At 43.1% G+C, this 144,179-nt stretch overlaps 3 protein-coding genes across 7 annotated transcripts in view; 2 read left to right on the top strand and 1 right to left on the bottom strand.

Moving 5' to 3' along the window:
- PANK1 (pantothenate kinase 1) overlaps positions 1-2,762 on the top strand; it is a 38,094-nt gene extending 35,332 nt beyond the window's left edge. For all 3 annotated transcript variants that reach the window (XM_069980352.1, XM_069980351.1, XM_069980353.1), the window contains one exon: positions 313-2,762. In XM_069980352.1, coding sequence (XP_069836453.1) covers positions 313-372 — 60 coding nt within the window. In that variant the 3' untranslated portion in view covers positions 373-2,762. The remainder of the gene's footprint in view (positions 1-312) is intronic.
- Positions 2,763-30,354: 27,592 nt separating this feature from the next.
- On the top strand, positions 30,355-117,241 carry SLC16A12 (solute carrier family 16 member 12). 2 transcript variants are annotated; one of them, XM_069979092.1, is made up of 7 exons: positions 30,355-30,436; positions 93,564-93,841; positions 98,764-98,867; positions 99,687-99,830; positions 111,540-112,125; positions 115,050-115,309; positions 116,618-117,241. In XM_069979092.1, the coding sequence occupies exons 2-7, from the start codon at positions 93,735-93,737 to the stop codon at positions 116,839-116,841; spliced, it is 1,425 nt and encodes a 474-aa protein (XP_069835193.1). In that variant the 5' UTR covers positions 30,355-30,436; positions 93,564-93,734; the 3' UTR covers positions 116,842-117,241. The 2 variants fall into 2 exon arrangements, with proteins under 2 accessions (XP_069835193.1, XP_069835194.1); XM_069979093.1 differs by lacking the exon at positions 30,355-30,436 and adding an exon at positions 54,728-54,852.
- A 5,086-nt stretch (positions 117,242-122,327) lies between these two features.
- Positions 122,328-131,597, bottom strand: LOC138798576 (interferon-induced protein with tetratricopeptide repeats 5-like). Of its 2 annotated transcripts, XR_011364106.1 has the most exons (3): positions 131,527-131,575; positions 129,743-130,046; positions 123,775-123,850 (listed from the first exon to the last, which is right to left on the bottom strand). XR_011364106.1 is itself a non-coding variant. In XM_069979091.1 (2 exons), exons 1-2 carry the CDS (start codon positions 131,529-131,531, stop codon positions 122,512-122,514), a joined length of 1,344 nt encoding a protein of 447 aa, XP_069835192.1. In that variant the 5' UTR covers positions 131,532-131,597; the 3' UTR covers positions 122,328-122,511. The 2 variants fall into 2 exon arrangements, 1 of the variants encoding a protein (XP_069835192.1); XM_069979091.1 differs by lacking the exon at positions 129,743-130,046 and having other exon boundaries at positions 122,328-123,850; positions 131,527-131,597.
- Positions 131,598-144,179: the final 12,582 nt, after the last annotated feature.

Genomic DNA, 144,179 nt, shown 5'->3' with positions numbered 1-144,179 from the left:
AAAAAAAATCAGTTGCTTATGTTAGGGGTAGCGCCCCCTGCTGTTCCTTAGTCTGACTTTTTACCTAGTGCATTGATACCTCATATACTTACTTCCTTTATGTACTTCTATAAGCTTGTATATGTAAAGAAACAGAACTAGTTCTACATGGAAGCCCATGTTTTCCCATGGATAGAATAGTGGTGTTAATTACTCCAGAGCTTTATTTTTTCCCATTTTAATGTATGTCCTATGTACAAAAAAAATAGATATTGAATATTAACAGTCTCCTAGGTTTTGGGATAATATATTTTTTATGTTTGTCTATTACAGGGTTACTTTGGAGCAGTCGGTGCCCTGCTGGAGCTTTTCAAGATGAATGATGATCACTAAGAGAGGACACTTATGTTAGTGCCACTCAAAGACATTGTCTGAGAAGATCCCTTTAAAGTGAATGTACCATCAGGTCTGTGCTGAAGCACTGGAGGCGGGATGACCCACCCCCAGTAGGAGGAAACCCCCGCCCCATTATGATATGGCTCAATTGATTCTAATGAAGCAGTTTTATAGAGGGACGGGGGGGTTCCTCCTACTGGGGGTGGGTCGGCCCGTCTCCAGTGCTTCAGCCCAGGCCTGATGGTACATTCACTTTAAGCCTCCAGGGGGCACATTAAGCCATTTCACACCTTTATGCTATAGCCTGTAAATAGTTAGGGCTCCTCTGATGTAACACTAAGAAGACTGTACATATATCTGTGTATATTTTATTGTAAAAAAACAAAGAAACGTGCAACATGGCCAAATGTACTGTAGTGATTGGGAACTAATTTTAATGTAGTAATTCTTTCTATTTATTTTCTGTATATAGCTTTTTAATCTGCCCTGTGTGAGGGGCTGCTGCTGTGAACCTAGACATCTTAGATTAATGCTTTTATGCATCTCTCAAGGTTGTTTGAAGATAAAGCTGTAGGACTATGGAATAACATGTGAGGAATAATAGTTTGCTATAATATTCACTTTCAGAGCTCCTGTCCAGTATAATTCCTTGAATTCAGCATTAATGGTACTTGGTGTGGAGAATCCGATGCACATAGGAGTTAATACAGTCTGGGCTTAGGAGGTTCTTTTTGGTCTCCTGATATGTTTTAGTTAATACTTGAATTCTTCATGAAATAATATTGGTGCATCTTTTATTAGAACTCTCCTGTGCTGTTCCTCTGTTGCTCCTCCTGGAAATGTATGAATGAATTGACTAGAGATGAGCAAACCTTGAGCACACTAGGGTTAGCCTGGACCCGACCTCTTTGCATTTAAAACCGATGGCTGAAGAAGTTGGATGCAGCCCTAGGGAGTCCGAAAAAACATTAATACAACCTAAGGCTCGGGCGTGCTCAAGATTCGCTTCTCTCTAACATTGGCATATGTAGATTTCAACACTAATCAAACATTACTGACAGTATCAGACTTTAGGTACATGCTCTAAGACAGGGGGTTCAGACTTGTGGCCCCCCAGCTGTTGCAGGACTACTATTCCGGTCATGCCTGGGCTGCCAAAGCTTTAGCTGTGACCTTGCATGATGGTGTTGTAGTTTTGCAACAGCTGGAGGGCCGCTGGTTTGACACCTGTTCTCTAAGAAGACAGAAACCTCCATAACTGCACATATATTCTGCTGCTACCACTTTATCCTTGTTAGGGACCCTCCATTATTTTTACTCAGCTTTTAGGTTTTAGTTTTGTAAGATTCCAGATTTCTATGCCAAATTATCAGAATGTTGTCAGATTAATGAAGTTTTCGAGCTAAATAGTAAGACAGCACTTTATGCAGGAGCCCTTAGTCCTTTGGTCTCAAAGTGTGATGTTTCACATTTGACTTTTTATTAGCTGCCACATTTTTTTGAAATTTACCTAAATGGGTTCTCTGGCATTTTAAAAATATGGCTGCTTTCTTCCACAAACAGCACTGCCCTTGTCCTCTGATGGAGTGTGGTATTATAACTTGGTTCCATTCACAAACTGTGGACAAGAGTGGTACTGTTTCTGGAAGAAAGCAGACATGTTTTTCTAATGTCAGAGTACCCTTTTAGAGATTTTAGTGCTTCCAGTGATCGGTATCTGCTTTGTCATATACAGAAAAACATGTTTTAAAATTTCTTGACAGATTTTGCAAAGTTCCTTCATGTGTTCTAATTTGTTTCATGTGTTTATATTTTTTCATTGACTCTTTTTTTTTTTTTTCTATTGTTTTACATTTTTTAATTGTTTTTGGACATGAGTATACCTTTTGTATAAAATATATGTCAAATTGGGCATTATGAGCCGTATGGCCATTTAATCACTTAGATGCTACATCTTTGTGCTCCTATTAGACCCTGCCCTTTACATTAATGTAATACAGTGCAATACTTGTGTACTGCATTTTATCTAGTGATCGGTTAGAAGGATGGTCAATACAAGTCTTTAATATTTACTGGATTCTTGATATGCTGACCATCCCAAAGTTTTATATTCTAGTAACCATTTCTTCAGTTGTGGGTCACAATCTAGATCACTGTGTGTATTCATGTTAATAAGGCAATGCACTGAGTAGATCACGTTTAAAAAAAGCAACCGGTATAATGTTTAAAATGGAAACTTTTATCATAGATGCAAGTGATAGGTCATTAATATTGGAACAGTGACTTATTTAGGTGTTCAAAGCGTCTTTACTTAGATGGGCCTTCACTTGAATGAGACATGGCTGCAATACACTGCTCAGCCACTACTATGTTCAGGGGTACAGAACCCTGCATGTACTGCTTAAATTGTCACTAATAAAAATTTTGACATGTCATAGAGATATAGTCGGGTCTCCACCAATTCGTAGAACAAGCTGGGAGAAGAGCTTAGCTGAGTTCCTATGTCCCTTTTCTCACTGCATAGGATGATATCCATAGACTTAAAGGGGTACTCCAGCGGGCGGGCACTTTTTCGCTGGGACCGGGGAGGAGGTGGCTGAGGGAAAAGACGTCCACTCACCTCCCCGGTTCCAGCGGCGGGTACCGCATCGCGGCGCTCCAGTCCCCAGTTCCCGGCCGCTTCCTGGTGTCTGATGCGGGCCCGAGACGTGACGTCTCAGCCTGTGTTCTAATTGCCATGAATAGGGTTCAATGTTTTACAGGGACTTTTGGCCTTTGTGCACACAGCTTTGCTAACTGCCTGAGGCTTAATGTACCACTAAACTCTCTCGGGCTCTTGCATGAAAGATTGATTGAGAAATGCATATAAAATGAACTCTTTTAAAACTTGTTAATGTCCAATGTCAGGTTCAGTTTTTTTATAGACAGACTTTTTTAGATTAAGATGTTTATTTTCAGTACACAAATCCTTTAATTGTTATGTCTTAATGAGTATCGCTCATGTCTTTAAATCGCAAGAAATCATTTGCCAAAATTTTTAAAAATTAAGCAGATTTTTCTTAGAGAACTGACTGTTTTATCATAGCTATATTTTGTTGGAAATCTTTTCCTTTTCTGTGGCCTACAACAAAGTTGAAGATTCCGTAGGGTTAAGTGCATTCATCTCTTTGTGTTGGGAATACATTTATCATTTCTTTGAATGTTTTTTTTTTTTTTTTGTCAAACGGTTTTGAAGTCTGTGAAACATTGTATAAATTTGTATATTTCATTTGTTGTCATTTTCACCTTGGTGTAATAAATACTTGCCAACTGTTTGCGTGAAATAAAAACTTGCAACATTTTAAAGTGGTTTGCTTTTTTATTCTGAAGCAATAGAAAAAGAGCATAAACAGACTACAGCAGAACTGCTACAAAATCTACATGGATTTCACTCTTTGCAGGGTACAGAGCATTCACAGATTCACCCCATTCCCTAGAACTCAATGTAGATTTTTAATTCTCCATGTAGTAGAGGATTTTGAAAGCCCCATTCACATGAATTGTTTGACACATTTTTGGTATGAAATCCACAGACCTGCTGTGTCGGAAGTATTTAAGTTACATATGAGGGTGGGTTCACACTACGGAATTCTTGCGGATAAACAGCGCGGAATTCCGTCAGCTGTCCGCACACACGGCTGCGCGCCTTTCCGCCGGCTCCATAGACACCATTCTATGGGCCGGCGTATTCTGCTATCCACCGAAAGAAGTGACATGTCAATATGACAATATCCGCGAGAATTCCTCAGTATGAACCCACCCTAACACAGTAAGCAGTAATATACATCTATACTTAGTTTTGTTATTTCTGTAATGTTTTCCTAAAATACTTTGGCAAAAAAAATATATCTTTTTTACATGTTGTAGTTTTCCCTGGTATAAGACCTAGGGCCCTATGACACGGAGTGATTATCTATCAAATCAGCCAACACCTCTGAACCCTTCTCTGTAGTGGCCTGTCTCAGCCAGTGATTGGCCGAGCGGCCTGTCTCTTCAGAAACAGGTTTGAAAGTGTCAGAGGCGGCTGCAGTCAGCAGTAGGGATGGTCCAAACCTGCCGAGGTTCAGGTTCGTATGAACCTGAACGCTCGGCAGCAGATTCCTGCTGTCTGCCCCGCTTCGTGGAGCGGGCGGATACAGCGGGAGTAACGCCTGGAAAACTGGGATACAGCCTATGGCTGTGGCTGTATCCCAGTTTTCCAGGCGGTGCTCCGGCTGGATCCGCCCGCTCCACGGAGCGGGCAGACAGCGGGAATCATTACCGAGGGTTCGGGTTCGTACGAACTCGGTTCGGACCATCCCTGGTCAGCAGGGAATCACATGAACAAGCCAGGAAATGTGGACAGATAAGCATGCATATTTTTTTATTTTCTATATAAAGCAAGGGCTGTATGGACAAAGTTAATTATGTTTGACACATGCTAATCGAGTCATGTTATAGGCTCTCTAATCAGGCTCATCAGGCCATCTAATGCGGCCCTTATACTACTCATACAGGGGAATTTTTTTAGTGGGGCTACCACTAGAGGGAGCCAACATTCGAACTAAAAACATGTTCGTGCAGCCTACTTTTCAGTAGTCTGTGTGTGTATTTAACCCCTTAAAGGAGAAGTCCGGCCAAAATTATTTTTTTTATGTTATTAATTATGGAAAGTTATACAATTTTCTAATGTACATTAATTATGGGAAATGCTCATATACTGCTATTTACCTTAATTTAGTGTATCAGGAAGTGTTAGAATTATCTCTGAAGCAGTGACGTCACGACGAAAGGTGTAATTCCTATGGGGGCGCTCTATATATAGCAGGGGGGCGCTCTATATATAGAAGTCAATGGGTACCCCTGCTGGACACTCCATAGGAATTACAGTGTATGTAATGTTATGCACTGTACTTTTGTGACTTCATGAATACATTTATGGAATACTTTGGGGAGCAAGTGTCCTTGCTCCCCAAAGTATCCCATAAATGTATTCAATGAATACATTTGCTGGGCACCGAGCAGGGAGGGAGACAGGTGCCATCTACCTCCCCCCTCCCTGCTCGGTGCTGGGAACATATACAAAGTACATATACCTTTTGCTATAGGGATAGCAAAAGCTACTACTCCCCCAGTATCTGCAGATAATGGGGGAGTAGTACCTTTTGCTATCCCGATCACCGCCCGCGCCGCCACCGCTGCCGCTCACACGGGCTGCTTTTCATGCCCCTGCCGCTTCCCGCCTCCTCCTCCCTGCATTAAACTTACTATCGCGCCGCTGATTCCCCACCGCCCGCGCAGCTCCTCGCTCGCCCGTCTGCCCGCCCGCCCGTTCGCACACCCCGTTCCTCACACTATCTGCCCGCCGCTCTCTGCTCTTGCATGCCAGCTGCGTCAGCACGCCCTCACCCCGGCCGGGGACACCAGGAAGCGCCGTGCTCCCGGCCGGGGTGGGGGCGGGCTGACGCGGCCGGCATGCAAGAGCAGAGAGCGGCGGCCAGATAGTGTGAGGAACGGGACGGGCGAGCGAGGAGCGGCACGGGCGGCGGGAAATCAGCGGTGCGATAGTAAGTTTGATGCTAGGAGGAGGGGGAGCGGCGGGGGGCATGAAAAGCAGCCTGTGTGAGCGGTGGCGGCAGCGCGGGCGGTGATAGGGATAGCAAAAGGTACTACTCCCCCATTATCTGCAGATAATGGGGGAGTAGTACTTTGTATATGTTCCCAGCACCGAGCAGGGAGGGGGGAGGTAGATGGCACCTCTCTCCCTCCCTGCTCGGTGCCCAGCAAATGTATTCATTGAATACATTTATGGGATACTTTGGGGAGCAAGGACACTTGCTCCCCAAAGTATTCCATAAATGTATTCATGAAGTCACAAAAGTACAGTGCATAACATTACATACACTGTAATTCCTATGGAGTGTCCAGCAGGGGCGCACTATATATAGAAATCAATGGTACTCATTGACTTCTATATATACACTTCCTGATATACTGCTATTTCCCTTAATTTAGTGTATGAGCATTTCCCATAATTAATGTACATTAGAAAATTGTATAACTTTCCATAGGTAATAACATATAAAAAAATTATTTTGGCCGGACTTCTCCTTTAACGACTGTGGGTGTAGCCGGTGAGGACTGGCTGCTATCTGCAGCCAGGTCCTCACCCTCAATGGTGGGATGCCGCGATCGCGCGTCCGCCATTAACCCCTTAAACGCCACGGCGTTTAAGTGTTAGTGACAGGAGCATAATAAAGTTAATTAACATATAATATACGGTAGCGTAATCGTCTAATCTATTGAAATAAAACTATTGTTCCTGCACGGTGGACGGCGTGAACAAAAAACAGTAAAAAAATGCAGATTGCTTTTTTTTTTTTTACTTACTTACATTTTATGTATATAAAAAAATTAGTAAAAAGCGATCAATATGTTTAATCTAGAAATAAAAGAAAAGGAAAAAAGGCCCGGCGCCTCGTGTAATACTGACAAATATATAGGATGATTGAGAGGTAGAAGGTTGCTCACCTTGTTGCCCCTTGGGCTTTGTGCGTATCACCCCTCACTGTCCGTGGGGGTACTGGGGGTCCTGTGAAAGGTCCGAGGTATGTGGTGGCTAGGATAATGGCTGCTGAAGCTGATGATACCCAAAAACGGGTTACTCCCAGGTGGAGGGGCCCGTGAGGACAAGTATAGGTAAGAGATAAAAATAAAAACGCAGGGGTATATATTACCAGCGCTGCCAAAATTATCCAAAGGTAGCCGGATGTAGTAAGACAATAGGTTTATTCTTAAAAGATTTTACTAATAAAATCTAGAGATCATGGTGCTAAAAATGACACCCCAAACGACCCTGTAGGTGAAAAAATAAAAGCGCTATAGGATTTACAATAGGGCCATTTTAAATATACCTATTTGCAAAAAGTTTTGCTGCTAATAAAAATAGTAAAACATTAGAAAACCTAGTAAGCATGCATATCGCTGTGTTCAGACCGACCTATAGAATAAAGAAAAAATGCCAGTGCATAACGTGAACATGGAATCCCCCCAAAATTTGCGGAATCGCATTTTTGGACCCAAATTCACCCCATAAATGATATTTTGGGGGTTCCGTCATTCATTTTATGGCAGATTGAAAGATGTCATTACAAAGTGCATCTGTTCCTGAAAAAAAACAAGCCTTCACATGGCCCTGTAGGTGGAAAAATGAAAGAGTTTGGGGTCTTAGAAGGCAAAGAGAAAAAACAAAAACCCAAAAGTGACAATTGGCCCGGACCTTAAGGGGTAAATTATATATTCAGCCAGTATAACAATGGTAAGCCAGAATATCCTAAGCAAAGAAAGTATGTTTTAGCATGTTTTAACAATCCACACACCATATTCGTAATCGGTTGAAGGTGGAAAACAGTGCCAGGTAGATGGCATGACTGAGGCATCACCAGCTACAACCTTTTAATCCTATTTTTGGAGAGATGTGATGAACCAAAAAACAAATTAAATACCATTGAAAGCTGTGAAAACGAGAAAAGCACTTTGTGATATAACTGACCGAACTTTATTCTACAGACTAATAATACTATGGAGATACAATATATATATATATTTTATTTATTTTTAAGTTTTACAAATTTTGCACAATAATCTTTTACGTCACCATATTTTAAGGACAACTTCCTTGACCAATTTCTTATGTTTCCCCATGATGAAGCATTTTCTCCAAATAAACTGTCAACGTCCAAACATTTTCATTTTTTTACAGTATTTATCAGTTCTGCAAGGCAGATTGAAGATTTGATTTTATGGTGGTTTACGTAATTCACAGCACTTCTTACGTAGTGTCTGTCTGACAGCCTGGTAGGCGATGAGGTGACAGAGGGAGATAAACTCCCTAACTAACTAGGGGGCTGAATGTCTGCAAATTTGAGTTGGTGCCAACATACAGTATGTAACAAACATCCCTTGCTGTAGATGGTGTAGGCTGATTTTTTTTTTTTTAACCTAAGCAATTTTAAACAGTAATGCAATATATTTTATTAACCTGTGTGCATGGTGAACTATGCTTTGCATTGCTGCTCTTCTACAGTTGTACATAACCATACCCAGTGCTCTCTCTCTGGCATTGGCTGTAGCATCCGGGAAAGTTATTTTACAGCTGTTGAAGAGCAGGAAGTTAGAGCACAGGCAACTATACAGAATATGTCCACATTGCCAACATGTACAATTTAGCAACATGTATTTAGGATTTGGAATCTCTTCTCTTTTGAAAATCAGCTGAGCAGGTTGCTAAAGTATATGGCGATATTTCTAAAATCTCATACATTTTTAAACAATTGTTGGCTTTGCAAGGGTTAACTGTGCTGTGGACAGCAGGAGAAGATGCCCTGCTGCCATGAATCTGAAATTTTGGCTTCCTGATTGGTCTTCATTTTTGGCGGAAATCCTGTTTGTTTATAAATTCCAGACATTCCCACCGGCTCCAGCATTCTGCTTAAAGTATCAAAGAAGTAGGAAATGTGATACTATTGCTTTTCAGTGGACCAAGTTACTCAAGCTGAGAGTTGGGTGGATGTTTGTTTAGATGTATAAATTTTATGGTTTTGTTATTTATGGCCACATAGTTAGGCTGGGTTCACACTACGTATATTTCAGTCAGTATTGTGGTCCTCATAGCAACCAAAACCAGGAGTGGATTAAAAACACAGAAAGGCTCTGTCCACACAATGTTGAAATTGAGTGGATGGCCGCCATATAACAGTAAATAACTGCCATTATTTCAATATAACAGCCGTTGTTTTAAAATAACAGCAAATATTTGCCATTAAATGGCGGCCATCCACTCATTTTCAACATTGTGTGAACAGATTCTTTGTCTTTTTAATCCACTCCTGGTTTTGGTTGCAATATGAGGACCACAATACTGACTGAAATATACGTAGTGTGAACCCAGCCTTAAAGCGTAACTCTAATTTAAGTAGCCAAAAAATGAAAATTCTCAGGGTGTGTGGTTGTGGCTGAGGGTACCAGCGATCCAGTGTGGGTGACACATTTAGAGCTACTACAGCTGGGGGATTAGGGGGTGACACATCCTGCTCTGCTACATCTGACATTCAGCTCTGCTATGCCTGAATGTAAAAACACACGGAGTGATGTGATGCGCATTAGTGAAAAAAGGGACACGGATGTAAAAACGGATGTATGGATTGTTTTTTACGGATTATGGATTAAGCTAGCAGATCATGGTCCTTAAAAAACACTGAGGGAGATTTCTCAAACATGGTGTAAAGTGAAACTGGCTCAGTTGCCCCTAGCAACCAACTAGATTCTACTTTTCATTCCTCACAGACTCTTTGGAAAAAGAAAGGTGGAATCTGATTGGTTGCTAGGGGCAACAGAGCCAGTTTCACTTTACACCATGTTTGAGAAATCTCCCCCATTGACTTTTTGTAGTGCCATTGTTTGATTTTAACTATTGTGCTTCCACAGCATCTCAAAGGAATACATTAATAGTCTACTTGATCTTCCCTATGGAGCAGCCAAATCCCTCACTACCTGCTGCTTAGATAATATTAGAAACAAAAAGGATGCAAATAACCTATCACTGTGTTTTTGTTTGGTCACTTTACATTTGTTTGATTGTAGATTACTCAGCTTTTTCTTTTCTTTAGGGACGATCAATTATCTAGAGAATCTGAGTATGTTTTGCTTTGGGCCAAATTCATTTACATTGTGGTTGCTAATGGTCACTAATCTCCTAAACCTTGGAGACTTGTACCTGTTTTCCTAGTACTGACCATCTGTTTCTTGTTTTTTTTTTAAAGTTAATATTTAAGGCATACGACCATATAACATACAAAAACACAGCAGCAATTGTGTGACAAGGAACACAGTGCTGTGGGATTTCCAAGAATTAAAAGATATCCCATATAATTTCAAGACATCTTCAGAAATCATATATTGATCTTGAAACCTAAGCTCATTTTATTTATTCTTTTAGTAGCATTCTAAATTATTAGGACCTGTACACAGGCTATGGTTGTGACAGGTATGTATTGACAGGGCTGTTTGGAGATTTATTTTAGGGTAGCTTCACACGTACTGGATCCGCAGCGGATTTAACAGATTTGCTGCGGATCCTGGTAGTGTGAAGTTGAATGGGTCACATACCCGCAGCGGAATTTTCATTCCTCTGCCAGTATGTGACCCGGCCCCTTTTAACCCCCCCGCAGCCCCCCGGCCCGGAGCATACATTGACTGCACGTCGTAGCGGCTGTGTGTGAGGGTCCCGACTCCCGTCGCTCCCCATCACCCAAACTTGACACTACCAGGATCCACAGCAGATTTCACTGCAAACTCGCAGCCTGAAATCCGCTGTGGATCTGGTACGTGTGAAGCTACCCTTAGGCTATATTCACATTACGTATTGGACCGGCCATTCCGTGACCCGGCCGGGTCACGTAACGGCCGGTCTCTGCAAAGATCATCCCGATTTTTTCCGGCCGCAGTGTTCTGATGGCCTCAGAACCTCACACAATGAAGCAAGTGGCCGGAGCCGCTCGCTTCATTGTGTGAACTGACAGGTGAATTCACTGAATTGCAGAAAACTGACATGTCTAGGTGGATACGCTCCGGCCGGGATCCCATAGCACATAAGGCAGTGTTCCACACCGTACAAAGTACGATCGTTGTTGCTGATGGCATCAACAGCCGTACTTTTACGTAGTGTGAACATAGCCTAAATGTGACCAAATTGGTCAAAAAAGAAATTTAAAAAAATAGTGTACTCTACTGGTCTTATCCCCCACTGCTGCCTCTCCAATGGTGTCCAGCCTCTTCCTGGTCTTGGTCTTGACCAAAAATAAAAAATAAAAAAATTAGGAGATGGGCTATCATTGTAGAACATTTTCCTTTAAAAATGCTTTGCTAGTAAATCAATTTGTTACTAATTATTTTCTTCACCGAAACTATATATATATCCTTTCCATCCCAAATTAAAGATTTCTTATGTTAAATTTGTTAAAAATAATCCCATAGACGTTCCCAAATCACATGGACGTCATTACCTAGAGGAATCTGCAGTTCACACAGTATTTCTGAAGAACTTTAACAGAGGGCAGGTGACAGTTCAAGGGTCACGGATACACTTCATTACACACTGAGGAGCCAATACAATAGGAAATGGAACTAGGAGAAGGGGTAATGTTCCTAATAATCATAAGCAAGGAAGGACAACCTGTGGTTCACCTTGTCTGGATAAACACCAACATTGTAGAAGACTTTCCCAGGGGGCTTTCTCATTAAATCTTAAGCCATAGTAAACAGCACCAGTTATTAGGAATGGGTACACAGACTCATGCCTCAGATTATGAATAACACAGATGTCCAATGCTTTATACTCATAATGTTATCTATAGTGACATGTCGTAAATTTTGATTGGTGGGGGTCTGGGTGCTGAGACCCCTGCTGACTGCTAAAATGAAGAGACAGGAACACGTAGCAAATCGCTGTTCCACTTAGTCTCTGAAACAGGGGATGGGTTTATAGAAAGTCTGTAGTCAGTTCAACACTTGCATAACATTTACCTATGCATAGCTGGATAGATAGAATAATTCCTTTATTTATATAGCACCAACTCATTCAGCAGCCCTTCACGTAGATTTATCAATTTTATGTGCAGAATCAGAACATTAAGATGGTGCTGGAGTAAGTAGGCTGTACAGCTGAGCACCCACCTGGGGTCTGTGTTTGCTATGTTGCCCATAAATGTAAAAAATAAGGAAGGTATTAAGAAAACCATACCGAACTGAGGTGTAGTGAGTATTCTTGCAGACATGAGCAGCACTTATTATTAATGTTCTGATCCATTGATACATACATATATATACACTCACCGGCCACTTTATTAGGTACACCTGTCCAACTGCACGTTACCACCTAATTTCTAATCAGCCAATCACATGGCGGCAACTCAGTGCATTTAGGCATGTAGACATGGTCAAGGCCATCTCCTGCAGTTCAAACCGAGCATCAGTATGGGGAAGAAAGGTGATTTGAGTGCCTTTGAACGTGGCATGGTTGTTGGTGCCAGAAGGGCTGGTCTGAGTATTTCAGAAACTGCTGATCTACTGGGATTTTCACGCACAACCATCTCTAGGGTTTACAGAGAATGGTCCGAAAAAGAAAAAACATCCAGTGAGCGGCAGTTCTGTGGGCGGAAATGCCTTGTTGATACCAGAGGTCAGAGGAGAATGGGCAGACTGGTTCGAGCTGATAGAAAGGCAACAGTGACTCAAATAGCCAACCGTTACAACCAAGGTAGGCAGAAGAGCATCTCTGAACGCACAGTACGTCGAACTTTGAGGCAGATGGGCTACAGCAGCAGAAGACCACACCGGGTGCCACTCCTTTCAGCTAAGAACAGGAAACTGAGGCTACAATTTGCACAAGCTCTTCGAAATTGGACAGTAGAAGATTGGAAAAACGTTGCCTGGTCTGATGAGTCTCGATTTCTGCTGCGACATTCGGATGGTAGGGTCAGAATTTGGCGTCAACAACATGAAAGCATGGATCCATCCTGCCTTGTATCAACGGTTCAGGTTGGTGGTGGTGGTGTCATGGTGTGAGGAATATTTTCTTGGCACTCTTTGGGCCCCTTGGTACCAATTGAGCATCATTGCAACGCCACAGCCTACCTGAGTATTGTTGCTGACCATGTCAATCCCTTTATGACCACAATGTACCCAACATCTGATGGCTACTTTCAGCAGGATAATGCGCCATGTCATAAAGCTAGAATCATCTCAGACTGGTTTCTTGAACATGACAATGAGTTCACTGTACTCCAAAGGCCTCCACAGTCGCCAGATCCCAATCCAATAGAGCATCTTTGGGATGTGGTGGAACGGGAGATTCGCATCATGGATGTGCAGCCGACAAATCTGCGGCAACTGTGTGATGCCATCATGTCAATATGGACCAAAATCTCTGAGGAATGCTTCCAGCACCTTGTTGTATCTATGCCGCGAAGAATTGAGGCAGTTCTGAAGGCAAAAGGGGGTCCAACCCGTTACTAGCATGGTGTACCTAATAAAGTGGCCGGAGAGTGTGTATATATATATATATATATATATATATATATATATATATATATATATTTCCCTTACGTCCTAAGCAGCAGCACATAATGGGGAAGATTCTATCTTCCTGCAATGATAGGACAGATGGTAACAAGCAATAAAGAGTTAATTGCCCCGCCTATAAGGCCCTATGCTGACCCAGCCTCCTTGTGTTTTTTTCTGTCCTTCTGTGGGACAGGTGGTAGGAGGAGAGCAGGGAGCAGGCCTATGTGTGTTTCTCTGCTCTCCTTCCAATAATTCTTTTTTTCCACATGGTCGTGTGGAGAGGGAGAGTTATTTTGTATATGTATTTTGTTTTCTATCCTGCTCTGTTGTGTACAGAGCAAAGATTTTATTTTTCTTATGGAAGCTGCCGCCATCTCAGTGCTTGCTCAGCTTCTATGCTCTGGTCAGTAAGTATTATGGCTGCACGTGGCTGCTAACCATGGCGCTGCTCACCTGGTGTCTGTCCTCACTCTTCAGAGAGGTAATGGTGCATTTACACGAACAGATTTATCTGACAGATTCTTGAAGCCAAAGCCAGGAATGGATCAGAAAAGAGGAGAAATCAGTCTTTCCTTTATGACCTGTTCTCTGTTTATAGTCTGTTCCTGGTTTTGGCTTCAGAAATCTGTCAGATAAATCTGTCTGTGTAAACGCAGCATAAGTCAGTCATACTGCCTTTTTTGTGAGGAATTGTATGGTGCCTGTGCAGGCTCTCTGCCTGGAAGCCTGACCTGTATTGCAGGAGGCCTGTGTGCAGGCTAATGGCTATAAATTTCTTGAGATTTATAAAAGTTTATAATTTATTATTTTTTTTTTTTTTGCCTATGCGAGCTCTGTGAGACAGTTCCGCTATGTGATCATGTGGTATGGGTCCTGCTATGTAATAATACAGTAAAAGCTATGGATCTGCTATATGTGAATGCTGCCTTAGATAAGAGCTGTTAGTTGTATGGTCACTGAGCTGTTTGTGCACCTGGTTGCTGATTTCTTGCACTAGTTGCTGGTTGTGTATTGATTGCACCTGGTGTCTTTCTTACACTGGCACTGCTTTTTCTTGTTGCATTGAAGCTATGAAGCTGCATTGTGTGTACACAACCCTAGATTTGCTAGGTGTGTATTGGTGACACCCAGTGTCGGACTGGAGTGCCTTGGCCCACCAGGGGAAATCATTCTTGGGGCCCACCCTTCTGCCACCACACTTATCTATGGTAACATTAATAAAGGTACATTAACACGGCGTGATATGGGGCAGTGTAGGGCTGCAAATGATTGCTAATCAGCAGGGCAGGAATATATAGAGATGTGCAGCCGACAGCAATGATCTTAGCCGCACAAAAGATCAAATCAGCCGACTATGGGGCATTTGCTTGCATGTCAGCCAATCTCTGGCACTTTTACATGGGCCGATCATCGGCTGAATAGGCTTCCTAGGAGCACTTGTTACCGATTATTGGCCGGTGTAATCGCGCTATAAGACAATTTTCTTTGCATGATAACACTGTATGCTACCAATAACACCAGTATATAAAGAGCAAATATCCCCACACATATTACCGCTATACAGTAACTGACCAAATCCTGTATATCAAGACCGATATTACCAATAAACCAGTATACAGGAGGGAAATAGTATCACCATACATATTACCGCTATACTGTTACTGACCAAATCCTGTATACTGAGACCAAAATTACCAGTACACAAGGGGGAAATATTACCGCCACACTACAACCATCACCACCATATTGTTACTGACCAAATCTGGTATACTAAGACCAATGAACACCGCACCAGATTACAAGTAACAAATAATACCCCCACATACTGACTAACACCGCCATTTACTGACTAACACCCCCACATACTGACTAACACCACAGCTGCTACTGAATAAAATCCTCTGAACAAAAGATCAATATCCCCTCATACAGTCATACAGAGGTAGCCCCAGCTCTACACTATATACGTTACAGTGCACATAGATTTAGTGACTCACAGGGGACGTCTTCTCTGATCGGAGTTCTTCCCTTTTCATCTACTTCTCCATCTGCCCTGGGCCGTTATGAGAACTTCTCCGAGCCACGAATCCACAGAATCTGCCAGAGAAATATATTAGGCTCCTTACTCTGTCACCATCCTCATCTCTCTACAAACTGCACATCTGTACTGGCCCCTTTACACCTTCTCTCAGTGGTTAGCCCTGACTATTGTGTGTGTGTGTGTGTTCATATATATATATATATATATATATATATATATATATATATATATATACATATATACATATATATATATTGTGCACACACCTTGTAGATGGCCCCTTGTTCAGTCCTCCATATAGATGGCCCTGTGTCCCTGTGTGCCTCTACTATAGTAGAGATCCCCCTCTGTGTAATCCCTTTATAGTAGATGACAACCTCTGTGCATTCCCTATTATCAGGGGTAGGGAACCTTGGCTCTCCAGCTGTTGCAAAACTACAACTCCCTTCATGCCTGCAACAACTGCAACAGCTGGAGATCCAAGGTTCCCTATTCCTGCCCTATAGTATATGGCCCCCTCTGTGTAGTCCCCTTATAGATGACCCCTCTGTGTAGTCCACTAAAGTAGATGCCCCCTATAGCCTATTGTATACACACCGCACCCAGTATAGTTAACCTTATAGATGCCCCCCATTGTTGTCCCCCTCTGTGTAGTGCCCTTTATAGATGCCTCCTCAGTGTTGTCCTCCTTATAAATTGCCCCCATCCAGTGTCCCTTATAGATGGCTCCCTGTGTTATCCCCCTTATAACTGGCCCGCTTGTGTTATCCATCCCCCCATATAGATAGCCCCCTTATGTTGTCCATCCCTACCCCCCATATAGCCCCTTATGTTGTCTATTCCCCCGTATAGCCCCCTTATGTTGTCCTTGCCCCATATAGCCCCCTTAAGTTTTCCTTCCCCTGTATACAGCCCCTTATGTTGTCCTCCCCCTGAATACAGCCCCTTATGTTGTCCTCCCCCTGTTTATAGCCCCTTATGTTGTCCTCCCCCTGTATACAGCCCCTTATGTTGTCCTTCCCTGTATATACCCCCCTTATGTTGTCCTTCCCTGTATACAGCCCCCCTTGTGTTGTCCTCCCCCTGTATACAGCCCCCCTTATGTTGTCCTTCCCTGTATACAGCCCCCCTTATGTTGTCCTCCCCTGTATATAGCCCCCCTTATGTTGTTCTCCCCCTGTATACAGCCCCCCTTATGTTGTCCTGCCCCTGTATATAGCCCCTTATGTTGTCCTCCCCCTGTATACAGCCCCTTATGTTGTCCTCCCCCTGTATACAGCCCCTTATGTTGTCCTCCCCCTGTATACAGCCCCTTATGTTGTCCTCCCCCCTGTATACAGCCCCCCTTATGTTGTTCTCCCCCTGTATACAGCCCCCTTATGTTGTCCTCCCCTGTATACAGCCCCCCTTCTGTTGTCCTCCCCCCTGTATACAGCCCCCCTATGTTGTCCTCCCCTGTATACAGCCCCCCTTCTGTTGTCCTCCCCCCTGTATACAGCCCCCCTATGTTGTCCTCCCCCTGTATACAGCCCCCCCCCCCCCTTATCTTACCCCCTCTGATAAAAAATAAAAAAAAACCGCAAGACAACTCACCTAACCACACGCTCCCCCGTCGGTCGCCGGTGTCCTCTTCTCTGACAGCAGCTCCGATGTGAAGTCCCGCCGGCGCCATCACTGACCTCAGTGTGCGCCGCGGTGGCTGGGACTTCCGGTATGCGCTGCATGAACCGGAAGTCCTAGCCGCCGCGGCGCACACTGAGGTCAGTGATGACGCTGCCGGGACTTCGCAACGGAGCTTGCGTAACTCTTGTGATCGCAAGCAAATCTCTGCTTGCGGTCACAAGAGTGATTGACAGGGCGGGAAGCCGTAGGCTTCCCGCCCTGTCAATCACAACACTGCTTACATTTAACTGGAAGCGATTGTTGCGATCGCTTCCAGTTAAAAAGGGAGGTGCGGCCCCCGGCCCCCCTAGGAGCAGGGGGCCCACTCCAGCTCGGGGCCCACCGGGGGTTTCCCCGGCCCCCCGGTGGCCCAGTCCGAGCCTGGTGACACCTGATGCGTGATTCATTACACCTGAGTGTGATTCCTGGCTCTAGTACTGCGATTGAAGGATGCAGTGAAGCTGTGAGACTGCAGTGTGTGAACACAAGCCCAGAGTTGCTAGGTGAATATTGATTACTTGCTCCAGTTCTGCTGTGGAAGGATGCATTGTGTGAACACAAGCCTAGAGTTGCTATTATTGCTCCTGACCTCTGATTCCTTGCTCTAGCACTGCTGTGGAAAGATGCATTGTGTGAACACAAGCCTAGAGTTGCTATTTATTGCACCTGATGTCTGATTCCTTGCTCTAGCTCTGCTGTGGAAAGATGCATTGTGTGAACACAAGCCTAAAGTTGCTATTTTTTTTATTACACCTGATGTTTCTCTCAGTACTGCTATTGAAGGAGACAGTAAAGTTATGAAACTTCGTTGTGTGAACACAACCCTAGGATTGCTAGTGGTGTATTGATTGCACCTTAATGTCATCTATAGCTCTGCTTTTTGTTTGATGCAGTGCAGTTATGAGACTGCATTGTATGAACACAACCCTAAAGTTCCTGGTTGTGTATTGAGTGCATCTGGGGGTTTTTCTAGCACGGTTACTGATATTTAATGTTGCATTGAAGCTATGAAACAGCATTGTGTGTACACACGCCTAGAGTTGTATAGTACTGCTATTTTTAAAATAGTAAAACGTAGATATTGCAGGGTTTGATCACAACTTTAGAGTTTCTAGTTGTGTACCGAGTATACCTGGTGGCTGTCTTACATTAGTTCTGCTATTGAAACAATGATCCATTGAAACAATGAGGCTGCATTGTGCGAACACTACACTACACAGCAGTCTGTTGCCTCTTTACCTGGCACAGGTTTATTATCATTTTATCTCACTTAATGCAGGAATCTAATGTCCAAGGTTTCAGGGTGAGGAAACCTTTGGGAAAGCTCAGTCACTTATGTATGTGTATCCTGCAAGATTCCACATCCAGATGGCAGTGGAATTTATTTTTTTTATTTTTTTGTAGATTGTATCTTCATTGTAAACCATTACAGAAGATGCTATATCTTAAGCAGATAGTGCTTACTTCTGAGTATGCGTGTCACTCCACATTTGGCTTCCCGATTCATGGCCCCTCCACGCTTGGAGAGGAGCATTAGACTTTGCCGGAGATGGATGTTCTTTCTAATAATACTCTATGTACCATGAGAATCCACCTGAATGGATTGGGGACACTCTGAGGAAGGACTCTTCCTTACAGAAAGGTACAATCTCTGCCCCAGTCTGAAAAGGAGAAGGAAATCCTCCCTTGTTCCCCATTCTATAGAAGTTTCCAGCGTGGAAGGTACTGGAAGAAATGATGGATCCGTCACTAAAAGGGATCATCCATCTCAGAGGTCTTGTGGATGTGGACAAAGAAGCTTGTGACAAAAGCTCCTCTGGCAGCAACCGTGGGCTTACCTTATGATGCCAAATTCTCGACAGTTTCAGATCCAAAGAAGGTAAGTTGTTGGTGAACGTCCATAGATCTACAGTTCTAAGCAAAGAAGGTTCCATATGGAGAACATATGCTCTGTGTTCCCCCTCCTAAAGGAGACTAACCATGCTAGTTGTGAGAGACACATATCTACATGTACCTGGCTACAGAGAAGACTGCATATACCTGGCTACAGAGAAGACTGCATATTCCTTTGCATCTTTCTGAAATCACCTCCGCTCCCTTTACATTCACTAAGTTTACCTGCCGGGCCTGGGATGACATATATCTATCCTAAGATAAGAAGGGAAGTAGATGGGACACTCTTCTATGTTATGTCAGCTGTAGTCACCATCTGGAGAGAATCCAAGATCACCATTGTCTCCTTCCTGCACGAGTGAGTGTTAATTGTCAAAAACTTACAGTACTATATTTTCACCTACCTGTAACCATTCCTGGGTCAGGATTCCTAGAACTCCCCATTGGTGTCTCTTCACCCAATGATGATTGTCAGGTCTCATGACGTCTGCAAGCAACGAATTGAATCGGCAGGTTGGCATATGTATCCCCTTGCAGCAGATGCTGTCAGTATGGGACCAAAGAATAAACAGCCTACATTGGGTTATGGTTTATACCCACAGATACAAGGGCCTCAACATTTTCTTCAGTCAGTGGCTGACCAATCTCGCCCTCAAAGTGGGTGGAGGCAACCACCGATCTATCTAACAAAGGGTGAGACAGGCGAAGAAGACTTTGTTCCTAACAGAAGTGGCTGTCATCCAACATGTGAGAGATGAGTGCGGTAAGTGAGCTCCAGTCCACTTCAGCACATCAATCTGTGGGGAAGCTATCGGAGTAAGCTCAAGAACACATCTACAGTGGTGCATATTGATCTTCAGAGCTGCATGTGACCAGTAGCATTACTGTTAAAAGCAGAAGCTGTTTTTGCATGGACCAAGAGATCTATCCAGCAACAAGGGAAGTCACAATACCTTAATGTAAAAGGCTAAAGCCATTATATTACCCTGACAGAAGAATGGTCTCAGGACCAGGAGATCTTCTAGTGAATCGCCAGATATTACAGTGACCCATTGGTCCCATGGCCATTTCGGGTAAAACCAGGATGCGTAGTTTTAACTCCTAAAAACTACTGTGGACAACAATCAGTAGAAGTCTTGTAAAAAGACAATACAGGATCAGTCTCATTAATCCTGATAGCCACAGATTGGCCCAAGAGGTCATTGTGGTAATTGTTGTCCTCTCCTGATGAATATGTCCAAAGAGACATTTTGGAGACTTCCCCAGATTCCTCACCTACTGCCCCATGAGGACGGATTATGTCTGGCAAATCACCAGATATTATGGCGACCCTTACGTGGACCTAATGGCCATTTCGGATAACGCCAGAATACGTGGTTTTTACTCCCTAAAACTGCTAGGGACGACAACCCATAGTAGTCTTGTAAGGACAAGACAGAATCATGCCTCATTACTCCTATAGCTCAGGAAGGCATGGTTGTTCTCTCCTGATGCAGGTGTCCAAAAGGACATTTTGGAGACTTCCCCAGAATCCTCACTTACTGTCACAGAAGGGCAGATTGTGTCTGGGTCTGGACCACCTATGATTGACAGCCTGATGAGCTGAGGCTTTTTAGAATTGGTGGTAAACATGATTCTGCTATTAAGAGCAGAACCCACAAAGAGAACCTCCCTGAGGGTGAAGGAGGTTTTCTATCCTGGTGTGAAGAATTGGACTTATATCACTGGCTAGAAAGGCGATCCTTCGATTTCTCCAGGATGGGTTTGAGAATGGGCTGAAGCTGCCGTCAAAGTACATGTCTTTGCTCTTTATACTCCTCCAGACAGCTGACTGTCCCATAAATCCCTAATACAGAGATTTATTAAAGCTACGCAAAGGATTAAAGCAACTGTAATGGATCCAACTCCCAGGTGGGATCAGGGACTCGTCCTTTATCACCTTGCACTGCTCCGTTTTGAGTTCTTATCTTTAGTTGAATTAAAATACCTCACCCTCAAGGTATGCTTCCTAGTAGCTATTACATCTGCTAAACGCAGGAGTATGTTCAGACATTAGGAGCCACTGAACCATATCTTGTTATCCTTCAGGACTTTGTCTTTTACCCTTAAGGTTCCTTCCTTATCCAACATTACTCAGCAGATTGAGTTACCTGTTTTTGCCTAAATTCCTCCAATGAGGAAGCGTTACAACCGAGCACTCTGGATGTGGGTGGAGCCTTGTGCCGGCACTCTCTGGTTGTGGGCAGAGCCTTGAGAGTTTATTTAGTGAGAACCAGAGAAGTCAGAAGATTTTATCTGTATCTTTTTCAGGAAGGAACAGTGATTGGAAGTCCTCAAAAGCCACTTTATCCAGATGGATATGGCAGACTCTGTGTGTTACCAAGAGGTGAGAGTCCAAGTACCTGAATCCATTAAGGCCCTTACCACAAGGGCAATGTCTACATCCTGGGTGGAGGAGATGTGCATGCCCATTGATCAGATATACAGAACTGCATTGTGGTCTTCTTATACTTTTGGACATTAGAACCTCTGGGCAACCAATCTTGGTAAACCGGTTCTCATGGCTGCTGTATGATTTTCCCACCCTTTATGTGATCTTGCTATATCCCCATTATGTGCTGCTGCTTAGGACGTAAGGGAAAGTGGAATTTTATACTCACCGTAAATTCTCTTTCCTGTAGTCCGAAGCAGCAGCACAAACTAACCCTCTCTATAAAAGTTTATGCATCATACCTTGAGTGTTTTGGGTTTAGTTTTCCTAGATCGTTAGAAGTACACAAGGAGGCTGGGTCAGCATAGGGCCTTAAAGGCGGGGGAATTAACTCTTTATTGCTTGTTACCATCTGTCCTATCATTGCAGGAAGATAGAATCTTCCCCATTATGTGCTGCTGCTTCGGACTACAGGAAAGAGAATTTACGGTGAGTATAAAATTCCACTAATATATATACTGTACACACTACCGTTCAAAAGTTTGGGGTCACATTGAAATTTTCTTATTTTTGAAGGAAAAGCACTGTACTTTTCAATAAAGATAATTTTAAACTAGTCCTAATTTTAAAAAAATACACTCTATACATTGCTAATGTGGTAAATGACTATTCTAGCTGCAAATGTCTGGTTTTTGGTGCAATATGTACATAGGTGTATAGAGGCCCATTTCCAGCAACTATCACTCCAGTGTTCTAATGGTACAATGTGTTTGCTAATTGATGATTAGAAAACCCTTGTGCAATCATGTTCACACATCTGAAAACAGTCTAGCTCGTTACAGAAGCTACAAAACTGACCTTCCTTTGAGCAGATTGTGTTTCTGGAGCATCACATTTGAGGGGTCAATTAAACGCTCAAAATGGCCAGAAAAAGAGAACTTTCATCTGAAACTCGACAGTCTATTCTTATTCTTAGAAATGAAGGCTATTCCATGCGAGAAATTGCTAAGAAATTGAAGATTTCCTACAACGGTGTTCACTACTCCCTTAAGAGGACTGCACAAACAGGCTCTAACCAGAGTAGAAAAAGAAGTGGGAGGCCACGTTGCACAACTAAGCAAGAAGATAAGCACATTACAGTCTCTAGTTTGAGAAACAGACGCCTCACAGGTCCCCAACTGGCATCTTCATTAAATAGTACCCACAAAACACCAGTGTCAACATCTACAGTGAAGAGGTGGCTGCGGGATTTTGGGCTTCAGGGCAGAGTGGCAAAGAAAAAGCCATATCTGAGACTGGCCAATAAAAGAAAAAGATTAAGATGGGCAAAAGAACACAGACATTGGACAGAGGAAGACTGGAAAAAAAGTGTTGTGGACGGATGAATCCAAGTTTGAGGTGTTTGGATCACAAAGAAGAACGTTTGTGAGACGCAGAACAAATGAAAAGATGCTGGAAGAATGCCTGACGCCATCTGATAAGCATGGTGGAGGTAATGTGATGGTCTGGGGTTGCTTTGGTGCTGGTAAGGTGGGAGATTTGTACAGGGTAAAAGGGATTCTGAATAAGGAAGGCTATCACTCAATTTTGCAACGCCATGCCATACCCAGTGGACAGCGCTTGATTGGATCCAATTTCATCCTACCACAGGACAATGACCCTAAACACACCTCCAAATTGTGCAAGAACTATTTACAGCAGAAGCAGGCAGCTGGTATTCTATCGGTAATGGAGTGGCCAGCGCAGTCACCAGATCTGAACCCCATTAAGCTGTTGTGGGAGCAGCTTGACCGTATGGTACGCCAGAAGTGCCCATCCAACCAATCCAACTTGTGGGAGCTGCTTCTAGAAGCGTGGGGTGCAATTTCTCCAGCTTACTTCAACAGATTAATAGCTAGAATGCCAAAGGTGTGCAATGCTGTAATTGCTGCAAAAGGAAGATTCTTTGACGAAAGCAAAGTTTGATGTAAAAACAATGTTATTTCAAATACAAATCATTATTTCTAACCTTGTCAATGTCTTGACTCTATTTTCTATTTATTTCACAACGTATGGTGGTGAAGTGTGACTTTTCATGGAAAACACAAAATTGTTTGGGTGACCCCAAACTTTTGAACGGTAGTGTATATATATACAAATGAAGTGCTGGGCAGCACATGGAGCTCCTAACACAGTATCTATAAAGTGGGTTTGCATTCTAATTGAACTTAGCATCTCTGCTTGTTTAATTTAGCGATTAGTGGGGGATCTCCGACTATGGACCAACACTGATCAAAACATGTCACTATTACACAGCATCCCCATTGACTGCTAAACCAAAGAACAGAAACTCAGCTAAGCACAATGTCTCCTTGTTTCTACTCCCGGACATACACAGCTCGCTCGTTCCTGACATGTGTTTGGCAATACCCTATTCTTTCTCTTAAACTAATTTAAAGGAGAAGTCCGGCCTCCACTCCTTTTTCTTTTAAATTGCAGGGTCCTGACTCACCTCTCCCCGCGCCTCTTCACGTCACGACCCGGCTGAGTGTGCTATTTATCAGCTACGATGAGCATTTTCCCCCCGAGTCGTGATGTCATTGGGAGAAAATCCCTTTTGGCAAGAGTCCCAGGCCGGTCAGGCAGTGCATCGCGGGCACGGGGACAGGTAAGAAATGCTTCATTGTTATATTCTCCCCTGTTATCAAAAGTTATGTGAGGCCGGACTTCTCCTTTAAAAAAACTTTTGACATGCAGCACACACACAACCAAAATACAGCATCCAGTAGTGAAAATCAATGAAGTTTCTTCATAATACCAAATGCACAAACACCATGGGGGAGATTTATCAAACATGGTGTAAAGTAAAACTGGCTCAGTTGCCCCTAGCAACCAATCAGATTCCACCTTTTCATTATCCAAAGAGTCTGTGAGGAATGAAAAGTGGAATCTGATTGGTTGCTAGGGGCAACTGAGCCAGTTTCACTTTACACCATGTTTGATAAATCTCCCCCAATGTTTTGACTCAGTAGGGTCTTTATCAAGCATACAAAGACCCTGCTGGGTCAAACTGTTGCCTTTGTGCATTTGGCATTATAAAAAAAAAAATCACTGATTTCTACAACTGGATGCTGCCAGAATACTTTTTTAGTTATGCTACAAGGCCTCTATTTAGGATTAAGGCTAGACTTGTGTGCATTCACATACTAACTACAGCAATTTGATCTTTTTTGTGTTGTTGGACCTCTTTGATATTGTTATGTCACGTAGACATATCAAAAGTTTTGATTGGTTTGACTGGCTGCCCTCTTACCTTCTCCCTCCCCTTACCTTGCAGAGTGTAAGTCCTTGCAGGCAGAGTCCTCTATCCCTATGTACCAGTCTGCCATTTAACTTCATATAATGTGTTTTGATTTTGTAAAGTTCTGTTTCTCACCCCCTAACGCTTGTTTTGTTCCCACTTTGCTACCCCTCCCACTATTGAGCCTGGCCCCCTGCTCTACACAAGTCACTACAGTACTAGCACCTGTCCTGGGGCTGGCTACACATTCCCCAATGGGTGCTCCCCAAGGCTTCCACCACTCCCCAGGATGGGGCATCCTAAGGACCTTAAGAAAAGCAAGCAACCATAAGATGGTGCCTGGATCCTGGGGAGCTGCGAAGCTGCTTTTCTCTCTTTCACAGTCTGCTAGTACAGATATATATATATATAGTGCTTTCATTGTTCTCAGTTGCACTGTAAAGCAAATCAGTAATACAAAACTTTTTACCATGGGAGGGACCCCTTACTGATTTTTCCTATCATAAGGACTGAGATGCAGCTGAGATGCATTGTTTGTTTTGCATCTTGCTGAATAGGTTTGCTGTCTGTTCTGACAAGGTCTGCTGCTTTTTTCTCCCTAAGGAGCCCCATAGTTTAATGCTGAAAATTATGAGATGAGCGGAGCAAATCTGGCAAATCAAGATTCGCTGCGAATATCGCTGTCAATTCACTTTGCTCTGCAAAGCGAATTCCTGCTCATTTGTTAAAGAAATTTGCAAAATAAAAGGTGTCCACACATGCTGTCTGGAGCATCACTGGGCGGGAAAAAGGGATAAACTATAATCCCTAGCTCCCGTCCAATCAGCTGCAGGCCCCTCTGTGATGTCATCCCCTCCCCCTCTATATATTAAGGAGGTGGCTAGTCAGCTGTGTGTGGAGGAGAGGGCAGAATGACAGCAGGCAGTTAGAGCAGGGAGAGACTAACAGAGCGATTTAGGGACAGAGAGGAGAGGATAGAATAGAATAGGAGGGCTGATTGTGGGTGATGTCAGCGCCTCCCCCCTGTTAGCGCAGAGCAGGGAGAGACTAACAGAGTGATAGAAGGACAGAGAAGAGAGGAATGGCGGAAATTTCTGTAATACTCCCAGTATTGTAGCTACTCTAGTTTTAGGTGTTTTAATGAAATTTGTTAAAATTCAATTTGCAAATCTAAACGAGTTTGACCGAAAATTCGGGAAGCTCGCGAAATGAATTTTCAACCGCTTCACTCTTCTCTACTTTAAAATCATAGCTCTAACCTACAGTATAAACTACAATGACTGTAAAGGTGGTGCATCATCTTTCCAGCAGGTGGCACTCTATACATTGGCAATAGCCATGCAGGAGACAACAGTGTTACAAGTTCTGAAGAGATGCTTTTATTAATCATGTTGTTAGTTTGGTGTATTTTTGTTTGGGTTATAGAATACTCCATTACATCGTGCATTGCAGTTATTCTTAGTAGCTGAAATATTTCAAAATGTTTTAGATAATTAGAAAACTTAAATGGTGATTTGTGCTTAAACGTAAGAGCGACAACATCCGGCACCTGTGAAAACAAGATTTAATCCTTCAGAACTTGGCCAACAAAAATAATCCTCCTTTATTTCACAGACACAGAGCCCAGTGCAAGAACTAGTGGAGTAGATCACAACAATAACACTATATTCCATAAATTGTCATATTCATTGACATTCCTGTGTAAAACTTTTTAAAAGTGAATCTTTATTTCCAGTCAGGTGTGACCCAGAATGTATAGTGACAATATAAATTATTTTCACAATAAATTATTATATAATATTACAAAATGTTATCATTTATTTTTTGTGCTGTTTCTTCAAAACACCAATTATATTTTTTTCTAACACTCATTACGCTTTATATGAAATTAGAATACCCTGACTGCTCTTCTAGAAACTGTGACACTTCTGTGCAAGGACTGTGGCTGGCATTGCAACTTAGTGCAATGTAATAGCGCCTGTTAAAACACCACGATCAGCTGACATGCTGATCAGCGTTGGCTGATCATGGTCTTTCTTTTTTTTTTTTTTTACTTTATAAATTTTATTAATTTTATCAAACAAGAAGCAATCCCCATAAAATCTCATTCACAGTACTACAGCATAAATAACCCTACCCCAGATCGTGGTCTTTCTACGTGTTGGTAAATCATGATAAGGACAGCGATGGTAAGGGCAAATCGCTACTGACTCCAATGGGTCTTAGGGCCCTATGCCACGGGACGATTATCGTTCAGATTATCGTTAATCGTTAAATTATTTGAATCTAAATGATAATCGTTCATTTTAATAGCAGTTAACGATTAACAACCGAACGAGAAATTGTTGATCGTTTAATAAGACCTGGACCTATTTTTATAGTTGCTTGTTCGCAAATCGTTCGCATTGAATAAGATGTCGTTCGATTATTCGCAGTAGTGACAAACGCAATAGCTCTCACAAACCCCTTTAACATATGACTTTCATTCATATCCTTTACTTGCTGAAAATGCTGGACTGTGTCAGGATATATTTGAGTCAGTAATGCCACTTCAACCAGTTTGTATCCTCATCACTGATAAAAAAAAAAAAATCAACTCCTTTTGGGGACATTTTTGTTGCTAGTTGTTAGTACAGGGGTCTCAAACGGGTCTCAAACTCAATTTACCCGGGGGCCGCTGGAAGTAGAGTCTGGGTGAGGCTGGGCCGCATCAGGTTTTCCACAAGAAAAGCTCTTACAAAAACATTCCAATGTCGTCAAATGTTTTTATCTTTTCATCTATTAAAACCACATATAGTTGCTGACTAGAGAAATGTAATTATTATTATTCAGATTCAAATGTCTGTATTTACAGTTCCTTAACATTTAACTTTCTGAACATGAATAGAACACACACACACACACTGCCTGACCCCCCCCCCACACACACACACTGCCTGACCCCCCCCACACACACACACACACTGCCTGACCCCCCCACACACACACACACTGCCTGACCCCCCCCACACACACACACACTGCATGACCCCCACCCCACACACACACTGCCTGACCCCCCCCCCCACACACACACTGCCCGACTCCCCCCCCACACACTGCCTGACCCCCCCCACACACACACACTGCCTGACCCCCCCACACACACACTGCCTGACCCCCACCCCACACACACACTGCCTGACCCCCACCCCACCCACACACACACTGCCTGACCCCCCCCACCCCACCCCCACACACACACTGCCTGACTCCCACCCCACACACACACACTGCCTGACCCCCCCACACACACTGCCTGACCCCCACCCCACACACACTGCCTGACCCCCCCCACACACACACTGCCTGACCCCCACCCCACACACACACACACACACTGCCTGACTCCCACCCCAGACACACACACTGCCTGACCCCCCCCCCACACACTGCCTGACCCCCACCCCACACACACTGCCTGACCCCCCCCCCCCACACACACACAGTGCCTGACCCCCACCCCGCACACACACAGTGCCTGACCCCCACCCCGCACACACACACTGCCTGACCCCCACCCCACACACACACTGCCTGACCCCCCCACACACACACTGCCTGACCCCCACCCCACATTCACACTGCCTGACCCCCACCACACACACACACTACCTGACCCCCACCACACACACACTGCCTGACCCTCACACACACACTGCCTGACCCCACACACACACACACACACTGCCTGACCCCCACCCCACACACACACTGCCTGACCCCCACCCCACACACACACACACACACTGCCTGACCCCCCCCACACACACACTGCCTGACCCCCCGACACACACTGCCTGACCCCCACCACACACACACACACACTACCTGACCCCCACCACACACACACACACACACACACACACACACTACCTGACCCCCACCACACACACACTACCTGACCCCCACCACACACACACACACTGCCTGACCCCCACCACACACACTGCCTGACCCCAACCACACACACACTGCCTGACCTCAACCACACACACACACACACACACATCTTTTGCATTAAAGGGGTACTCCAGGCTGGGGGCCCCCAGCCTGGAGTACCCCTCCAAGGAACCAGCAGGCCAAGTGTCTATTCCCCTCCCCCCTTTGGCCTCCCCCATATCTCCCCACTGGCCTCCTCCTTCTCCCCACCGGCCTCCTCCTTCTCCCTACCGGCCTCCACCTTCTCCCCACCGGCATCCCCCTTCTCCCGTCCGGCATCCTACCTCTCCCCACCGGCATCCACATCCCGGGCGCCGCAGCCTCCTCACCTCGGGTAGCAGCAGCAGCCTCACACACCGCCCACCCGACGTAGTGCCCGGACGTCCTTGTCCAATCAAATCAGCACAGGGAGAAAAAAAAGATGCGGGGAGGCAGGCATTTAATACGGGGCTGGGCCACACTTACAGTAAAATTACCATTGAGGTGGAGGCCGCAAATTAGTGTCACGAGGGCCGCAGTTGGCCCGCCGGCCGCGAGATTGAGACCCCTGTGTTAGTAGGAACATATGACGTTCTCATACATTGCAGCCATAACACAGATGCAAAAATTTGGTAGCAAAAGAGTGACGATCAGCATTATTGGAACTTGTCTGAAGAGCCTTAACAAGGCCGACTAACATGCGGCCTGGCCACACAAACGATAGCTGGGTACATTGTTATAGGCTGCACATCTGTTTAGATGGGGAGATATGTGGCCGATAACAATAATCTATATGCACAAAAGATTCAGTTTAGTTCGCCCGCTGAATATTGGGCTTTTTACACAGGATGATTATCGGGTAACTGAGAAAGGAATGCTCCTTACCGATAATACCAATCAATAATGCATAATTCAGCATATTAAAAAAAAACAAATTGCGGCCGGGTGTTAGCTAGGAGTCAGTAGGTAAATATGAAACACTGTACCAGCATGGTAATTTTGTATCTGGTCTTTTCCACAAGTGGTGTTCTTAGACTCGGAGGCCATTTTGTAAAACCACAGCATGCTCAGGGTAAGATGTTTTTTAAAGAAATAGTGCATTTTTTTCTCCCATAGACTTTTAAACAAAACCTGTGTGTGAAGAAACCCTTAAAGGGGTTATACAGCTTTTCAAAATATATGACCTATCCTCAGCATAAGTCAACAATAATGGATTTATGCTAATGGATAATCAGAATCCGACTGCCAGGCAATGGGTAAGCTCCGCAGCCTCTTCGATGTGTACATGTGTTCTGTTCCTAGCGAAAGTTCATGGAAATGCAGCACCGCCTCATGCTACTAAAAGTACAGCAAGTGCAGGTTTAGAGCACCTTTATTGGAGATGCTGGGACTTAGACCAAGACCTGGGTAATATTGATAATAAATCATTGGTAAACATTTTGGCAACATAAAAGATAAAATAAAACACACCCAGTATGAAGTCAGTCCTATCAAAACCTTACATAGCATTACTAATACATGTAGAAAAACAAGTCTGCCATGTCTCTAGAGGCAATGATTCAGATAGGTAGCCTGAACGACAACACCTGGAGGAGAATGCATTCCTTGTTGTGGTTACAGCATAATGAAGAGCTGGGAGAGCCCGTATGGACCGGTAAATACAATCCTCACAAATGACATCTATTCTACCTCTAGGTGTTAAATGGCAGCATTCGTCTATGTTTATGGCCATAAATATGTTGCATCTGTAGTATTGTTTGCATAGAGCCATGTCATGTCATGTTGTGGACTTGCCTTTGTAACAAATGGCAGAATTCATGCTAATGTTACACAATGCGGGTGCATTGCCTCAAAGGCTCGCTACCATCGAGCTATCCTGGATAAATGCAGGGAGAATGAACACCTTAAAGGGAATGTATGTTTTATTGCAATCCATACTAAAGCATGTTTCTTATTTCTTTTTTCTTAATTCAGTTTCTATTTTCTGATTGTCATTTTTGGTTGTACGTTGTAAATTGGTATGAGGACAGCCATCTTTCCTAAGCAGTTTTTAACAATGTTAGAAAATAGGCTTTTCAGAACGTCCTATAGATATAGGCAACAACAGACAGGACCTGACAGACTGACACGAATAGGAAAAATGTCTGGGCATATTCTGTGACCTTTGCAGGGGACGTTCCTTAGGGCGAGGAAGGCTAAGCTGTGAACGTCTATTCTCCTCTATATACAGTGTTGCTTTTGGCTGTAGTTCTGTACAGATCACTTTCCAGCACCATCCTCTTTATCAGACAGAATAGGATGTCGCAGTTTAGCCTTTAATGTAGTGGTGAGAATGAACGATTTTAGGATTGTTTTTAAAAATAGACTGGAAAATGAGAAAAAAATATGTTTAACATACAATCTAAACAATACAATTTAAACAATAGGTCGTTTTCAATAGGTACTGGAAGCAGCATGTGGGGGTCTAGGGACCTGACAGATTCCCGTTCCCCTTAAAGAGATGCATGATTTATTATTAATACAGGAGAATTCACCGATCAGGACCCTCATCTATAAACGAGTGAAAAGCTGTGACATAGGAGACCTTGCAATTCTGTCCATAGATTTGTATGGGCATTGTGTAATCCCCTTGTGATGGTGCTGTAGGGAAATTAAACACTTGTCTTGTTCAGCCTACAGTTGATTGCTTGCAGTCATAGCAATATGAGACGATGAGCATGTTGTTAATGCTCCCTTCTAATAAAAAGGGATTGTTAAAAATGGACGACCCCTTAAACTTGCCGTATACTGTCATTAGTGGAATTATGGTTCTTGATTTCATCTTTCTCCTTATTACATGGCCTGATTTGCCCTGAGCCTATCAAACGGCTCAATGATCATACCGCAAGGGCTGCACAGACATTATTAGCGATGTTCATGCAGCTCTTAGGGTATGTCCACTTTAAGGAATCTCGGCGGATCACCCACTACAGATTCTGCAGCTGGCCCTTCTCGCGGCCGTGCGCATCTCTGCTGGTACCATAGGCTTTATTCTATGATTTGGCAGATTCCGCCTTCTGCCCTAAGAATGAACCCGCTTATTCTTTGGGTGGACCGCGGAATCTACTAAACCATAGAATGAAGCCTATAGGACCAGCGAAAATGTGCCTGGCCGCGAGCAGGGGAGAGCTGTGGAATCCGCGGTGGGTGAGCCGCCGGGATTCCATTGTGTTGACATACCCTTATATAGAAAGTAATAAAGTGTATACTTAACTTCCCACGTTGTCTGGTGTCCTCCTGCCTGTACCCTGCAGACCACAGCCACCTTTAAAGCTTATGAACCCATCTGTGCAGTGACAGGCTGCCCAGCCAGTCACGGGCTGAAATAAAATATAAGACAGCGCTCCATATCCGTAACTCAGACAGGGCTGAAGTGGTGAAAGTAAGCACATAGAACTCTCACCTGAGTAGGTTGTGCTGATGTAAGGCACAACTCATACTGATAGCATGTGAATGAACCGCAGCCACTCCCGACTAATCCCCACAGGGATTAAAGTCAGACAGTATCCTCTGCCACTCCACTATTACTATAACCCCTTGGACCTGCACCTGTTTTACCCACCTTGGAGTGGAGGAGGATACTGTCAGTTACGGGCTGAGACATGGCAGCGCCATGGCCAGTGATTGGCTAAGTGGCCTGTCACATAAGAGACACCGGGGAAGCCTGAAGAGGTAAGTATAATGTTTATTATTTTCTCTACACTGTCATCATCTATCGGCCATGCACCTCCTATTGCATGGAGCAAGTCATCAGTAGAAACACAGTACAGGAAATAAAGCGCAAACACCACACTGTTTGTGCAAGAAATAATATACAACATTATTGATGAAAAGAAATAAAGTTAAAAAAAGAAAAGCAGTGCTAGGAACTTAAATTCCTCTCAGCTGTTCTACTTGAAACTATAAAATATAATTTTTTGGGGCATTTACACAAGATCTGGTCTGGTAAGGTGTGTACTCCCTTTGGCTACTACCAGACTTGATACCCCTTGCTGTTTATTTATGTATAGGTACACCTGATTTTAACCCCCTTATTTCACAGCCAGTTTTAGTTTTTGCAATTTTTTTTCTCCTTGTTTTCAAAAGGTTTTTATTTTTTCATCTACAGACCAACATGAGGTCTTTTTATTGCCACACTTTGTAATGAGATGCTTCATTTTTTTCATAAAATATGCTGCAAAACCGAAAAATAATTTGGGAGGTAAAATTGAAAAATAATAAAAGGAATTTCAAATTTTAGGTGGGTTTCATGTTTACATCATTTGCCATGTAGTAAAACATGTTATCTATATTCTTCAAGTCAGTACAATTACAAAGATACCCACTTTATATACGTTTTATTACATTTTACTACTTTAAAAAAATTAAAGCATAAAAATTAAAAGATTCTGACCCTTGTAACATCGGATAATGTCAACTACATTTTACATATATTTGACTTTTTGATCACTTTTTTTTCTATTTTTTCTGAGATGTGACAAAAAATTGGAAATTTGGCACTTAAACCGTTTTCTATGTGAGATAATGAATGTGATAATTTATTAGCTCAGACGATGAATACCAGATATGTTTATTATTTCTTTGTTTAAATTTTTCTAATTTAAAAAATAGGAAAAAGGTGTGATTATTACATATACAAACCTTTTATTTTTTTTTTATACTTTTGTAGTTTCCCCAGGGGGCTTCTATGAGCATGATTGCTCATATTTATCAATGCAGTACTTATGTACTGCATTGATCCATTAACTCTGCATTTGATTGCTAGCTTAAAGCAGGCTGTATCAATAGCTGAGCATTGGCCTCAGGCTGCCTCAGGCTACCTGTACAACAGATTGGCTTCCTGCAACAGATTGGCTTCTTGAAAAGCAGATCCGGCCACTGGACCACCAATGACATGCATTTAAACAGCTGATAGCATCTAGGAGCTGCCAGCTATAGAGAGGGCTCGAGTTGTGAGCCCCCTCTATACCCCATTTTCTCACACCGCAACCTAACTATATGTTGTGATGTAGGTAAGGGTTAAAGTGTCACTGTTGTTTCAAAAACTTTTGAATTGACAGAGAGATGCTGATTGTGTGGGTCCTGTAAGTCAGACTTCAACCAATCCCACTTTGTCTGCCCTAAGTATATGCCTGAAAAATCGATTTAAATTGAGGACCCTTGTTGCTCATCTGCTAACTACAATAGCAATAACAGGACAACCAACAGGTCGTTTAATTTAAAGTTTCAATGAGCACTCACTTTAAAAAACTTTTGACATGCCTCTATTACATGTGAACATTTTTTTTAAGAGTGAGGGTACAAACCCACACACCGTATACACAGCAGATACGCAACAAATACGCAGCAAATACGCAGCAGATTTGTTGGTACAGATTTGATGCTGTGTTCAGTTATTTACATCTAATCTGCTGCGTATTTGCTGCGTGTTTGCTGCGTATTTGCTGCGTATCGCAGCAGTAAATACGCTGCTTATACGGTGTGTGGGTTTATACCCTGAAAGTACAGTTTTAGGCTATGTTACCACTTCAGAAACATATCGGGTAAAGATGGCCATCTTGTTATACAGACGGCCGTTAATAGAGATCATGATCATTATTAGTGGTCGTCTAAAAAATTAGACGGCTGCCTTTGCCCAGTATGTTCCAGAAGTGGGAACATAGCCTAAATCTTGCTGGATTAAGACACAAGGCCTTTTATGTGATTTTATAAAGATGGCTAGAAACTAGAAACATATAGTTGTCTATGGTTGGTGGGTTTCCAGTGACATGTGAATTTTCCATGTTGCCGCCAGGTATAAGTGACTTCCCACACACCATCCTAATCATTGTATCAGGACAAAACATCAAACCATGTATAACCACATATAGTTGGGCTGGGCTGTAACAGCATTATTACAGTGCTGAGCTGCGCTGTATGATCCCTGATATCATACACAGATGACATGAACTCATAGATCCATAAGGCCCTAGGCCATGTCTTGTCACAGTTCTGTAAGTATTGTTATGATGAATCAAGGAGGCCAGGCTAATTGTTTCTGGAAATTAGAGGACATGTGGCTTCACCTGTATTCTGTATGCACAGGTGCTTCTTGGAAATAAATGGTACATATGCCTAGAGATTAGAAAGTCTTATCTGTACAGCCTATACCATACCATGGTGGCTATTGCTAACCATCATTTTCCCCAAGGAGCCTTTCCTTTTGAAATAATTGTTATATATATATATATATATATATATATATATATATATATATATATATAATCACAATTGGCTTTCCCATATGATTAGAAATGCTAGTTAACCCCTTCATGCTGCAGCTAGTTTGGACCTTAATGACCAGGCTAATTTTTCAAAATCTGACCTGTCTCACTTTATGCGCTTATAGCTCAGTGATGCTTTAATGTATGCTAGCGATTCTGAGATTGTTTTTTTCGTCACATATGGCACTTTATGTTAGTGGCAAAATTTGGTCACTACTTTGTGTGGTTTTTTGTAAAAAACATCAAAATATCATGAAAAATTAAAAAAATTAGCATTTTATGAACTTTGAAATTCTCTGCTTCTGAAAAAAAAGAAAGCCGTAGCACATAAATTAGTTACTAAGTCACATTACCAATATGTCTTCTTTATTCTGGCATAATTTGGTAAACATATTTTACTTTTTTAGGGTGTTCCGGGGGTTAGAAATTCATCAGCAAATTATCACATTTTCGTGAAAGTTTCCCAAACTGATTTTTTTTTAGGGTCAAGTTCTTTTTTTAAATGGATTTAGAAGTCTGGTATCCTGAAAACCCCCATAAGTGACCCCATTTTGGAAACTAGACGCCTTAAAGAATTAATCTAGGGGTATAATGAGCATTTTGACCCTACAGGGGCTGAAGGAAAGTATTCACAATTAGGCCGTAAAAAAAATATGGAAAATTTTAATTTTCCAATAATATATACGTTTAGATTAAAGTTTCTCATTTTCAAAAGGAACATGAGAGAAAAAGCACCCCAAAACTTGTAACGCATGTTCTCTTGAGTACAACGGTACCCCATATGCGGGCGTAAACCACTGTATGGGCACACAGCCAGGCTCAGAAGGAAGGGAGCGCCAAATAGCTTTTCCAATGCAGATTTTGCTGAAGAAGTTTCTGAGCGCCAGGTGCATTTGCAGTGTCTCTGTAGTGTCAGCAGAGAGAAAACCCCCCATAAGTCACCCCATTTTGAAAAGTACACCCCTCAAAGAATTCATCTTGGTGTGTGGTGACCATTTTGATCCCACAGGTGTTAGAGGAAAGTATTCAAAATTAGACAGTAAAAATGAAAAACTCAAATTCTTCCAATAATATGTTTGTTTAGTTTGAAATTTCTCAATTTCACGAGGAACAAGAGAAAAAAAGTACCCCAAAATTGGAAACGCTGGTTCTCCTGAGTAGAACGGTACCCCATATGTGGGCGTAAACCACTGTATGGGCACAAAGCAGGGCTCAGAAGGGAAGGAGCGCCAATTAGCATTTTTAATGCAGATTTTGCTGAAGAAGTTTGAGCGCCAGGTGCGTTTACAGTGCCTCTGTAGTGCCATCAGAGTAAAATCTCACCATAAGTCACCCCATTTTGGAAAGTACACCCCTCAAAGAATTCATTTTGGGGTGTTGTGAGCATTTTTAACCCACAGGTATTAGAGAAAATTATTCAAAATTAGACAGTAAAAATGAAAAACTCGAATTTTTCCAATAATATGTTCCTTTAGTTTGAAATTTCTCAATTTCACGAGGAACAGGAGAGAAAGTTCACACCAAAATCTGTAACGCAGGTTCTCCTGAGTAGAACGGTACCCCATATGTGGGCATAAACCACTGTATGAGCACACAGCCGGGCTCAGAAGGGAAGGAGCGCAATTAGCATTTTCAGAGCAGATTTTGCTTAAGAAGTTTCTGAGCACCAGGTGCGTTTGCAGAGCCCCTGTAGTGTCAGCAGAATAGAATCCCCCCCAAAAGTCCCCTCATTTTGGAAACTACACCCCTCAAAGAATTCGTCTTGGGGTGTGGTGACCATTTTGACCCCACAGGTATTAGAGGAAAGTATTTAAAATTGGCCAGTAAAAGTGAAAAACGCGAATTTTTCCAATAATATGTTGGTTTAGTTTGAAATTTCATAATTTCATTAAGGAATGGGAGAGAAAACGTACCCCAAATTCTGTAACACAGGTTCTCTTGAGTAAAACGGTACCCTATATGTGGGCATAAACCACTGTATGGGCACACAGTGGGGCTCAGAAGGAAGGGAGTGCCAATTTACTGGAGCAAAACCGCAGCTAGCAATAGTTATAAGAATAGCGCAGTTACTAAAATAAAATAAAAAAAATGAGATTACAGGTAATGTGGGGTGATTACGGACAGTCTGGGGTGGTTACGGGTAATCTAGAGGTGGTTACAGGTAATGTGGGGTGGTTACGGACAGTCTGGAGGTGGTTACGGGCAACCTGAGGTGGTTACAGGTAATCTGGGGTGGATACGGACAACATGGGGTGGTCACGGGCAACGTGGGGTGGTTACAGGCAACGTGGGGTGGTTACGGGCAATGTGGGGTGGTTACGGATAAACTGAAGTGCTTATAGGTAATCTGGGGTGGGTACCGGTAATCTGGCGTGGTTACCGCAATCTGGAGGGGGTCATTGGCAATTTGGGGTGGTCAGAGGCAACGTGCGGTGGTCAGAGGCAACGTGGCGTGGCCAGAGGCAATGTGCGACGTGCGGTTGTCAGTGGCGACATGCGGTTGTCAGTGGCGACATGCGGTTGTCAGTGGCGACGTGCGGTTGTCAGTGGCGACGTGCGGTTGTCAGAGGCAACCTGCGGTGGTCAGAGGCAACGTGGCGTGGTCAGAGGCAACATGCGGTGGTTACGGGCAACCTGGGGGGGGGGTTATGTGCAACCTGGGGGGGATACAGACAATCTGGGATTGCTACGGATAAAGTGAAATGCTTATCTGACTTGGGGGACAGATTACATCACTTTTTTTCCCGTCACCAATCATTTATGGTGACAGGGGATAAAAAGTGCTGGGGAGCACATGGCACAAGCGATCAGCGGTATATAGTATATACCGCTGATCGCTTGCACCGGGACCCCACAGGGGGGTCCCCGATCACTGCCCCATGCTCTACGCTACCTCCGGTGGCGGAGAGCATGGGACTTTGATTCATTTTTTATTTTCCATCGCTGTGAACAGACATAAGTCTGTTCACAGCGATGGCGGCAGCCATCTTGGATCTAATGGCCCCCGCGGGGAGGGGGGTTAGTTATCGGGGCACTAGGGGGTCTGTTCTGGGGTCTGATGGACACTTATTTCATCTCCATCACGGCGGGGGGAGATGAAAGGCGGCGGCACCGGTAATCCCCGTTACCGGCGGCCGCTATAACGTTAATAGCGGCTATCGTCGGTACAGGGGGGGGGCGGGACCGACCCCACACACCTCCGGTAGCTCGGGGGGTGGGGTGGGGGCCGCCCCGGCCCCGCTATCTTATTCTCTGCCATCGCCGTAAAAAGCTGATGGCAGCAGAATAAGGACCCTTAGTGACAGCCGTAAAAAGCCGTAAAAAGCCGTATCGGCGGTCACTAAGGGGTTAAAATACCTTCTATGTCAATGTCTTTGTTTTACAGCATCAACAAAGCTGTATTTACCCATGCCTTATGTTAATCTTAGAAATAACTCAAAGTTTGCCAATGCCATATAAAGCTGCTTATTAGACAAACAGCACAACCAGCCATTTATTGAAAAGGTTGGTTAAACCAATATAAATCACAATTGAGTGTTCTCCAACAATGTTACCCACTGTGTATTTGTCTAACTGATAGTTATGCTGAACCTAAGGACACTGTTTTCGGCTAGCTTTACATCAGGAAACTGCTGTTCACTGAGTGAGCCTAGATGTTAAAACACCAGTTAAAAAGTATTCCGCTGTATATCACTATATACTTTCGGCATGCCTACAGAAATAAATGGCCCAAATGTAGCCTACTTAGCCTACTATGGAGCCATTTCCTACTGACCTGCATCCATTTATGATGGATACCAAATAAAGATTAAACTGCTTATCTGGAGCCGGGACCACAGCGGCCAGTGATTGGCTAAGCGGCCTGTCAGCACAGAGGAAGCAGAGAGCAGGAGGAGTCCTGGAGCGTGGATGGGTAATGTATACTCAGGGCCGTATCTAGTGGCCTGCGGGCCGGGCGACTGCACGGGGACGACAGCAAGGGGGCGCTGGTGGCACATCCACCCCCCCTGGACCTCACCTAACGGCGCCCCCCAGGCCGGTCCCTCCAGGGGCGTTGGATCTCTTGCAAGTACAGTGAGCTTCCGGCCCAGGCAGCCTGCCATACACCGGCCCGGAAGCTCACCGCTATAGCCCCGCGGCGCCGGGACTCCTCCTCCCTCATGCTTGGCAGTGGACATGTGACGTGATCACATGACTGCCGCCAAGGTGAGGAGAGAAGTCCGGGCGCCACAGGGCTACAGCGGTGAGCTTCCGGGCCGGTGTACGGTGTACTTGCAAGATCAGCTGCTAGAGGGAGACGCTGCTGCAGGATTCAGGAGAGGTGAGTGTATTTTTTGGGGGCTACAAAGGGGCCAATACTGTGGAAGGCTACACGGGGGGGAGGGCTATACTATGGGGGGGCTAGGCTATACCTTGGGGGTCTACACGGGGGAGGGCTATACTATGGGGGCTGGGCTATACTTTGGGGGGCTACACAGGGGGTCTATACTATGGGGGCTACATCGGGGAGGGCTATCCTATATGGGGCTATTACTATCTGGACTAATACTATGGGGGGAGCAGGGCCGATTTTAGCTTTTCTGTGTGTATGGCACAGCACTATAGATAACAGTGTGCGCCGTGCGGTGACCAGGTTTTTTAAACTGTTTGAGCCACTATGGGCCCCCTGAGAGCTTCAAAACAAACAACAATCTGCAACTGCTGACCTCTGACCTCAGGAGCCAGAGAAGAGCCATAAAACGGGCTGCTCTGTTAACTCTTTTAGTACTGCAGAATGTAGAGTATTACTGTGCATCACTTACTGTACATTCTGCAATACAGAAAGAGTTAAAAGCAGAGCAGAACATGACTTTGATGCCTCTTCTCCTGCTCTTGCACTATGCTGAGGTCAGCTCGGAGTTCGGCAGTGCAGAGAAGACATAATATAGCATCCCTGCTGCTGGTAACTTTTTCTTTTCTACAGTGTGTAAGTGATGCAGAGAATAATAACTCCGCATTATTGAAAGGGTTAACAGCAGGAGACACTATATCTATGTCTTATGTGATGTGAATACCTGTGAATATGAGGCTTCCAGTGCCTCCTCAGCGCTTCTCATGAGGCAACTGACAGGAAACATGGCTGAGCACTGAGCCGTAACTAGTTGTAATGATAAGGACACAGGACGCTGATGCCGCTGATGCCGCCCCCCTCAAGGGCTGTGTTATCTGCCACCTGAGGCGAACACTTCACCTTGCCTCATGGCAGATACGGGCCTGGGGGGGGGGGGGCACAGGGGGATTATTACTATTGGGACTGCACGGGGGATTATAACTATAGAGGGGAGCAAAGGAGGGATTATTACTGTGGGGACAGAGCACAGGGGGATTATTACTATGGGGGGAGCACAGAGGGATTATTACTATGGGGGAAGCACAGGGGGATTATTACTATGGGGGGGAGCACAGGGGGATTATTACTATGGGGGAAGCACAGGGGGATTATTACTGTAGAGGGGAGTACAGGGGGATTATTACTATGGTAGGGAGCATGGGGGGGATATTACTATGGGGACGAGCACAGGGGGGATTATTACTATATGGGGGCACAGTAAGGGGTCCTATACACAGGGGGTAACCCACTGACTTCACTGCACATGACTCAAAAAAGTGGAAGTTGTTGTAAAAGTGCGGAGCCTAAAACGTTTGTCTGGCAGGTTCTGAGGAGATGAATTGTACCTGAAAGAAATCATCATGGAGGCCTGGGCCAGGAGAAGAAAAGGAAATTGATGCCTCAGATCAAAGAAGACGTCACCTGTGAGTCACTGAATTACTGTTTTTTTTTTTGTTTTTTTTTGGGGGGGGGGGGGGGGCACTTTTAGCAAGATTCGCCCTGTAGTCCAAATCTAATGGAGCAGTGTCATAGAGGGGAGGGAATTTCCTCCCTCTGGGGGCCGGCCTGCCACCTATGCTTCAGCCCCGGCCGGGTACCCATGGATAGAACGGCGCCGTACACGAGAACCGGGCCGTGGTTCAAATAACGGACCACGGCACCGGCTTCCCCGTGACTGCGCCGTTCTATCTGTGGGTCATATTAAAGAGGATGTACCTGATGGTACATCCTCTTTGAATACAGTGGTGCCTTGGATTACGAGCATAATTTGTTCCGGGACCGTGCTTGTAATCCAAATCTACTCTTAAACCAAAGCAAATTTTCCCATAAGAAATCATTGAAATGCAGACAATTGGTTCCACACCCCAAAAATTATAATTTATTCTTCTGAATAATATGTAGAACAGATGAAACAAACATTCAGAAACAGCAGAATATGTGATATTATAAGTTACTGTACAGTAATGGAGAGGATGGGAAACACAAGGGCTGACAGAGGCTGCAGGAAGCATGAAGAAATGAGCAGGGCAGATGTGGGCGCATACACGCAGCACTCTCTTTCCGGGGAGAGAGGGGTTACAGCTATGGAGAGATTACCTCCACAGTCCTGTCCCCTGATGCAAGCCCCAGCCTGAAGTGAATCTGCTATGATTTGGAAGGTGAGGGAGACTTCCTGGGTCAGAGTACAGTGCATGTTCACACACCATTTTTCTTAGGCAAAAAAAGTCTGTTTTTAATAGTTATGGTCATTATTTTATAACGACAGCTGTAAATAACGAGCATGTTTTTATTGGCTGTTATTATAAAAAAAAAAAAAAAAAGAAACAAAAAAAAGCTTTTATTTATTTATTTTTTTTCACTTAAAGAAATGGTGTGTGAATATAGCCCTTGCATGTAATGTCAGAACTGCTTCAGAAGCTCATTGTGGTCTGCAGTCATTGGGAATGAGTATAATTTTAGAAACCTTACTTGGCCAGTACATACTATATAAAACATACAATAGAACATACACCATTATGATCACTAGACAGTCAGACTATGTTTCCCTGTAGTAATTAAATCTCATCATTTCACACAAGAACACTAGAATAAAATGTGTGAATTAAAAGCACTCAGAAACTCCTGGACCCATATGTTGTCTCAATGTTTACCTCCCAAACACAGCATACAATGCTACATGCAGTCCTCATGCCTCACTATTACATCAGGGTAACATGTATGTGCATCAGGGGAGCCATATTTCTGTAGAACACACCTTGTTAATACAGCTGCGGGCAACAGGCATTTTGGCTGATAAACAACACTTGTCTACATCTAGGAACAGATACAGATAGATTGTGTAATATGTATAAAGGTCTTTTACATGCAGTGTAGGTCATCCCAGGGAACTGCAACAGGAACTAATAAAACTACTACAGTTCACACCAAGAAACTTGCATGGAGAATTGGACACCTCCCCTCCCTCATAGAGGATAGGGGCTCATACACACCAATATGGATCCTATACAGGCTCCTGCTGCATTAAGCCTGTATGGCTCCTTTAGAATAGAGCTGCACAGCGTCTGGTCACTGCTGTACAGGCTCAGTTAGATGCTATGTATACAGATATATTTTAACCTAGAAGCATATTGTATGGCTCAATCTTTTTCTCATAGATTTGCATACCTTTAAACTTTCAGACGACCAAAGAGACACTTGTGGTTCAGTCTAGGAACATTTTACAGACATTTCTATACCTTTTTAATTCAAGGATGCAATCACACCTACAGGATCTGCTGCCGATTGATGCAATTAGTTGCATTGATATCTGCAAATCTGCAGCAGATCCTGTAGGTGTGAATACATCCTTAGGTCCCATTCACACAACTGTTACCTGTTACCTCTAGCTCTAATGACTATGACTTTCAGCCAACAAAAGAACTGTTTTACTGCACATTTGGTGAGTGCCATCTAAGTTTTATGTCTTTTTCTATGGTGGAATTACCTGAAAACTTATTCCATTAACTGATCACCTGTACTAGTTGGATGATCCTTACCATTGCTATATATGCCTAAGAGATATTGTGCTGGTGACCATGTATAGCAATGTTTTCTCCATAGTGGAATGTGATTTAAAAGAGCAAAGGGACCAGGGGAAAATAAGAATATTTTAATACCAATTAGTTGTGTTCTTGTGTCCCCATAGAGTACTTGGGTCCCTCTGTGCCCCAGTATTAGTTCCCCCCTATGTACCCATATAGTAGTTAGGCTACCTCTGTGGCCCCATGTAGTAGTTAGGCCCCTCTGTTCCTGTACTGTATATTATTAGACCTCATCTGTGCCCCCATGTAGTAGTTGGGCCCCTGTATGCCCTCCTATATTATTAGCCCCCTCTGTGCCCTCATATATTTGCATAGTGACATACCTTGTAAGGCTGTAAAAGTCATATACCCATTCAGTTCATCCCGTTACCCTATAGTGTTGATTCAGGGCAGGCATTTTTTTCCTCCAGACGTAGAAGATATCCCCTTGTGACAGATACATTCCTGGCCAAAAAAATGGATACTTGGCGAGATCTTCGTACTGCCCCCTGATGTATTTATATAAAGTTATTAGGTCACTCCTTGGCCATCTTTTTTGTAAGCCAAATAACCCTAATTGTCATAATCTTTTCATTAATTTAGGCCAGCTATTTGCCCACATAAAGTATTAGGCCCACCACAATGTCCACTCCTACAGTAGTCATGCCAACCCTTGTCTCTCCTGGATAGTATAAGGCCAAGTTCTGTTCCCCTTAATATGATATCATGTTCCCTTTAACCCTTATATTAGTTAGGCCCATTTCTGTCCCCATAAATATAATATATAGTAGTTAGGCTCACTTCTGGCCCCATATAATAATAGGCCCCCTTCTATGCCATAAATATAGTAGTTAGGCCCACCTCTGGCCCTCATATAGTTTAAAGCCCACCTCTGACCCCCATTCAGTATTAGGTCCCCTTAGTTCCCCTTATAGAAGTATATAGTAAACCCATCATCGACCCCCATATAGTAAAACACATCTGTGCCATTTATTTAGTAGCACCTTGTGGCTCCCTACTACTCTTCAGGGTCTACCCTTATGTCTGAGATTTTACTGCAAGCAGTGAATAGAGATTTTGCTTGCATTAGAAGCTACCAGTTGCTGTGTTCTTTTTTTTTTTTTAAATGTGTATGTCTTAAAAACAAACACACAGTTAAAACCAGTGCTTGTTTGAGGATCCACAACATGAATCCTGGATCCCTGTGAGAACTCCACTGTGCTCTGAGGGCATGCAGCCACAGTCCCAATATCTTCTGGGTAGTGGCCCAGGGGGCATATGCGCTTAGGTCTTCATTTATCTGACATACCATGACCTTGTAGATAGCTTGTGCTCCTGTATGGAAGCCTTACTGTATCTTGGCTCCATTTGAAACAGATCTGTTCCAGGGTTGTATGCATGACATCTTATGAAAAAGCACTAGTCTGCACAGCGTCTTTTGTCTCAGTGCATCTAACCCTGCATCATATACACATCCCACTCCATGTATGACTGTTGAGGTTCACTGCAGTCACATAATTTGCTGTAAGATGAAACCAGTTTATTTTACAAAAGCCTGTAACTGATCTCCGAAACAGATCTGTATTGAAAGCAACCTGAGGGTACTCTGTTTTGTGCATTCATATTCAATGTCCCCTCTGTTGGAAAGGCACGTACTATAAATCAGCAATGCTCCATAAAAATGACTAAATCCTAAAATGCAAGAGAACATTCTAAGGACCCTTATAAAAATAGCTAACTTGACCTAAGGAGCGAACACTCAGGATTACCAGGTGATAGAGGTGGATGAACTGGATGAGCAGTACCGCTCCTAGGCATCCAGGGATAGTAATTATAGGCCTGTCATGTATTGCTATCCAAAACAAAGACAAGAATGCTTTTCATACCAATCTGTAGTTGTAAATTTACCTGACATACTGAGACCTTGTCCAGTTTTATTTTATTCATTTATATAATTTCAGCATATACAGTGCTGTACAGAGATTGTCATAATGCAATGGATGGTCCCTGTCCCAATTGGCTCTGACCTTCACTTAACCCTTTAAGGACGGAGCCAGTTTTCATTTTTGCTCTTTCGTTTTTTCCTCCTCATGTTTAAAAGGCCACTGCCCTTGCATATTTCCCCCTACAGACCCTAATTTTTTGCTACACCAATTATACTTTGCAAATACAGACTTAATTTTTCTATAAAATATGCTGAAAAACCAGAAAAAAAATATATGTGCAGTGAAATTTGAAAAAAAGGTGCAATTCCTTTTATTTTGAGGGGTTTCATATTTACGCCCTATGGTAAAACTGACTTGTTATCTATGTACCTCAAGACAGTACGATTACAACGATATGTAACTTGTATAACTTTTATATTATTTAATGGCTTTTAAAAAATTCAAACCTTTTAAAGAAAACTAAATGGGGGAGATTTATCAAAGGGTGTAAAATTTAGACTGGTGCAAACTGCCCACAGCAACCAATCACAGCTCAGCTTTGGGCAGTGCTGAAAGGAAAGCTGAGCTGTGATTGGTTGCTGTGGGCAATTTGCACCAGTCTAAATTCTACACCCTTTGATAAATCTCCCCCAATGTGTTTAAAATCGCTCTATTCCCATCCTTATAACGCTTTTATTGTTTGATCTATTGGGGTTTATGAGGTGTAATTTTTTGCGCCACAATCTGTTCTTTCTCTCGGTACCTTGTTTGCGTATATGCGATTTTTAGATCACTTTTTATTAAATTTCTTCTGGATTTAATGTAAACAAAAATGCGCAATTTTACACTTTGGCGGGTTTTTGCGCTTACGCAATTTACCATGCGAGATCAGGAATGTAATCATTTAATAATTCAGGCGATTACGCGGCGACCCAATATGTTTATTTATTTTTATTTATAAAATGGGAAAAGGGGGGTGATTAAGACTTTTATTAGGGGAGGGTTTTTTTTAATTAATGAAAACACTTTATTTTCACTTGCAGTAATTAGATCAATGCTGTGTATATAATAGAGCAATGATCTATCAGATCGGTGCTCTATTATAATGGTCTGCTGCAGAACATCTAAATGGAGGGGCACAGTTACTATTCAAATGCAGCTGTCAGCTTTGACAGCAGCATTTGAATAGTTAATTAGCCGGCCGTGGCGATCGACCGAGGCGGCTAATACCCGCGGTCCCTGGCTACACATAGCAACCGTGGACCACCATCTGCAGAGAGGGCTCACGCCGGGAGCCCTCTCTGATCCCCCTTAACGGCCGCATGACGGGTATTAGAGATGAGCAAACCTACCGGACTTCTGGTTCGTACGAACCAGAAATCTCGGCATCTGACTACCGCTGTCTGCCGGCTCCGTGCAGCGGGTGGATACAGCGTAAGGAACACCTAGAAAACTGGGATAATACCTGTTGTCAAGGTGTGCGCACACTCCCCTCCAACGCACGTTTCACACAAAGCTTTCTCTGGGAGGTGCTAACAAATCCATCACTAGATATTGGAATAAAATACACACCAATCCTCATTAGACAAGTTGCACATATTAGACTCTTAGTAAATGTCCCCCAATGTGTCTTCTCGGTCAAGACATTTTTGTGAAGCCCACAGTGGAGATGTGAAAACATCAAAGGTAATGGGGATTGAAAGAGTCTTTTTACCAGAAGAGGGGGATGTCATAGGTGGCTGCTTCTGAATAGAGGGTCATTCTGGATATTCAGACTAGCCACACGAATGCCTCTAGGTCAGAATTTCAGGCATGATCTTATCCTTATTTATTAGGAAAATAAATTTCTTCTCTATAGATTAGAATATGGAAATATCCCTGTGTATATATTGGTGTATATAGGATTGTATTACAAGTGATCGATATTTACTGTTTTCTCTAACTTGCTGCATTTTTTTAAAATCATGTGTTTTGTATGACTTTAAATAACTGATCATGTGACTGTTTGTAGTGCCCTATAAATACATGGGGGTGTGGGGTATTTTGTTATACTCAGTTTTGAACAAGGTGTGTTGCATGCCACAGTTACCTAAAAAAGAAGAGATGGATTCTGCACCACCTGAATATAAAGGGGTGCTCTTACTACATACCTGAATTTGCACATTACCAAACCAACAAAGAACAACAGGGGTATGTAATAGCGTAAGGCACACCACAAATGATTTTAGAAAAATGCAAAAAATTCTTTATTCACATGATTAGAATTACAAAAAAACACATACAAATACATGAAGAAACATATGGCCACAAAGCCCCCTAACATTTAAAAACATTTAAAAATACACAGCAAGGGACCTACAAAATATAAAGGTACCCTAAGACTCAACAACCTGTATAAGATATATGCCCCGGATGCAAATAATAATCAATAAAAAAAAAAAAAATTACAAAGGTCAAAAAAATCCCCCAAAAGGTGTGAACATGTGCAAGTGTGAAGTGGTGCTACTAAGGTGTATCAAACAAACAACTAACCAAATCCAAAAATGAACAACCACCTAAAAAATGAAATACATCACTGTCAGCACAAATGAACCACACTTCACCATATCGGGAAAAAATTAGCAACTGGAGCAACAGGGTTGGAGTCCATGACGGGTCACACCTTTTTTGGGATTTTTTGACCTTTGTAATTTTTTTTTTTTATTGATTATTATTTGCATCCGGGGCATATATCTTATACAGGTTGTTGAGTCTTAGGGTACCTTTATATTTTATAGGTCCCTTGCTGTGTATTTTTAAATGTTTTTAAATGTTAAGGGGCTTTGTAGCCATATGTTTCTTCATGTGTTTGTATGTGTTTTTTTGTAATTCTAATCATGTGAATAAAGAATTTTTTGCATTTTTCTAAAATCATTTGTGGTGTGCCTTATGCTATTACATACCCCTGTTGTTCTTTGTTGGTTTGGTAAACTACAGTTACCTGTTCCTGTACAGGGATGGTTTTGCTATAAAGACGTTCTGGTATATATTATTTCCACCCTGGGTGCTGGATTTCCTTTTGGATCTTCATGTATGGGCCATATTCTGGGTCTTTCCTGAGGACCAAGTCATGACGGCCGTCATTATGGAATAACACCTTTATTTGTACTTAAACGGACAAAAAAAAAAGACACAGTGGGAACATAGTCAAAAAGTGACTAAAGCTAGCTTTTGCATGGTGCATCTGTGTCTCTTCTTTTCAGCCTTTACTTTGTATTATCAGTAGAGGAGGATGGACCATGGGTAACCAGGCCGACTACTAAGTCAGGTACACCCACAAGTAAAATATCCGGGATATTTTTATGCATGACTTGCCTTTGTCTACCAGAACTGCATTTTGTTCTAGCCTAGTCCTATATATACATCTAGCCTGTAATAAATATCTGGCTTGTGCGATGCCCTGGCCCCTGGGGGCCACTTCCGCAGTGCTGGTGTTATGAGCGGGCAATGACCGGGGCAGCTGCAGGGGTTATACTTGTCACGGTATAGGCCTGAGAACGGCACAGCTGTAGGGCCGGTCTGTGGAATCTGCGGGTGATGATGGGCATGCGATTCTTCGCTGCACCTAGTCAGGGCACCAGTTAGTGGACACCAATGCCAGGGTTCAGTAACAGCGGTTTTATTATAGATGAGGTAACTAGTAGCAACAGTCTCTCTGGATGCAACCGGGTATATAGCAGGCTTTGACAAATAAAGCAGGAGTGGTGCTGCATAGGCTGTGAGAATACGTGCCGGATGATGGGAGTAGGAGTATGAGAGAAATAGCGTTGCTGGGTGGATTAGCTTGAGAGTAATACTTGCTGTGAATCCTTGCAGCGATGAGGAGAGATAACGGAATGACACCCAGATGAGAGAGAAGACTCCGGACACTTGAGCAGGCAGATACAGCCGAAGACTTGAATACTGCAGAGCACCTGATCCACACTTCTAGTGGCGAAGTGGGAGCTGCAGAGAAGAAGCCCAACTCCTCTGAGGCAGGAGAGGGACGACACACATCCTCCTTGCTTGGAAGCAGGGGGAAGACTCACTTGTCAGGAGGAAGTGGGAGGTCACATGGTTGCTCCTGGCCAGAGCTAGTCGGCCATTGGAGGAACCATGGTTACAGGTCACGTGATCAACAGCCTTGCATACCACTGTACAATGCAATAATACACAGGAATACATGAGAATACACATGAGAATGCACATTACCAGAGAATACTAGGGGAAAACCAGCAGCAGTTGCAGTGCAAACACTTACCAGAACAGGCATTGACACAGCAAGAGAAATGGCCATAATAGGAGTAGTAGTCTGCATGTTCTGGGACACTGCATACCTCCCTAGCAAGTTTTAGCCGACCTCGGCGAGTCTAGAAGGCAGCAAACATGAATAGACTGGTCAATCAAACAACAGGAATGAATGATGAGAGTGAGTGTGATGAGGTGTGTGTTTCCCACGCCCAAGGCACAGGTGAGAAGAGAGAGAGAATGAGAAATCCTAGTGGCAGGACTTCACCTAGGGGTGCCTAACGTACTCTGGCGACCAGGTAGCTAGTGCGTGAACCATCTGACGTGTAAGCCAGGACAACTTAACTGCTGGCGGGTGACCCTCCATATTCCAGCCAGTTAGACAGTAGGTTTTCTGTTAAATGTGTTACCCTACTGGAAAAGAGAACTGTGAAGACCTGTGTACTACCTTGGCGTGTCTGAGTAGTGTCTTGGATACCTGGAAGAGAAAAGAACAAAATAATAAAAGCAAGCATACATGCGGAGCTCCCTTTCATACCACTCAATCACACCCATAAGCACTCCACAGGCCAAACACACGAAAAGGTATCCAAGGTGCGATATGTATGGACAAGTGTGAAGGTTAGGTATGACTATGTGTGATAACTACTGTGTTGGGACAAGACAGAGGCGAACAAATACTGGAAACACAAGGAAGGGAAACACAACAGACAACAAATACTGCGAGGTCTTGAGGAGAACTGGCTCACATGAATCTGAATGAAAATCTGAGAAAAATCTGAATGAAAATCTGAGAAAAATCTGCATACGAACTGGCTCAACTAAATCTTTCCAGCTATAGATATGATAATAATACACAATAATGAGACTGGGTGAGAAAATACACTCCTACATAAACTGGACTTTCTCTGAGGTATATGTAAACTGACTTCTCTTACTCAGAGGAGGAGCTATCTGTCTTAGACACTGGAAAATATACTGTTTTACAAAAGAGGCACTCTACTCTGAGGCAATCTAAATAACCTTTTGCTTACTCAGAGGAGGAAATACAAAGACTTCGATAACACTGGAATGCAATAGTAGAAAAAAGTGCAATAATGAAATAAGTGCAATAATACCCTGTGTGGAACACACAATCACAGGAAAGTGCATTAGGAAGGAATGGGTTAAGTGTCTCTGTTAGGTAGAGTCTCTTTTAGGCAATTAGACATCGTCCATGTAAAAGGCTCTGGGACAGGCACTAGAGAACCTTTTGTTATTGTAAGTGTCCATCAGCTCATGGCTGGTTAGTACAGGGAACTTGGTCAGGAGGACCAGGCACGAACCTTGAACGGTGCAGGAACTGGAACAAAACAGTTAGACAACAAAACAGTTTAAGGGCTCTGGTCTCTGTAAGGATACTTAGCAGAAATGTCCTGGAGGACCCTGAGTAGGCTTCTTCTTTTTCTTCTTCCACGGATAGCGATAGCGTGAAGGGCCTGGAGCAGAAGCATCACTGGATGCCGTAGTGACTACAATGCTGGGCGTCACCATGGTGATAGGAGAGATGATGGGGGCCACATGATAGGTGACGGTCGTGGTAGAAGAGGCAGCCTTAGCCACAGCAGTGGGGGCAGTAGAGGGGACTGCGGTAGTAGACGGGCCCGCTGTAGTGGAAGCTGCAGGAGTAGCGCTAGGCATAGCGGTGGCAGCTGTAGTGGCAGGCGACAGGGCAGCGAGGGCCTGCTGAATGTCCTCGATCAGCTGCATAATCTTAGGCCCCGGCCCGAGCATCCATTGCGGCAGGCGTGGCGAATCACGCCCTGGAGGTTGCCACAGACCCAGGGATATGAAGGCCTTAGCAAAGTTCTCCCCTTTAGGGAGAGGGACTGAGGACAACAGAGTCGGTCCACTTACAATATGTTCGCTGTCCGGTGATGAGGACCCTCCGGTACAAGAAGCGAGGTCAGCGGTGCTGGAGTGACCGGGTCCCGGAGAAATGCTGGTCTCAGGTATGGGCCCCTCATTCTGATCAGCAGAGGCCGGGATGAAAGCCCGGCGAAGACTTCCGTCGTCTGACGGGGGAAGCGCCCCAGCTGGTGTCGCTGTAGGATGGGAGCGGTGCTAGCAGGCAGGCAGGATTGCTCTCCGGCAGCTCCGGTATCACTGGTGCTGCGGCTGCAGGCAAACGTTTCTCAGGGGCCGCCACCTTGTCTCGCTCTGGCCGGAACTTGTAGCAGGAAGGGGAGGAGCGCCAGGCTGGAGGATCAGGTTCCACAATCTGCCCAGCAACAGTGACGTTATCCGGCCCAGGCAGCCAATCAGGAGCAGCCAATGGAAAGTCTATGGCGCCGGGCGATTCCCGCACTTTGGCAGCATGGCTGTTAACCCCCTCCTCTCCGGGGTATGGCGCAGCCAGAAATTGAAGAAGACGGCGGCCATCTTGTGTACTGTTTAGGGCCCGAAACACTTCAATCACCCCCATAGTAATCGGCAAAGTCTCTAGGGAGTTTCAGTACAGTTCTGGGGGCGAATAATGGTGGTCAGCTCACCTCTTAGTTGGGTCGAATCGGATCCTCATATAATGGAAGAGGGTGCACGGGTCCGGCTTCGGCCAGCTGCCAATTCGTGGAGAAGTAACAGAAAGTGATGGTCCCAGCACTCCGTATTAAAAATATTCAAAAATCTTTATTTCATACCAAAGAGTAAAAACAGCTCATGTGCGGTATACAAAAAGGACCTACGTGTTTCGCGCATGCGCGCTTAATCATGGTCTAATGAGCATATCACATAACATGTGTTAAAAACAAAGGTTAACCAATCATAAGTGCTGGTGTGCATACGTCATGAATGACGTGTAGCAGACGTCATGAATGACGTATGGCAAACACCTGAGGAGTAAGTGGTCTGGGCGTTACTAAGACAGAGGTTGTCTTAGTAACGCCCAGACCACTTACTCCTCAGGTGTTTGCCATACGTCATTCATGACGTCTGCTACACGTCATTCATGACGTATGCACACCAGCACTCATGATTGGTTAACCTTTGTTTTTAACACATGTTATGTGATATGCTCATTAGACCATGATTAAGCGTGCATGCGCGAAACGCGTAGGTCCTTTTTGTATACCGCACATGAGCTGTTTTTACTCTTTGGTATGAAATAAAGATTTTTGAATATTTTTAATACGGAGTGCTGGGACCATCACTTTCTGTTACTTCTCCACAGTTCTGGGGGCACTGACAGTTGGCACAACACAGTCTGTATCCTGTTCGTGACGCCAAAAATGCGATGCCCTGGCCCCTGGGGGCCACTTCCGCAGTGCTGGTGTTATGAGCGGGCAATGACCGGGGCAGCTGCAGGGGTTACACTTGTCACGGTATAGGCCTGAGGGCTGCAGGGGTTACACTTGTCACGGTATAGGCCTGAGGGCGGCACAGCTGTAGGGCCGGTCTGTGGAATCTGCGGGTGATGATGGGCATGCGATTCTTTGCTGCACCTAGTCAGGGCACCAGTTAGTGGACACCAATGCCAGGGTTCAGTAACAGCGGTTTTATTATAGATGAGGTAACTAGTAGCAACAGTTCTGTCCGGATGCAACCGGGTATATAGCAGGCTTTGACAAATAAAGCAGGAGTGGTGCTGCATAGGCTGTGAGAATACGTGCCGGATGATGGGAGTAGGAGTATGAGAGAAATAGCGTTGCTGGGTGGATTAGCTTGAGAGTAATACTTGCTGTGAATCCTTGCAGCGATGAGGAGAGATAACGGAATGACACCCAGATGAGAGAGAAGACTCCGGACACTTGAGCAGGCAGATACAGCCGAAGACTTGAATATAGCAGAGCACCTGATCCACACTTCTAGTGGTGAAGTGGGAGCTGCAGAGAAGAAGCCCAACTCCTCTGAGGCAGGAGAGGGACGACACACATCCTCCTTGCTTGGAAGCAGGGGGAAGACTCACTTGTCAGGAGGAAGTGGGAGGTCACATGGTTGCTCCTGGCCAGAGCTAGTCGGCCATTGGAGGAACCATGGTTACAGGTCACGTGATCAACAGCCTTGCATACCACTGTACAATGCAATAATACACAGGAATACATGAGAATACATTACCAGAGAATACTAGGGGAAAACCAGCAGCAGTTGCAGTGCAAACACTTACCAGAACAGGCATTGACACAGCAAAAGAAATGGCCATAACAGGAGTAGTAGTCTGCATGTTCTGGGACACTGCACTTGTATCATAGCTGGTGGCAGTAGTCAGTTCTCTGACGACATTGCTATTTAACAAGGGAGTGTCTTTAGGACATGCTTACAGCTTACTGCATATGTTTGAAATCAGCAGGGACAGCACAGCCCTGGGGACAGAACAGTGGGAGCTTAGCATACAGAGAAATGAGGTCACAGGTGTTGAAGGCTTTGAATGCAATTTACCAGGGATTTTCAAGAGTCTTCCCTAGCAAGATCACAGTTCCTTTTCCACAATTACTCAGCAGAATTTCCTCCTCCCTCTAATTTAGTATTTTAAAAACTTTCAGCCCTAAGCCTATGGTTCAAACCAATGCTACTACAGTCAAACATTTACTACTGCGGTAATCGTAATGTGCATGACTGGTATATATCTCTATATAGTTAGGAGGAATGAATAGCTGTCCGAACACTCCAGTATTTCTTACGACAAAGGAAAACAACAGTAACTGGCCTGGAAAATCAAGTCTGACCAGTGCCAAATGTTATTTGGTAAACTGCATCTAAAGTTAAAAAAAAACAACAACAAAAAAAAAACCTATCCATTGACAACAAATATCTATTGCCACCAGCAGGGGTCAGTCTTGAGTCATAAACATAAAAAGGTTTGAATAAAAAGTTGTAACTATATGTGGTTGTGAAGTGCTCAGGTGAGGTTCATAGTAAGATAGATGCATGCAGACTCCTCTTCTTGCTAAGATAAAAAGGACATAAAAGACATAAAAGCTCCAAAAGCCGTAAAACAAAAATAAACATATATACATATACAAGATAAACAATGTCTTTGACGTGAGAGTTTAAATATTATTCTTTTTTATTATTTTTACCACATGTCCATTTTCTGTCCCATAATGGTCTATAGGACACTAGATAATAGATGGATAAAAAAAATTCTGAAAGCTCTTTTTCTTTGGTTCTCCGGGAGACCTGTAAATTTGACTTGCTCTAAATATTGACAGTCAGATACGTATGCAAGAATTCTTCATTGTTTCGCCAAGAAGTTAATAAATTCTATAATCTGTGGTCATTGGAGACAACAATCTACCCTATGGGTATGTGCAGGGATTCCCTATGGCTATGCAGCAGATACAGTCACTACATTGGTCAGGGCAAGGAAGGTGAGGAAGAGGATGAAAGTGTGATGGTGAGAAGGCTAAAGAAAAAGAACTGTAACCTGATTCTAGTGATTTATGACACCATTGCTTTGTATTGGCAGGAGTAGTTCAGGGGGTGGAGAGAAAGTACTTAGCATTAGAATACGGGCACCTGGGTTTAAATACAGCTCAGCATCAGATGAGAGACGTGGAGCGGACATGTGGAGAATCTGCAAACCTCTTTTGGATGTGTGTGTTCTTAGATAACACAAAGGGGATATATATACTGCTGAGGCTGCTGCTGTCTACACCAGAACCCAGTCTATGGTAAGCAGATCTCAGTTTAATCTACAAAAGTTATGGCAGGAATTCCTTTAATCTGTATAGCTGAGTAGGCAAGCTGGGATCTACCTTGCATCTAATATGCTGCCAGTAAGAAAAAGTTTTGAATGAAACAGGTGCTTGGGGTTCTGTACTGTTATTTCTTGGACCAGTTTCTGTAAAGTGCTGACACTTATTCAGGTAAGTAATTCATGATTACTTACCTGGGGCGAAGAAAACCTTGTTTGTGTGAGCTAAAAATGGTTAGAATTGTCATTTTTGCTTTTAGCTTTTAAAATACTTTGGGTTAAAATTCATCTCGTAAAGAAGATGATTTTTGGTCTGATGAGGGATGCAAATTTGTCTTAGTCATACGAAAAGTTTTTGACTCTAATAGTAAAAGGTATATACGTCAGGTTTACAGTTTTCAGGAAAGAGAGAGAAGTGTGGCATACAACGTTATTGCATCACACTATAAATGGATACAGGTTAACACTCAAAAAGTTGCAAAAGAAATATATAAATGAGCCCCCATGCAAAAAAAAACCCCAACATATATGAAAGAAAAAGAGCGTTTAATGGGGAAATTAAAAAAAACAACTTTTATTAATCACAAAGATAAAAGGAACCCAAAAATGGGTCTACTGTACATACGAATAATAAAAACCAATAGGACAAAATGACGATATGACTAATACAAACAGACTGTGATCCCACAAGCAGAACAGATAGAGGCTCACAGGACAAGAGCCTGATAATGGGCAGTATTCCCTCAGCTAGAAGGCAAAAAAGTAAGTGCCCATATAAAGCATCAGTTATAGGCAAAGTGCAGATATAGTGCAGGGCTAAGCAAACTAGATGGAAACAAAGCGAAACTTTTGGACATTTTTCCAATAAAAGTCTATAGATACTTCTTTAGATAAAAGTCTACAGGAGTGACATGTTTTAATACCATTTGCAGGCATGTAAATGTATAGGAAAAGTGTGATGTGAAATGTTGCTTAAATGTATATAATAATAATATTTATTTGTATAGCGCCAACAGATTCCGCAGCGCAGCGTTTTTATACAGAACTGTCCATTTATCTCAGAATTGTCAGATTGCTATGAATTATAATATTTTCAAATAAAAGTATATTTTTTTTAATTGAATGGTTACATTTTGGTGTGAATAGCATGAATTCTATATATAGCTCATTTAGTGTTTCCTTTGTTCTTTGGCTTGTTGTTTAGACATCATCTGGAAAGATGTAATGCTGATCTTTCTGTTCCAATTGTAGAGGGCAGATCAGGTAATGGTCTGTGACTATGGAGTGAGGCAATGTCTATTACATGACTACATCCAGCTTCAATGAGTGTACAGTTATAGGACTGGAGCATATATATTTCGTCAATTGTAGTGTGAATCTTGTCTACGTAAACTTTGTGTTGTTTCCTAGGGATTGTAATATGAACTACTATATATTGTATCATTAGGAGTATGTTTAGTCAATCCTCCTAGTTTATTTGAACATTACACCTACATAGAACTATTATTATTAGAACTTGTACTGTCAATAACCCATTTTACACTTATCTTAGGATGTAATGCCCCCCCCCCCCCCCCCCCCCCACCTCCATCCTTCTGCTGGAAACAGAATAATAAAATGCAACTTAGCAAGCTATTTAGGTCACTATAGCTCACGTTTTCTGGCTGCCATTGAAGATCCAAATGCGATAAAGATATTTTTTCTTGGTTAAGAGAACTTAGACAATTTCTGGTGCATGTTCCGTTAGAAAGAATATTCAGTAAGTGATGTGAACAACCACTAGGTGGCAGCACTAAGGGAAATAATTCATCTGAAACATTTGGTGGTCATGCAAGTTCCATAATGGAATGTGCTCTGAAGTAACAACAACAACATCAGGGTCTGGTTTACCATGGGACCTCTGTCTTTGATGTCCATGTCGGCTGGACACAGTTATACTATGTACAGGTCATATAGACAGAAATGTGGTCTTTTCTGAATAGAGTTTACCATATATACAGTTTGCTCACCTTGTCCTTGAAAAAAAGATAAGTTGCAATTCTGACTGACGTGTACATTCTGCAACCTGTAATGGGAGACTACATAGAAGTGTTGTCTAGAGGTATCTGCATATTTAATACACACAGGGGGAGATTTATCAAACATGGTGTAAAATGAAAAAGCAATACACAATATTTTCCCGTCTTGGAAGAGACCGGGACCAAGTAGCGCCCCTGTCTCATAGGTGGTACTGCACAAAGTAAGAATAGAGCCTAAAAACCATTGATGAAAAGCAGTAAATAGTTGTCAAAAATGAACACACGTGGAATATGTGTATTTCAAACAAAACTTTGGTGCAACTCACCCTCCACTGTATATAGGTATATATACTGAGATAACGCTAATACTCAGAGATACACCTAATCAACAATGGGTACCGATCATCATACAGCTATCATAGTTGTATCAATAGGTAGATCGCATGTATCCACACTACAATTGAGTATTGCTTATCCAAATACAGGTCCACTAAACAAACACTGATATAGCCCTCGCCAGCGCGCAGAGTAGTGCAGTTCCTCCTACCTTGGTATATTGGAGCTAGATGTCAGTGAAGAGAGGATAGCAGAGATGGTCCGCAGCAAGGATTGTCTGTTGTATGATATTTATCCTGTTGGGGAGATCCGAAGTGTTTCCTGCATACTCTAATGGTAGAGAATCTCTCCTATGGAGCAGTATGAAGTGTCCTTGATGATCCAAACACTCGTGCGTAGTACTAACTGTGGGCATGCTTGATAAATCTCCGCCATTTTATGTATTTATACAGTTATGGCTGGTGCTGGACTGCCTGGTGCATTGTTCAAAATTGCAATTTGTAATGTTGGCATTTGATGCTTTGGTTTATATGTCTTCTTAGTCAGATGATCTTTCTGTGTAAATGGACCCTTAGTGTCCTTCTGTTAAAGGCCCACTATTCTTTTGCCATTTATTACCCCATTAGCACCCTTTTGGTACAAAAGAGGCAATGTCAATTGGGTAAAAAGAGGGCATTGAACTATAGTACATGAAGGGGCAGTAAATGGCAAATGGACATTAAGGAGGCACTTACAGTAACTCGGTGCCCAGGAGCTCCCTTTTGTTTATTTTGACCCACATTTAAGAGCTGACCTGACTTTTCAGGCTGTAGCTACTTTGCGCACAGTAAGGGTATGTGCACACTGAGGAAAACTTGCGAGGAATTCCTCTGTGTGTTTTCCTCAGTGTGCACATACCCTTCGAGAACAGAAAAGTCTTTCTCAGGGTACCACTCCCGAACCTCTTGCATTTTGAATTCTGACACAGACTGACATGACATCATTACTGCTACATTCTGTATTAGGCTACGTTAAAATTTCTATTAATCATGGCCGTTGTAACAATGGCCATGATTAATAGAATTTTCACGTTGCATTACAGTTAGAGGGAATCCTGGACGGAGTGTATACACTCCGGGCTGCAGTAAAAACTGACATGTCGCTATTTGTTTGATTGAAAACTGTTCACCCAATGGAGAGTGCAGCTCCAGGGATGGGGATGTCGGTGCCGCAGTCCTTTTTTTGGAACCGCTGCCCAGTTCTGGTATATTCCCGATCACCGCTCTGGCCTCAAGCCCTGGAGGTGGGCCCGTCCGCCCCCACTGTGACATTCTGCCCTTCCCTCTGTGACGCAGCTCCATTAGAATCAGTTTCATCGCACTGAGGGCAGGTGGGTGCACCTTCAGTGCTTCAGGTCGGGGTGGTGCCTGGGAATACACCGGCACCGTGCGTGGGAACTGGGCCGTTGTTAAAAAAAACACAGCGGAAACTGCATCTCTGCGCCATTGATGTAAAAATCTTAATGCAATGTACCTGCTGGTGCATTTGCTTTAAAAACCCTGTTGGTAACTGGCTAATCGCTGGGTATATTATGGTGGATTTTTTTTTTTGCACATATGCATAGTAAATCCACAGTAAATGATAAGTGGATTTTAGTGGGGATTCACCATGAAAAATTCAACAGCAAGTAGATGTGCCTTGTAACGCTTACTGTAGACTATAATGGTGCAAATCCACAGATTATATGCACAGCAAATCAGGCATGTGTAAATTTAACCTGAAAATACACGGCTGGTTTAGCTGAGTGTTTGTAAGGGAATTAGTGCCTGGGTATTCATCCCACCCATGGCTCCAGGCCACATTGGGGACTGTAATAGTTAACTCCCCTCACCCCAGTTTAAATACCTGCTAAACAAGCAAGAACTTGTAAATTATTGCTTCTTTTATAGAGCAGTATAAATGCCTGTCTGTCTGTTGCAGAGTGAACTATTTATTAGTAATACCTACAACATCTTCAATATCAGAAGCTGTGGCTCTGGGTTGCATTTGGGCACACATCCCCTCATGCTAAAACTTCTTTCTGATTAAACATTTTAATATATATCACCCACATATTTTGTGACACTTTAAAACAAAGGAAGTAAAAAACAGGTAAAATGACAGTAATAAGACAATGAATAAAAGAAACAGTCACACCAAAAAGAAAAAAAGAGAGAGGTCTCTTCCTCAAAAACTTCTTATCCTAAGGAAACAAAGTATTCCAATTTATCTGATCCCTGCTTCCTCCAGCAGGATATATCGGCTGTCTACATAAACAAGAGATTGCTGATGGATCCTGTAAAGTCAACAAGATCCACCAACAAAAATAACAGATCCAAGAGAAGAAAGAGTGCAGTCTGTATAAACTAAAGCTAGATGTTCCCTCTATATGCCAGGGAACTCTGTCAATGAACATGCCAGTGAGTAGGCTGTAATTCACTGATGTTTGTTTGGCCAGTATGTTTTGGCCTCAATGGTATTGTCGATGGCAGATCAACACCATTAATGGACACACCATTTGGTGGCATAAAGAGAAGTCTTTAACATAGATCCTTAGAGAGTTCTTCTGCTGCCGTACACATGAGTGCAAACATGTGCACTATTCCTGAAGCTTCATATAGTAGGGACTGTTCAGGATGACTTCCTTTGTGAATCAGTGTTAAATTCAGCCATTTTTACATTGACCCACGAACAGCAGCAAGTAAGCACTGATCTCTGTGATGGATGCCCCTTCACAAGGCATGATCAATCACATGGGCGGGCGGCATGTACGATCACTGAATCATTTATAGAGTGTGTCATTGTCAGCCACAACTTACCTGTTTATACAGAGTGATGGGGGGGGGCAATAACAATGTATTGACAGGTCAACATAAAAGATCCACTCAGCTGACAAATGAGTGATTGTTCGTCAGATCATCACTGGCCCTTCTACATGGGACTATTTTTGGTAAGTAGTATTCCTAGGAACGCTCATTTGACCAATAATTGACCGAATGTTGTGTATGAGATTAATTGCAGTGGTAGTTAAGTAAAGGTTGTGTATTCTTCTAGTTAATTTCTTTTATTCTTTTTACCATTATATTATTTATTATTATTATTACTTTATTTTACGACAGAATGAATAAGAATACATAAATTTAAACAGGGCAGTTCTTGCATCAAGAGAACATTATGACTTGATGCTGTATGCATGTCATGTATCGGCTCATATTTTGTTAGCCACTTATCTGTAAATTGTATGGACTTTACCATTAGTACCTTTTGCATGGATTCTACAGTAGATTTAGTACTTTAACCCTATTCTAAGAAAAAAAAAAACATGTTTTACTTGAACATATTAAGTCATTTTTACTTTTGGTTATGTGTAGCAAGTTTTCATAAATGATAATGTTCATACATTAGATGAGTAAGCTAAACCTTTACATACTGTCTACATAATAGTCTTAGGCTGGGTTCACACTATGTATATTTGAGGCTGTATTTGTGAGGCTGTATAGCAACCAAAACCAGGAGTGGATTGAAAACACAGAAAGGCTATGTTCACATAATGTTGTAATTGAGTGGATGGCCGTCATTTAATGGCAAATTTTTGCTGTTATTTTAAAACAACGGCTGTTATATTGAAATAATGGCAGTTATTTACCGTTATATGGCGGCCATCCACTCAATTTCAACATTGTGTGAACAGAGCCTTTCTGTGTTTTCAATCCACTCCTGGTTTTGGTTGCTATGAGGACCTGACTTGAGGACCAAATACTGCCTGAAGTATACAGTGTGTGAACCCAGCCTTAAAGTGAACCTATAAGCAGCAAAACAGGGGTGTAAAAAAGCACATTGCTACATAGGGCTAGTCATTGTGATTCTGGACATTATTTTTTATTTAATTAATCCCCTCCATTGTTGAGTTATAACTCTTTTTGTTAATATTTAAATGAGGCTCAAATGCCAAGGGGGTGTTCTCCAGCATTGCAAGAGCTAAGGTAAATCCAGCCTATGTCCTCTTTATTACCAAACCTGATCTGTTTTAATCCCCTCATCCTGTTTGACTGACTAGATAAAGAGGAGATATATCCCTGCTCACAGGTCCGCTTCCAACCTCTTGTTCACTGTACTTAGTTATTATTACTTCATCTACAGCTACACAGAGGACCTTCTATCTCTTATCATGTCATATCCCGTCTATTAAATGTTTATATTTCCCATAAGCTACTAATACTCAAACTCTTTTTTTGGGCAATTCTAGCTGCAATATTTTCCTGAAAATACATTAATACACTGACAATCGGGCATTACTATCCCCGCTGTTAATGGAGTGTTTCCCGGCACTGTCAAACTGGATCGGGAAAATCTCTGTGTAAATAGGGGATGTGCAGCCGATAGCACAAACGATGGAATGGCCAATCTTGTCTCTGTACATATTGCTATATGACGCCTTACTCCCAGTCCCTCTATAACATTAAGATGCCTCACAAAAACCATGTCACTTTACTTTAAATACTTTGTACCACATGTAATGTAATTGAAGCGATAGTCCATCATATTAGCCTATGAACTGTCCATCTGGCTTCCTCCTTATCGCCACACTTCCTCTTATCATGACACATGCCTGTCATTGCAATTATTTTCCAGCTAAAATGAATTCAGATCATTTCCTTCAACTTTACATGTTTCCTGAAACACTCTGTACTGCCATTAATGTTCGACCAACATCACTACGTACACATGAGTCAACAATACATATGCCAAAACGATGGGCACATTTTTTAACAGGACAGAGAACATTTACAATAATGGCATTAATGTTGCCGGACCCAGTGTTTCATTTACAGAGTGTTGCAAAAGTCACCACTGTTGCTGAAATGTGCGCAATAAGTGAAGTAATGATTAATTTTATATGCATGTGACTGTTTACTGACCCCTCTGAATATGCTGGAAATGAACTTAAAATTTTTTCCAATTTTAAAATATTAAATGATATTTTCAGTTTTGACAGTCCTTTTTACTTAGAAGGTCAAGTGCAGCTTTAAAACCCATTGGCGGACATTTATAAAGGTCCTGCCCGAGGCGTACGGGGAGAAGGCTGGTAGCAGTTATAGATTTGGTACGCCGTGCGCACGTTTAGGAGCCCAGCCGGCCGGATAAGATATCAATATGATCCTACACTTCATCCTGTTAACAACTAAAGAATGAACATGAAAAATAACAAATATCAATAAAGGCTAATAAATATGATTTTTGGCTGGCATGTACGACTAAAGCCTGGGAACTGGACAGCAGAGGAATAATCCATGCCAACATGGTCATCCCAATAGTGATCTTTTGACAAAGATCATACCATATATCTTAATGCAATATTGATCCCTGATGTTTTTACACTAAAACGTTATTTTAATTTTTTTATTTTTTATTATTTGAATTGTGAAACGTTCAAAAATTAGCAGATTCTTCTACTGTTTGACTGTAGTTTATTATCATATACATTTTCATAATCCTGCTGGGGGCCTAGTGCTGCATTTATTTTCTAACTTACAATGCTAGCCATTGCAAAGAGGAAGGTTATCTTCTCCAAAGTGGTGGAGTCAAAAGATGTGACTAGAGATGAGCGAATCGCTGATCTCAACAAAGCAAAGCATTGACACAGTGAGATATCGTTATTGTGTTGTATACCAGTCATACATTATAGCGACTCTGTATCCACCAACCCACCCATCAATCCACTAGTACCATTCGTTTGAGGAGAGTAAATCTTTACCGGTCGTGTTTTTTAAAATGTGCCTAGTGCCTTGGTTAGCGCAAAATATTATCTTTTAATCTGTAGCAGGCAAGTCAAACTGTCAATATTTGCACTACCGCTCCTGGCCATGGCACAGGAGGGGCCCTGTTATCATTTCTTACATATAATTTCTAGTTATACTGCGCCCCCTGCTGGCCCCTTCATGTATAGACTGGGATGTGACATCACATTTTTTTTTTTAGAGAAATTAAAGCCTGACTAATCTACTAAATTGAGGGAGGTATCACTATATGTGCATTTGCCATAATTAGTGTATATTAGGAATTTGTCAAACTTTGCTTATGAAATAACATTTAAAAAAATACATTTTGGCCAGAATTGTCCTTTTAAATCTAAGCCATTTGATAGGATTCCTATGATATATTTTAACCCTAACAACCCTCTTTCACACGTTACCAACTTGAAGGCAGTGGGCCAAAATGTATTGAAAAAGAATCACCTTGTGTAATCCTTGTTCATTGTGTGAATAGGTGGATGACAGGCTGAGATTTAGTGAACAGGTCAGGGTTCAAGTTTTAGAGAATTTTTTATTTAACCTGTCAGCATGGAATTTTATATTCGCTTAGCTCAGGGATAGTGGAACATTTGTAAAAATGATGATACTAGTATTGTGGAGGAAAGTGCAGGTTTTTACCCAGAAATTATTTGACAATATAAAGCTACACTGACTAAGATGGTGGGAACACGTTTGAAACTCTAGGAGCATTCTATTTTCTCAATGACCTTTAAAACTTATGTTCACCTATGAACCCAATTTTAAAGTTTACATATAGAAAGAGTCAATATAAATAGTTGAACAACTTACATTGGATTACTTATCACAAGTTGCAGCCTGTGTAAGGATACGTAAGAGAAACAGATTGCTGAACTCAGGGAGATCAGCCAAACGACAACACCGCCGGCTGCTAGTGAAAGCGCTCAATGCAGTGAAGTCCTAGGTGCATTGCCCCCTGGGAAACATGAATATGCAAAAGAGGAGTCCGTGGAGCCTCATTGAAGAGTCTCAAAACACAGGACTAGCCAGATATCCCTCCGGGAAGGACCCAGCCAAGGGGCAGCTCCTGTTAGGAAACTACCAAATCCACCATATTAAGTGGCCCTATAAGTCAATGTAATGACAAGGGATAAACCAAGGCTAAGTAACCATCCACATACAGCTGTTTCGGGGTGTAAGGATACGGCTGCATGTGGCAAATACTCTGTGAATTTTACAAATGGAATTTCCATACTGTAGCAGTAATATGGATGAGTAAATATAAAAGCTGTGGAGCAAATCTGCATGGAATAACTATCTAGATTAACATGCATTTCTGAGTTAATCTTTTTATGTTTTGGATGTTGCATTTGCAAAGTCAAAATTCATAATTAATCTTCAGTGTTTGGATTTGGAAAACTGTGCTTCCATTGACTTCAGTGGGGGACGGAACCACACAGGAAAGAATGTTACTACTTTTTTGTTCGGTTGCGCTTTCAAGTTCCCATTAGAGTCAACAGGAGCTTCAGGGATTGGCCCCCACCACTGTCTACAGGTCTGAGTGAGATACAGCACATAACTGTACAGGGGCACAGTTTATGTAATGTGCGTATGCGTGCAATCTGTCCAAAAAAACTGCAGTAGCAAATTCATATAAATTCTGCACCAAAATCATCTGCTATCTAAGGTTAGCATAAACTAGCTATAGAGAATCTGAACACAATGATGTATCGCTTACTTTGTTCTGAGCACCACACACTAGTCTTCTCCATTAAGTGCATGTGCTCAGTAGGCCTTGATATTTATGAGAACCAGTTTCCTGTGGCCACCAGCCACTGATTAGAAGTTATCTATATTGTGTATATATTGTGTGTATAAGGAGACAGATGTCAATCACCAGCCAGAGGGTAGAGGGAGGGGTACGGCAGGAAGCCTATTCTCCAGCATAAGAGGAGAACCGCTGATCAAAATCATGTAAGTAATATACCATTATGTTCAGAATTTCTGTTGCTAGATTATGCTGCCCTCATTTAAAGGGGTAGTGCGGCGCTAAAAAAAATTATTCACAGAATAACACACATTACAAAGTTATACAACTTTGTAATGTATGTTATGTCTGTGAATCGCCCCCGCCCGTGTACTCGGAAGTGTTGGTGCATTATACATTACCTGATCCGTGTCGCGCATGTCCGCCATCTTGTGCCAAACGTCACAAGGCGGGGGTGGTGGGACACGGGAAGGGGGCAATTCACAGACATAACATACATTACAAAGTTGTATAAGGTAGCATAAACCTAGTGTGTGATTTTGGTGCAGAAAAGCAGCAGCTTTTCTGTTTTAGATATCTGCAGCAAATTTGCTATGTGTGGCCATACACATACTGTATAATCCAGAGCTGCACTAAAAATTCAGCTGGTAGTTCACAGTGAAAAAGCTTGACATAAGCCATATACCTCAATGCTAAAATGGGCATGGTCACTAAAAATAACTTTTGACATGTCATTAAATATGTTAAAAGTTAATGATCACACCTGGTCTCTCTCTGCTGAGACCCACTCTGAGCAGTATAGTATCATAGAATTGCATTAAGAATATTGACTGACTGTTCAGCTGGCTAGGGAGATGATTGCGCTTCCGTGCTCTCTCCCTTGCTATATCTTCAGAACAGAGGAGGTCTCGGCAGTGAGACCTGCTGTGATCAAAAAAATATTGTCATGTCTGATTACATGTCAAAAAGTTATTTTTAGTGAATGCATACTTTAACAAGGGCGGAGTCCCACCTCGGCCGCTGAATGGCTGAGCTGCCTTGAGACGTCATGTCTCATGCGGCAGCTCACACCAGGAAGCGGCCGTGGGACAAGTGTACCGAACAGCGCGATTCGGGACCCGGACATAGCTTAAAAATACCCCTGGGCCGGAGTACCTGTTTAATCTGTGGAAAATCAAGTTATTGTACAGTGCCTGGTGCCTATAAATCACCAGACCATGTTTAAACAATGGCCTAGCAAGGAATCATGGGTCTTATCATCAGTAAAGGTTTTTGCTTTTTAGATGCAGCTCTGAACATATATTATAGACTATAACTCAGGTATAACTATGAAATAAGCAACATAGATACATATAAACTTTAAGTAGTGTCTATGGCTATGTTCACACATACTGTAGTATTATTGTCAGTATTTTTAGCCAAATAAATACGTGGAACCAACATAGAAAAACCAGGCTATGTTCCCACTTCGGGAATATATTAGAGGAAGGTGGCTGTCTTGTAAAAATAGAGGGCCGCTAATAAGCATCATTTTATAAGATGGCCATGTTCCCCCGATATGTTCCCGAAATGGAAACTTAGCCTTATAGACAGATCTGTGTGCTTTCTGTGTTTTCAACATACTCTTACTCTTGCTTAAAAATACTGACCAAAACACAAGGTGTGAACATAGCCTCAAAGTGATTGCAGCTTTTAATTTTTGGACTGGCTGTGACTTTTACTACTGTATGCTATGTAGCAACAACCCTGTTTAGCCTGCATCCTGTCTCACGGCACATCATACCCTGACCATGGTATATATTGCAATTGGCACTACTTTATTATCACTTAACAGCCACTGTTTGTAAAAAGTTATTGGTTTACTGTTCCCATTTCCTCCTGAAGTGTTTGATGCAATATAACGGTCATTGACCAAACCTCATTGTGGTTCCATTCACTTTCGTAAAGGTATCAGCCTGGATTGTAAACAATTGTAGATTTTTTTTTAATTCTCTGAGATAGTTATTATCCAAATGATAACATCCATAATAAAGTATTGATTTAAAGTGGAACAAATACTTGGTTACTTGGTAGAGATACTTGGTTACCATTCCTTTATACTTTGGTGCTTTCAGCTTTTCAGCAGCTAGATCACCATGAAGTACTTACAGATGACATGTGATGTCTGTCTCTCTCTGTGGTGTCTGCTTTAATGACTCAGCTTTTTGTTCTTTGTTTGGAAGTAAATATATTATGTTAGGAGATACGGTGTGTTACAGGAATGAGTCACGGCATGTTGAGTGGGTATACTTCTATTTGGAAACAACCCAGACTGTTTGCATTATTCGCCCGAGGCAGCATTATAAATCCTATCCTATCCTGAGAAGTGACTCTCATATACGCATGAAAGTCTGTCTATTCAAGAAATGGGACAATGTTTAATGTCAAACCCATACATTTTATTGAACACAAATTACATGGCCGTATTACATGCCATGATTAAAGGATTAAAGGACAAGTGCCATGAAAAACTTTTTCCCAGTAATTGAAGCACATTACAAAGTTATATAACTCTGTAATGTGCTTCAATCACCTATCTGCCTCCCTTCCCTGTCTTTTCCCCCCTCCATCCCCCACCAGGAAGTGTCCTAACTCACACAGACCTAATGACTGCTGTCACCGTCACCAGGCAGCTCCTTCTTGTGAGGATGAGTCATCAGCAGCCCCCCCTCCCCAGTCCAAGTGATGGCTTGCAGTTGTTCAGCCAAAGGGAGCTGAGCAAACTGAGTCACCTGACAAGGCAGGGGAGGGGGGAGGCTAGTGTAACAGGAGAAGGAGCTGAGAGAAGAGCTTGGTGACGGTGATGGCAGTCATTAGGTCTGTGTGAGTTAGGACACTTCCTGGTGGGGGGTGGAGGGGGAAAAAGACAGGGAAGGGAGGCAGATAGGTGATTGAAGCACATTACAGAGTTATATAACTTTTTAATGTGCTTCAATTACTGGGAAAAAGTTTTTAATGGCACTTGTCCTTTAAGAGTTGGAAGCGAGCGCCGACCTGTCAGGTCAGCATTCGCTTCCGCCTGGTTCACTGCACGTTCTTTGTGCTATTACATGCACAGACAGGGAGTGGGAAGAGTGGGTCGGGGGGTGCTGTCTGGGTGATCTTTAGTTCTTCTGGGCTGCCCTTTGAAGAGAGTGGCAGCTCTCCACGTATAAACCGCACATGCGTAATAGCGACAGCAGCGAGCAGGGAACGAGGAGCAAGGTCGCGCTCGCTTGCTCCTGGATATCGCTCTGTGTAACAGGGGCTTAACCCATTAGAAACTCCACTCTAAACTAGCCCTGAGTTGCAAGCCTGTGCTTTCTCTCTCCCCCCATCCTGGAGGCTGGGTACCATGCAGGGTCAGGTATGGGAGAGGGAGTAAGGAGATGTTAAAACTTGCTGCACTACAGGAGCTCAGGAAAGCCTATTTGGCTCTCTGTACTATAGAATAAAAGCGTTTTTCTACATTCTGGAAGCTCAGATGGATATATAAAAGGTATCATGTGCAGGAATAAGACAGGGCTGTGCCATCGTTGGGAGTAGAGAGTCTAACTGATTATTGAGTAGTCCTCTTGTCTGTATTAAACAATGGCTTCAGAAAGATAGTTTCGTAGTTTATGAAATGAGTGGAGCAGAGCTAGGTCTTGTAAATGAGCAATGAATGTTAACCCTTTATGGACGGCTTCATCTTTTTAGCCTAATAGGGATAGTCAGGTATAAGGAAGTACTGATCATTAGTTTCTTCTTTATAGTTTATCCTTATGATTGCACAGTTCACTTTTGTGGATCCTCTGTTTGCACAGATTGTTACATGGGGGTGAAGTAGGTCACAAGCATTGGTCTGCATGTACAGTATCTCCTGGGACTGAGCTCTTGTTGGACTCTGAGGAAAGGAACGCTAAGGATGCAGAGTGCAGTATTTACATTGGAGGGCCTGAGCCAGACCTCAGGCAGTACAAAAGCAAAGCACATGTGGTTTGTTCCCACAAACAGCAAGATGAAATCAATCTCACTTTCATGTCAGCGGGAATAGACTGATGTCAGAGCGGCTCTAGTATATACTTTCTCCACGTGTCCTTCCACTCAAACTTATAAGACGTTTTTTTTTTATTTTTTGCAGGTGATCCTTCAATTACACGTGACCCTATGTGCATAGCGCATCAGTATGTTTTACATGGCTGTTCTTTGTAATTTGACATAACTATGTGTTATATATATTGGTAGAGAGGAATACAGGAATGTAATAATACAGTACCGCCACACTTTACCAACCACCACAAAGTAATTGGATATGGTCACCATATTGTTACTAAATAAAACATATAGACTATATACAGACCAGTGCCCCCCTCCATACAGTGACAATATTGGTACATAACAGCTCTACACAGGTGCTCTATTGGCTGCCAGTGACATCTTGATATCTGAGACAACTATTAGGACTACTCCTGGGTTGGGTATGTGTCTTTGTTTTCTAAGGAAGGGGGGGGGGGTTAGTTAGGTGACCACTATTAGAGAGGCAGGTAGTTTCTCCAGGTAGGAAGGCAGATCCTTCATTATAAGGGCAAAACCACCAACTATGTATGTAATCCCCCCACCCCCAGTTGATAGGTAGGTTTCCCTAGTAGGTAGGCAGGACCCTAAATAGGTGGGTAGTTTCTCTAGTGCACATATAAATGCCACATTTATGCTCATTAAAGGGGTATTCTCAATGCAAATCGTTATCCCCATTGACCGAATAGGATATAACACTCAACACAAGAATGGAGGAAAATTGCCCCTCAAATTAATGAGCGCAGCACATATGAATGGCCATTTCCTATGGAGCACATTTACAATTTACATTTTGGAAATATGACACAGTAATTAGAGGAATCTTTCTAGATTTCTGTTCTTATTTTTTATGAATGGCTCATAGAAATGGCTTTCTTTCAACCGTGGAACGCAATATAGGATTTTTCTTTTTCCCTCGGTTGAATGACCTGAACTACTAGTTACACCAAATAAACCTTATGTCAATAGGGAATATGTCGTCATTGGCAGTTTGTATAAAGGTGCTCATATGCATAGGAGTGTAGTTGATGAGAAAATGGACAGTTTCAACCATAATACACGTGTGACAATTTTAACCCCTTAACCACTTCTGTGTAATATATTTATGGCAGCTGTTCAGGTGACTCCTTCTAATAAGTACATTCAGAAAAAGATTGCAGCACAATGCACTGTACAGTCCCAATGCTCAACCAATAAAGTTTGTCTTCAATTATTTTACCCCTTAGGTGCTGCCGGTATCATGGACCACATTATCCAATGGTGTGTTTACACAGAGAGATTTATCTAACATATTTTTGAAGCCAAAGCCAGAAATGGTTGTTTTGTTTATAGTCTGTTCCTGGTTTGGCTTCTGTCAGATAAATCTCCGTGTCTAATTGCACCCTATGTTGTTTAGCAGAGGGAAGGGTTTCTCTCTGTCAGCCTATTGGTGTTCTGCAATGCCGTCATAGGTATGTCAGTGCTTTACTATGACAGTCGGGGAAGCAACAAAATTCTGCACATCTGCCACACTCCCCAGCATATTAGGCCCATGCTAAAGGCATGGCCTAATAGCTTTCCTGTATGTGTAAGGCCTCTTTTACATGGTCCTGTAGGTTTCTATGGCCCTATCCATGTGTCCGTAATTTAACGGACCTATGATTTGGCCATGATCTGTGCCGCAAAAAATACTGACATGCCTCAGTAAACAAAGAGAAGTTTATGGGATTGTCCATTACATTTGCAAAATACGGATTCACAATTCTAGCAAGTAACCCAATAATTGACCATTACTCCATTTTACATTCAACTTTACAGATCTGCACGTGTGAATGTAGCTTAACACTAACAGGCATTAAATACTGTCTATTATACTGCTCTATATGAAAGGGATCCACTACTGTCTGTTAAATAATCCAGCATGGCCTTCATGGCTTCAGTTTAAAACAAGGCCGTGCTGCTAGCATGAATAAGGCCAGACGCTTATTATTGTGGCATCTCTTGTAACAAAAAGAAATATCCTTAATATTTAGTAAAGTGATGCGTCCGTCTTTGATGACCTCAAGCTATTCCAGTCTTATTTCTTAGTAACTAAGAATGAGGTTTTATACTGTGTACTGTACAGCAGAGCCATCCGACCTTGTGCTGATACAGATGAGAGTTAAAATTTAAACAAATTTCTAGAAAATGCTTGTGGTGCATTGGACTCGTGGATATCTACTGGAGCAGCCGACATGTTTACATTTTAACGTTTATGAAAGATGTCATCATTTAATTTTTGAGCCTTTACAGAGGGCTTGTGGACAGTCTAATAAAATTTTAGTTTTTTGTATTACTTTGTAGTATTGGATGCTCTGATTACAACAGTGTTTGTATGTTTTGGCTATGTCCTTACAGTTTCCTTGATTAGATGACTATGGCCATGTTCACACAACGTAAGTTCAGTATTAATCACGGCCGTTGTTGATTTTAAACAATGGCCGTGATTAATACTGAGCCTAGATTGTTCTGCAGCTAGAGGAATTCCCGGCTAGAGTGTAAACACATTGGGGGACATGTATCAAGCCGAAAAAGTGTATTTTTCGGCGGAAAGGGGCCGGATGCGAATAAATTTATTCGCAAATGTCCGTCTTGCGAATAAAATATTCGCATCTGGCAACTTTCCGCCAGGGGGACAAGGAGGAGGTGTGGAGGGGGCAGAATGGGGGGCTCGGACTCAGAGTCCGCGCTGGTCATTATTAGGTTAGAAAAAAAAAATAAGCAGAAAACCTACTCCAGCTCTAAGCTGGATTAGGTTTCCTGCCCCGTGCAGCAGCGCGCATGGGATTTATGTAGAGGCAGTCCGCCTCTACATAAATCTCTGTACCGTTGGAGCTGCGGGGACATTTTTAAGTCTGGCGCAGAAAACGCCGGACTTAATAACTGTCCCCCATAATATGCACTCCGGTTGGGATTGCTAGCAGTCAAGCAAAAAACGGACATGTCAGTTTTCTGCAGCTGCTATTCATTGAATAGCGGCTGCAGAGAACCTGTCAGTACACATAATGGAGCGTGCGGCTCCCGCCACACGCTACATTGTATGCAGCAGTGAATTCGATGCAAACGCACACTGATGCGCCCGCATCCGAATTCAGCAGAAGTGAACATCATCGAGCCGGTACTGCAGTACCGTCCGGTATGACCTTCAGTTACACCAGCCTTTCTGTGATCGGTGTTCTATGTAATGTGAACATGGCCTATATCTAAACTTTTTCACTGAATTGTCAGATGGACACTTAATTGCCAAAAAGGGGTATGACTACTAAGCTCAGGGGATGTTATGTGGAGGGATCCTAAGGGAGTGTGTCATATTATTTCTGTAGCGGCAACATATATCACAGTGCTGTACAGAGATTATCATCACTCATATCAGTCCCTGTCAGCAATGGGGTTCACAATCTGAATGCCAAATTAACAAATCGGTATCAGTACGTTTGTGGAGTTATGTAATTTTATATTATAGTCTGTATTTTCACCATTTACTAGCAAAGACCTAGACTTGCTTACAGAGCTGGATATATTTGTGTGTGTGTGTGTGTATATATATATATATATATATATATATATATATATATATATATATATATATATAAATAATAGTTATGTTTCTGTGTTATTTCTCATTAGACATCTGAGAGGTGTTATTCCAGAGGTTTCTGAATGCTCTCATATACATTAGTGATGAGCTCACTGTATGTTATCTGGGGTGGAATACTGCACAGTTGTGAATCCATTAGCAGGGTGATGACATATCATGGATAAAGTTCTGTCATTCTGCTGACTGTACCATACATAGCTTTTTGCTGTTGTCACATTTTTCTGCCTGTTTGACACTGTGCTCTCAGGTTTTCTATGGGAATTTCATGCTGCTATGGACAGATCCTGTCATGGACAGAGGTGGCAGCCCTGTTACAGATATTACCTGTGTAATAGAGCAAGCGATCAGCCGCCGAACAAGCAAATGCTCGCTTGTGTGTCCGACAGCTGTTTAAAGAAAAATGGCTACACAAACACTAGAAGGATGTTTGTAGAGCCCTGGCCACGGGATCATCGAGTTGTGTAATAGATCTGTAAGTAAGCGCTGATCTAGAAGATCGTTGTTCGTTTGCAGTGCAGCTCAGGCCTTGTCATATGGCCTTTAATTATAGCTGGGCCCTTGTTATCAGGGAGATAATTTGTGTATTAGGGTATATTCACACGGACGGGCTCGCAGTGAGATTCTCGCTGCGAGCCCGGCAGGTCCTGGCAGTTCCCATACACTACATATTTGATGCGGTCTAAACGACCGCAGCGAGTATGTGATTATACCGCCCTTAACCCCTTCTGCTCCCCCGCTGTAAGCATACTTTACCTGTCCTTGCTGCACGGGTCCGGCGTCCTGCTCTCCCGCCCGGCCAATCAGTGGCTGCGGCTGGGCAACACACTGATTGGCCGGACAGGAGAGCAGGACGCCGGACCCGTGCAGCAAGGACAGGTAAAGTATGCTTACAGCGGGGGAGCCGGGCGGGAGCAGAAGGGGTTAAGGGTGGTATAATTACATACTCGCTGCGGTCGTTTAGACCGCAGCAAGTATGTAGTGTATGGGAACTGCCAGGACCTGCCGGGCTCGCAGCGAGAATCTCGCTGCGAGCCCGTCCGTGTGAATATACCCTTAAAGAGGAAACAACATACAAAACCTAACACATTATTCTTTTACTTGCTCCACTTTTAGGCTATGTTCACACTACGTAAAACAACAGCCGTAGTTTTCACCGTTGTTTTGAGGATGATACGATATAGCAATTTGTACGAACTACGGTCGTACGATGCACACAGCATATAAGACTACGGCCGTAGTTCGTACGGACCCGCGAAAAATAAACATGTCATTTATTTGCGGATGGTAATGTTACAACTACGGCCGTGGATTTCAATGCGGCCGCACACGTAAAAAATTTTTTGCCCAAATTAAACTTGATTTTAATGTAAAAAATTTACTGAGTAGTTTATTGGGCTAGTCGCAGTATTTAAATTAAATGACATGTTTCAGCCCAATTAAAAACATGCTAGGAGGCAATATTAAACAACGGCCGTTGTTTCACGACCAGCCCGTATGCTCGTAATTCTACGGCCGTTGTTTTGACCGCAAAATTGCGGCCGGTGAAAACAACAGCCGTTTTACGTAGCGTGAACATAGCCTAATCCTATATACTAATTACAAAAAAAAAAAAAAAACTAACACAATACATAAAAGAGCTGGGTACTCTTTACTGAGGGGGCAGCCATGTTTTCTTTCCCCTCCTTCTCCCCCTTCTAATATTACTGCATATACACCAGGAAGGTTAGAAAAAGGGGCTGAGGACAGGATGCATACTTATTATCTACATGGGGAGTGTTGCCATTTCATTGGAAGGGATCTCCCAAGCTAACAACAAAACAATAAACACGCAGTATCAGTACCGGCAGGAGGACACATGAAGTACCAGCAGTAGTCCTGAAAGTACCAGCTGTAGTGCTGGCATAATCGGACCAGATGATCCTTCCTGATTCACTGTTGTATAGTGAAAGGCACTTAGGATTAGTCATAGCTGAGTAAGTGGGTGTCAGTGGGCACCAGACAGCTGTGATGATTTGGTACTTGATATTGCATAGGGAACAACGACAACTTAAGACTAGGTCTGGTTTTGCATTAAAACAATATGTTACGTTTTACCAAATGACAAACTCACCACTGCTACATTTGTACCCAACATCTGTTATATTTGACATCAATTAAAGGGGTACTCCAGCGGTCTGACACAGTGCTCTCTGCTGACATCTCTGTCCGGAACAGGAACTGTCCAGAGGTGTAGCAAATCCCCATAGAAAACCTCTGCTGCTCTGGACAGTTCCTGTCTCGGACAGAGATTTCAACAGAGAGCACTGTGTCAGACTGAGAAAAAAAACAACACTTCCTGCAGGACATACAGCAGCTGATAAGTATGGGAAGGCAGCAGATTTTTTTTTTAAATAGAAGTAAATTCCAAATCTATATAACTTTTGAAACCAGTTGATTTGAACAAAAAAGATTTTAGCTGGATAATCCCTTTAACTAATAAGTCAGTTGAAAATGTATGCAAATGGGTTAACGTTATTTGCAGGTTTACGTTCCTAGAGAGAAAAATGTGTAACGTATTTGGTTTGCTTAGCAGGTTAGATGGCGGTAAGTTTAACCTTTATTAGATTGTGCTGAGTACACAATGTGTTACTGAGCCGGGTAAAAATAAACATTCCAGTAAAGACGTCTGTTGGCTTAGCTAATAATTGGCACCGGCCTTCAGCAATATGTAATATCAATGATTGTACTGATGTTCCCGAGCAGGAGATAAGCATCCAACTGTATAGCAAGGATATGTGCCGCTTTCTAAAGTGCTGAGTGTTCTTTGGTGAATGGTTATCTGTTCTCCCTGACTGGTTCTGTACATGTCATCTGCAGAACCATTCATCCTGAATACAGCGCTGCAATTATTAACACACCCTGCCCAGTTATTCTCTATATATTTCCTATGGCTTATTCTTTATGATCGTGCCAACCAGTTTTATTAAGGTAAGGAGGAAAGCACGTTTAATAGATCAAAGTGCTTAATTTTAATGTATGCAGGTGTGCCATAGAGGAGCCTGTGTTTGCTGACGGGAATATGGAAATTCCTGTAACCCTCCATAATATTTAAGGAATACAGGGCACATTATTGCAAATAGTCTCAATTTTGCACAGGTCTAAAAGGGGTAAATTCCATCCCAAAACTTTAAATTATATGACCGATAACTTTTATTTGCTTTTTAGTTAAAGTTGATGTACATAGTGCAAAGGGCGGTTTCACTTGAGTGTAATATGGGTAATTGTTAGATGGGGTTTGGATTGGATCAGGATGGTCAGTATTGTAAATTTCTCCAATAGGGACAGTGTAAAGCTTTAGAAAAATGTTATATTTTCACTATTATGGTAAACGTAGATACGTTGGTGGATACATGATGATTTTTGCTTCTTATCTATGGAGATGTTTTGAAGTTAGAAATTTTATCATTCTTTTTTTTTTTTGTTGTTGATGATTCTAGTATGTGGATCATGAAAATGGTAATAAGGGCGATAACGTTCCTTGCAGACATCTTTCTTCATAGGAAAATTGTTCCATTCAGGAAATAGTGTATATACTGTTCTTACATATAGTCATTATAGAATCTGTGAAAAATCTCAATATCAACATCTTAGTCCTTGTTTACATTACTTTTAGGTCCATTTCTTCAGCTTCCCATTGCTTTTTGATGGTCTGTTGGAAGCCTAATAGAATGCATTATGAGATACTGCTGAAGTTGGCCACAGCTGCAAAGTGCTTGGGTGGGGTCAACAGCATTACATTTGTCATTTGCTGCATTCTCAGGGCAGCCATGGAGAATTAGAATTGCCAGCAGTGCTACAATTTACGAAAACACACTTGGTGCTTAGGCTCTGTTCACATTTGCACTTTGGTACAGTAAGAATTGATCAGGCTGTAGATATTTTCATGCCATCGTGTAACATATGAATCACAGATGCATGCAACTTTCATAGATTACAATCAAGTTTAATGTAAGAAAATCTGTGACATTTGGAATTTTCATAACTTTTTCCGGTGATCAGAGTAGTCATGTCGTCCTAACCTACAGTAGGTACGTGTTCAGAGATTTTGTTTTCTGTGATAAAACAGAAATGTAGGTTCTCTGTACCTCCGTTTTTATGGACTAATTGTCTTTACATGGGATGATAAACAGTGAGCGCTGGTCTTGGTGTGGCCGACAAGGAGATAAGTCTCTTGCTGTGCCCATCTCTAGGTGGGGCACTGGTAGTGGGAGGTCAAGGGACTTTGTACACAGCATGCAGAGTATACAGAGCAAGCCATTAGAAAATTAAATATCAACCCCTATTCTACTGTAGAATACCAAAATAGGAGGCACCAAAGTTAGTGACATTATCCCCTTCACTTTCTTGGTGACTTTGTAACTATGATTAAACAGGCACTGCAATACAAATGAGTTTTGACATTTTATCAGACAAAATTATTGATCACAGCAGGTCTCACTGCTGATTCCCACTCTGATTGGAAACAGTAGCGGATTATAATAGGTCAGTTTCGGGCGGTAGCCCAGGACCCTGAACTCCTGGGGAGCCCATGGCCACCAAAACAGACTTTTACTTTAGGTGTGCATTGTTTTCTGGCTACAATTCTGCCATGATTTGCAAAAAATTTGCTTTTTTACTGTGATTTTGCACAAATTAGGGTATTATGACATTATTTTTCCTGTACTATGAACACCACGCTTGTGCTGCCATAGTTACAGTAGGGTGGGGGGCTCAGTCTTAGTAAACAGCCCAGGGCTTATGGTAAAGTTTATCCGCCATATTACCAGTGAGAGATTGCGGCATCATGATCAACTTCCCGGCCGGCCATTCATTTTGTCAATATTTTCTCATAAACTTACATTAAGAAAATGTTGAGGGAATGAGCGACCAGTCAGGGATCTCTCCACAGCTAGATCATCTGACCCAAGCAGGTCTCGGCAGTAAGACCCACTGTGATCATTACCTTTGTCATGTCAAAAATTATTTTTAGTAACAGGTACACTTAAAATATTTATTATTATTATTATTATTATTATTATTATCATCATCATCATCTTTTGGTCTGGTAAATTAAATAACCTAAAAAAATGTATGAAAAAAAGATCGGAAGACCTGATGCAAGTGCAGAGAACATAAACAGTGACTCCCCTCCATTTGATGTCTATGTGATTCTTAGCATATTTGTAAATCAGTTAATTTTCCAACTATGAATTCTTACCCCAGAAAAATGACTGAAATCTTGGCCACTAGGTGTCTCCCCTCTATGCAATCTGATGTCCACTGCCTGTTAGGGAAAGTGTGTCTATAGTAACAGCTACAGTATACAGGATGTGTGCAGCGTCCTGTGTGACAGCGAAAGAAAGCTTAGACTGTGTACCTGGAATGTGAGCCAGTCTGTTTGCTAAAGATGATCTACACTGTTCCTGAAAGGTAAATCAAGGCTTCCCTTTAATCTCTAGACACCCATAGAGCTCAGTCCAACTGTCCTTTGTTGAAATGCCAGTGTAGATACTGCTGTATATTCACAGTGCTGCAGTGTAAGCTTTTCCCCTCTCTGCCGCTTTTTTGCAGCAACTGTTAAGAGCTCACTGATGCACTGGGTTTGCAAGGCACTGTGTAAGTAGAGATGAAGGAAACAGCAGCAACACAGCAAGGGCAACTGCTACTTCTTTCCCACTTGCCATCTATAGTACTGTACTGTGTTGATCATCGCCACACAGTGCTGAACGATTTAGTCCAGTTTACTTTCATCATCAGTATGTCATGGCATAGAAGTAAAGAGTAGGTGTTGTGCTGTAACTGGCCAGAAAAGGGGCTTTAAATCCTCTGTGTGTACTACTGGCAAACAGCTCAGTTCTCATCCCACTCCTTGAAATGGCAAAAATGACTAATAGCTGTGCACCATAAAGGGGACTCTCAGGAAATCAATAACAACAGTGAAAGCACTAAAAGCCACTGATCATCACTCTGAAGGGTTAATCTTACAAAACCATACAGATTCATAAAATTCTCTCAAAATACATTTATGCTTAAGAAAACAACATTGTATTGAGAAACTCATATGCTTTCCTGTATGTACAGTATGTTAGGGTGGGTTCATCAAAGGTGAGCCTAGACATGACACAGCTAGATATATCAACTGTATTTTGACTGGTAGAAGCCATCTAATAATAGTAGCTTCTAATTATATTCTGCAGCTAATAGATGTATACAGCACTGTATGTGCACACAGCTGTCTAGAATACTGTATGCACGTAACGTCCACACTTTGAGCTTTTAATGGGAAACCAGGCAGAGATGGAAACAGCAATATGGATATACAGTAGCTAAGAACAGGTAAATATATATATTTATGTCTTTATAGCCATTTAGTGACTGGAAATATACATATGTGCAAATCATATTTGTTAAATCTGTATAGTCAAATATAAACTGATATGTATGTGGTGAAATCCCAACTTTTTAAATAACATTTTTCAAACATTGAACATTTCATGATTATAGTGTGCACAGTTACTCTTATTGCTAAAGTAGTAGTGGATGGAAGCCCTATGGAACTGCTAGTAATCACTGTACCAGAAGTTCCATAGGGCTCCATTATAAATCTGTCCAGGGACCATTTTTTTCACTTCCTGGATTTCTATCAGCTACCATTGTGGCAGAACCGCACAGATACAGTAATACATTGTATAGACACATCTATATAACTTTTAATGAACATATTTTTCTTATCCGGAGTTTCCCTTTAAGGCATTCTTTGCAACTAGACCCTCCTATTATCAAATTTTCATTCAGCCCACCACCAAGCTTTGGAAGGGTTAACTATTAGAAGAAACAGTTACTTTCTTGCAAAAAAAAAAAAAAGAAAGTGGCCGTGTTTTTCTAAGTCTGGATAACCCATTTAGTGTAGGCAAACTGAATCTGAATCTAAACTTTGGAAACTTTGCTAAAAGTTCGGTTTTGCATGGACTCAAACCATAGGTGATTTATTTTGTCTGAACCTGCTAAATGGCAGAAACAAGAAGAAGAAAGGATGACATGGCCTCGAGTGGCCTAAAATGCCTTGCAAACAGCTCTCCCAGCCAATCAGGAAGCAGTATAGTGGTGGTGTTAAATAGTTTTATAAGGGCTAGGGTCAACAAGGGGGACCCCCCGGTATGTTGCCTAATGCCCAATATCTGTATGCTCTCTCTTTTATTTACTATAATCTGTAAAACTACTTTCAGTTTATCCAATAGTATAGAATGCGTGTTTTTCCCTCAAGTACTTGCTTTTCAAAATTGCAATGTAAGCCGGTCTGTGAAGCCTTGAGCCGGGTAGAACTGCAACCTAAGCAAAAAGGATCTAAGCACAGCTGTTTTAGCTGTGTGGTAGGCACATTGCTGCTGCAGGAAACTGATAAAGGCTATGTTCACACATCATGTGTATGTGTTTGGGACGTATTTTGGGACAAAATACAGCAGTATTTGTAGTGACCTAGTAAGAGCCCCTAAGTCTATATTGCACCTGAGTAAGGTAACTAACTTGGGTTCACAAAACTGGGATAAGGTATCCACGACACTGGGTGCCACTGAAGTGTCTGTTGTCTCCTATACATGGCTGAAGGAGACTAAGGGTTAATTGTCTTATGAGTCACATGTTCTTTGCTCACTCACAGGTGCAGGTGCTTTCCCTTCTTTCCCTATCCTATCCCATGTTCTCTCTCTCCTTACACACACAGCTCCACCAATCACAGGAAAGTTTAGACAGACCCCTGTTGAAAGGATTTAGTAGGAGTAGTTAGGTGGCTTTAGACAGAGTGTGAGGAAGCAGCCAGGTCCTATGACAGGGAAACAACCAAGCAAGTCACAGATCTTCCTTATGAGGAAGACAACCACTAAGCAGTGCTAATGAAGTGCCAGGAACCTCTCTCTAAAAGTGCAGGGCAGTTACCTCAGCAGTCACAGGAACTGACCCCAGTGGAACAAAGCTGCGCAAAGTCTAGGTATTCCACTGTGCAGTGCAGCACGACTGGGAAGTCTTGGGAGTCTGTTTAGCCCAGATAACTAGGCCTCGAACTCGTACTACCCTGACAGGATGAGTAGCTCGCAACTGTAGGGCAGAAGGCAGTCAGACTGAAGTCTATATGTGAGTACGAGTGCACTACTAAATTGGAAAAAGGCCCTTTAGGTACCCTCTCTCTTCTGCAAAACTTTTTTCTCCTAAACACCTGATCTGTACCTCAACTGTATGATTGTTTCTTTGTATTGCACTGAACTGTATTCCTGCAAAGTACTATTGTATTACATTAAGTTCCTGCAAGTAAATTGTTCTATTTTTATTCTAAGCTTTGGCCTATTCTTGTGCATCAGCACCCACACACCTGTACAGTTATGTTAGGGCCCTATTCCACCGGACGATTATCATTTAGATTATCGTTAAATCGTTTGAATCTAAACGATAATCGTTAGTTTGAAATGCAGTTAACGATTAACGACCGAAAGAGAAATCGTTGATCGCTTTATAAGACCTGGACCTATTTTTATCGTTGCTCGTTTGCAAAATGTTTGCAAATCGCTCACATTGAATAAGACATTGTTCGGTCGTTCGCAATAGATACGAACGCAATAGCGAATAAATAGCGAAGAAAATTATCGTTCCATGGAAATGAGTGAACGTTTTCAGGTCTTTCGCAATAGCGGTCGTTTGAGATTGTTAATCGTTAACGATTATGCAAACGATGATTGTTTGGTGGAATAGGGCCCTTAATCTCTGTTTGTGCTGGTGATGCGCCAGATTTTCTGGGGTGAGTCCAACACCACTCCAGGCTGACATGACAAGTGCCCAAGTGACCCTAGACCCACTCGGCTACCACACCGCCATACCCCACATGCGTCAACGCATATTTGAGTAAAACAGCTGTTTTCCCATTGAGTGTAATAGACATTAATAGGAACATTACAGCCATTTTTGTGCCCATTTTTAAGTAATTAAACAGCTGCTTTATGGTTCAATCTATTGGTTTATTTACATGGAGCGATTATAGTTTAGAATTTTCATGATGATGTTCGCATTTCAGCGATAATCGGCTCGTGTAAACACAGTGAATGATCAGGTGAAGAGCGAGAAATCGTTCATCGTGGTCTTTCAACATGTTCTCAAATCATCGCTGGTGGTTTGCTGGTAATTCGCAGATTGCTTTGTCTAAACTCGTCTTTTAAAGATTCATCCTAATGTGTGAGATGGCCTTAAGTGATCTTAAAACGATCATAAAAACCATTTTTCTTCAGCGATGTATCGCTTCATCTAAACACTGATTGGCATAAAAAACAAAGTGTTGCTTCAAAACTGTTACACGATCGATTGGGCGATTTATCGCTCTGTTTAAATGGACCAAATGGACAAGAAAACAATGTTTGCAATCACATGGCTGTATTACACCTGTATATTTGGGGCCAAAACCCTGTTGGTGGAACCAGCTTTCCTTACTCCCATTGCATGGCTCTCAGAATACACTCATTAGCATGATTAAAAAAAGACAGGGCCTTTTGTCTATAAGGCACCACCTGCTTTTTTTTTTATCCTAATCCTGGCCCTGTTTATAAAGGATTGGATCCCATCATGCTTAATACAGCATTTCCTTGTATTTCCATTACTGGTTCTGATCTTGTATTTCATTTTAAGTTGCAATACAGCTGTGTGAAAAAAGGGCTTACGATGATCACTGTACAGTGGTACCTTGGTTTTAGAGTAACTTGGTTTAAGAGCGTTTTGGTTTAAGAGCTCACAGTTCTTCAAAATTATGACTTGGTTTAAGAGCATTGCTTTGGTTTAAGAGCTCCCTGTACTGGGTGGGAGCGCGAGTGGAGGAGAGCCATGGTCTGTATAGCGGGGTCTACAGCCCTGTACTCTGACCCAGGAAGTCTCCTTCACCTTCCAAATCATAGCAGATCCACTTCAGGCTGGGGCTTGCATCAGGGGACAGGACTGTGGGGGTAATCTCTTCATAGATGTAACCCCCTTCTGCCCGGACAGAGAGCGCTGCTATACTGTGCCCACATCTGCCCTGCTCATTCCTTCATGCTCCCTGCAGTCTCTGTCAGCCCTTGTGTTTCCCATCCTCTCCATTACTGTACAGTAACTTATAATATCACATATTCAGCTGTTTCTGAATGTTTGTTTCATTAGTTTTACATGTTATTCAGAATAATAAATCATTATTTTGGGGGTGTGGAACCAATTGTCTGCATTTCTATAATTTCTTATGGGAAAATTTGCTTTGGTTTAAGAGTGGTTTTGGATTACAAGCTCGGTCCCGGAACGAATTATGCTCGTAATCCAAGGCACCACTGCATTATAGTTCTCTGTATTAGTTGCAAAAAGTAGCCTCGTCCCAGGGGCATAGCTAGGGGCACGACTTATGATCCCCAGTGCAGTAGCTTCTTGTATTGATATGCTGCACGTTTGCATATGGGGAGATAAGCTGCCACAAGAGGTATCTGGCAGCTTCTCTCTATGCTGCCATTCTCCATTTCCAAACACATGAACACTTGGTCAATTCCCAGCTTCCCACTCCAGCTGGCTCAGACACAATCTGCAGTGAACTAAGTGCGGGCCCCTGCAGACTTATGTACCTGTGTGGGCCCCTGGTGCAGTTACCATTCTTCTCTATATTAAAACATTAAATCCATTCAACTCCATGGGGCCTGTAGCTAAAGGTCCAAGCGCTGCAATACTAATCTTGCCTAAGCTATAGTTCTGATTAGTCCAATATATTAAAACAAAGAGTTCCTGTCCACACTACGGAATTCTTTGAGCAGAGAGGTGCGGAGGGCGAAGGCGCACAAGCCCTCCCATTCAAACAGATTGAAGGCAAAATTCCGTAGTGTGATTGGGCCCTTAGGCTAGTTTTAGGCTCTGAATTTGTAAGCCAAGATCAGAAATGGAACCTACAGAGGAAAAAAATGCAAGAGAAATAGCTGTCTGTACCTTTTCTGTGTATTGGACTAATTCCTGGTGTTGGCCATATATACTGAGCCAAATACTGCCATGTGAAAATACTGACCAACCAAGCCTTATCTTACTTATAATTCATAATGCTGGGGCTGTTATTACAGTAAACATGTGAAAGTTTCACAATGCACAAAAGCCAACTACCTCTAATCCCCATAGTGAAAGGTTTTAAAGATTTGCGCCTACAAATGTTTGTCTCTGCAATTATCCCTGCTTTTTTAGTATTAACCCCCTCTACAAAATCATTCCATTATTCCTATATTGCGTTTGGATTTCATCATCATTCATGTGAATAGATTTCCTTTAAAATGCCCTCTGCATTATATCATGCTCAGCTCTGCAGACTAGGGTTTAATTACAGTACAGTAATACAGATGGCATGTGGGAGAGAGAAGTTTTATTGAGGTTATTGAGATACTGTGTTTGCAGAGTGCTATCTGGTAAGAGATGGAAGAGAGGCCCTGATTTACCTTTCATGCATAGTGTGGACCCCATACAGTAGACTGCTTGACTCCCCTTCCATGCACTGTGTTTTGCAGAGAACAGAGGCTAGAATAGCTGCATGTGCTCTGCCTTGGTCTCTCTGTTGCAGGAGACAGAATTCCCCCAACAGGCAGTGAATTTATTTACAAGGAAGTGAGGCATCTTGTAGTCAAGAATTTAGGGCTTTTTTTATTTTTGTGGTGAGGGGTGATTTTTGGTAAATGACTTAATTTACGGGTGTGTTAGGGTTTTTTGACATGGTCTAATATGGGGCCGTAAAAGGAGGCAAGCTCTCTTTTCCAGTGCCTTCAGAGTGCGCAACTAATCACGTGGTCGGGCCACACAAACGATCCCTTTATCATTTGTGTGGTCTTTTAAATATATTATTAGCTGCCATTTATACAGGAAGATATGCGGCCAATAGCGATACACTTTGACACCACATGAAAGATGCGATCACCTGAGGATCGGGCATTTACCGGCTCCTATGCTGGTCACTGACACTTTTATACGGGACAATTATCATCTAGAAGTGTTTCTAGCAGAGCTCTTTGCCAATGTAAAAGACTTAAAAGGACAGTGATCATTTACTTTACAATTGTAGTTCACTGCACACCCATCAGCAATATACAGACTGCTGTGAACAACCTGTAGCTTGTTAACAGTCTCCGGATATCAGGCTGACCTAAGAGAGAATAAATCTGCAGCACAACTGCTGGCAGTAAATTTATGATGAACTCTTCCTTTTACAGTGGTACCTTGTTTTAAGAGTAACTCTGTTTCAGAGCATTTTGGTTTAAGAGCTCACAGTTTTTCAAAATTGTGACTTGGTTTAAGAGCATTGCTTTGGTTTAAGAGCTCCCTGTGCTGGGTAGGAGGACGAGTGGGGGAGCGGCAGGAACAGCATAGAGGGGTCTACAGCACTGTACTCTGACCCAGGAAGTCTCTCTCACCTTCCAAATCATAGCAGATTTAATTCAGGCTGGGGCTTACATCAAGGGACAGGACTGTGGAGGTAATCTCTCCATAGCTGTAACCCCGGTCTCCCCGGACAGAGATTGCTGCTATACTGTGCCCACATCTGTCCTGCTCATTCCTTCATGCTCCCTGCAGTCTCTGTCCGCCTTTTGTGTTTCCCATCCTCTCCATTACTGTACAGTAACTTATAATATCACATTCTGCTGTTTCTGAATGCTTGTTTCATTAGTTTTATATGTTATTCAGAATAATAAATTTTTGGGGTGTGGAACCAATTGTCTGCATTTCTATTATTTCTTATGGGAAAATCTGCTTTGGTTTAAGAGTGGATTTGGATTACAAGCACAGTCTCCTAACGAATTATGCTCGTAATCCAAGGCACCACTATATAAGCAATAAATCTGGTAAAAAAAACAGTATTAGAAAATTGTTGCATAAGCATTTTACACTTTACTATCGACTGCACCTGGCTATTCAGAATACACATCTTCATTGACTGTGGCACGAACCACGCTGTGATATTCTTCACTAGATTTGTGGGGTACAAGGTATTTTGGGCAGGAATTGCTCATCAGCATTGAACCCCTTTACAATATGCAGGATCACACTGCAGACAGAGTGATCACACATGAGTAAGTGTGGCCTTTGCGGATAGTGTTTGCTCTCGACGTCTGTCACTGATCTCTGTGTTTGAGAACCTTAGACCTTTAGGAAGTACATGTGGTAGTGCCCCCCTCCCATCACCACCTAATAATGGGTCAAAGGTGGAAAGCAAGGGATTGTAGATTGCGTAGCTGCTGCCCATTGTTCTTAACACTATGACTGGACAGGAGGGATTCCGAAAAAAGTGTAACTGCATGGACGGGGCTAACCTGCTGTTCTATGGTGCCGTGCTGGTAAGGTGGGGGTTAATCTTTTAATTAATCACATTTATATGCAGATTTGTTTGAGAATTTTCTAAAGTTCAATGATAAAATTGCTCTTTGCATGTATATGTAATTTATTATAGCTCCTAACTGTGTTATGGATAATAATGAATGAATGATTGTATATACGGAAAGGTCTTAGTACAGTCTCACTATTTTACTATGTTCTGCAATAGTTTATTGATATTTGATCTTTATAAATCCCCAGTGATATCTATCAATATCATTGCAGGGTAAATATGACTGACATTTGCTAATGTGATATTTAGTGGACACAGGGTGTGTGTGTGTATATATATATATATATATTTCAATAATAAGAAGAAAGAAAATCCGGCACTACTCACGGATCAGCTGGGTCAAGTGCGCATGGAGTCTGCAGCCAACTCAATGGATCTGTATGTCGGTGGACCAATACGGTGCTCTGCCGCAGGAATAGGTCTGGTATGCAATACTTGTAGATAAACCAGAGGCACTCGTATATTCATGCAGTAAGGTCCTTTTATTGTAGCATTCACCGACACATCACAGTGGGGTACACACAGTGGGAGCAGGGATATTCCACAGGCATGTGGAATATCCCTGCTCCCACTGTGTGTACCCCACTGTGATGTGTCGGTGAATGCTACAATAAAAGGACCTTACTGCATGAATATACGAGTGTCGCTGGTTTATCTACAAGTATTGCATATATATATATATATATATATATAAATTTCTTTTTTTTTTATGTATTATCTGGACACACACTTTTTGTCTCAGCTATATAATATAGCCATATAAGTGACTCCCAGTATATGATGACTTAGCCTGACAGTAATAATTGGAGATGAGCGAACCTCGAACATGGATACAGCCAATGACTATATCCATGTTTTACAGACAACCTTAGGGCTTTATCCAAGTTCAGCAGGCCCCGCTAATCAAATGCCAAACGATCGGGTTCGGATCGACTCGAACCCGAACCCGGTTCTTTCATCTCTAGTAATAATCTCAGGAGGCAATGTTCACACATCCTCAAGAAAAGAGAAAACAGATGTCTGTTATTGCCGCAATGTAATTGACTTCAATGTAATGGAATGACAGATGCACCAATGCACACAGTGTATAAAGTGACGGCCGTTGTCTGCGTGGACATCAAAATAATGATCATGACAATTATTTTAGGACATCTTTTGCAAACACTGGAAGTTATTTTATACTTGTTCACACACAGTTTTCCTTTTCATCATCCTATCACCATTTTTACTATTAAATTCAATTTCAATTAAAGCGACTTTGCACTCACAATCTGACCCCCCCCAAACCGCTTGTACCGTCAGATAGCTGCTTTTAATCCAAGATCTGTCCTGGGGTTTGTTCAGCAGATGATGAACTTCTTGTCCTGAAAAACAACTTTTAAACTTGTAGCGCTGTGTCAGATTGGCATGGCCCAGAGTACCCATGCCATAGGATTGTGACACCCATCCGTCCCTCCTCCCTACCCTCTTCACCATTTTTCCTATTCATCACCTGTCAGAACACTGCACAGGGGCCTTAACAATCCAGCTCATGTGCAGTGTTCACACAGGCGATGAATAGGAGAAAATGTTCCAGGGGCATTACTTATAATGAGTAGGGCATGGAGGAGGGACGGAGGGGTGTCGCAATCCTAGGGCATGGGTACTCTAGGCCATGCCAATTTGACACAGGGCTGCAAGTTTAAAAGTTGCTTTTTAGCACAATAACTGCATCACCTGCCGAATATACCCCAGGACAGATCTTGGACTAAAAGCAGCTAACCAAAGGTACAAGCAGTTTGTGGGGTCAGATTGGGGGAACAGAGTTGCTTTAAAGACACAGCCAAAGGTAAATCAGTCCACTTAAACTAAAATAATGTTCTAGCGGCTGTCACTGCACTAATGGGCAGTCAAAAATGGACGTCATTTTTTCTTGTCAAAAATGGAGAGGAAAAAGTGTAGTGCCCAGCCGCAGCCACTGATTGGCTGGGCGGGAGAGCAGGAAGCCGGGATCCTGGGCAGCAAGGATTAAAGATTGGTGATGTATGTGCAGGCAGCATGTGGGTTAAGGGGGTGGGTTATTTACATACTTGCAGCAGATCTTTCAGAGTATGTATTCACTTAGGGAGTGAGATTTCCGCTGCGATCCATTGTTTGTGCCCTCACGCACATGTACGTGAATGAGTTAAACTGTCACTGCGTGAAATCGCACAGTGACAGTTTAACTGCGGCCAGCAACTGGTAACCGGCCCCGGCAACCAGTCAGGCACCTATCACTGCTAGCCTCGGCCGGGGTTCACTGTGATTTGTCCATCATTAAAGTTGGACCAATTGCAGTGTAAACTGACAGGAGGGGCTGGGTTTTGACAGCCTTTACAACTCTGATCTCTATTGAGCGCGATATTAGACCAGAGACAGGAGTGCTGCATAAAGTAAGAAAAAACACCTAATAAAGACAAATTAACCCTATTCCTACTTTGATCGTCGACACTGTCATCTGTTACTGTACATGTTGTACATCGTGTTATAAATCTATTGTCTTTTTTTAAATGAAGTTTTAGGGTACAAACCCACTTGCTGGATTTGCAGCGAGTCTCCTTGCTGCGTTTTTGCAGGGAGACTCGCTGTAGATCCCAGCCCTATACTTTCATTAGCAGAGAAACTCGCAGCAGGGATGTACATCCCTGCTGCAATTTTGTCTGCAGCCCTCCCCATTAAACCCCTAGCCGCCGGAAATTATACATTACCGGGTCCCCGTTCCTGCTTGCTTCGGGGCTCCCGGTGTCTTCACGGCCCGCCCAGCCAACCAGTGCACTGGGACCTGGTAATGTATATCCTGCCCGCCCCGATCGCCCCCAGCCCCCGGCCGCATGATCGCCCCCCGCACCCCCTGGCGCAGGATCGCCCCCCGCACCCCCCAGGCGCATGATCGCCCCTCGCACCCCCCGGCTGCACGATCGCCCCCCACACCCCCCGGCTGCACGATCGCCCCCCGCAGCCCCCAGCCGCACGATCGCCCCCCGCAGCCTGTGTGGCTGGGGGGTGCGGGGGCCGATCATGCGGCCGGGCGTGATAGGGGCTGCGCGGAGCGATCGTGCGACCGGGGGATGCGGGGGGCGATCATGCGGCCGGAGGGTGCGGGGGGCGATCGTGCGGCCAGGGGGTGCGGGGGGCGATCATGCGGACAGGGGCGATCGGGGCTGCAGGGGGGGCGGGCAGGAAATACATTACCAGGTCCCCGCTCCTGCTTGCTTCGGCGGCTCCCGGCACGTTCTGCCCGGCCAATCAGTGCGCTGCCCTGCCGCAGCGCATTGATTGGCCGGGCGGGCCGTGAACACACCGGGAGCCCCGAAGCAAGCAGGAACGGGGACCCGGTAATGTATAATGTCTGGCGGCTAGGGGGTTAATGGGGAGCGCTGCAGACAAAATCTTAGCAGGGATGTACATCCCTGCTGCGAGTTTCTCTGCTAATGAAAGTATAGGGCTGGCAAAAACGCAGCATGGAGACTCGCTGCAGATCCGGCAAGTGGGTTTGAACCCTTAGGGCCACATGTATCATCCTGCGAACGGAGGATTTTCGGCAGAAAGTGCCGATTTGCGTATTTTTTTATATGCAAATGGCCGATCTGCGAATAAAATATTCGCAAATCGGCACTTTCCGCCTCTACATAAATCTCCGTAGCGCCGGAGCTGCGGGGGCATTTTTAAGTCGGGCGTAAAAAACGCCGGACTTAATAAATGCCCCCCTTAGAGTTTTTCACAAAAAAGGGCGAATGTGTAGGCCAAAATTTACTACTTACATGAAGTACATTTTGTCACAAAAAAGTGTATCAGGTCACAAAGTTTCACAAAGTTATTAGTACATAAAACAGTACATACAGATTTGAAAAATAGCCCTTGATTTGAAGTAAAAAGTAACTGGGGTTAAGTGGTTAAATAGGATCTAATGTCAATCCCCAATAGCGGTGCACGGCCGGCGGCTGATGATATGCAAAGAAGAATACATTACCTGTCCATACTGCAGGGCTCCTCTTGCGGTCCGCTTCTCCCCGGGTCCTGCGCGCTCCAGCTTCAGAATTGCCTGTCTGAACTGACAGGCCGCTCAGCCGATCACAGGCCAGGACCGCCGCGGCCAGTGATTGGCTAAGTGGCATGTCAGCTGAGACAGGCCGTTTTGAAGCTGGAGTACATGGGACCCGGGGAGAAGCGGACCGCAAGGGGAGTCCTGCAGCATGGACAGGTAATGTATTCTTCTTTGCATACAGTTAAAAAAAGGGCTGCAAGGACATCGGTAACGATGTGCCTGCAGCCCTTGTTAAACGATTATTGGGCCGTGTAATAGACCCAGTAAACGATCACTGATCTAGCAGATTGGCGCTTGTTTACAGTTATTATCGGGCCCCCATCGGCCCGTGTAATACTACCCTTAGTCTAGCAATCACATCCCCTCAGTCTCCTAATCACATCTTCTTAGGGTGCGTTTACACAGAGAGATTTATTTGACTAATTTGGATTTAAAATGAGGGGAAATCTTAGTCTTTCCTTTATGACCTGTTCCCTGTTTATAGTCCGTTCCTGGCTTTGGCTTCAAAAATCTGTCAGATCTCTCTGTGTGAAGACTGCTTAAGCCTAGCAATCACACCTCTGAAGTCTACCATTATTAAATTATATAAAAGCAATTTCTGGAAGTCTTAAAGGACAATGCCTAGTTAGGGCCTTAATGGGGTAGTCCCGTCATGCTAGGTAGAGAATAAATGGAGCGGTGACTCACATGCATGGCCCATAGCTCAATTCAGTGGGAATTTTAAGGACCTTATACTCAAAATTGAGGGAATTGAGAGAGCCCCATCTGTTGGACTCTCCCTTGAGTTATGCTCTATATTGTGACTTCACCAGATGAGTTTACCTCTTTAAAGGGGCATTCCACTCAAACATGTTTTTTATATGTTGCTGCCCATGGTCTAACAATTCATTCATTACTTGTTATTATTTATTTAGTCTCTATCCCCCATTTCTGAGCTGCTGTTTTCTCCTGAAGACACACAAATTTGTGGGTGAGCCCTTCTCTTAGTCTACTCCTCCTCACCCATGTCTTCTGAGACGGCTGTAAGCAAGTCCCTAACTGCAACTTTGTAATGCTGGGAGGGATAATCACAGTGCGTTCATGAGCAACTTGACCTCAGATTAGATTTGCAGCTTCTTTTTAATGCTGACATGTTTAATCTGAGGTCAAGTTGCTGATGAACTCACTGTGATTATCACTCCCAGCATTACAAAGTTTGTACAAAGTTGCAGATAGGGACTTGTTTACATCAGCAATCCCAGAAATGAGGGGGGTGGGGTGGGGTGGAGGGGGAGACAGAGAGAAAAGCAGTAGCTGAGAGACAGAGAGTAGCAGCAGCTGAAAACTGTGGGGGGGGGGGGGGGGGGGGGGGACTGAATAGATAATGACAAGTATGGAAGGAATTGTTAGTCTCACCATGGGTAGCAACATGTCAAAAGCTATGTTTCTGTGGAATATACCTTTAAGGACACAGCAATTTTTTCATCTCTGTACTCTGAAAGCAATAACTTAAAAAAAATCTGTCAGTATGACTGCATGAGGGCTTGTGTGTTGTAGGATAAGTGGTATTTTTAATTTGGGGGTACATATAACATATTGAATAACTTCTATTAATTTGTGGGCAAAGTGATACAAAAAACAAAACTCTTTTCCTTTTTGCATTGAATAACAAATAACAGGTCTCAGCATTCACTTGTATTTATAGTTTTAGTTTATTCCATGTGATGAACATAGCCAAACAAGAATGGATTTTGGAATGAGCCTTTTTCAGTTATACATTAAATACACGTACATAGTGGCCTGTAGTGATGACCTAACCCAACATTACTATAGTAACAGCATAAATGGAAAAGAAATAAAGACATAAGCATGGCTGGATGTCAGCTAGTTGCACCTGTACATTTGATGCATGAATAAATTAACACTGAGCCACAAGCAGCCCAAACTTGGATCTCCTATGAACCCATACATCTCCTATGCATCCATCTATAATCTACTAGTTGCCATGTTGCCATGGTCTGGCTAAGCTACTCTGGCATTGCACATCTTTGCAAGACTCATAATTACAAATATAGTAGGAAGGAATTAGATATTCTCTGCAGTTGGCTGGATAATAGGTCAGCCGAAAACAGACGACTATTGTTATGCTATGAAATCGCTATTTAAGTAATGCAGTGATATTATAAACTGGATGTAGCGGTCTATTGCTTGTTACATTGACAAAAGAAAAAAAAACAAACAAACACAAAATCAGCCATGCCCATTGAAGTTCCTGTCTGTGTGCATGCTGTCAGCAGATGTTACTCCCTTCAAGCCTTAGTATTTGTGTTTGCTAAGTTCTTTTAGCTGGATCTCTTCTCATCATGTAGCCAAGAATTTCCTTGTTGTTTTATTCTTGATGAGGCTAACTTTGTCATTAACAACTTTACTTCTTGTTGTGGTTTCTCTTGGAATTTTATTGTTAGTTTTTTTTTTTTCACTTTTTTACTTTGCTGTGTTGCCAGATTCTCCATAGGTCAATCTGTTAGGGTTTTAAAAAAAACAAACAAAAAAAAAACAATTGCCCCATCTTCGTTCCGACATTCCAATGACATATTATATTATAGCGATTCTGTACCCACAATCTGACCCCGCAAACCACTTGTACCTTCAGATAGCTGCTTTTAATCCAAGATCTGTCCTGGAGTCCGTTCGGCAGGGGATGCAGTTATTGTACTAAAAACAACTTTTAATCCGGCAGCGCCGTGTCTAACGGCCGGGGCTTACATTTGTATATGCATTAGGCTGGCACACCCTCTCTGTCCTTCCTCCCCACCCTCCTCATCATTAGGAATGCTCCAGGCAGATTGCTTCTTATTCCCCACCTGTGTGTATAATGAACATGGGCTGGATTGTTAATACACCTGGACAAAGCTCAAACAGCAGTAAATGTTCCTGGATCATTCCTAATGATGAGGAGGGTGGGGAGGAAGGACAGAGGTGGTGCCAGCCTAATGCATATACTAATGTAAGCCACGGCCGTTAGACACAGCGCTGCCGGATTAAGGCTGGGTTCACACTACATATATTTCAGGCAGTATTTGGTCCTCATGTCAGGTCCTCATAGCAACCAAAACCAGGAGTGGATTGAAAACACAGAAAGGCTCTGTTCACACAATGTTGAAATTGAGTGGGTGGCCGCCATATAACGGTAAATAACTGCCATTATTTCAATATAACAGCCGTTGTTTTAAGATAACAGCAAATATTTGCCATTAAATGACGGCCATCCACTCAATTACAACATTATGTGAACAGATTCTTTCTGTGTTTGCAATTCATTCCTGGTTTTGGTTGCTATGAGGACCTGACATGAGGACCAAATACTGCCTGAAATATACGTAGTGTGAACATAGCCTAAAAGTTGTTTTTATGACAATAACCGCATCCCCTGCCGAACGGACCCCAGGACAGATCTTGGATTAAAAGCAGCTATCCGAAGGTACAAGTGGTTTGGGGGGGTCAGATTGTGGGTACAGAGTAGATTTAAGGATGGTGTGTTCTGTTATTTAGTTGCTGGTTTGATAAGAAAATATTAATATTTACTTAGTTTTAATATTTATGTTTATGTTCTATTATATCTTTTCAGATGGTGAATAAAATTGTCCATAAAGAGAATTCTGTCTTGGAGTACTCCGCATGTCGGCCAAAAACTTTTGGTATCTGGATGTGATCTTATGTGGACAGAGAAGCTCAGACAGTATTTATACCTGCTTAAGGTGGGAAGCTTGGGCCAAAGAGGTGTCTGCAGTCGTCAACGATGACAAAGAAGCCGATTCTGCACGCAGCCCCACCTGATGGCGGCTGGGGGTGGATGATTGTGATTGGCTGCTTTCTTGTTACCGTCTGCACACGAGCAGTTACAAGGTCTGTAATCTTCTATTGTATTTAGTTTATGCACTCTATATTCTTCTCTGTATATAGGGAAAAATCTGGTCATATAGGTGGCAACACAGCACAGACATGTAGGCCTAAAATGGCCCAATTCAAGTATTAGTAATCCTATGCATTTTTAAAACTACTCTGAAGTCTGTAATGTACTAATGATGATGTTAAAACATTACCCCCAAGTTAAAAACAGTGTACAGTATGTGTGAAAGTCATGGAGCTGATCCTTGCAGTTACATGGGTAAAATTTCCTAATTTTGGAATACTATGCAATATAGTCTTTATAGGTATTTTCCCCAAATTCTTGAAGGGCAAATCTGCATAATTAGTTACTAAGGTTGAAAGAAGACAAGAGTCCATTAAATTAAACCTAGGTAAACCTACTATGTTGATTCAGAGGAAGGCAAAAACCTCTATGAGGTAGATAACAATTGCCCCATCACAGAGAGAAAATTCCTTCCCGACTCCAATGACAATCAGAATACTCCCTGGATCAAAGTAATCAGTAAATTAGTATTCAGATTAGGAAATGGAAAAATAAGAAGGATAACACATTGTGTGAACACAACACATAGAGTGACAGATCCATTAAACAGATATCTAACAGTGGCATCTGCCCCTCTTAGGCTATAATGGCATCTGTTTAATGGATATGTCATGAAAACGCCTGCAAGGTAATCTCCATAATGCTCTGTGCCATACATGTATGGTGCATGAGCAGTGGGGTAGAATGATGTGAGCTCAGGAGTTGCTATCTGACATTGGCAATCACATTGATGTCAGTCATCTTACCACTTAAAGGGAATCTGTCAGCTCCTAGGCCCTACCCGAGGTGTTGGCAGTCCCCTAGTGAGCATGGTGCCTTTTGGTAATTTTCCGTGCAGTGGATTATGCTCAATCTCCGGTCTCCTACTGTAATTAAGAGTCAAAGAGAAGTTGTTTTGGCCACACTCTGGCACATCTCACCACTCCTTCCTCCTCCTTTATGAATAATAAATGCTGCCCAGCCTCCTTCTCACTCAGCTGTCAGCCATTGTCTCTGATTGCAGATCAGTCCTCTGTTGGCACATAGGGCCCTTTTACACGGAAAGATTATCTGACAGATTATCTGCCAAAGATTTGAAGCCAAAGCCAGGAATGGACTATAAACAGAGATCAGGTAATAAAGGAAAGCCTGAGATTTCTCCTCTTTTCAAATCCATTCCTGGTTTTGGCTTCAAATCTTTGGCAGATAATCTGTCAGATAATCTTTCTGTGTAAAAGGGCCCATACTGATTTACAGCTGATTAAGCAGGAGGCCAGGCTGCATTGATTATTCATAAAGGAAAGGGAGAAAGAAGGAGTGGTGAGGTGTGCCGAGTGTGGCATGCACAACTCCTCTTTGACTCTTCATTACAGTAGGAGACCTGAGATTGTACATAACCAATTTAACGGACAAATTACCAAAAGGTACCATGCTCACTAGGGGACTGTCAGCTACAGCACACTGTCAGCGGCAGTGGTAGGGCCTGGGTGCTGACAGATTCCCTTTAAATGCTGTGTTTAACAGCAATCACAGCACTGAAATGTCTCGCTGACCTGTCACATAGGTGTTCAGTAGCTGACAAGCACTTCTGTAACCTGATCGCAGGGTGCTGACTAGTCACTATAGCAGCCAAAAGGAAGCCACAAACTGAGCTTTTGCTCAAACCTTATCTTGGTGTGTGCTAGATGCAAACCTTGATGGATCCCACCCATTGATTATTTTCTTTTTTTTACATTGCATACATTACTGGCAAATTCTGCAGCTAATAATCTGCACAATTTGGTGTGGATTTAGCTGTGGAAAAGTTTAAAATTCACAGCATGTTTGCTTTGTATGTGTTGCCATACCCTAAAGACAAGTTACTTGTTTCCCTGTTTCCTCATACCAAAAAAATAAGCGGATCCATATTTCACCTTGAATTTTCTTATTCTGCCCTTGATTCTGCAAATGTCACAGCCATGTAACAGATAATGGTTCTGCGGGTTCTGTCTTTATCTTACAATATACAATTTAGCAGAAGTCCAGAGCATAAACAGCAAAGCTTACAAGAACTTGCAAGACAATATATAGTAACTACACAGGAAATGCAGAACAGTCAAGGTTTGTGTCATGGCCGCGGCGGCGTCCCGTGCTCCGGGCCGCCGCCGCGACCGCCATCCTGCCCTGGCAGCTGCCGGGGTCCTGGTGCAGGGACCCGGCGCTGCGGTCTGTTCGGCCCCGGGGGGCGCCTCACCTCGTCCCGCTCCGCCTTCCGTCTGTGCCGGCCGGCGCGCGCGTCCCCGCCTCCTAGGGCGCGCGCGCGCCGGCTGTCTCAGATTTAAAGGGCCAGTCCGTCCCTAATTGATAGTTGCACCCAATCACTCCCTATAAATCCCAGCATGCCCTGTCCCCTGTGTTGGAGCCTCTACATGCTTCCCATAGCGTTTGGCCCAGCTCCCTGTTGTTCCTGATACCTGTCCGCTACCTGGTCCCTAGTCCTTGTTCCTGTTTCCTGCCCGCTACCCAGTCCCTACTCCTAGTCCCTGGTTCCTGCTTCCCGTCTCACTGCTGTTCCTGTGTTCAGCCTGTCACCTGCGGTACGCCTACACGCCACTGTCAGTACCTACTCCTGCCACGCCTCGCCTGCCGTCACCAGCAACCAAGCCAGGGGTAGCGACCTGGGGGTCGTCTGCCGCAGCAAGTCCATCCCGCTTTGCGGCGGGCTCTGGTGAAAACCAGCGGCCCCTTAGACTCCGCTCCCTGGTGAGGTTTGTGCCATCGCTGGTGCCGGTCCAGTGGATCCACTACTCCAGGCGTTACAGTTTGATGACATAAACTATAACAGAATATAAGAACAGGTTGTTGGGGTTTATGTGAGGTATAGAAATAGCTAAGCCTCGTAGACATTAATAGAGCATGGTAAGCATGCAACCCTAATCTTGGGATATGTAAAATTCTAGCCTCTGATTCCCACTAATTAGATATTTATTGACAAAATTACAGTGACAAACCCCATGAAATATCCATATTACATAACTATAGATTGTAAATCGTAGAACTTTCAATGGTCAGAGTTATTTCAAACCACTTCCCGCCATTTAAGACTATGTGATTCCCAACCTATTTGCAAATCACTTACAGTGAATGTACCATCAGGTACATCCTTTTTAAAAAAAATTTTACACTACCCAGTCGGTGCTAGCGATGGAACCGGTCTGTGTTTTGAAAAAAGGACCACGCCACCAGGATCCCTGCACCAGCTCTGACCGGGTAACGTAAAAGGAAAAACTGATATACCTGATGGTATGTTTGCTTTAATTTAAGAAAGTGACTCAGCAATCCCTTCTCCTTCACATGCCTTCTATAGTAATGTACACAGGGGCGGTCTTGGCATTTCTGGGGCGAAGTTATGTCTGGGGCTCCCCCTCGACACGTGTTCCAAAACAATAGACCGCTGTGTGTTGCCCCCAGTAGTATATACCCCTTGTGCGCTACCGCCAGTAATATATACTCCTTGTGTGCTGCCCCCAATAGTATATACCCCTTGTTTGTTTCCCCCCAGTAGTATATAGACCCCTGTGTGTTCCCCCAGTTATATATAGCCCCCCGTGTGCTCCCCCCAGAAGTATATAGACCCCATGTGTGCTGCCCCAGTTGTATATAGACCCCCTGTGTGCTCTCTCAGGGGTATTTAGCCCCCCTGTGTGCTCCCCCACTTGGATATAGACCTCCTGTGTGCTCCCCCACTTGGATATAGACCCCTGTGTGCTCCTCCAGTAGTATATAAACCCCCTGTGTGGTTCCCCCAGTAGTATATAGACCCCCTGTGTGCCCCACCAGTATTATATAGACCCCTTGTGTGCTGCCCCAGTTGTATACAGACCCCTGTGTGCTCCCCCAGTTATATATAGACCACCTGTGTGCATCACAAGTAGTATATGGACCCCCTGTATGTTCCCCCAGTAGTATATAGACCCCCTGTGTGCCCCACCAGTAGTATATAGACCCCTGTGTGCTCCCCCAGTAGTATATAGCCCCCCTGTGTGCTCTCCCACTTGGATATAGACCTCCTGTGTGCTCTCCAAGTTGTATATAGACCCCATTCTGCTGCCCCAAGTAGTATATAGACCCCTGTGTGCTGCCCCCAGTAGTATATAGACCCCTCTGTGAAGCCCCAGTAGTCTATAGCCCCCCTGTGTTCCCCCCCTGTTATATAGCCCCCCCTGTATGCTCCACCTTTTATATAGCCCCCTGTGTGCTCCCCCCAGTTATATAGACCCCCGATGTGCGCTCCCCCAGTTAAACAGACTCCTTTGTGCTACCCCTCCCATATAGTATATAACACAATAAAACAAACACTTACACTCACCTGGGTCCAGGCGTCTCCTCTTCTCTTCACTCTTGTGGCCACAGGAAGGGTTTTCCCTGCAATCACAAGAGGCCGCACTCCCCTTGTCCTGGTGCCGATGCTCCAGTGATGTCACTGGAGCACCGGCACCACAAGGACAAAGCTGCCACTTGTGACCGCAGGGAAAACACTTCCTGCGGCCACAAGAGTGACTGACAGGAAGGGGGCCAATGTCTCCCACCCTGTCAGTGCTGCTGCATGTAACTATGAGCGCTCATTACGAGTGCTCATAGTTACAGTTCAGATTGCAGCAGCGAGCGGGGCAGCGGCCCTGTTCAGCGGTCTTGAGCACAAGAGCGGGGCGTGGGGGCCCCCCTGGATGTTGGGGGGCCCCAAGCGATCGCTTGGGGTGCTTGGTGCCAAAGACCGCCACTGAATGTACAGTATAAATTGTCCACAGTGCTGGCATTGGTCAATGCATGTTAAAAGGCTGAAATTGTTACATTTCCACGGCATTAACACAAATAACAATTTCTTTGTCTTTTATAGATGTATCTCAATATTCTTTGTTGAGTTCCAAGTATATTTTGGTCACGATTATTCAAGAACAGCTTGGATACATTCCATTGTTGACTGTGCTACGATGCTATGTGGTAGGTGATAAGAAGTCCATGGATCCCACCACTAGTGGTGGAGCTAGGAGTGGGTTGGGAGGGCATGTTGTCTGGGAAGGGGAATTGAACTCTTCTGCCACGCCAAGGATGTTTATATAAAACAGTGTTTCTCAACTCCAGTCCTCAAGACCCACCAACAGGTCATGTTTTGCGGATATCCCATACAACAAACAGCTGTGGCAGTTACTGGTACACTGACTATAATTATATCACCTATAAAATCCTCAAAACATGACCTGTTGGTGGGTCTTGAAGACTGGAGTTCAGATAACAAGGAATAACATCTATCTTGGGTAAAGGAAAGTCTAGCTACCACTGTGCGGGGCAAACAAGTATTGGGATGAGAAATATGATGACATGAATGACTTTTTTTTTTTTTTTTGCTGCTTTCTTCCTTTGTACATGTTCTTGGTTAAGATTTTCTAAATAAATCATAAAATAAAGAGAGAATAATTTTGAAAAACAATAAGTTATAATACCATAAAAATGTATAGTAGGCATTGAATAAAGAAGTTAAATCTCAACAAACTCATCATTTATGTTCTTAGTGTGGATGTAACAAATAAGTCATGTTGATTCACATGTCCACTAATATGAATTAGATGAAAGTTTTATTTCATTCATTGATAGTGTTACAAAACCATCTGAAAATACATAGAATCAAAATGTCTTTCTCACTTTGAGGAAAGGGAATGTTCTAGAAGTATGGGCAATTACAGGAAATTAGATTCATCTTATGCTAATTTTCTTATTTTTTTATTTTTTACAAATGTGTAAATGATTCTACTTTCTATGCAGCCCCCCTGGGAAGCTATGTGAGCAATCATGTCTCGTGTCAGATGGGGATCATACTTGGTGGTCTTCTTGCTTCCACGGGACTTATCCTGAGTTCATTTGCAACAAGCCTGGAGTATCTCTACCTCACCCTAGGAGTCGTTACTGGTAATATATTTTACATCTCTATTGAATCTCTAATCTGGGGAAAGTGATATCATTTTCTCAGTCTTGAAGTCACAAACAACATCTGCATTGCCGCTATCCATGTATTGTAAACTGACAGTATCTGCTTAATGAAAAACATGCTACATTATCCTAACCCTAGATCATTGTCTGCTCAGCCAATCATTGACTGTGGCAGGACACCACACCAGTCATTGACAGGCTGAGTGGGAAATCGCTTAGCCAGGCTGTGACGTGGCAGCTGGAAGAGCTTGGTACACGATGTACCTGGATTTCAGATGAAATTGGATTAGGCCCACTTCCACTGCTTCAGGCTGGGCTGGTGCCCATGAAAACACTGGCGCCTTGCACGGGAACCAGGCCGTGGTTCAAAAAAAGAACCGTGGCTCCAGCATCCCCATGCTGGCGCCGTTCTATTCTAAAATTTTAAAGTGATGTACCTGAGGGGACATTCGCTTTAAAAGAAAACAACAGTCTGTTAGTAATTACAGTTAGTAATTCAGACTAAGCAATCTATTGAACTTTTTCACACAGTTGTACAGTCAACAATGTTGGTGGTTATACTGCTCAAAAAAGATACAGCAGCTTAGTGGTTATTTCCACTTAATGTGGCACCATTTCTTAAATATATATTAATATTGTAGGATTTTGTGAATTTGTGCTCACCCCCAATTTTAGTTACAGGATCCTATTGTCCTCACATAAAGCCTCTTCTGGTCTGTGTTACTTCACATACCATGCCATCACTTTCTGTCTGAACTCTTTTTCTCAACCCTGACTTCAAAGGCATTGACCTAATTTCTAGTCTATTTAATTACCAGTAGGTTATTTCTTACTGCTGGTACCATTACAGCCTATCTTCAGGTGTCCTCCCACAACGACTAAGGGACATATCTGATCTGAAATTACAGAGATCCCCCTTTACACCATCTAGCAGGCCCATCTAAGAACTTACAGGACTTAATTGGGACTACAACCTAGGCTCCTCTACATAAGCCACACTTACAGGCCTGAATTCCAATGGTCTCCTTCAAGAATGAGTGCTGTAGTAAAAGTAATATCTGGGCTTTAACTTCAAGAAAAGAGTGGTAAGAGGCACTCACCATTCGTTGTCTTTTATTTTTGTATAGCAGCAAAAAAAACATTCCATGTGTGCAGTCCACAGGGATGCCATTCACCTCACCAAGTGTGACAGCTGTTTCGCATGAATTCACGTGCTTCTTCAGACCTGTGAGAAACAGCTGTATAGGGGAAGATTTATAAAACATGGTATAAAGTGAAACTGTAGTAGTTGCCCCTAGCAACCAATCAGATTCCATCTTTTATTTTCCAAATAGTCTGTGAGGAATGATAAGTGGAATCTGATTGGTTGCTAGGGGCAACTGAGCCAGTTTCACTTTACATGATGTTTGATAAATCTCCCCCATAGTTTTTAATATTAGTAGTATTATTTATTTATACAAATAAGGTGGGTCTTGTACATGATATTTAGGTTGGATTTCTGTGGAGCATACCCTGTGTGGTGTTTTTTTTTAAGGTAGTGACCACCCATAGACCTCACCATATTCTGCATATGCCTGTGTGACTCATGTACGACTGTCAGTTTTTGCCATGTTAAATTTTACAGCACACTTTTCTAATCTATACATTTTCAGAAAATGACAGAATGTCGCATGTTTCTGTATAGCGGTGCCAAATGACTGTTGGCTTAAATTAGCTTTTTCACTAGCTAAATGGAAACAAGAATAATAACATCCATTATTAGCTTCGAGTAGCTGTGGTATTAAAAGCTTAGTATTTGGTCTCCTAGAGGATAGTATTAATAATCTGGCATTACTATTGTTTTTGCATGGAAAACTGCCAAACATTTACAAAGGAAAAATGTGCATCACAGGCCACCTGCATCAACACACTGGTCACGGCTTTTGTGTCTATTTTTAAAAACTTTTTTTTTTAATGAGATAATGTGAATACCGAGCTTTACTAATGTTATTACATAATAAACTGAGGTGTAAAACACTTTGATGGGCAGAACAAATAGTCCTCAGACTAAGAGGTGAGGGTTTAATTGGGACACACAACGTAATGACTGTTTTATCTATTAGCCTGTTATGTAATAGCCTAGGATCATTCTATAATGATGCCATAGTATATTAGAGGTATCTTTGTTGCCTACTAATATCCAGACTAGGTTTGGCTAGAATGAGATGGTTTTCTTCTTTTAGAGAAGAGCTAATTTTTATATTTTTTCCAATCGCTGCCTATAAATACATCTCCAACTGAATCTCTTCAATAAGAACTAATACCCACCAAGCTGCCTTGTCTAAGACCTCTCTAAACCATCACAACTCTGCTCTGTACTGATGAGGGGCATGAATACCAATTTGGTTTATATGACATAAGATTACTTATAATTTGCATCCATATACTGTCATACTATGCAGTGCCATACTATGCAGACTTAGATAGCCCTGTAGTTCCCGACACAAATATTGGTGGCTGCAGAGGGACAATTTTCGCACCTTACTGCTACCACTCAATAGAGGTGGATACATAAAGAAAAAAGTATACATTCATGACCAAAAGTAATTGAAGCCCAAATGTCCAGGGCTGGTTGGGGTGTCATTCTTTGCGCCATGATCTATAGTTTTTATTGGTTTCATATTGGCATAAATGGAAATTTTTGATCGCTTTTTTATTTTTTTTTCTGATATATAATAAAAATTTTGCAATCCTGGTATTCTTTCCCCCTCTTTCAGTTTACACTGTTAACCATGTGGGAACAATGTTGCTATATTTTAATAGCGTGCGGAATTGTCCGATCTATCATATCAAATATGTTTGTGATTTTCTTTTAAATATTATTTGTACAGTGGAAAAGGAGGTGATTTAAACTTTTATTTGTACACTTTATAAGTCTCATAGGGGACTTTTTATATGCAAACATTATGCTGCGTTTACACAAAACGATAATTGGCCCGATCGTACGAGTAACGATGTTGGAGTAACAATTTTTTTTTCATAACGATCAGTGTTAAGACGGTTCGATATATTGTAAGAAAAAATCGTTTTGCGATCGTGCGCCCGCAGCCCGGCCCGCCTGCAGCCCGGCCCCCCGCTCGCAGCCTGTTCCTCCGCTCATCCACAGCCCGGCTCCACGGTCAACCGCAGCCCCCTGCGCCGCCCCGATCGCCACCCCCGCTGCCGCTCTGTTCGCCGCTGCTGTTCCGATCGCCCCCGCCGGCCCGGCCGCGAGCATACATTACCTGCTCCGCGTAGCAGGTCTTCGACATCCCCGGCTCCGCTCTTCAGTGCACTGATTGGCTGAAGAGGGGTGCCGGGAATTTCAAACGGCTCCTCTTCAGCCAATCAGTGCTGGAGCGGAGCACTGATTGGCTGAATAGGAGCCGTTTGAAATTCCCGGCTCACCTCCCCAGCCAATCAGTGCACTGAAGTGGGGAGTCGGGGATGTCTAAGACCTGCTACGCGGAGCAGGTAATGTATGCTCGCGGCCGGGCCGGCGGGGGCGATCGGAACAGCAGCGGCGAACAGAGCGGCAGCGGGGGTGGCGATCGGGGCGGCGCAGGGGGCTGCGGTTGACCGTGGAGCCGGGCTGTGGATGAGCGGAGGTAACGTATGGTCGCGGCGGGGGGTGATCGGAGCAGCGGCGGCGGCGGGGGGTGGGTCGACCGGAGTGGCGGCGGGGGCGATCGGAGCGGCGGCGGGGGGGGGGGCGATCAGAGCGGCTGGGGGGGTGATCGGAGCGGCGGGGGGGGCAATGGCGGCGTCGGCGGGGTTGGCGATCAGAGTGGCAGCGGCGGAGGGGGTGGCGATCGAGCCGGCGGATGGGGCTGCGGGCGGCGGGCAGCCGGACTATCGCGTGACGACTGTTTACATGGAACGATCTGCGAATTTTTTGCGAACGACGATTTGATAACATGTTGAAAGATCAAAATGAACGATTTCTCGTTCGTCGTTCTCGACTGCGTTTACACGTACGATTATCGTTCGAATTCGATCGTTATCGCGCAAATTTGCATGATAATCGTTACGTGTAAACGCAGCATCAGATTGCATATGCTAGTCTCTGGAGTGCCTCTTTGATATACACAGATTATTTTGCAATGTGAAAGGGAACTGGACAAAAAAACACACCCTTGCCAGACACTGATGTCCACACATTCTCCTGTGGATATTTATCTTGACTGAGGCATGTGAGGCCTGCAGTTCTGCAGACGTTCAGACCCCTTGATACATCGTCGATGTGACGGTAACCCCTGGGCAAGTTCACCACAGTTCCACGTTTTTTTTATGTGTGGATAATGATACTTATATTGGTTTGTTGGAATACCCAAACCTGAGCAATAGTTTTGTAATTTATTACAGCCAGGTAGATTTCAGTACCATCATGTGCTGCTTTTGAAACCTTTTTAGCTGCTTTAAAGGGGTTATCCAGCGCTACAAAAACATGGCCACTTTTCCCCCTCTCTTGTCTCCAGATTGGGTGGGGTTTGGGACTCAGTTCCATTGAAGTAAATGGAGCTTAATTGCAAACCGCACCTGAACTGGAGACAAGAGAGGGGGAAAAGTGGTCATGTTTTTGTAGCGCTGGATAACCCCTTTAACCCCTTAGTGACCGCCGATACGGCTTTTTATGGCGGTCACTAAGGGTCCTTATTCTGCTGCCATCAGCTTTTTACGGCGATGGCAGAGAATAAGGCTGCGGGGCCGGGACGGCCCCCACCCCATCCCCCCAGCTACCGGAGGTAGCTGAGGGGTTGGGGCAGTGTGTGGGGTCTGTCCCGGCCCCCCACCTTACCGAAGATCGCCGCTATTAACGTTATAGCGGCGGCCGTCGGTAAAGGGGATTACCGGTGCCGCCGCTGCTTTTCATCTCCCCCCGCCGTGAATCCACGGCGGGGGGAGATGGAATAAGTGTCCCCTCAGACCCCAGATCAGCCCCCCCTAGTAGGGAATCACTAACCCCCTCCCCCGGCGGCCATCATTTCCAAGATGGCCGCCGCCATCCCTGCGAACAAACGATGTTTGTTCGCAGGGATGGAAAAGTTTAAATGAATGAAAGCCCCATGCTCTCCGCCACCGGAGGTAGCGTAGAGCATGGGGCAGTCATCAGGGACCCCCCTGTGGGGTCCCGGTACAAGCGATCAGCGGTATATACTATATACCGCTGATCGCTTGTACCATGTGCCGCCGGCACTTTTTATCCCCTGTCACCATAAATGATTGGTGACAGGGGATAAAAAGTGATGTTCCCCCCACCCCCCAAGTCGCCCCCCACCCCCCCTGTCACCCCCGTCCCCAGTCACCCCCCCCCTTCCCCATATACTCACCTGATCCTGGAGCTCCGTCCTCCTCGACGTCCTGGCTGGTTATGAAGTGCACATGCGCTTCACAACCAGCCAACTCTGGAAAATTTAAAGTGACAGAGACCAATTTGGTCTCTGTCACTGAACTATGATTACTGTGATAGAAAATATCACAGTAATCATAGTAATACAGTGAAAATGAATGTGTTAAGTACAAAAAGTGACAAACATACAAAAAAATAAAACACACACTTTTTATTATAGTAATAATTGCAGTTTACTCCCAAATTACCCCTAACCCTACCCCAGATTACCCGTAACCACCGCACGTTGCCCGCAACCACCGCACGTTGCCCGTAACCACCGCATGATGCCCGTAACCACCGCACGTTGCCCGTAACCACCGCACGTTGCCTGTAACCACCGCACGTTGCCCGTAACCACCGCACGTTGCCCGTAACCACCGCACATTGCCCGTAACCACCCCAAATTGCCAGTGACCCCCTCCAGATTGCCCGTAACCACCCCAAATTACATTTACCAACCCCAGATTACCTATAGGCACTTCAGTTTAGCAGTAACAATCCCAGATTGTCTGTAACCCTTCCAGGTTGCTCATAACCCCCCAGGTTTCCCGTAATCAAGCCTGATTACATGTAACCCCCCAGATTGCACGTAACCACTGCATGTTGCCTCTGACCACGCCATGATGCCTCTGACCACCGCGCGTTGCCTCTGACTACCGCGCGTTGCCTCTGACCACCGCAAAATGCCAATGACCCCCTCCAGATTGCGGTGCCCATGCCAGATTACAGGTATCCACCCCAGATTGCCTATAAGAACTTCAGTTTATCCGTAACCACCCCATGTTGCCTGTATTCACCACAGATTGTCTGTAAACACTGCAGGTTGCCCGTAACCACCCCACGTTGCCCGTAACCACCCCAGATTGTCTGTAAGCACAGCAGGTTGCCTGTAACCACCCCACGTTGCCTGTAACCACCCCACGTTGCCTCTGACCACCCCACGTCGCCTCTGACCACGCCACGTCGCCTCTGACCACCGCAGGTTGCCTCTGACCACCGCAGGTTTCCTCCGACCACCGCAGGTTGCCTCTGACCACTGCATGTTGCCTCTGACCACCCCAAATGGCCAATGACCCTCTCCAGATTGCGGTAACCATGCCAGATTACAGGTACCCACCCGAGATTACCTATAAGCACTTCAGTTTATCCGTAACCACCCCACATTGCCCGTAACCACCCCACGTTGCCCGTAACCACCCCAGATTGTCTGTAGGCACTGCAGGTTGCCCGTAACCACCCCAGGTTGCCCGTGACGACCCCATGTTGTCCGTAACCACCCCAGATTACCTGTAACCACCTCAGGTTGCCCATAACCACCCCTGGTTGCCCGTAACAACCCCACATTACCTGTAATCTCATTTTTTTTATTTTATTTTAGTAACTGCGCTATTCTAATAACCATTACTAGCTGCGATTTTGCTCCAGCAAATTGGCGCTCCTTCCCTTCTGAGCCCTGCTGTGTGCCCATACAGTGGTTTATGCCCACATATGGGGTACCGTTTTACTCAGGAGAACCTGAGTTACAGATTTTGGGGTACGTTTTCTCTCCTGTTCCTCGTCAAATTGAGAAATTTCAAACTAAACCAACATATTATTGGAAAAATTCGAGTTTTTCATTTTTACTGGCCAATTTTGAATACTTTCCTCTAATACCTGTGGGGTAAAAATGGTCACCACACCCCAAAATGAATTCTCTGAGGGGTGTACTTTCCAAAATGGAGTGACTTATTGGGAGATTTTACTCTGCTGACACTACAGGGGCGCTGCAAACGGACCTGGCGCTCAGAAACTTCTTCAGCAAAATCTGCATTGAAAAAGCTAATTGGCGCTCCTTTCCTTCTGAGCCCTCCTGTGTGCCCATGCAGTGGTTTATGCCCACATATGAGGTACCTTTTCACTCAGGAGAACCTGCGTTACAAATTTTGGGGTACTTTTTTTCTCTTGTTCCTCATAAAATTGAGAAATTTCAAACTAAAAGAACATAATATTGGAAAAAATTGAGTTTTTCATTTTTACTGTCTAATTTTGAATACTTTCCTCTAATACCTATGGGGTCAAAATGCTTACCACACCCCAAAATGAATTCTTTGAGGGGTGCACTTTCCAAAATGGGGTGACTTATGGCGAGATTTTACTTTGATGGCACTACAGGGGCGCTGCAAACGCACCTGGCGCTCGGAAACTTCTGCAGCAAAATCTGCATTGAAAAAGCTAATTGGCGCTCCTTCCCTTCTGAGCCCTCCTGTGTGCCTATACAGTGGTTTACGCCCGCATATGGGATACCATTGTACTCAGGAGAACCTGCGTTACAAATTTTGGGGTACTTTTTTTCTCTTGTTCCTCGTGAAATTGAGAAATTTTAATCTAAACAAACATATTATTGGAAGAATTCGAGTTTTTCATTTTTACTGTCTTCTTTTAAATACTTTCCTGTAATACCTGTGGGGTCAAAATGCTCACCTCACACCAAGATGAATTCTTTGAGGGGTGCACTTTCCAAAATGGGGTGACTTATGGGGGGTTTTCTCTCTGCTGACACTACAGGGGCACTGCAAACGCACCTGGCGCTCAGAAACTTCTTCAGCAAAATCTGCATTGGAAAAGCTAATTGGCGCTCCCTTCCTTCTGAGCCCCGCTGTGTGCCCATACAGTGGTTTACGCCCACATATGGGGTACTATTGTACTCAAAAGAACCTGCGTTACAAATTTTGGGGTACTTTTTTTCTCTTGTTCCTCGTGAAATTGAGAAATTTCAAACTAAACGAACATATTATTGGAAGAAGTCGAGTTTTTCATTTTTACTGTCTACTTTTGAATACTTTCCTGTAATACCTGTGGGGTCAAAATGCTCACCTCACACCAAGATGAATTCTTTGAGGGGTCCACTCTCCAAAATGGGGTGTCTTATGGGGGGTTTTCTCTCTGCTGACACTACAGGGGCACTGCAAACGCACCTGGCGCTCAGAAACTTCTTCAGCAAAATCTGCATTGGAAAAGCTAATTGGTGCTCCCTTCCTTCTGAGCCCTGCTGTGTGCCCATACAGGGGTTTACGCCCACATATGGGGTACCGTTGTACTCAAGAGAACCTGCGTTACAAATTTTGGGGTGCTTTTTCTCTCTTTTTTCTTTTAAAAAAGAGAAACTTTAATCTAAACGTATATATTATTGGAAAATTTTAATTTTCCATTTTTTTACTGCCTAATTGTGAATACTTTCCTCCAGCCCCTGTAGGGTTAAAATGCTCATTATACCCCTAGATTAATTCTTTAAGGTGTGTAGTTTCCAAAATGGGGTCACTTATGGGGGTTTTCAGGATACCAGACTTCTAAATCCATTTAAAAAAAGAACTGGTCCCTAAAAAAATCAGTTTTGGAAACTTTCACGAAAATGTGATAATTTGCTGATAAATTTCTAAGCCCCGTAACACCCTAAAAAAGTAAAATATGTTTACCAAATTATGCCAGAATAAAGAAGACATATTGGTAATGTGACTTAGTAACTAATTTATGTGCTACAACTTTCTTTTTTTAGAAGCAGAGAATTTCAAAGTTCATAAAATGCAAATTTTTAAAATTTTTCATGATATTTTGATGTTTTTCACAAAAAACACACAAAGTAGTGACCAAATTTTGCCACTAACATAAAGTGCCATATGTGACGAAAAAACAATCTCAGAATCCCTAGCATACGTTAAAGCATCACATAATAATAATCACGTAATAACATCACATAAAGTGAGACAGGTCAGATTTTGAAAAATTAGCCTGGTCATTAAGGCCCAAACTAGCTGCAGCACGAAGGGGTTAAACATGGCAGATATTGTCAGAAAGGTTCTGTTTGAGTGATGTTAAAGGGGTTATTCTGGATTTAAAAAATATAGCTGTGTCACAGTTTAACCTCTTAAGGACATAGGACGTACCGGTACGTCCTATGTCCTCATTAGCACTTCAAAGCGGGGCCGCGCGGCGGCCCCGCTTTGAAGTGCCGCGATCCCGGGTGCCGCGTGTAGCCCGGGACCGCCGCTATTAGCGGGCACGGTCCGATCGCCGTGCCTGCTAATTAGCTAATCGGAGGCAGCTGTCAAAGTTGACAGCTGCCTCCGATTACCGGAGGCAACGTTTCCCTGGTGTCTAGTGGGGGAGATCGCTCCTCCGGGACCTTGTCCCGGAGGAGCGATCTCCGTTACTGATGCCGGCCGGGGACGCGTCCAAGATGGCGCCGTCCTCGGCTCGGCACTCGTTTGTTTCCGGCTGCAGCAGCCGAAAGCAAACAAGTGCCGATCTCATGGATCTCTGCAGCATATCTATGCTGCAGAGATCTCTATGAGAGATCAAAGTGTATATACTAGAAGTCCCCCAGGGGGGCTTCTAGTATATGTGTAAAAAAAAAAAAAAACGTGTTGTTAATAGTAAAAATCCCCCTCCCCTAATAAAAGTCTGAATCACCCCCCTTTCCCCAGGTTTTAAATAAAAGTAAACAAATAAATAAATAAATAAACATGTTTGGTATCGCCGCGTGCGTAATCGCCCGAACTATTAATTAATCACATTCCTGATCTCGTACGGTAAACGGCGTCAGCGCAAAAAAATCCCAAAGTGCAAAATTGCGCATTTTTGGTCGCATCAAATCCAGAAAAAATGTAATAAAAAGCGATCAAAAAGTCGTATATGCGCAATCAAGGTACCGATAGAAAGATCACATCATGGCGCAAAAAATGACACCTCGCACAGCCCCATAGACCAAAGGATAAAAGCGCTATAAGCCTGGGAATGGAGCGATTTTAAGGAATGTATATTGGTTAACAACGGTTTGAATTTTTTACAGGCCATCAGATACAATATAAGTTATACATGTTACATATCGTTTTAATCGTAACGACTTGAGGAACATGCATAACAAGTCAGTTTTACCCCAGGGCGAATGGCGTAAAAACACATTTCCCCCAAATAAAAGAAATGCGTTTTTTTTTTCAATTTCACCACACTTTGAATTTTTTTCTGGTTTCGTAGTGTACTTTATGCAAAAATTCAGCCTGTAATTGCAAAGTACAATTAGTGACGCAAGAAATAAGGGGTCATGTGGGTTTCTAGGTGGAAAAATGCAAGTGCTATGACCTTTTAAACACAAGGAGGAAAAACCGAAAACGTAAAAACGAAAATGGGCCATGTCCTTAAAGGGTTAATCCCTGTCCTTAGCGTCCTGTTACACGGATCGATTTTTAACAATTAACTACTAAGGATAAACGTTAACCTGAAATCATTCACCATATTACACAGAACGATGGTCGTTAGATAAGATCGTTACTAAGATCGTTATTGCAATCGTTACTATGATCATTTATTCCTTCTGATCTCAGGAAAACAATGGGCAATGTGCAAGTACACTGAACAATTAGTGAAAAAATGCGAAACTTGAGCGAACGAACGTGGAATTACAGCAAACGATTAGCGAACGATTAACAAGAATTTTAGGTACAGATCTAAATCAATGATCAACGACATACCAACGATTTTTCGATCGTTGCCTGCAATTACACAGAACGATTATCGTTTAAATTTGAATGATATAACGATTTTTCGCACGATAATCGGCCCGTGTAATAGGACCCTTAGTGTGTGTGTAGTATTCAGCTCCATTAACTTCAAGGGAACTGAGCTGCCACTAAACAGAACCACTCTTATCCACAGTTTGTGTGTGGCAGTTTACCAAAGTTTTTTTTTCTAATTCTGGATAACTCTTTTTTTAAGATAAAACAAGCCTGGATGTAATTATGCTTGGGAATGGGTAGGTTTTGCCGGGACTGTCCCGATTTTTATTGGAGAGTTCCGGCAAAATAATGTCCTGGGTATGCCTTCTAAAAACCCAGCAAAGATAATGCAACCTATTGTGAGGATGATGTAGTTGAACATGCAGAAATGATAGGGCCTTAAACCTTGTGATTCACCGCTACAACTGCTTATAGATTCTTAATGCCTGTCTTGACTGCAACAGGAGTAGCATAAATATATATGCTGTGAGCTCCCTCTAGAGGCAGTTAGTGGTAGCATCTATGAATGTGTCTGGCCACATACAATTATTTACATGCATTATCCTTACATCCTGTGTCACTAACATTCCCATAACATTCTTATAGCCAAATGGTCAACAATATCTTAATATTCTGCATTTTTTGGGTCAAAAACAAATCGACTCTGCCAATGTAATCATTCAAATTATTTAGCAGTTTTTTAGTCCTTGTCACTTTTTTAAATGAAATATTGATTTTTATTTTTTCCAGGTCTCGGATTTGCACTTTGTTACAGTCCTGCTATTGCCATGGTGGGAAAGTACTTTGACAAGAGGAAAGCCTTGGCCTATGGAATTGCCATGTCTGGAAGTGGAATTGGCACCTTTATATTGGCCCCTGTGGTGCAGCTGCTGATTGAACAGTTTTCCTGGCGTGGAGCTTTACTCATTCTTGGAGGTTTCGTTTCCAATCTTTGTGTCTGTGGTGCTTTAATGAGGCCTATAAACCTGAAGGATGACTTTGCACACTATTCACTACAGCAGGAGCATAATCCAAGTGAACCAAACCAAAGCAGCATGCCTTCTTCCAAATGCTTGCCTCTGGGCCAGGACTGCACTCACAAGAGTCTATGCTACTGTTCACAAAAGGAATACAGCTTCCTGCTGACGCCAAACTTTATTATTCTAGCTGTATCTTTTTTATTCCTAGCATATGGATGCAGTCCTCCTTTTGTCTATCTTGTGCCTTATGCGCTTAGTGTTGGTGTAAGCCACCAACAAGCAGCCTTTCTAATGTCTATACTGGGAGTTATAGACATTGTTGGTAACATCACCTTTGGATGGTTGACCGACAGAAGGTAATTCACTTTATTTTGTTCTAGGTTAACATTTGATGTATGGTTATGTTTTTTACATGCTTCAAAAGAAAAAACTAGGTGTACAATGCCATATTGCCAAACGAAACAACCAAACCTCTGTCTATAGTACAAGGCAACTTATTTACCTTTTAAAGCGAATGTTCCACCAGCTACGTCGCTTTGAATTTTTAACAGACTGGCGTGAGGATGCTGGGGGTGAAGTCCTTTTTTTTTTATCCGCCACCCGGTTCCCACACATTGATGCCAGTGTATTCCCAAGCACCGGCGGCTCCAGAGCACTGGGGGTTGGCTCATTGGCACCCAGTGTGATGAAAACCACTCCCCTCTGTGATGCGGTTCCATTAGAATCAATTGAGATGCGTCATAGAGAGAGGGGAGATCGTCACACTGGGGGCAGCAGGCCTGCCCCAAGCTCTTTGGAGCATGCAGGTGCTCGGGAACAATCCACTGCCATGTGTGAGAACCGGGCAGCGGTTCAAAAAAGGGACCACGCCAACGGCATGCCTGCACTGGTGCCGGTCTGTTAATGTACGAAAGCCAAAGTGATGTAGCTGATAGTACATTTGCTTTAGTGCACCTTTCCTTAATGCCATATAGCGTGTAGAGATGTAGTTCCATCTATATCAGGTCTTTTACCAGGTTGGGTATACAGTCCGAAATCCATCCACGTGTAAGGCTGATGAAACCAAGTAAAATCGTTTAATTCTATTCCCAAAAAGATCAAATCAATAGTAGCACATCAGAAACATATTCCATCATTATGCAAAGTGTTTTTAATGTGTCGTAGGGAAATATCACAAATTATGATCACTTAGGGGTTCTATCTGCTGAGACAACTTCTGACCTGTAGATACTGCCAGACGAAACTCGCTGCAGAAGTTCAATTTACTTGTTCAGTCTGATTGAAGGAGATGGACTCCAAACAAGATAATAAAGCCCTTTACCTGCAATGAGTGTTGAACCAGGGAGTGAATCGCATTGCTGCCGTGCACTTCACCTTGCTATATGGACTGATCGGTGGTGGTCTCAGAAGTGAGACCCTTTCCAACCAAATATTTTGACATAGGAACTTATGCAAAGGCTGATCCATGACCACAGATGTGGAGAGGGCTCAGCTCCTATGCACTCTCCATACATGTTAATGGTCTCATGATGGATATATTCATTATGGTATATTAAAGGAGAAGTCTGGCCAAAAGTATTTTTTAATATGTTATTACTTATGGAAAGGTAGACAAATTTCTAATGGACATTAATTATGGGAAATGCATATATACTGCTATTTCCCTTAATTTAGTAGATCATGAAGTGTTAGAATTCTGTCCAAAACTGTGACGTCCCGAATCACTTGTAATTCCTATGGAGTGTCCAGTAGGGGACGCACTATATATAGAAGTTAATGAGTACCATAGTGCGCCGCCTGCTGGACACTCTATGGATTCAATTGATGTGTATGTAAAAATGTAATGTACAGTATGTTTTTGTGTCCTTGCTCCCCAAAGTATTCCATAAATGTATTCAATCAATACATTTGAAGGGCACCGAGCAGGGAGGGAGAGAGGTGCCTATGCATCTAATTACCTCCCCCCTCCCTCCCTGCTCAGTGCTAGACACATATACACAGTACTACTCCTCCCACCATCTGCTCATAGTATGAGCAGATAATGGGAGTAGTAGTACCAGGGCCATCACCAAACAGTCCACCCACCCGTTTCCACGCTGCCGCCATATATGCACTGTACTACTACTCCCATCATCTGCTCATAGCCGCTCCTCACACAAGGGCTTCATCATGCCCCCTCCTCCTCCTCCTCCTCCTAGCTTCAAACTTCAAATTATCCCGCCGTTGACTCACGGCCCGGCCGCCTCTCTGCTCACATGTATGCCGGCCTGGGACACCGGCCGGGGACACCGGGAAGCATCGGGAGTGTCGTGCTCCCTGCAGGGTGGGGGAGGGATGACGCGGCCGGCATGCATATGAGTCGGGCGGTGAGTCAGCGGCGGGATAGTTTGAAGTTTGAAGCTGGGAGGAGGAGGGGAAGCGGAGGGGGCATGATGAAGCCCTTGCGTGAGGAGCGGTGCGGCTGGCGGCAGAGAAGTTATGGGGATAGCACAAGTACTACTCCCCCATCATCTGCTCATATTATGAGCAGATGACGGGAGTAGTAGTACAGTGCATATGTGGCGGATAGGGGGGTGGGGGGACTGTTTGGTGATGGCCCTGGTACTACTACTTCCATCATCTGCTCATACTATGAGCAGATGATGGGAGGAGAAATATTGTGTATATGTGTCCAGCACCGAGCAGGGAGGGAGGGGGGAGGTAATTAGATGCATAGGCACCTCTCTCCCTCCCTGCTAGGTGCCCTCCAATTGTATTGATTGAATACATTTATGGGATATTTTGGGGAGCAAGGACACTTGCTCCCCAAAGTATTCCATAAGTGTATTCAATCAAAAACATACTGTACATTGCATTTTTACATACACATCAATTGAATCCATAGAGTGTCCAGCAGGGGGTGTACTATATATAGAAGTCAATGGTATTCATTGACTTCTATATATAGTGTGCCCCCTGCTGCACACTCCATAGGAATTACAAGTGATTTGTGACGTCATGGTTTTTGACAGAATTCTAACACTCCTCCATGATCTACTAAATTAAGGGAAATAGCAGTATATGTGCATTTCCCATAATTAATGTACATTAGAAATTTGTCTAACTTTCCATAAGTAATAACATATTAAAAAATACTTTTGGCCTGAGTTGTCCTTTAAGGCGTTGGAGCAACCTTGTTTTTCTAATCCCCACAAACCTAGTTAAACTCTCTCCAAACATTGATCGTATACTAGGTGACCTTTATTCCTTTTTCTTACTATATTCTATTATTTTGTTACAGGTTTCTGAAAAAGCACAGATACGCCTGCTACCTCATAGCCGTGGCACTTGATGGCCTTAGCTGCCTTTTTCTTCCGATTCTTAAGTGCTTTGAATTACTTGTGCCTTTTTCTGTTACATTTGGTTATTTTGATGGAGCCTACGTTGCCCTGATTCCTGTTGTGACTGGAGATGTTGTGGGTACATCCAGCTTATCATCAGCCCTCGGTGTGGTGTTCTTCCTCCATGCAGTGCCATACTTGGTGAGCCCACCAATATCAGGTATGCTTACTTCATTATTTCCACAAACATATTTAAAGGAGAAGTCCCCTAATTAAAAAAAAAAAAAGTTTAAGAAACTGTCAGCCGGCAGGGGCAGATCATAATAACCAAACACTACTTACCTCTCGCTGTGCCGTGAAGCACCACCCCACTGGGCCCCGGACTCCCGCTGGAAGGCATTTTCCAGATTGTGATGAAATCATGAAAATGCCTAACCAGCTAAGTGGGCTGTCAATAAGGCCATGACCTTATGTGACCAGAGCCTAGCCTAGCAACAAGTAGTGGTGGTTATTAGGTTATTATGTCCTCTAACCCCCCCCCCCCTGCTGTTTAAAAAAAATCATTGCAGGCCGGACTTGAATACTTGACCATCACACCTAAAGTTAGGTATTTGGACAATCTTCAAATTTTCATAATCCTCTGGATGGAGATGATTGACAGTGGTGAGGTGAAGAACACTAGCGCACATATCTCCCCATGGGTGGGGGCTTGGCAATTGTTAAGTTATATTGCTATTTACAACTATATACAAGTGACTGCTCATTAACAGGGTTTTTTGTGATTGCCCAGATCATTGGGAGTAAATGGTGACTGATCACAATCATTTTTATTGATTGATTATTGCCGGCAGCACATCCTCTGTTTTACTGGGGAATGGGCTGCTAACAATGATTTATATGCCCATTTAACATATGTAATCTGGTTCATTTACAGGGGACAGTAATCAGGAACCAATGTTTCTACAGCAGATAATTTCCCCATATAAAAGGGTCTTTAGTTTTGCCTAGACTATGAGGTTTAACTTGAAGCCCATGGGCACAGTGCAAAATCTGTCACAGGGAACCTCAACCATGATGTTTAATTTATAGTACTGGCCTCCTCATATGTGGAGATATAACAATGTACTTGTCTTCTAGCTGATGGCTGTTTGCCTGTTATGGAATCATGCATTCCTTCTAAGCTTAAGAGATCTAGTGGCTATGCAGATTTGCAGCATGCATGCCCCGCTCGAAACTCAGTGTTGTAAGCTAAACCCCATACATCAGTCATGTAGGGAAGAGAGAGGTGGAGGATAGAGGAGATGTGCATGCTGCAGCTCAGCACTGGCTCTATGACAACCTTGCAAACATTCATTAGCAAAGAGACAGCTATCATTTGTTTAATCTGCTATCTGCCCATGTCTGCAGCTGTGAACATGATAAAGAGCTGACAGATTCCCTTTAATAACTTTATTAATAGGATTCAATCCAAAGATATCTATTGGATGATGACCAATACTTGCTAATTGTCCTTTTTTGTCTTGTGCAGGTTGGCTGGTGGATACAACTGGAAACTATACAGCAGCATTCCTGTTAAGTGGGTTTTCTATGATATTTTGTGCCCTATTATTAGCAGTTGCCAAATTATTAAAAAAGGTGAAGCGGAAGCAGCAGAAAATGACCCTGCCCACATCGGACACCAAGCAAGAGATCCTAACTAATGGAGATCTGGCTTCTGCAGCCACTGAAGAGTCTAACCACAGGGAGGTATAGATCAAGCTGGACTAAACTGACAATGATTTAGGATGCCGGATTGAAGAACAGGCAGAAAAGTGAAAGCCAACAATATATGTTATGGATTGGAATACATGTTTCCATTTAAAGAACCAGCCAGTGTCTTTCAGGACTTAAGACTTTGTTCATTGCACACAAAAAAAATTGGAAGAGTTTGCTGGTCAATATGTATTGCATAGCAAATGCAGAAAACCTGCACTTTATGAAGAACATTCTTGAAATCTAGATGAACTCTGACCTACTCCTAATACAGGAGTAGATTTTAATATTTTAAACTTGACATCCCAAGGTGAGCTAGACCTGCGGATGAGCAATGGTTTAATTCCTATGCAATGCAATAAAGAAGATGAATTAAGAATGTTTTAGTCTTCTCAACTAGAAATAAGGCTTTATATTATTTAAGATACAATGAGGACTGTTTTATGATTAGTAGTGATGAGCGAATACTGTTCGATCGAATAGATATTCAATCGAATAGTGAGGTATTCGAATATTTGATATTCGTACGAATATCCCGCAAATATTCGATAAATATTCTATAAGCGTTCATATCCCCCAGCTTCCGGTTTCCCCCTCCAAATGGTCAAATAGATGTTCTTCACTAATCGAATACTTGTTCCCATAGACTTTAATGGGATCGAATATTTGATCGAATATTCGAATACTCGCGGGATATTCGTACGAATATCGAATATTCGAATATCTCACTATTCGCTCATCACTAATGATTAGCAAATGTATGGTGGAATTTGCCATCCACAGGGGAGACAAAATTCAATATGACATCCATGATTGTTTTTATGATGAAAAAAGTTGCTAAAGTATTAGTAAGGCCGGTGTTACATGGGGCAATGGGTTTTTCTTTAAGCTACTATTTAAGCTACAAAGCCAGAGATGGGTCCAGCAGGGTTTCCCATTCCCCCTTTCCACCTCTGCCTTCAAAAAATGAAGTTTTCCAAAATTATTTTACCAACCTTTCAGCCATTTTGTGAGGAAGAGTTTTCCAGTACACATTAGTATAAAATATGGCTGAATTCACAAGTAGTATTTTTGTCAGTATTGGATCCTCGTTTTGGTCAGTACTTTGGTCAAAATCAGGTGTCGCAGTGACACAGAGAAAAACCATGATGGAAAGATTTGCACCCTAATCTGTGGTTTGGACCAACTCCTGTTCTTTCACTAAAAATACTGACCAACAATACTATGAATGAATCTTTGATTAATAAATTGGATGTTGAGTCATCTTCCATGTTTTAGGAGGTTGTGTTCACCTTTCACATCATGTCATCTCTGCAGTTGACTAGATATATTTGTTTAGTGGTCAGAACTAGGGATAAGCGAATCTACAGTACTAGCAAAGTGCAGTGCTTTGCTAGACTCAGCAGTCAGCTTGTCAGCCTGTTGTCTTTGAACTCCATGCTGCTCTGCTCCGGGTACCTGGAAAAGCTGGATCGAGTCCAGGAAACTTCTCCCAAATTCCCAGGACTGGTGTTCAAAGGCAGCCGGGTGACAAGCTGACCGGCGAGATTGGTGAAGCACTTCGCTAGTGCTGTAAATTCGTAATCCCTAGTCAGAACCCTTAATCCCTAGCATAGATCTAAATTTAAGGTATTCTCTACCTGTAACGCTGATATTGGAATAAAGTTAAGAACTTTTTAAATTTAATTTAAAACAAATTTTCTTTTCATCTCCACGCACATATGATCAAGCATCTTTTATCTTTGAGGTTGAGCACCATAATAAGGACTTTATCTGATATTATGGGATATACTGTTTATGCCTTGTTTTTTTGTGCAGGTGGGATTGGCAGTGGCGGCTTTGATCCTCTCTGCCGTTTAGCATCATTTAATTGTGTTACTGAATCATTTCTGTAAAGACGCTGCAGTATTGTAATGGAACGCCAACATGTGTGAACACAGCCCTAATTTCACTGCAGAGTTTTGCACAATCAGTGAAGTGCATTCTGATGTTTTTTTTTTTTATTATTATAATGGAAGTCAACGGAAAAAATGATCAAAACAGATGCACACAATTGCATCCATTTTTCCATCTGTTTTTTGAAAAACGGATAAAAATAAACATTGCAAAAATGTAGTGTGAACTTAGCCTTAACTGAAATAAGAATGCCCCTTTAAAGCAATACTGTACTCAGCTAATAACCCCTACACCACTGGTACCTTTAGCCTGCTGATCTTAAGCTTCCCGGTTGTCTGTTCAACAATGCGCTTGGTGTCTTTATTCCACAGCAGCCGAGTCAATGAGGCATGGACTAGGATATCCTTGCCCTAGACCTGTCTCTCCTTCCTTCCTTCTCCACCTCCCCTCACGTCCCTGGCAAGTAGGTTGGGTTGTCAGCTGATGTAGTGCATGCGGTGTAGTATCTGAAGATGTGCAGGTGCACTGGTCAAGCCTCTTGTTCTAGGCTACCATTTTAGTGCACTGCATAGCACCAGCCCCAGTTCTCAGTTATCTGGTTGAAGCAGACTTCCAAGATTATCCGATTCAGAAAGGTGTGCAGATTTTTTGGCTTGAAAAAGAGGCTTTGTAGCCTAGAAATGCATTGCCTTAATGCTAAAATAAACAACTTTTTTTATATACGTGTCTTGGAAACCTCTGTGCGCCACGAAGACTCCTCTGTGGAAGTGTTCACTTCTGTGTAACACTATCCCCTCTGCACACCTTTCTGCATCCTGACACCTTTGACTTGAGGCATCCTGTCCTGGGTTTTGGAGCGGCAGCATCGAGGTTCCTTTTATTAATATGCGTTAAAAGGTGTTGTGCTCTTAGTACAACCCTGCCAGGTGAACACATTCCTCACTACCTTCTCTATATTCCATTGTGATACTGATTCACCCAGGGAGCGCCTATTGTTTTGTGTTTCCAGCACTCGTTAAGGTTACCCGATTGTCCTGCACTGTGCAGTAGGATATGTAGGCCTACTCCGGTAGCTTTGTCCAACTGGGGTCAACTCCTCTCATATCAAGAGTCTGCCCTGCATGTTTTTGACTGGTTCCTGCCGTGGGCTAGGGTGATCCTAGGTGGAGCTTAGCACTGCATAACTGTAGTGGCTGTTTGTATAAAGAAAGTCTCTTGCTGCATCTGTGTCTGGTTCCTGTCAGGGGTCCTGGCTGGAGCCAGGCCCTGGCTTAACTTCTGCAGGAACTGTTCTGTATAAAAACTGACTAGGAACTCACTTACTTTCTCCAGCAAGTTAACTCCTCCTTCAGGGGCTATATCTAAACCCTTCTGTGAGTGGTGGGGGTGAGAGAAAAGAAGAAGAGGATAGGAGAGAGAGAGAGCACCTGTAACTGGTCAGCAGATAAACACAAGATAAACATAAATAAAGATAAACATAAGACAGTTAACCCATTACTTTTCAGATATGCGTATAAGTTACAAAACAGTAGAGATATCTAGTCTCTTTAACATGAGTGAACGACTTACTAGGGGGCATACACAACACCCGTGGTGGGACACCACATTTTGCAGCCCCTCTAACAGCACTTGCACCATGTAAATAAGAAGTCCTGGACACTGAGTGAAGACAACGCAGATGCACTGACATGGTAGTCAAGAACAAGAGGCTTGACCACTCAGTGCACCTACACCGCATTAGACGCTTTGGCGCATGCATGATCTGCTGGTGTGTGTGTAGAGGGGGGGGGGGGGCTGTGGAGATGAAGGAAGGAGAAGCGTATGCCTCATCGACTCATTTTCCTTTACTTCTCCCTTTGCCACCATGCCAACTTCCATCATAACCTGAAGTTTTTTTCTAGCAGGCACAGGTTATTTGCGGCTGTCTATTTAACAAGACGTCTATGTTTGCTTGATAGGTTCCTGAAGTGGGAACATAGCCATAGAGTGGGGAAGGCAGCACTGATAATGGTGTAGTTTATCCTGAAAAGTTACTTGAAAGAACAGCTACCCTTAAAACAGAGAGACATGCCACCTAATGAATGCACTTTTCCTCTTTCAGCTGCAGTCTTTTACATAAAATTTCTACAAAAAAAAAATCCTTCTTCAGCATTATATAATCCCATAGTTGAAAGTTATTTCTAGAGATGAGCGTAGCAGCCGGAAATTCATTTAGCAAATTTTCGGTCAAATTCATTAAGATTCGCAGATCGAATCTTAACATATTTTTAAAACTATAATCGCTACAATAATGGGACTATTACAAAAGGAAACATTTGTTAAAATATGTTGTAAAAGTGTCAAAAATCTAAAAATCACAACTTAAAAAATCTCAATCAGCCAGTCAATCATCCAATTTCCACCATTCCTCTCCTCTCTGTCCCTATATCGGTTAGGCCTCATTTACATGTCAGTGTCAGTTTTTCTTGTAAGGAAATCCTGATCAGGAGGCCTCAAAAGTCTTCAGGAAACCATCAGGATTTCCTGACAGTGATTATTTTTCATGTTCAGGAAACCATCTGTAGTGTCTTCAGGATTTCCTGAACACATCAGGAAAGCATCCGGATTTTCTGATGTGCATCAGGAAAGCATCAGGGTTTCCTGAGTTCCAATAGACTTCTATGGAGGCACCCGTTCAGGAAATCCTGATGAAAATAGGTCAGGTTCTATAATTTCCTGACCTATTTTTCCTGAACGGACACCCTTCAGGAAAAATCCTGAAGGCTATCAATGCAACCCTATGGGTCAGGAAATCTTGACAAGAATTCCTGATAAGAAAAACAGACACATTTTCCTGAAGTGTGCAGAGGGCCTTGTCTCTTCCTTCTCTGCTCTAACTGCCTGCTGCCATCCTGCTCTCTCCTCCACACACAGCCAACTGGCCACCTCTGTTAACGAACCACCTTATATAGAGGTCAAGGTGCTGACATCACCCAGGGGACTGCAGCTGATTGGATGGGAGCTAGGGTTTATGGTTAATTCCTTTCTCCCACCCAGTGACACTCCAGGCAGCATGGTTTTTGTTTATTTGCGAATTTTAAACAAATCGGCGGGAATTTGCTTCGCAGAACAAAGCAAACTGACATTGCGATTCGCAGCAAATCTTGATTCACCACATTCACTCATTTGTAGTTATTTCCATAAGTTAAAGGGAACCTGTCACCCCCCGTACCGGGGTGACAGGCTCCCGACCCCCCGTTAGAGACCCCTATACTTACCTCATCCCGCCGGGTCCCGCTTCTGGATTCGGTCGGGTCCCGGAGTTCTCAGCCGCTGCAGCCCGACGCGCGCGCTGAGAGATGAGTCCAACACCCATAGAGAATGACAGGAGAGTCCAGCGCTCCGTCATTCTCTATGAGCGTTGGACTCATCTGTCAGCGCGCGCGCCGGGCTGCAGCGGCTGAGATCTCCGGGACCCGACCGAATCCAGAAGCGGGACCCGGCGGGATGAGGTAAGTATAGGGGGCTCTAACGGGGGGTCGGGAGCCTGTCACCCCGGCACGGGGGGTGACAGGTTCCCTTTAATAATTTTGAACACTTTGTAGATAAGATTGAAAATTACATAACCATTTCAAAATTTATTAAACATTTTGTGCAAATCAACACAGCAGCTGATAAGCCCAGGAAGGATTACGTTTTTAGATACCCCTTTAAAGTCCCCCCACCAAAAAAGATCACCTTTAAGACACTGCAGCTACATTCCCCTCCTGCCTCTGCTTCATAGTAGTCTAGTATTTAAGGCTTTTTCTTATCAATTGCATCTTTTCTTTCCTCCTTAGTCTTATGGACAAAGCTGAGGAAAGCAAAAGCCTCATCATCATAAAAATCATTCTTCATCTTATTAAAATAAATTCTTCTCAGAGCCGTTTCACTTTTTTCTCTCTCATTCTGGAGTATATTAATCTGCAGACTCTTTTTATAGCAATCGATGGCTTCTGATTCAGACTTCATGTAGCGTTCTTTGAAACATCCATAAATGTAATAGATTTTCTGCCTTTCCTCATCTGTAAGATTGCTTAGTGCCAAAACGGCTTGATATGTTTCCTCTGCTTTCTGAAGATCCTCTATTTCACGATATGCTTTTGCTAGGTCTAAATATGCAAACACAAACATTTTCTTATACTCCACTGCCTTTTCAAAATGAAAGATGGTTTTTTCGATGATGGATGGATCTATATTTTTGGATGGAAACTCATTTTTGTAATATAAATACTTTTTCCAGTAACATAGTCCAGTTTGGTGATGTAGAGCTCCAGAGCTTGGGGTGAGATCTATAGCAGTTTTCAGGAGTTCCAATGCCTTATCCACCATCCCAGCTCTCTTGTAAAACTTTGCTACATAGCGGAGTAAGTAAGGATTGCTTGGAGCCTGTACTATGTCTTCTTCAATATATGGTTTTCTGAGAACTTGAAGCTTCAAAGCAAGAAGCGCCTTCACCACAAGATCATTTGGATTCTTCTCTATTGCCCGTTTCAGTAGCTCTAGGGATCTGCATTCTGAAGCTGGAAATTTTCTGCCATTTAAACCTTCCAGTCTATAGACCACAGTTGCATATCCGGAGTTCCACTCAGGATCTTCTGGCTCTAGCTTCAAAGCCTTCTCAAAGCATTGTTTTGATTCTTCATAATGTTGTGCAGTAAATGCTAACAGTGCCCAGGCCTTTTCCCCATAGATTTCAGCTCTGCCTGGTGTATCTTTAAGTTCTTCATGAATCTGCTCTACTTTATCTATATATTTTTGAGACTCTTCATACTGGTTGAAGTAGTAGAACACCCAAGCATAATTTCCGTATGTCACCAAATATCTGTGATCAGTTCCATCTGGATTGTTCTCTTTAATCATTTCTTCTGCTTTCTCCAAATTGGCAATTGCTTTTGGGTAGTCACCTTTCAGATGCATCATATAGGCCAGTAGATTGTACACCATGTATTTGTTCTTGGTGACAAGAAAAGTCAGCTGATCATTCAATCTGTCTTCTAATTCATCAGGTTCAGTATCCTTCAAAAGAAGTTTCCATGTAAAGTGACATTTGAGTTGTTTTAAACGTAGCTCCAATGTTTCCTTTGATATCTCACTGTGAGAGAAGAGACTGGTATTAGTAATTGATTTATGAAATTTTATATACGCATACAATATATATTATACTATATGAGTCGCTTAACTGGACCACTACATGCAGTATGTAGCTATAATGTTTCTTGTACAGCATGATGTATTGCAAGCTGTTGCTCTGCACTGCTGCCAGTCATAGTAAAAATGTCATTACATTTTATTTTAGTTTTCTTCAACAATGTTATATTATACTTATATAACCGTATAAAATAAATGTAAAAAAAAAATCACAAGAACACCCCAACCCAACAAGGTATAACCCTTTGAGGACCAAGCCCAAAATCACCCAGTGGACCGCGCCAATTTTCATTTTCCCCTCCTCCCCTTCTAAGAGCTCTAGCACTTTCTTTTTTTCTATCTACAGGGCCATGTAAGGGCGTGTTTTTTTTAGGAATAGGTGTACTTTATAACAACATCTTTCATTCTACCATAACATGTATGACAAAACCCCCAAAATACAATTTATGAAAATATAAATTGGTGAAATTGGAAAAAAGAATGCAATATGGTAACTTTTGGGGGTTCCTGTGTCTACTTAATGCACTATATGGTAAAAAAAACATGATATCATTTTTCTATAGGTCAGTCCGAACACAACCATATGCAGGTTTACACAGATTCTCTAATGTTATATATATTTTTTTATGAAATCCTATATTTTTTGCTATTAATAAAGTATTAATAAAATGGCCCTGTTGTGACGCTTATAACGGTTTTAGTTTTTCACCTACTGGGCTGTATGGGGTGTATAATGTAACAAAAAATGAGCAATTCTGGCGCTTTCCCCCCTCTTTTCGTTTACGCCGTTTATGATGCTGATTATTATATTTTAATAGATCGGACAATAATGCAAAGTACGATATATAATATGTTTATTTATTTTTATATGTATATTTTATTTATATGATGGGATGGGGGGTGATTTTAACTTTTATTGAGGGAGGGGCTTTGGTGTATTTTTAAAAACATTTTTATTTATTTTTTACACAATTTAAGTCCCCTGGGGGACTTTTACATGCAATCATTGGATTTCAATAGAATTGATCAGTGTTATAGGTGCTCTTCTCATTGAGTCTGCCTGTGCCAGACTCAATTAGCAGAGCGCCGATCAGGTCACACAGAGGAAGGTAAGAGACCTCCGGTGGTCCGACACAGCAATCAGGACCCCTGCAATCACACTGCGTGGGTCCCGGTCGGTAAGTGACAGGAGCTGCTCACGGCATTTAAGGGGTTAATGATTAAACTGCAGCGTGATCAGTGCAGCCTGTCATTAACGGACATCTGCTATGAAGCGTGCTCTGCTCTGGAACGCGCTTCATAGCACATCAACTCAGGACATACGGAAATGCCCAGGGTCGTCTGGTGACAGGAGGCCAGGGCGTACCCATACGTCCTAGGTCATCTAGGGGTTAAGGTATTGTAGCCATATGTAAATACTGTGTATGGCCTTTAGGGGTCTCACTACTTTATATTAGTTCAACTGTATTATTGTATCTTGTTGGTTGTTGTTCCGTAGTAGACCTCATGTGTAGTGGCAGCTAACATATACACAGAGCAAAATGTCTTCTACCCAATACAGTTTGTGAGCATCTAGATAAAGGAAAAACCAACAGAACATGGTGGCAGCTAGGAAATGACCTCTCAATAGCAAGGCTCCTGTCAGCAAATACAGATTGTATGAAATTACAATTGTACACAGCAACTGTAAGTACAGAGTCCCTAATATACTGCACTATGGAACATCAATGGGGCAGCATTTGGGGGTGAGTTTGTTTTATTTTATTTTTATCTAGTTTATCTCATGGGGGCAGTCTACTACAGGGGGACTACTCACAGAGGGCAGCCGCAAGGGGGTGCATCTACTAAAGGAGGCAGCAGAACAAGGGTCCAACTATTAAATGGGGCAGCAGCGCAGGCCACCATCTAATAATGGGGGTCAGCAGCACAGGCCACCGTCTACTATAGGGGGACCACCCATAGGGGCCATGTATTGTATTTGGACTAGGGGGCCATCTACTATATGGGTCAGAAGCACATGAGACCATATTCTATAAGGGGCTGCACAGGTTAATATGTGATTACAATGGGGGCCATCTTTTTTTTTTTTTTTTTACGTCTAAAGTCCTGAAGGGGTTGGTGGTGTTGCAATGTATCTCAGATGGCCCAAACTGGGTGAACAACTCAGAGCACCTTTAATCGGCCCCTGCAGGAGAGCTTTAGGACTTGTGGAATGGTGGCTATATCCCACCCTTTCCAATCCTTTGATTTGCTTGAGAATTCGATTCAGGAATCCCAGTGCTTCAGTAGCTACAGGGAACAGAGACTGATGTCTGCTGAGATCTTTCTGAACGAGAACCTGGAGGTGAAAGGGAGCGTTCCAAAACCTCCCTCCTTAGCGTAACATCCATGCTTCCTTCTTTAATGATAATTACTCTGACTGTGAGGAAACTTGGGAGCAATATCATCAGTGGAAAGCTACTGAGAAGGAATGGACGGCAGCTGCTGTAAAGTTCCCTGTTGTAGCTGCTGCTGTAGCACCTGTTGCTTCTGAAGGAAGACCCAGTCGGTCTTCTGCCACTGTCACTGCTGCGGACACAGGCACTATTACCCAAGTGCAGCCACAGGCGACCTACAACGTAGTGGTCACCTCACCCTCACCTGTGTCTGCTACCACTACGATCACTGCCACGACCGCTACCATAGCCACTTGCATGTACTAAAAAAGTGGCCCCACACGAATGTATCCTTAGCTACCACTTGTGAGACTCACACTGGAGAGACTGCGCCCTCTTGGCCATTCTGTTACATGTTCTGTGGGTCCCCAGTTTCATCCCTGTAACAGTTTAAGAAGTCCATGCCCAGCTCTACTGTGAACATTTTTCTTCCCCTTTCCCTCTTTTTTGTGAGGAAAGACGTCTTGCTCTAACACATGAAGTTCTTGTGATGTATATGGACTGACGCATCATAGCACCAACAAGGGTGTATATGGACTGATGCATCCAGAGTTCCAGTTTACCAATATGGACGATTGTACTATTACCTCTTGCACTTTATAAAAAGTTATATATTTTTATATGTTGAACTTATCATATTTGTAGTTATTTATCATTATTTGCTTTAAATACGTAACCCAAGCTGTGCTCACCTTCTGTTGCTACTTTCCCCACGGTATTACGCTGAGGTCGGCTTCTTTAAAGTGGGGGAGCGTGCAGTTTCCCAGTACGGGTGGTTCACTAAGTATTATACCACCTGGGTAAAGTACCTCTGTCAGGTTTTGCACAAAGGGGATGAAGGTGCTGTTTATGGTTTACCCACTAGATGTCTCACTCTTTTCTATAACTCTGCATGAGCACAGCTAAAGGAAATGGGTTAATCTGTTTTGCTGTTTGTTCACTGTTCTATCCAATCACAAGACCTTCACACCACTCTAGCCACTCACACTTTTTCTTTCTAACACAGCCCCACCAATCGGAGTTTGACTGGTCAGCCCTAGAAAGGTGTAGTTAGTTCCTGGTGGGAGATCTTTCATCGGTAGTGGTTTGGAGGGACTAAGACCACTATAGAAAGATTCTCCTGCTGAGAGAAATGTACTCTGTCCTCTAGGGTACACCTTGTCAGGTGATCCTTCTCCTATATTCTCAAGACAGTTACAAAAGCAAGGAACTGATCCCCAGTAAGACAAAGAGCAAGTATGCTGAAGTATCTTACTGACACATGGCTCTTCTGGAAGGTCTTTGGAAGTCTGCTACATCCAGTATTAAAGGCTTGGGGCTCGTACTACCCAACCTTGCACTCTCTGATCTGGTTGGGCAGAAGGCTGTCAGATAGTCAAGTATCTAAACGTGAGTACGAGTATTCTACACTATAATCCCAGCAGAGTACAGTACTGCATTGGACAAGGCCCCCAAGATGGTCCCTACACCTTCACTAAGCTACCGCTACCTTCTACACTACTTTTCCCCTCTATTACTTGCACCTGCTGATCTCACTACTGTGTTACTTTTGTATTGCGCAGAAGCTTCTTAAGAAAAAGTCATTTGTGGTTATGTGCTGGACTATTTTTGTGTCGCCTTACCTGCACTTAACTTGGGCTACCCCTTTTCAAGCGCAGTGCCCGTGGGGGTGGGTCATACCACTTCTGGCATCATGACAAGTGCCCAAGTTAACCAAAAATAACCCAAGCCCATCTGCTGTACTACACACAGCACCCCGGGCCACGGCATGTGCATTTATCTGGAGATCATTGCTGCTATCCCAGAAGACAGGTTGTCTGTTCGTCATGTGATCATGTCACATGGTCTACATAGTCTCGTATTCAGTATGTAAAGAAGACAGGTTTGTACATTATACCAATGCATATTAATGTGGACAGACCACACAATAAGAATCAAGCCACTGACATCATGTGACCATGTCATGTGGTGCACAGAGTCTCTAAATACAGGAGATATACAAGAGCAGATTGTAATCAGGACGTCTATGTAAATTAAAGGGTCACTCTTGCCAAGCTTACTTTTTAGATGGAAGTGTAACAAGCGCTGCCGTCAGAAGTGTGACATCATGGCACAGCTGCTTTCCAGCGCCCCCATTCTGTGCCGTGACAATACTGCAGTGGGTGTCTGTTGTTTTAAGCCATGATGCCCTCCTCTAGGCCGTGCCGCCTCCACTTTAAACGCAGAATTATTGGGAGAGTACACAGTGAACAGTCATTGTCCCCACCTCCTCTGCGACGTCCCTGCAAGGTCGCACGATCTTGGATGTGCTTAGGAAAAGCGTGGATCCAAGAAGATCATGTGACCAGGACGGGACGTCACAGAGGTGGTGGGGACAATTGCTCTGCCCTGTGTACTCAATAATACTGTGTTTGAAGAGGAAGTGGCATGGCTAGAAACGACGGTGACAGTGCTTGCTACACTTCCATTTACAAAATACGCTTGAGCGGAGTACCCCTTTAGGCTGGGTTCACACTATGTATATTTGAGGCTGTATAGCAACCAAAACCAGGAGTGGATTGAAAACACAGAAAGGCTATGTTCACATAATGTTGTAATTGAGTGGATGGCCGTCATTTAATGGCAAATTTTTGCTGTTATTTTAAAACAACGGCTGTTATATTGAAATAATGGCAGTTATTTACCGTTATATGACGGCCATCCACTCAATTTCAACATTGTGTGAACAGAGCCTTTCTGTGTTTTCAATCCACTCCTGGTTTTGGTTGCTATGAGGACCTGACTTGAGGACCAAATACTGCCTGAAGTATACAGTGTGTGAACCCAGCCTTAATGTGAGTCGGTCGCACATCCTGGTTCTGCCTACTGACATCCCACACACAGCATACAATAAATAAAATCATGTAGATCATAGCGTGCAATGTTGTACAATGTATGTGGGGAATAGATTGCATGTATGCTTGGCATAAGATTAAACATCCCATCCCAGTGAGCCATACACAAAAATGCCTCCACAGAGCCACAATTGTGGATGCATGATCACTAGATGGCGCCAGAGACCAGGACAAAACAAAGATCATTACACATAGGACTAATAATATTGTACACACTACAGGTACTTATAATGAATAGTAAGCAAATGCCCATGGGAACAAATTGTATGAGAAAGATATGAACTAATGAGCAAACAAAATACCATAATCAATGAACATCAAGATGTCAGCATGATCATAGCGGTAAATTTAGCAGTTAAATCAACTGGATCTAAGTCAAAGATAGAGCATACATATTGTGGTTCTATAAATATAGTGTTTTATATAGTTTTATTATAATTATTTATCATTGTGCATCTCTATGATTCTTCCAGGGCTGCGGGGGACATAACAGTGCTGTATACTGACCTGCTCTGCTCTGCTGCAGCTGCCGATTCCCTGCCATCCGCTCTCGGCCACTGTCATTGTTTTGATAATTTCCTATGATGTGATGCTCCCACCGGAAATGGCTGCTCATCATAGACTGCATTGTATTGTCATTGTATGTCAGTAGATGTTATAAAAACTAAGACTAGAAGCAGAGAGTAAAAGGCCCAAAAATCGCCAGCTGCAACAGAGTGGGACAGGTAAGTATACCTGTTGTGTCCCTCACAGTCCGGGAAGCATTGTAGATTCTCAATTAATACTGGAAAACCACTTTATATGGGTACTGCTATAAAAAAAAAAGAATTGATGTCATTGTAATTTTTTTTTTTTTTTAATTTAAATGGATGAATATGTTTTAAAGACTAGCTACTACACCCTACTGTTTTGTTTTTTTTGTTGTTGTTTTGCTTTTTCTAATCCTGGATAATTCTTTAAAGGGGTTCATTCAAAGGAAACAGAAGACAGTTAAAGAAGCCTTTTTCTCCCCGGTGTTAAAAGTTTTTTTCATTCCCTTCCCCCTTCTCTCTTCGGAGACATGTAGGGGCAGAGCTAAATCCTGTTCATAGCGTACATGGTTTTGCACCGTGTCTCCGATGGACATTGCATGCGGTGGCAAAATCACACCTGCATGTGATGATCGGGACAAAGACTTGCTCTTCTACCCCTTGGAAAGGATACTTTCCAAAGTGAGGGAAATGACAAAAAATAAACATCGGGGAGCAGAATGCTTCGGCCATCTTTTGCTCCCCAGACAACCGTTTAAAGGAGACCTGTCAGCCGGGTCAGCCCCCCCGAATCCACCCCACTCCGGAAAGGACCCGGCATACATACCGGCTCCTGCGCCTTCTGCTCCTGATCTCGGTCCTGCCACGGAGATATGGCCGTTGACTCCTCAGCGTGCTCAATATGCAGATGAGCCGAGATGGGTCCGATGGCCATAGGAAATCACTGCTCCATTGATTTCCTATGGCTATCAGACTCATTTCAGCTCATCTCCGCAGCAGGACCGAGACCGGGAGCGGGAAGTGCAGGAGTCTGTATGTATGACGGGCTCTGTCCAGGGATGGGGCGGGTCCGGGGGTGCTGACCTGGCTGTCAGGTCTTCTTTAACCTCTTTATCACTGTCGATACGCCTTTTTAAGGCCGCCCGGCAATGATAAGCTATAGCACAGGGTCAGGACTTGTGCTCGCGCTATATGCATTCGATGTCAGTTGTACAGTATGTTACAGCTGACAGGTGCCTGCAACTACTGAGAGCGGACCTCAGTCTGATCCCGGGAGTTTAACACTGTGCATGCTGTGATTAATATTGACAGCAATGTGCACCATGTAACCTGACAGGTGTTGGACCTGTCAGGAGTCAATTGGCTGATCGTTTGCTGTGTGTTAGAGGCCTCATTCACACGTCCAGTGATTTTAAAGGACTGTGATTCAAATCCGCTAGCTAGCTCCGTGATCTGTGGAAAAAGTGTCTGTGATTGCTGCCGCTCCCCCTGTATCCACTCCATTTCACTACTGGTGCCATGATATCAGTCTTTTTTACAGATGTGGAATTCGTGGAATCCATAAAAATACACGTATCCTATAAACTTCTATTGGCATTCCGTGCCACGATCCTAGTACAGAGTGCGATCGTCTGAATAGATTGGTACAATTCAGTGGGCTTTAAAATTGTCTGTGATCACTGATCCGCATTTATGGACAACTTCACGAGGAGTGTGAATAAAGCGTAAATGTTAATTCACAAAACATGTAAAAGAATTTACCTCATTCTGTCAAGTTGTGTGTCCCTCCTGTCTATGTGCAGAAGAAGCTTTCTGAATACAGGATTCTGATCCTGCCTTCATGCTTTTATAGTCAGGAAATCCTCATGGTGACGGACCCCAGCATCAACAGAGGGAGGAGAGAAGGGAGAAATGATACTGCCGGGAGCCACTAGAAACAGCAACAGTATGATACTATTCAGATAATTGAAACTAAAAGCAGCTACAGTATGTTAACCCCTTTAGGACCAAGCAATTTTTCGTTTATGCACTTTTGTTTTCCTTCTGGTGTTTGAAAGGCCATACTGCTGGTATGCAGGAAATCCTCATGGTGACGGACACCAGCATCATCAGAGGGAGGAAAGAAGAGAGAAATGATACTGCCACGGGACACTAGAAACAGCAACAGTATGATACTATTCAAATAATTAAAACTAAAAGCAGCTACAGTATGTTGACACCTGTAGGACCAAGCAATTTTTCGTTTATGCACTTTTGTTTTATTTCTGGTGTTTAAAAGGCCATACTGCTTGTATTTTTTTACCCACAGACCCCTTTGAGGTCTTTTTTTTTTGCTACACCGATTGCACTTTGCAATGGCTCAGTTAATTTTTACCTAAAATATATAGGGGGAAAAAAATATTTCAGCAATGTTGCATTTTGGCGAGTTTTTGCACTGTTTACTGTGCGAGATCAGGAAGGTGATAATTTAGTTCAGGTGAATACTTTTTTTTTTCTCCCCATCACGGTTCCTTAAGTGGTTAAGTAAACAAGCAGGGAGAGGATAGAATATTACATATCTATATGTCTTGTAACCTAGTGAATCAAGCCATTCTGTTGATGACAATGAATTATATTCAGTGAATCACTGGTGATGTTGCCTCTCACTTTTCTTTTCCATCTGGTGTGGGCCATGACTCCTCTCTTAAGAATCTGCCAGAGAAACACCTGCACGTTTAATAAGTAGGTTTATTCATATAGTATTAAGGCCCCTCTGGACAACCAAATATTAGTTAAGCCCCTCTGTGCCTCCGCCAACCCCCCCTGTTATTCCATTTTATTGTAAGGCCCCCTGTCAGGAATCTGCAGTAGCCTGTGTGAACTGGACCTGGTGTTTTGCCTTTGTGTGCCACACTCGATTGCTTCTCAGCTTCTGGCTATGCAGGAGTTAAGCTGAGAAGCTCCTGGACTTGATTTTACACCTGTGTGGTTGCTGTGATTGACAGGTTTCTCTGCCTGTCTGTACCTGGAAGATCAGAGCGCCGGTCCAATGAGGATCCAGACCGGGCTTTTGGTCAGCATAAAAGCAAAGCAGAGACTGAGTCCCAGCGCTGGCTAATTAGGTTTACTCCTGGTCCCAGCTCCCCTGTCTATTCCTGCGAACCCCTCTCCTATCCCTCTGTGTTACTCGACTTGTTATCTGACCTTCTGCCTGACTATTTGATGATCCCTTTGCCTGCTGATTTTGTACTGCGCTGCCTGTGTGGATTTGACCCGGCTTGTTCACCATTCTTTTATGATTGTTAGTCCGTCTCGTTCTGTGTGCACTTTATCAGTGTAGGGAACGTCTTTGTGGTTGTCCACGGCCGCCTAGGGCCGATTGAGGCAAGTAGGCAGGTGACAGTGTGTGGGTTAAGACCTAGGGCCCACTGTCTTTTCCTGTCTGTATCGCCCGATCCTGACACCCTCTGTGCTAAAATGTAGTAGTTAGGTCCCCTCTGTGCATATAGTAGTTAGGATTGACTGTGTAGGTAGGTATTTAGTAGATAGTATCCCCAATGTAGCAACCTCCCCTTCCTGGTAGTTAGTCCCCGCAGTAGGTAGTATAAACTGGTAGTTAGCTTCCCAGTAAAGTGCAATACCATGTAGGTACAGTTATTACTTGTAGGTAGCCCCCCCTATGAAGCTATTCCCCCTGTGGGTAGCTTTTGTGGTTGTTGCCCCCCCTATAATATATCCAATGCAGGTAGTCCCCTTGTAGGCAGCTGTTCCCCTGGAGGTAACCCAGTAGATATTTCTCCTGTAGGTAGTCCCCATGTAGTCATCTCCCTGCAGGTAACGCCTCCAGTAGACATAGCCCCTCCCCCCTCATGTAGGCATGCCCCTTGTAGGTAATCCCACAGTATGCATCCCCCCCAGTAGGAATCCACTGTGTAATTGAAAAAAAGAATACTCACCTCGCTTGCAATGACTCTCCCTGCTTTGCGAGTACTCGAGTAATATGGACACATTTAAAGTTAAAGGGCTTAGTGCAGCACTTGCAGTACTAACGTTGGCCATGCAACCCAGTGTAAAGCTAGGACTAATTTGTGACTATTTGACGTCTATACTATGAAATTCATTTTGTAAGTAAAGCCCCTTCTACATAGGCTGATTAGACGGGTGCATTGCTAAAAACACTTCTTAGGCTAATAATCTGCCCTTGTTAAAGTGACAGTGATCAGCCAAGAAGTAGGCAAACTCGAGTCTTGGCTGATTGCATTTTTTTCTATCGGCCGCACATCTTCCTTTGTAAACAGGAGATATGCGCACAATAACCAACATTTAAATGGCTGCATGAACAAGGCAGTGATTGTTCTTGCAGCCTGGCCGCTTGATTAGTAGTGCCTTGTGAAGGCACTGCAAACGAGCGATGATCTCACTGATTGTCATTTGTTTGCGGTCGCAGACGGTCGAAGATTTCTGCATCTGAAAGGCCCTTAAAGTGTCACTGTCGTTATAACTTTCAAATTTTAAATCAAGAGTAGATGTGAAATAAAGCAAGTTTTCAATATACCATAATTATTTGTGTTGTTGTTATCATGCTGTAAAACAAAGCTGAACTTACCAGAAATTCAGGTCCAGTCTCCTGAAGGCAGATTTTTAGACTGGTTGAAAAAAAAAGAGTCTAAACAAAGGAATTCCAGCCAGTACACAATGCCAGTGCTCAATGTGTTCATCAATCACATGACTGCCTCCTCTCTGTGAGCGCTCAGATGGCCTGGGATACAGAGGACTTCCTGTTTTCTGACTCTTTGAGAAAAAAACTGTCAGAAAACAGGAAGTGCTGTGTTTTCCATGATAAAAAAAATGAATGTACTGTATATTAAAAACTTGCTTTATATCACATCTACTGTTGATTTAGATTTTGGAAGTTATAACAACAGGTACACTTTAATCCAATTTACACAGCTTGTATCAAAAACAAAAGAGATTGATCGTACTCCTACAGATTAGTAGTTACTAGTTATTTAACAAAAATTTTGGTATTGACTGTGACCTATGTTTCTGTATCTCTGACCTGTATATATGATTTGGCATATTGTTCATTGTTTTACTGATACCTGGTAATTTTTTCTAAGACTTGGAATCATCTTGTTTAAAGGTTATTCATTGTGTTTGAAGAAAAGGTCATTGTTCAATGGAGCCTAATTATCATTCTTTGTCTAAACTCGTAGAGGTGGCCACTCCATGTGAGAACATATGAGAGGCAAATAACCTCTGTATACCGATCTTACACATTAGAGGAGTGTAAGATGTTGTTTAATGGACTTAAAAAGCTGACCATAGCTGAGGAAGATTGAAACATTCTGTACCTGTGCACAGTGTTGACTCCCAGCTGATATTCTTCCCTGGCTGAAGTTTTGACAGATGATGGCACACTCCTGGTGATGAATTTGGAGCCATGTGTCTCTCTGTGTTGTTCAAAGCCCATGTATAGAAATATGTATAGGGAGTCCACCACCTAATATTGGTATGTAGGATTCAGATGCTGCATGGCTAATTGTACAATCATAATGTCAGGCTGGGGAGACACGGACAAGACAGTGAGCCCTGAACTTGCCCCAACCAATGCCCCTACCTACTTGCCACGGACAACCCTAAACTGTCGCGGACAACCACAGAGTTGGTCCCTACACTGAGTAGGTGAACACACAAACAAAGACAGACAAACAAAACACAATGGAGGATAGTCAGCTAACAGAGTCAAAAACCAAACGGTCAACGCAGTACAAAATCAGAGAGAGCGGATAGTCAGATGTCAAGCAAGAGGTCAGAACACGGGCAGAGCAATAGCAAGGGGATTAGGACAGGGAACGCTGGGAAAGGAGCAGGGGAGCTGGAACTAGTAACAACTAATAGCCAGCAGGGAAGTGAGCAACTGTCTTCTTTTTAACCAGGATCAGAGCTTAGGATCAGCAGCTGATTGGATCAGCCCTGATCCCATTACCAAGTTCAGCTGAACAGACCTAGCAGTGCAGTAACCCCTGCACTGCCAAAGTCTGACAAGCAAGGCGGGTGTGGCTGGAAAGTAAGACACAATTCAGACAACTCATACAGTGCAACAAAAAGACAAACTCAGCGCTTCCTCGATCGCCCAGCACAGACCAAGGAACACAAAGTCACATTCCTAACACATAAAAATACCATCAGAGAAAAGAATAGCACTAGAAATGCAGCGCTCCATTGTAGAAAATATACTTTACTAACGCACAGAATACATATAATCAATTAAAAACAAACACAAAGGACAACTATAATAAAAGGTGCTCAGATCACTACCCCACCAACTGGCCAAACCCCATGTAAGGGGAAATATGGATGCAGAAAGGGAGCCACATAGCAACGATTGAAAAGGTCCTCCAATTATGGCAGCTGGTGCTGCCCTCCCAGAATGGAAAGTTCTGCTGCTTACTTTCTTTTTAGTTCAATACCCCATCACTTTGGAGTCCTGCACAGTTTCTTTGCAGTTGCAGTCCCATAGCACACATGTAGTGTCCCACTACACGTTTTCCTTTCTCTTCTTACAACTTGGTGAAAGTGTCTCACTCTAGTGTCACAGGTTAGGACAGGAGGCTGCTGTTCCTCACTCCAACCACTAGTTGTCACACTCGCACAGCTGCAGCTAATACTAGGTCCAGCTACACACAATTTTCTTTTTATTAAGATGACAACTTCCCTTTAGCTGGGAGTTAGTGCCTGGCTACAGGCCAGACAGGACATGTAGATAGTTTGTTCCTCCAGCTAGCTACCCAACCTTCATGGGTAACAAGACTAGACCCCCAGGGAAGCCTTAGACAAGGGAGCCTCACCCCTTGTCTATGCCAAGGATTTACTTTAGAACACAGGACAGTCGACCACCTTAGAGAAAAAGGGATGGATTATTCAAGACTGGACCTGCAGTAGAGCACAGTGCCAGAAAGCCGCTCTCTACTGACAAGATGCTCAACTTAGTAGGTAGGATTCAACAAGCCTGCTCCACCCAGTACAGAGTCCTGGGATTCGTACTACCCCATTAGGATGGAAACCCAACATTGTGGGGCAGAAAGTATTTAGGTGAGATAACTGGGATGCATCTATACGTGTGCGAGGATTTCTTCAACACTACAGAAACACTTCACCACATCCCGGCAGAGTACTAAGTACATTGGGCAAGGGGCCCTCCTATCCGGTCTCTGACACTTACTTCTGTTACTTCTAACAACTCACATCTGTTGGATTAGTATTATTGAGCACTTGAGCACTGTTTGTGACTATTTTTGCAGATACCTTTGACAAGTTTGAAAGTTGCTTAAAGTAGGACTTTGTCATTTCTGCTTCCGCACTTGCACCTACACCTCTCACCTTACCTTAGTCCTAACCAAGGTCCGAGGGTGGGTGTTACTGACAAGTAGCCTTCAAAACACCAGAACCCACCAGCAGACCCAACATCGTTTTTAGCAATCCAGGCCACGGCACCCACATGGTCTGTGTCTATGGTATGTTCATGGTATGTTCAGAATAAAACCGAAGAGCACTGATACCAAACACACAGACCAGGAATGGGCAGATGCTTCTATATAAGTGAGACATTACCAATAGTCTTTGATGTCAAGCCTGTAAGCCCTATGATGATTTAACCCTTTGAGGACCAAGCCCAAAATGACCCAGTGGACCGCGGCAATTTTCATTTTTGCATTTTCGTTTTTTCCTCCTCCCCTTCCACAAGCTCTAGCACTTTCATTTTTCTATCTACAGGGCCATGTAAGGGCTTGTTTTTTTTTTCAGGAATAGGTGTAATTTGTAATGGTATCTTTCATTCTGTCATAATGTGTGACAAAACCCCCAAAATATTATTTATGAAAATATAAATTGGTGAAATTGAAAAAAAAAAATGCAATATTAGAACTTTTGAGGGGTTCATGTGTGTATGTAATGCACTATACGGTAAAAGTAACATGATAACATTATTCTATAGGTCAGTCTGAACACAACCATATGCAGTTTTTTTTTTTTTGCAACTAATTAATAAAATGGCCCTATTGTGACTCTTATAACAGTTTTATTTTCTCACCTACGGGACTGTATGGGGTGTAATTTTTTGCACCATAATCCCTAGTTTTTATTAATACCATATTTGTGAAGATCGGACGTTTTGATCACTGTTTATTAATTTGTTTTATATATAATGTAACAAAAACTGGCAATCCTGGCACTTTTTCCCCTCTTTTCGTTTACACCATCTGCCGTTCGCTATGACGATTGTTATATTCAATGTGATTACATACTCACTGCAGGATCAACCCCTACCACCTGTAACATACTTTACCTGATCCAGGCTCCTGGCTCCCATAAATCCAGCTCAGACAATCAGTGCACGTAATTCTATTTAGACACAATTTAAATAAAGCGACTAGATTAATGCTCTACATTAAAGTACACTTTACCAGCAGAAATAATGTGTTCTGGGATAAAGCAATGTAAAGAGATGAAGGTGGCTGAAATGACAGCACAGGGCTGGGCAGCAGGCATGAGGCAAAACGAATTGAACGGCAACTGAACTGTTTTGCCTGGAAACCCCCATTAATACACCCTGCAGCTGTGCAACGTATAATGTATATGGTTTACCAATATTTTTTTTGTAACTTTAGGTAACAGACATCTTTTTGCGCAAAAATCTGTGATTTCATGTGAAAGCATTGGTAAATTCCCCCCTTGTTGAGCAGAAATTGTGTGCTATGTATTTGTCAGCTAACAAGAGAAAGAAACCAGTGGAACCAGCTCCATCCTCAGCAAAGCCTAAAGCCTTGGTAAAAAAAAAATATACCTGCATGACAACTGACAGTGTTAACCATTTGGTTGCCAAGAAAGAAAGTCGAGAGCACCTTACGTAGACAAAGGAAGTGCCTTGCTGGACTACTACCACCATAATTTATTAAGGGAACAACAGCCATGGAGTTGGCAAGGTGAGTATAGTGTACTTTATGTTACTCCCCTAGCAGGTTGTCATTTGTTTTGCCTTTAAATGGGAGTTCCCAATTTAGTAACTAAAAGTATATAAACTGTCCATCCTATCCGTATAAACTACCTGTCCTTTAATTAATAAGATCAGCTCAGATCTAACTGCTTAATGAATTGAAAACATAAACTCAGAACACTGTCTATGCCACATGCTGCTTTAAAGTGGTTATCCAGTGCTACAAAAACATGGCCACTTTTGCCCCACTCTTGTCTCCTGTTAGGATGTGGTTTGCAATTGAGCTCCATTTACTTAAATGGAAATTAATTTCAAACCACACCCATTCTGGAGACAAGAGTGGGGCAAAAGTGGCCATGTTTGTGTAGCAATGGATAACCCCTTTAAATTCAACATGCAACATCACAAAGTGCCATGTAACAACAGATCCACTAGGTGGCAAGATTATCAAGCAGAATAACTATTATAGTTGAGAGCTCTCATGCATGCTTGAGGCCGATCGATTAGCATTTGCCTGGAAAACATTGATATAGCCATAGAACATATTTTCCAGGACTGCCTGGTAAAACCTTAGTAAAAAAGAGATCCCAAAATAAAAATAGACTTAAGTGTCGATCACAGAATAAATGCTTACCCCAGACCAGATTCAGGAAAAAAGACAGACAACAGACCACAGACCAAGCTTTAGCATACAGACCCTAGACCAGATCCCAAATTAATACAGACTCCAAAATAAATAGTGACCTCAAACCAGACCTGTAAACAAAGCCAACCCCTTAAACAAACATATCTCTGAGTAACGCTTGACGCAAAATGACTTTTGGGGAACGTCATGTAAAACAAATAGTTCCCGCAACATGACGTTCCCCAAACGTCATGTCTTCCCTGCCTCCCCCCGCTGTCCCTGACGGTGATCGGGCAGCGGGAGGAGGCTATGTCACACAGCATCCTCCCGTTGCCTCTGCCCGGAGGGGTACCTTTCTACTCGGAAGAACCTGCGTTACAGATTTTGGGGTGCGGATTCTCTCATGTTCCTTGTGAAATTGAGAAATTTAAAACTAAACAAACAGTTTTTCATTTTTACTGTCTAATTTTAAATACTTTCCTCTAATACCTGTGGGGTCAAAATGGTCACCACACCCCAAGATGAATTCTTTGAGGGGTGTACTTTCCAAAATGGGGTGACTTTTGGGGGGTTTCTTTTCTGTGGACACTACAGGGGCGCTGCAAACGCACCTGGCGCTCAGAAACTTCTTCAGCAAAATCTGCATTGAAAAAGCTAATTGGCGCTGCTTTTCTTCTGAGCCCTGCTGTGTGCCCATACAGTGGTTTATGCCCACATATGGGGTACCGTTGTATTCAGGAGAACCTGCGTTACAAATTTTGGGGTACTTTTTTTCTCTTGTTCCTCGTGAAATTGAGAAATTTCAAACTAAACAAACATATTATTGGAAAAATTCATGTTTTTCATTTTTACTGTCTAATTTTGAATACTTTCCTCTAATGCATTTGGGGTCAAAATGCTTATCCTACCCAAAGATGAATTCTTTGAGGGGTGTACTTTCGAAAATGGGGTGACTTTTGGGGGGATTCTATTCTGCGGACACTACAGGGGCTCTGCAAACGCACCTGGTGCTCAAACTTCTTCAGCAAAATCTGCATTAAAAAAGCTAATTGGCGCTCCTTTCCTTCTGAGCCCGGCTGTGTGCCCATACAGTGGTTTACGCCCACATATGGGGTGCCGTTGTATTCAGGAGAACCTGCGTTACAAATTTTGGCATGCTTTTTTTCTCAGGTTCCTTTTGAAAATGAGAAACTTTAATCTAAACATATATATTATTTGAAAATTTAAATTTTCGATTTTTTTTTTTACGGCCTAATTGTGAATACTTTCCTCCAGCCCCTGTAGGGTTAAAATGCTCATTATACCCTTAGATTAATTCTTTAAGGTGTCTAGTTTCCAAAATGGGGTCACTTATGGGGGTTCCCAGTATACAAACCTTCTAAATCCATTTAAAAAAAGAACTGGTCCCTAAAAAAAATCAGTTTTGGAAATTTTCACAAAATGTGATAATTTGCTAATAAATTTCTAAGCCCCGTAACACCCTAAAAAAGTAAAATGTTTCCCAAATTATGCCAGAATAAAGAGAAGATATTGGTAATGTGATTTAGTAACTAATTTATGTGCTATGACTTCCTTTTTTAGAAGCAGAGAATTTCAGAAGTTCATAAAATGCAAAATTTTCAAATTTTTCATGATATTTTGATGTTTTTCCCAAAAAATACACAAAGTAGTGACCAAATTTTGCTACTAATATAAAGTGTCATATGTGATGAAAAAACAATCTCAGAATCGCTAGCATACGTTAAAGCATCACTGAGCTATAAACGCATAAAGTGAGACAGGTCAGATTTTGAAAAATGAGCCTGGTCATTAAGGCCAAAACAGGCTTTAGAGGCAAGGGGTTAAGTCACCTTACAAAACTATCTAATTTTTACTGGCCTAAACTCTTTAAAGCTATGGCCGGCCAACCTGCTAGCAGAGGTACTACTTAGGGGGGAAGAGACCAACTTACTGTTTCTTTTAGGCTTTCAAGCTTTTCTGTGCCCTGAGAACAAGAGATTGTATTACTTAGTACTGTACCAAAAGACTGTTCAGTACCACGTTTACCACGTTTTAAGGGTGCTGGATGACAGCTTTCCCATCTCAGGAGACTATTAGTTATTGTGTTTTTTCTATGAATGGTTGTTTCTAGATATCCCTGTCTGTTTTTGCTGATTAGAGCATCCAAAAATGGTAAAGTGTGGGCATTGGTTTCAAAAAGGCTCGGCCTATGTGATTTGAGTTTAGTCATGCTACAAAGTGGGAGAAATCTGTTTGTGATGAGAGGCGACACTTTGGGACACATGTACTATCCTGGTCCAGGTATATTGATGATATTTTCATCCCATAGTCCGGCTCTCAGAGTGCAATCGTGGTCTCCCACCAGCTCAGGAGCAAGTTAGGGGAAGTAGGCGCACAAGGACTGCCCATTGCTGTGCCCCTGAGCTGGTGGTAGTATGAGCCGTTGAAGATGAAAGATTTTCTGGTGAGAATGAACTAGGCGATTGTGTTCCTGCATGTGTATATCTCTAGTTGACAAATATTATTCTGTGGCTTTTTAATCCGCATTTGTGTGGAATTGATGAGTATAGGGATTCCACATCAATTTTGTTGTTGGACCTCATATGTGTTGCTATCATTAAGGAGGCTAAGACAAATGTTTATGTAAGTGTCCCTGTCTAAGAGAAGAATGTTACCCCCCTTGTCCACAGGCTTTATGACTAATTGTGGGTTATTTTGTAGTTCTTTTAAAGTCTCCCGTTCCCTATATGTCAGATTGTTATGATGGGGTTATCCCACCTAGGGCTCTTACTGTGTCGTTACCATCATCATTTGTCTCTATCCCAAAAAGCATGCTGCCACTTCTATTTACAGTTTCTTTTGATTAAATAAACCCCTGCTCTAATAACAATTTACACTCCAATCTAGATTTGCCGTCTGTAGCTACTACTTAAAGGCCTTATTACACGGGCCGACCGAGAGGAGCAAACGAGCGCCGTCAGTGCTCATTTGCTCCTCGTTCCCCGCTCGCTGCCGGCGCTACTACGCGCGGCAGCAGCGAGCAGGTGAGTGCGGGAGGGGCCACGGGGGGGCTGCCCGGGTGATCGCTGATTGTCCGGGCAGCCCATAGCATACAGCAGCGGTCTGCTGCCAACGCTCCTATTCCACAGAGCAATGGCAGCAGATCGCTGCTGTGTGAGTTGTTTGTCTTTCAACATGTTTGAAAGACAAAAAAGACAACGATCAGCAGACATGAACGATGTTGGCTGATCATTGCCTTCTATTCCACGGGATGATTATGGCCCATAAAGTCCGAATACGGCCGATCGTTCCATGGAGTAGGGCCTTAAGTCGGAGAAACATACCAAGGCCAATTCCCATTATTGGACCTCCGCTTATTTTACATGACCGAGAGCTCACACGTCACCACCGTTCTGGTTCTGCATCGGGCCGACATGTTTCTCCTTTGTTTACATACATCAATCAATCGCTCCCATTAGATGTGTATGGGGAGAGTTACAGTGCCTGGTGCGCTCCAGAAAGAAGTAATGACGTCAGACTTGCCGGGGCTACAGGGCCCATATGTTCTCACACAGCCCTGGCTTTACTTGCCAGTCTGCCACTGCAACAGGACAGGAAAGGTCTCAGTGCTGAGCAGAAAGAGGATACACTGTTTTTGTATTTTGCTCCTCTTGTCAACACATACAGAAGTATCAGAAGATTATTAGCTGTATACTAATAAAGAGCTGACCTCCCTATATTACAGGCAGGCACCATATAGAACTGCAAATACTCACTCAGACACCCACTGACCCTGTATTGTGCGCAGTTAGTTTACATGCCTCAGTCTACTCTTCACATAGGACATTGCACCACACTGTTTATTTATAGTGCTTGAAAAGCACTATATTGTAATCCGTATTCTTCTTCTTCTTCTTCCGTTTCTTCTTCCAGCCATTTTTCTGCGCGTAATACAGCCCGAACCGCTTTGTGCACACACTCCGTTCAAACTCCGTTTCGAAGCCCTCGGCGGTGTGTGGTGTGCTATCTATTTTTCGTTTCGATCGGATTTGTCGTTTTTAAGAAATTTACGTTAAATGACCCCAAATTTCCCATAGAAAATAATGGCCCATTGCAAATAATGGCCACACTCTAACCGCTGACAGCCAATCACAGCACATATGCAAATAGCTGAAATATAGCAGCCAATAGGAACTCTAAGGTCTCGTCATGCAATGTATCACACCATCCACAGTCACATGTCCACTATTGGCCAATAGAAGATGTAATATATGGAAGGTCCTTAACGATTTTGTCTCCCCGACATGAGTAAGATTGTCATGGTAACCGAGCAATGATCTTTACCATTATAAGTACTCAGATCGCTCTTAAAGGGACCCAGGTCACCCTTAAAGGAACACAAGTCGCTCTTAAAGGGACCCAAGTCTCTCTTAAAGGGACGGGAGCCATGTCGCTCTAAAAGGGACCCAAGTTGCTCTTAAAGGGACGGGAGCCATGTCGCTCTTAAAGGGACCCAAGTCGTTCTTAAAGGTACCCAAGTTGCTCTTAAAGTGGCGGGACCCAAGTCTCTCTTAAAGGGACGGGAGCCATGTCGCTCTAAAAGGGACCCAAGTTGCTCTTAAAGGGACGGGAGCCATGTCGCTCTTAAAGGGACCCAAGTCGTTCTTAAAGGTACCCAAGTCGCTCTTAAAGTGGCGGGACCCAAGTCACTCTTAAAGGGACGGGACCCAAGTCGCTCTTAAAGGGTCCCATGTAGCTCTTAAAGGGATCCAAGTTGCTCTTAAAGGGACGGGACCCAAGTTGCTCTTAAACGGA

Source organism: Dendropsophus ebraccatus, chromosome 8 (genome assembly GCF_027789765.1).
Source record: "Dendropsophus ebraccatus isolate aDenEbr1 chromosome 8, aDenEbr1.pat, whole genome shotgun sequence".
Classification (NCBI taxonomy): Eukaryota; Metazoa; Chordata; class Amphibia; order Anura; family Hylidae; genus Dendropsophus; species Dendropsophus ebraccatus.
This window is presented reverse-complemented; position numbering and strand designations above follow the sequence as displayed.

Coding starts and splice junctions, on each gene's coding strand:
- SLC16A12 (XM_069979092.1), top strand. CDS start 93,735: ATGACAAAGAAGCCGATTCTGCACGCAGCCCCACCTGATGGCGGCTGG. Junction 99,831..111,539: donor CACCCTAGGAGTCGTTACTG/GTAATATATTTT, acceptor TATTTTTTCCAG/GTCTCGGATTTGCACTTTGT. Junction 112,126..115,049: donor GGATGGTTGACCGACAGAAG/GTAATTCACTTT, acceptor ATTTTGTTACAG/GTTTCTGAAAAAGCACAGAT.